Source organism: Triturus cristatus, chromosome 4_2 (assembly GCF_964204655.1).
Source record: "Triturus cristatus chromosome 4_2, aTriCri1.1, whole genome shotgun sequence".
NCBI lineage: Eukaryota > Metazoa > Chordata > Amphibia > Caudata > Salamandridae > Triturus > Triturus cristatus.
In genome coordinates this window covers 182,647,715-182,791,893 of record NC_140586.1, presented here as the reverse complement: position 1 = coordinate 182,791,893, position 144,179 = coordinate 182,647,715, and the positions used below count along the sequence as shown (strand labels likewise).

The window sequence follows — 144,179 nt, the reverse complement described above, 5'->3', positions numbered from 1 at the left end:
GAAGAATATGTTCACACACAAAGCTGATTTACTCTGCATCATTTAATTCCCAACTGTCTATATAGGGTTCCTACTTTTGGAAAGACACAATAGACACAAAGTCTATATGGGGAACAAGATATTGGCAGGTTCAGGGACAAGAGGCCTTATTCAGAGCATGCCTTATACCACATCAAATGATTTTTCTGAATAAAACAGTGTAACAGACTGCCTGTTTTGGTTTAGCTAAGGCAAAAGATTTGAACACACCTTGCATTCCCACAATTCCATGTTTTGAACATTGGCAACAATACACAAAACACAGTGAGGATAAGCTAGATGTCGTGCTCTGCAAAGGATCACACAATACTTCAGACCCGATCAGCAGGGTTGGTTGGTTTGGCCTCTAGACACAAATAAATGTCAGTCTAGATTCCTGGGTAATACTGGGGGGGTTTAAGATCAACAGGACTGACCTATGCTATGCACAATCAGAACACGCAGGGGTGGTGACATCATATAGTGTTGGAAAGTTATGCCTAGATTGGCTAAAGACCTAAACACTTTCCCAGGTGAAGCAACACTTGTCCCTTCTTTCTGATGACCTGAATCTCTGGGATTTTTTACTAGGTCCCAGGAACCCCCGTCAAAAGAGCTTCTTGTATGGTATATACAACGAGCTATGGAATACTTTCCAGGAGGAAGCTGCCGAGAGATTGCGCAAGATCGACAGGGTTAATTTGGAAAGGGCTTTGGCTGTGGTTGACAACGGAATGACCACATCATCATCCAGAATTTTTTCACTGGGCTACATTGCGTCTCCTGCAAGCAACATAATTCAGCAGGACATGTCTATTTTAAATCATGAAGTCGTAATTACAATGAATCGTAATACTGAGCTGGACGTTACAAACACTACGTTCTGGCCATGTGTCGTTACATCAACACTACCAGCCTGTTTTCTGAATATGATCTGTCAAAAAGGGAAATAACTATGGCACGCAGAGATACAAAATACACCATGCTGCACATTAAAAATTAGACCAATTAGCATTTACCGTGACTGAGACATCATACACAGACTGGATTATCCATGGTTTAATCACCCTACCGGTCACGGCCTTCCAATTCCATTATTGTCTCAAATACTAACAGGTAGACAGATATCAAGGGTTAGGAGAAGGTTATGTGCGCGAGTATTGGGAATTACCGTTCAGGTTTAGATGGAAGAAAGGGGATACAGAGGTTTTCCTTAGTGGTTCTGACTATGAGGATGCTTTGAGCGGATCCTTAGTTTGCAAGGACATTTCTCTTCATGGGGTATGCAATGCTTCTGCTGCAAACTTGTCTCGTTATCTGAAGGGTGTCCCAGCTGTAGTGATACGTCCGGATTTCAAACCTCTCTCGAATGGGAGCTACTTGATGCTGAATGATCAAGGTTGCTGTGGAATGGAACCAGGGAGCGCTTATATGGTAACAGTTATTTCCTTAGTCACTTGTTGTACACAAGTACTGCTTCCACCTGCCCACAACATTAGGGAGGCAACGCTGTAGCCTTCAATAAATGTTTGCAACATACGCTTTGATTCCCTTAGCAGACTGAAAGCCATGCTTTTTCACCAGGATGTGGCTTAAACTTCAGCCAGAGACGTTTGATCTCCAGGTTGCAAGGTCCTCGTCAGTGATACAGACACTACTTCACAGTGACTTCCTGCTGTATTTTGGTGAGCTAGTCCATCGTATCTTTAATGTTTCTGATACAAAGGGAATAGTGCACTTTTTAAAATGCATCAGCTCTGGACTGGTGAGTACCTTACAGACCATCTTTGGAGTTATTCCATCATTTATATACTCCGTGCTGGGAAGTGTTTTTGGAGGACTCCTGTTTGTCCTACTACTTTTGACTGGTATCCTTTTATTTATTTTTCTGCGCCACAATGGACGTCCTAGTTTGATTCAGAATGGACACAGCACAGCTTGTGCTACGATGTCGTGAGCACATGGTTCACACGTTGTGCACACTTAGACTTCAAGAACTGGACGAGCACTGGTTCTTGTCCTTCAGGCAGGTTTGGCTTAACTGCATACAACCTGTATTCTACTGCCTGCTTTGCGGCCATGAATGCGTATTTGACATATGCCTAGGATCACAATTGGTTGCGCCATTGGACATTGATGTACTGCGGGACCCGTTAACGGCCCATGGGTATTGTCCCCAGCGTCTTCCATTGCTGATGAATATATTTCTTGAGCCACCCTGGGATGCTTCGGCTCCTAGTGAATTGGACAATGGCTCTACGATACATATACAGGATGTAGACCCTTCCTCAGCGGCTGCTGTGGAAACTGGATGGAATCCCCTTTGCTCCATAAATCTGCTTTGAGGTGGGCTTCTGGGATAGTGGTCTGCAGTTATAAGCAACAGCAATGTTGCGTCTGCCACTCGGAACACATGAAATAATTGGCCTTTTCTGTGTGGGAACAATTTGGCTTGTTTAAAAAAAAAAAATCTCCAAAACTGTTTTGTTTCATTTTTCCAGGCACCTTGGCTTTTCGAGTGCTTAGGATTTCAAACGCGTATAATCACTTTAGGCTTCTTTACAGTCTAATGGCTAAGGTTTTTTTTGATATTTTAAAGGGAAGCTTGGTTTTAGACACTTTTAGAAGTAATGTTTTAACCTTTTATTCCATTTTTTGGAATGCAGGATTTTCAGATAGCTTTTAGATATCGACCCTTAGAATGAGGAGTGAGTGTTATATTCCTGAGTTAGGCCCATGTTGCGAAGCAGCTTATTACTTATATTGCCCTAGAAAATAACATTTCAGCTGTGAACTTTTGCAAACATTTGAATACACGACAATGTTGAATATGTTTAATTGAAACTACTTTGTTTACACATCCAGCTTTGGATAACATTATCATCATGACGCCTTGAACATGTACTAGGCCTCTCTATGCACGGTCTACAAAAGTCGTCCTATCTTCATCCACAAGGTGACAATGCTATCTATAGATCTATAACACAACTAATCTAACGCGCAAATCACGAGGCCGCCTTTTATTATAAATAATAGGCATCTCGATAGATTGGCAGACGTGGTCCTTCACTATATCCCATCAGGTAATGGGGTTGGATCGTCCCTTGGGAGGATACTTGGCTCTATACATACACACACTCTAGGTACACTTAGAGTACGGTTCGCATAGTAGGAGTACATTAGATCACCTCCTTGTTTATATGCTTGCATATATACAACTGTTTAGCACCACGGTAGAACTAGATCTCCTCATTATGTTGTTGCTGCATGTAATCACGTTTATCTGCTTTAGTCTACTAATCATTGCAGCACACATACTTCATGCAAGAATAACGTTGGTTCAATAAACTATAGAAAATGCCCCATTTTGCATTCTCTGTATATTCTCTGAGAATAAGTGAGCATGAGTGACAGTACAAAAGGTTCGGTTTCCACGATTCCAGAGGAATCAGAGTTATCATGTTCAGTGGTTGCCAGACACTGTTTGCTCCCTGGTAGGTTATGGTGGCACTGTGAGTTAGCTGGTCTATAGGTCACCAACAGAAGACCAGGTTTAAACTGCAATCCCGGATGAAACTGGTTTACTTGCAGGTGTCGTACCAGTGGGTCCATTGCTGTAATGAAAAATCGTGGCGACAGCGGGCATCCATGCCAAGTGCCTTGGTTAATGGGTAATGGAGAACGATCCGGTCAATGCACCGTTTACCCTGATGTGCCTGTTGTTAGTGTATATAGTAGATGTATAAGAGCCGCAAATCCCACCGGGGCCCCTGCGTCTGCAAAGTGGCCTGAAGAAAAGGCCTTTACACAGAATCAAAGGCCTTTTCGGCATCCAATAAAGCTGCCACGTCTGGGACAGCTAGGTCTTCTCAGTGAAGGACTGCAAAGAACGTTCGCAGGTTCAACGCGGTGGATCTATGTGCCATAAATCCAGCCTGCACTGGAGAGAATATCTGTTCCATTATTTTCACCAGGCGGGTGGCTAACATTTTGGCCAATATTTTGTAATCAAAGTTTAATAATGAAAGGGGTCGGTATAATTCACCTTGCAAGGGGTTCTTCCCAGGCTTCAGACGCAAAATCATAACCACTTCCCGAAGTGTGGGGGGAGAACTCCCGTTTTCAGTGCCTCTGCGTACACCTCCAACAAGAGGGGCACAAGCAATTGTTTGTACGCCTTATAGAATGTCCCTGAAAAACCCATACAGCCCGGGCGCTTTTGAGCAATCCATCCATAGCTAGTATAATTTCTTCCTTAGTAAAAGGTTCGCTCAGGACCTGCTGCTGCGCGTTTGAAAGCCAAACCCGAGCCACCTCGTCCAGGTAGGCAGAGGTGGCTTCCAGGTCATCAGTCGACTTAGTGGTGTATAATTCAGTGTAATGTGTCAGCAAGTTTCGCTGTATACCAAGTGGGTCTTCCACGTATGTGCCATCTACGCCCTGCAGCCCCGATATGTATGAGAGGCCTTGTGGTGGCCGCAACAGTCGAGCCTGTGTGCGCCCCGGCATCTCCCCCTCCCCATAGCTCATAGCCGTGGCATATTTTACCAAAAAATGAGCCTCAATGTCTACTGCCTCAAGGTACTCTGCCAGCAAGGCTGCTTATTTACTTAAATAGTCTGGGGGATTCCCCATTGGCTGTGCGCTAAGGTCAACAATTCACTCTCTAAGCAGGATACTCTGCGCCGCAAATCCTTCAATATTCCTGACTGCTTGGAAATGCAAACCCCACTGGTGTGCTTTGAAGGCCTCTCACAGGGTAGCCTTTGAGTCGACTGATCCTTCATAAAGGTTAAAATAATCAGCTATTGCCGTGTACAATTCCACCCAGAAGACAGCATCATGTAATGCCATGTTAGGGAACCGTCATTGTTGTTCGAACCCCCCCACGCTTGGTAGCCGCACACGCAAGACCACTGTCGAGTGGTCCGACAGCATACGGGGAAGGTGATCTATCCAAAGAAACCATGGAGTGTGTGTATTCGATATCAATCAGTAATTCGGGCGCGTCCATGTGTTATGCTACGATGAGTAGTGAGTGTAAGCAGGTGCCTGAGGGTGTCGTTGACACCAGGCATCCAACAGCACATATGTGGAGCAAAACGTCTGCAGCACCTTTAGCGAGAGCAACTTATTGATAGGGGACGCCGATGTCCTGTAAAGGTCTGAGTTCAGCAGGCTGTTGAGGTCGCCCCACCAGAATAATGTGGTCTGTATCGACTAAATCATTTTGTGACTGCAAATGTTGGTAGAATCCTGGGTCGTCGATGTTTGGGGAGTACACATTGATGAATAGCACCCTATGGCTCGCCAGTTGACCTGTAACTACTACATACCGCTCCTCCTGGTCGGTGATAGTAGATAGGTGTTGAAAGGGTAGAGTTTTGCGCATCAATACGGGAACTCCCCTTGAGTAGGAGCTACAGTTAGAGACGAATCAATGTGACCCCCAGGTAGAGACACTTAGGTGAGTTTGTGAGTGCCAGGTGTGTTTCCTGTAAGAATATTACATACACCATGTGTCACTGCTATACTGCAACACCTGTCTGCACTTATGCCCGTTATTGAGTCCCATTACATTCTAGGTTATAAATGTGATGTCTATGTGCGGCTGACTGTTAGCTTTGTGTGCCATATAGTACGGTTGTCATATATTGCTGCGTGTGGCCAATGGAATCATGATATGCGACATGCGAAAAATCTCCATTTACACAATGTCTATAATTCCCATCCCACTCCCCCACCCATACACAGCAGAACCATGCCTAGTAAATCCCTTACTGAGAAAAATTACCCAACTTTAAGACTTCTACAAGACCCAGAGGGCCAGAAACAGATTCACGTGTGGACATCACTTGGGGGTGGCAACGCCATGTCAACCCCCAGCATTTTGTATAGCATTGCGTTACAAGGGTTTCAAAGCTGCATCCCATTTGTTTCGCCCCCTCCCGACATTCGCCAGCATTAGAGAAAAACAAGTATTGAAAATGCAAAAGGTCTCGCCTTTGAATAAGTTAAAGCCATCTGCTTTGCTAATGGTATTGTATAGCAAAGCGAAACGTGAAACCTTCGGGTGAAGTTCGCGCTATAAAAACAAGGCAGCGTGACGAAGCTTCTGGTCAGAAGCTGAGTTGCCATGACAATGGAAAGCTTGGAATAAAGATGGCGTCGGACTGTCCACTGTCCGTACGTGCACGCTGTAAGGTTTGTCCATCCCTACGCGTGCATGCAAAGCCTTCCGAGAATCAATCGCAAAAGGCACTCGCATGGCGAGGGCAACGCATGCGCTGCTATCGCCAGGTGAGACCTAGAAAGAGCCAATGGCTGAAGTGGGCCAACCCACTGCCTATAGACCGCGGAGGCAGAATCGAGATGCGAATGGCACTAGAAATGATCAACGATTAAAGAGGGCAATCAAAAGCCCACCTGTATATGAACAGAAAAACGCAACAAATATTAAAGTGACAACATAGTTAAGTGTTTGTATGAGACCAGAGTCAGTAGTGTTAAAAAGAACTGAAATACTGTTATACTTTAGTCAACTGATTAAATTTGAGCTCCGATTGTGCACTGCTTATGACCTTAAATAACATCCTTGCTGACATCCCTAAATATATTTGAATATCACTGGTGATATTACCAATGAGATCTTTCAATAATTTAGAGAGTGCAATAAGCTTTCAAAAGGCAGGTGTAATACAATATACACTGATGGTTAAACATTCAGCTAGGCCATATACCAACCCTAGCTGTGCAGATCTTTGGCTGTGCACAGCAGCAGTTGGTCAAAACACCCCGCATGCAGGTAACACAAGCTGTGAATGGGCTTCAGCAAGGCCCTGCACCCACTGCATCATGTATAGCCGAGCACCATCCCACAGTGTGTATGCCCAACCTGTTTAAATCTGCAGAGGGGTTAGCCACTTGGCTTGACTTTCGAGCAGGAACTGTGCCCCCCACATATGCTTGCAGACATGTGCTGCATGAGTTACCAACAGGGTCTGCATTTGGCCACATTGTGATAACTTTAGTCTACAAACATCCAACTCACATTCTTCTCTTTAACATGTCAGTTGGTAAGGTAATATGTGATGTCATAAGCAGTACACGATGGGGGCGCAAATTACAGCTAGTTGACTAAACTACAACAGGCGCATTTTTGTGTTCTTAATGGTTACCTCACCTCTCATACCAACACTGAACTATGTCACTTTAACCTTTGTCTTTTTTGTAAGCGATTTTTTTTATTTGACGTAAAATAAGGCCTTAGTGACTAACCTAACTATAACGTCAATTTAACCTGCCTTCGGCTGTGACCATCCCCCCTACTCCTCCACCCCCCACCTTGTGTTACCCACCATGTAATCATCCAGCCAATGGTGCTGAGGTACCATGTACACTTCCTCAAGGTGGCATGCACAGTGGGTCCCAAGAGTACCTTAGACGAAGTAAGCACGGGGAGGTGGGGTAAGGTCCCACAAGAGAACCACAGTACCCACAGCTCTTTTTTTTTATTTTGACTCTGTGGGTCCCAATTGGTTGATGGGAGAAAAGGCTCTCAGCCAATGGGATTAAAGTCATAGCAGTCCTCAAATCGCTAACTTTACTAGATGAATCCTCTCATGAAAACAAATTCTCAACAATTACTAAACCTGCACCAAATAATAATAAAAAGCACGCTTTCTGAGTAAAGTTCCAACATTCTGTCAAATCTGGTATAATTCTGGTCAGCCATTTTTTTCTAGATCAAAGTTTTCTATGGGAAATAAAATGGGAAACGAAAAGATAACTTTTCTTCCAGAGTTTTGTGCAGATTTGAACATCGCCAAAGTTATTAGTTGCTATTCAGACCAAATTGTGACAGCTTGAAAAAATAAAACACCACAAAAAGAGTTATCGTTCTGTCTCAAACAAGACACACCACAAATTCATCAAGTATGGTTTGCGGGGGAAAGAATACCTTGTGCCGATCCTTTGTGCAATATTTGATATCATACAACAAAATTGATGACATCACAAGTGTCACACTCTATATGCCATAAATGAATTCTCATAATGCACATCATTGAGTTGGTGTGCACTGCTGTACTGTTTTTCCACCTTCATTTAAAGTTTCGGCAGGTCTGAAACCTCGACTAACAATGGTGCTACATCACTCGAAGGCACATGGGGATTTATCTGCACCCCAGAGCATTCTTTCTTACTGCGCAGCCTAACTTGAAATAGCTGCCCACGACACACTATCCAAATGTACTTACTTTCAGAAAGTACTCTGGAAGACTCAGATCAGACTCACGCCAAACTAAGCGTATTTGCTTCCAATACTCCATGGCACTGAGAAACTTAAGACACGTGCTTGTCTTTGCCCAAGTTCCTGCTTTAGCCATGCATGAGGAACTTTTGGGAGCACCTTAAAAGAATCCTATGCCAACCTCCTCCGGTACTACAAATGCCCCTCTTACTTCTACCTTGCTTTCCACTCAGATAAAGCCGGATTAAGATGCTGGACCATTGCAAGCATAAACTTTGTAACCGTGTCTTTAGCAACAACTGCAATACTCCTACCCCCCCCCCCCCCCCCCAAACAACAACAAAGCTATGCCATCCCACAATGTTCAAACGCTCTTGTCCCACACCTACCCCTTCCGTTCCATCATTAGCCTAGCGGTAACTATCTGCAAAATCTAGCTCTCCATACGTTTCTGAACCTCATCCTTTTCAGTTCTGTGAATATCGTCACCCTAACTCACCAATGGCATCTTGCACTATATTGCAAACCTCAGCAATCTTCTTCACAATGAAAACACTGCTGGGTTAGTTACCCCTAGCCACAGAGCGCAGTCTAGGTCCAGAAACCCTTTCATCTGTACCTTTGATTTCAAACACCATCCCCCTGGATATATGGACACATGCATTCCTGCCCCAGTCAGGAGGTCTCACAATCACCTGGAGGTGCACCGTGCCCCACAACATCCACTCCCACACTCCAAGAATCAACCGGAGTTCTGCTTTCAGCAGTGCAGAGGGGGCTCAATATTAAAGCATGTACGTTGTACCATACTGTTCAGTTGCATGACCCTCCCCACCCACCCCAGCACATTCAATGATTTAAATTGAAATACGAAGGGCTGGTACTCTGGCACACAAGCAACACATTACTGAAGCGCCCTGTTGTATTGCGCCATTTACAGAAGCAGCTTAACTGTAGCTCGGGCCTCTGTTCCAACGCATCGGAGGTCAAAACGGGATGCACGGATACACAAAAACAAAAGCGGCCACCCGTTTGTGCTCGTGTGAGGCCCATGCGGAGGAATGGTCAGCTGAACAAAACAAACAAGCATTGGCATAGCCAATAGGTCTCGCCTTTGGGACCTTATAAGTTTTTAGCCATGCAACAGTTGCATAACTAAATACTTATGAGGTCCCAAAAGCGAGACCTATTGGCTATGTAAAGCGGCCGTGCGGCCGCAAAAGTGAAAGTGATCGCGATCACGATCACACATCAAAGCGGCCGCGAAAGCGAAAGTAATTGCGGTAAAGCGCGGTGCGCGCGCCCGCGCACATGCACTGTAGCACTAGGCTGGCCTGGTAGCACTTTTTGGAGCCCTCTAAATAAGTCTCGCCAGACCAGCGCATGCGCTGGGTCAGGCGAGACCTAAAAAACGGACTGTACCCAGCCGGGAGACTCCTAAGTATTGCCAATCTTCTGGAAACTGCCAGCACCAGGATTCAAAATACTTAAAAATGAACCAGTCTTCTGTAAACTCGAATTAGTACGGTTTTGTGCTTCTGTCTCTTGATACTCGACTGCATGGCTCTCTACCCCGCCTCCTCCTCACTAACTTTTAACTCCTTTAAATCTCCTTACAATAGAGCCGCTCTTCCAGTTAGCTCTCCCAATCAGGCAATAATGCGTGCAGCAGGCCGGGAGAGGGGCATATCTGAGACCAAGACAACATTATTTAGTGCCATAGGTCATGGCCAGCATGGAATGCAGCCAATCCCCATATCCAGTCTAAAGGAGCCAAGTATCAGACCTGTGGCTATTGCAAGGTTTCCCGGTAAGGGCATGGGCCAGACTGCAGAAACTGTGCACAGACATTTGTGTCGATATCCGCACAAATTTATGTTTTCACTGTTCGAGGTTTAACTCCCTCGTGTAAGCAGCGGAGTAAAATTGCACTTCTCTAGGCTAGGTATAAATAAAAGGGGCCTTCGCACAACTCCTGCTGCAGAGTGAACCCATCATCCGATTACTTGCGCGCCCTGGCGTCGCCCCGCTGATGCGCACGGTGTATGTCTGCATGAACGGCAGCGTCCGGCACCATTCGAGAGGCCAGCCCAGAAGGCAAAGAACGGGTCCAACTCCGCAGCTGCTGCTGGATGACCCGAAGCATAACGCCGGCGTCTGTGCTGCGGTGCCCCGCTACCTGTGCAGCTGGGCAGGAGCCGCTTCACGCGGAGGGGGCACAAATCATACATTTCAAGGCCGCAGCACTAACACAACCCTACAACGGGATTTACCCCCTTACATTGGCACTTTTACAAATTACACGTTGCCGTTCCTTACTCATCTGTGGTGCTAAAAATATATATATATATTCCCGTTTGCGATTCGTAATCTAGGATATCATTTTTCTTGTGCAGCACAAGTCTAGTGCCTTGATGTATATACCGCATGTGACAAAAAACAATAAAATGCAGGCATAGAAATTAAATTGGTAATATCTTCTACCAAAACCTTGCACACGACGCTACAAGTGTCCATGTTGCACAACAGAAGCAAAAACACAAAGCCCGTCCTCTGCTACAACATTTAGAGAGCGTAATTTTGGTTTACAGATTGCGGTGCAAACATATCACGATGGTGGGGAGGTGAAGTCAAAAACTGTTACTCTGGAGAGGAGTTCCCACAGTCAGGCTGACCTATTCAACCCCACAGTCTTGGGTTCAAATCCTGACTTTCTAATTGGACAGTCCTGGCCGTTCTGGGGGATCTCTTACCTGCCATGACTGTGCGAGCCTAGATACGGCCCTAGCAGAGATAGAAATACTGAATCAGGACAGACATGTCATGATCATGGTACACTCAGTGACCCCCAGTGCCCCACCTCGGCCGCTTCATTAACAGCACTGCATTGCCAGGTCCCTTACCTCCAGAACCACCGGGGTCCCTGCCTTACCAGGCCGGTTACCTGCATGACCACCAAGAGCCCTGCCATGTCCATTACCTATAGCACACCCGGGTGCCCCGCCATGACAGGTCCATTACCTACTGGAGCTCGGGATGGTCGTTACCTACAACACCCCAGTGGGCGCTGCCCTGCCAGGTTCATAACCTGCAGGGCACACAGGGCCCCTGCCTCAACAGGCCCATTACCTGCAGGACTCCCGGGGCCCCTGCCTTAACAGTCCCATTACCTGCAGGACACCCGGGGTCCCTGCCTTAACAGGTCCATTACCTGCAGGACTCCCGGGGTCCCTGTCTAAACAGGCCCATCACCTGCAGGATACCCAGGGTCCCTGCCTTAACAGGCCCATTACCTGCAGGACTCCCGAGGTCCCTGTCTTAACAGGCCCATTACCTGCAGGACACCCAGGGTCCCTGCCTTAACAGGCCCATTACCTGCAGGACACCCGGGGTCCCTGCCTTAACAGGCCCATTACCTGCAGGACTCCCGGGCTCCCTGTCTTAACAGGCCCATTACCTGCAGGACACCCGGGGTCCCTGCCTTAACAGGTCCATTACCTGCAGGACTCCCGGGGTCCCTGTCTTACAGGCCCATCACCTGCAGGATACCCAGGGTCCCTGCCTTAACAGGCCCATTACCTGCAGGACTCCCGGGGTCCCGGTCTTAACAGGCCCATTACCTGCAGGACACCCAGGGTCCCTGCCTTAACAGGCCCATTACCTGCAGGACACCCAGGGTCCCTGCCTTAACAGGCCCATTACCTGCAGGACTCCCGGGCTCCCTGTCTTAACAGGCCCATTACCTGCAGGACACCCGGGGTCCCTGCCTTAACAGGTCCATTACCTGCAGGACTCCCGGGGTCCCTGTCTTAACAGGCCCATTACCTGCAGGATACTCGGGGTCACTACCTTAACAGGCCGTTTACATTACCTGTGACCCTGCGAGGTCCAAACCCTCCTTTTCAATGGGAAGCCAGTGTTTAACATAAACGCTGACGCTACCCAATGAAAATGAGGGGCGTGCCTCGAGTCACCTTCTCCAAACTTAGCTGATTACTATAAGTCTCGACGCGAGGAGCGCATGCACGCTCAAACGCCAGCCGAGACCTAAAAAGGAAACAAAGGGGCAGCAGTTTCATGGTGGATGAATAGTTATCGAGGCAGTGTCTCAAAATCATCTAGATGGAAAGAGAGCCGCGCTGGCGTTTGACTGGTCTTACAGCAGTGAGCTGTCTGCTCCATATTCAAGATCCGATATCCTGCCTTCCGATGTGTCAAGCCTGACATCATGTCAGTCTATACGCGCTCCTAGCCCATCCAGTCTTTTGTCCAGGGCATCAAATCTGTCAGTTCCACGACTGAAGCGCCAGGTCTCCCGCAGCCCCCATCACAACTGGTCCTCCGATGAGCGTCCCCAAGCAGCATCTACCTCTCTGCTTGACTCCGTTCCTGCTGCCATCCCCTCACACGTCCTCTCCACTGCTCCCGTTGTATTGGAGACGCCTCCCAGATAGGCCGCTGCTAGGTGATCCAGTTTTCCGCTCTGCAGCACAGCTTTTAGGCCGGCTGCCTGCCCTCACAAAGCAGGCAGCCCCAGATGTCTTTCGGGATAGTGCCTCTCCTCTACAGCCTCCGTCATCTTTTTCAGCTAGGCATGAACTGGCTCTCCAGTATGCCCTCTCCCCCCCAGGCCTCTATGTAGACTTAATTTGTTTTTCATGGGGTGCCAGACTTACAAGACCAATGATCCCAAATCAAAAGATGTTAGTGATGTGAAGGACCACCCCAAACCTCCTCCTCACTAACTTTTAACTCCTTTAAATCTCCTTACAATAGAGCTGCTCTTCCAGTTAGCGCTCCAAATCAGGCAATAATGCATGCAGCAGGCCGGGATAAGGGAGAGGGGCATATCTGAGACCAAGACAACATTATTTAGTGTCATAGGTCATGGCTAGCATGGATTACAGCCAATCCCCATATCCAGTCTTAAGGAGCCAAGTATCAGACCTGTGGCTATTGCAAGGTTTCCCGGTAAGGGCACGGGCCAGACTGCAGAAACTGTGCACAGACATTTGTGCCGATAGCCGCACAAATGTATGTTTTCACAGGTCAAGGTTTAACTCCCTCATGTAAGCAGCGGAGTAAAATTGCACTTCTCTAGGCTAGGTATAAATAAAACGGGCCGTCGCACAACTCCTGCTGTAGAGTGAAACCATCACCCGATTACTTGCGAGCCCTGCTGTCGCCCCGCTAATGCGCACGGTGTATGTCTGCATGAACGGCAGCGCCCGACACCATTCGAGAGGCCCAATCTTCAAAGAGGAAAGGCAAGGAGACTGGTGGACCAGCTTCTGATTAGCAACAAGCTCAGGACCCCTCGCCTCAGGGACTGGACTTGTCAACATAAGAGGGAACTGAGCACATGAGCACATGGAACTTGGACTTTAACAGGTTCAGCTCCTGGGCCCAGGAGGGCCCTCTAGGGGACAGCTGTGCTTTTGACAGCAGGCCTGTTCCACTCTTGAGAGCCTGCGACAACAAGCTGCTGCACAGGAAAAGGGGAGGTCAGCAGCTCCCACAGGACCTATTGAGAGGAGGGACTCCTGTATACGGAGCCCAGAGACCCCCCTGCCTGGTGCCACTAGGAGAGTGGTAGAGCCCCAGTTGTACAGAATGTTCCTACTCACATTGGGTCATGACATCCCCCTAGCTGGGCATCCGGGCCAGACCAAAACTTGGGAAAGGCTTGTCAGCCATTTGTACTGGCCCCAGATGCCCCAGAAAGTAAAGGAGTTTGTTAGCTCCTGTGTCACCCGTGAAGCCAGAGGTAAAACAGGAGAGTACACAAATGCCCCCTTAATTCCACTACCAGTGGTTGGGGCTCCCTTTGAAAAAGTTGGTGCGGACATAGTGGGTCCACTTGAGCCACCCATAGAATCAAGAAACAAATGTATACTGGTAGTAGTGGATCATGCTACCAGGTATTCAAAGGCAATTCTCCTTGGGACTACTACAGGCCCTGCAGTAGCCAAAGCCCTTATTGTTATCTTTACCATGGTCAGACAGAGGTGCCAATTTCATGTCTGCATACCTGAAACACATGTGGGATGAGTGTGGAGTGAACTACAAATTCATTACACCTTTCCCCCACAAACCAATGTTCTTGTTGAAAGATTTAACAAGACATTGAAAGGCACGATTCATGGGACTTCCTGAAAAATTCTGTATGGTTCTCCCCCTTTACACTTCTGTTTGGCCATCCTGTAAGGGGACCACTTACCCTTGTAAAAGAAGGTTGGAAGAGGCCTCTCCATGAACCCAAACAAGATGTGGACTATGCTCTAGGACTCCGGTCCAGGATGGCGGAGTACATGGAAAAGGCATCCAAAAATCTTGAGGCCAGCCAACAGCTCCAGACGTTGTGGTATGACCAAAAAGCTGCACTGGTAGAGTTCCGACCAAGGCAAAATGTATGGTGGTCTCCAGGACAAATGGAGTGACCCTTACCCTACCCTTGAGAAGAAAAGTGAGGTCACCTATTTGGTAAACCTGGGCACTAGCAGGCACCCCCAAGAGGGCGATCCATGTGAACCGCCTGAAACTTTTCTGTGACAGGGCCGATGTGTCCATGCTGTTGGTCACTGATGAGGATCAGGAGTGAACCTCTCCCTGACCTCCTTTCTTACAGTCCAAAAGATGGGTCAGTTGATGGAGTTATCTACTCAGAAACCCTCACTGTCCAACAGCAGGCTGACTGTAGGCATGGGTAAGTCACCCCTTTAGCAGGCCTTACAGCCCTAAAGGCAGGGTGCACCATACCACAGTTGAGGGCATAGCTATATGAGCAATATGCCCCCTACAGTGTCTGTGCCATTCACAGACATTGTAAGTGTACCGCATTGGCGTATTCAAAAGCACTCTATTATTAAAAGTCCTGTCTTTATTTCTAACCCCGGTTTAATATCACAAGGTTTCGCATGAGCATTGTAATTACCTAAACATGGGACGTTCCGCGTACAGATCGACATTACGATTCTTCTTCAGGTAAGAATTTTCAATTTAATGTATTTTTGTTATACCAACAGTATGGTATACTATAAACACATAGGAGTTACATACATCTTCATTTTTTCGCAGGTACATAAAACATTATCTTACACAGGTTTAACCGCTTGAGTAAACAACGGTTACTTAAAACAACAAAATCACGAGGTATGGAGCATTTAGTATTCATTGTTTTCTGATTATGTTCCGTTTATTTTTTCCAATCACATATTTATTTCATCATTCTGCAGGTCACGTCTTATACGTACAAGGACCTTCATCTATTATTGCCAAAATACGTTTTACTTCGAGTAAGTGGTTGTCTTTTTAATACATCGATCTAATCTTCTGCACGTCTGGTGTTCTTGTTCTTCGTACACAAGGTCACATTTCTGATATTAGGGCTTCAGTGTCATTGGTATAGCGAAGCAGTATACTCAAAGCACTTATCTGGGTTGGTGGTGGTATTATTTCTTTGGTGCACTAAATGAACATCTCAGTTCAAGTCACTGAAACCCACCTATTGGGACAGAGTTTAACGATGTAGTCATGCAGTACTTCTTTTCCCTGTATAATTAAAATACAATTTTGATAGCATTTTCATTATTTATGTTTACAGAGGCCCTAAAATCCCAAAATGCATTGGGCATCGACAAGACTGCTTATGAAGAAATGCTAACTTGGTTGAAATATTGAGAATTGTGATTTTTGGAAGAATTAGTGTAATCATTTATATTATAATATGATTTATTGTTATGTAAGAAATGATAACAAAATAAGTGGATTGCGATCCACAATAAAAATCACAATGTAACGGTCTTGAATACGGTTTTGATTAAATATGCACTGCAATATAAAATTGTTAATTTTGGCAAAATAATTTCAAGCTGTGCGGCAATGTTACAAGTGATTTTTCACACTAATCATTATGTTTCACATGGGGTAGGCAGCCTCATCCCCGACCAGCACGCTACAAATATCTTATCATTGATAAACTAGGAACATAAGGTTATTTTGAACCATTAAATAAAACTTTTTCAAACAAGGGTGTGCCCTACACATAATAATTAACACATCCCTGAGTGCTATGCCCTCCAGCACGGCCTGTGGCATAGGTATGTCACCCCTTGAGCAGGCCTTACAGCAACATGAACTCCACAGTTCCATGATGGCTTTACTGAAAACTGCATATAAAATGCACTCAGAGGGCATCTTAGAGATGCCCCCTGAAAAATGACCAACTTCTGGTGGGTTGGCTGACTGGTCCCCCCGCCAGCCAGCCACCACCAGCCAGGTTTCTGACCTCATGGGGTGAGTGCCTTTGTGCTCTTTCAGGTCCGTAAAAAAGCCTGCTCTGGGTGGAGGTGCTTCACACCTTCCCCAAGTAGGAACAGCAACATTTGTCTGTGAGCCTCAAAGGTGCTCACCTTGTGATATGCTGATTTGAGCAGCTCTAACTAGTGAAAATTCCACCCCACCTATCCAGGCCCCACTTTTGACGGCAGGACCAACGGGAAAATTAGTAGGCAGAGGAGTGTCTAGTACACATCTGGGGTGTGGCCAGGGGAGAGGTGAACTCCTCTGAAAAATTCTCCATCTTGAATTGGAGAATTAAACCAATAGGAACATGGCTGTGTTCTCTCCCTAAAGGGAGGGGGCACCTAGAAGGGTGTAATCACCCTCAAATTTAGAATTTAAGGGCTTCCTGAACCTTGCTCCTAAGATTATGACGACCTACAAACCGTATAGTCCTCCAGTGACCCTGCTCGAAGAAATCCGCGTGTCCTGCAGCCAGCACCTTTCCAGAGACCTGAGCTGACTTCAACAAAAACTCTTTTCTCCTGTGGACATGAATTTTCCAACAAAGAAACTCCAACTTCAAGGATTCCAGATTCAGGCAAATCCGCGCCCCTGCACACTCTGCAACCAATGCCCACAGCCTGAGAGACTCATCTATTCCGGTGATTCTGACCTCATCTGCATCGGTGGCTGACCTCTCCAGGACCCCCACTCGATGCCTGCAGCCTCTGTTCGAAGGGTACCCCCGACCGCGACTGGAACCAGCTGAGAAAACCAGACACCAATAGGTACCCCTGCATCCTACGCCTCAGACTCTGGGGAGCCCAGCTGACAGTGCCCAGGTGTCCCGCAGACATCCAACTTACCTGTCCAGCCTTTTGGTCCAAGCCTGCTGCATTTTTCTGAAAAAGACTACCTCCATTGGAAAGGCTTGGGTGCCTGACGCTGATTTGCACCCAGCACCCGCCGCCCCTGGTGGTGGAGCTTTGGTGCTGCTTTTTTGCCCCCTATGCTCACCTCAATCCCCGGGGCACTTGCCCTAAAGACCACGTGTACCTAACTGCATATGTACCTCTTTGAGGTACCACCGGCTCTACTAGATAACACTGGGCCCAGTGACCTCTGCACCTGGCTGCCCAAGTGCCACTGGTGGTGCAGTACCTACCTGGTCTTGATACTTGCCCTATGTTGTCCTAAACCCCCGAAGCCTGGGGAAGTAAGTCGAGTACTTACCTGCAAACTGTTTAACATAGACTTACAAAGCAATCCTATGGAGGAAAACTATCTATTGCGTTGAACTGTAACTTCATCCCTGCCACAGCAGACAAGTGTACTTCATTGACATTTACAGAAAGCATTCTTAAATCCGTAAAATATACAACTGCATTTACAAAACATTACTGTTATGTGTTATATATGGATATGGATTTTTATTGAGCCCAATTCCACCCGAAGGTCTCAAAGCGCTAGCCTACATCAGAGTACGGGAAGAGAGGAAAAAGAGGGTCCGACTGAGGAGGAGAGAGCCTCAGAACAGCCAGGTTTAACAGACTTGCGGAACTTTCTGTGGTCGGTCTCTGTGCAAAGATGAAGAGGGAGAGCATTCCACAGGGTAAGGGCGAGACACAAAAAAGATCTTCCGCCATTCCTGGCAATGCGGATTTTGGGAAGGATGAGAAGATGCTTATTGCCCGATCGGAGAGTTCTGGAAGGGTGATACCTTTTCAGTTTATTAACAAGGTAGTGAGGGCCATGGCCATTGGGGGTTTTGTGAACTAGACAGTTGACCCTGAATGTTATACATTTTCTGACAGGGAGCCATTGAAGAGCTCTCAAACTGGGAGCCGAGGAAGATCAAGGTGGTAAATTTAATACTAGTCTGGCCGCCGTGTTTTGAAGGGCCTGTAGTTTAGCTAGGTGCTCTTCATTGATGGAGGCCAGAAGAGCATTGCCATAATCCAGCTGGCTAATGATTAGTCCTTGCACCAGAGGCATACGATATGACAGTGGGACCCATTTAAAGATCTTACGAAGGCCACATGGTGTCAGTGGGGTCAGGACCGAACGTGATTAGTAACTGAGTATCGTCGGTGTACGATACTGTGTCAAAGCTGTGTGTTTTTAATCACACTAGCTAAGGGAGCCACGTACAAGTTGAAGAGAGTAGATTCAGAATGGAGCCCTGGGGGACACCCTTGTCTAAGGGTTGGCTGCTGGAGACAAATGAGCCCATCAGGACTTTGGAGGATCGATCTGTCAGGTAGCTCCTGAGCCAGTTTAAAGCGGAGCCCCCGACACCCATCTCCCGCAGACAATTAAAAAAGAGTGCTGTGGGATATGGGGTCGAAGGCTGCCGTCGGGTCCAAAAGGACCAGGATGGTGGACTGTCCGGCATCTAGATAAAGTCCATTGTTATCGACTATTTCCAGCAGAGCGGTTTCGGAGCAATGTGAAGCCCGAAATCCAGATTGTGCGGGATCCAGCAGATGATTACTCTCAATATAGGTGGTGAGCTGTTTGCTGACTAACGACTCTACGACCTTCCTGAAGAGAGGGAGAAGGGAGATTGGCCGTAGTGGTTAGGCTGGTTGGGGTCTAGAGTGGACTTCATTAGTATGGGTCTAACCACGGCCTCTTTCCATCTAGTAGGAATGGTTGAGTGTAATAAAGATAGTGTAGGAAGGTGGAATCTGACTGCATGGTTGCCCCCACTTTTTTCCGGGTGTTATGATGGTTTTTGACTAGTCTGATTGGGATCCTGCTATCCAGGACCCCAGCCTATCTGCTTACTCCCTTAAATGACATGGTGTGCATATTAGATGCACTAGTTATTGGATACTGTGGTACCTTATGAACCCCTAGTATATGGTACCTTAGGTACCAAGGGCATAGGTACTTCACAGGCATACCAGGGGCTGAAGCATGTATTATGCCACCCCTGGGAAGCAGACTAAATCTGACATCACAGGCCTGCTACTGCAGCCTGGGTGAGGTAGTGTTAGCACTCCTCGCTGATATATAGGTTCCCTATATCTCACCTTACACACACACATATAAACCTATCAGTCACCCCTAAGGCAGGCCCTATCAATCCTGAGGGCAGGGTGCTTGGTTTCCATGTGAGGGGGTGCCTCTGCCTGAGCAGGGCCCCTCTGCAGTTCTCAGAGTCTATTCTCTGTAGCTGTTTGTGGATGCGGTTAAGCCATATACTCTTAAGTGCATTATAACCTTGCGGTAAATGCTAACTCTGTGATGGCTGCATCAAAACATGTCGTTTTTGGTGTCAAACGCTTTGGAATCATACCCCAGTAACTGGTGTGGGAGTATGATCCCACCCTTCTAGAGGGGTAGACAAGTACCTACTGTGGAAACACGGTAGAATCCTGAAAGAGCCTTGGCATCACAAAATGGATGCCACCAGCACAGACACTGGTCTGCCCTCCTGCTGCTGACCGAAATTCGCAGTGGAGGAGACCCAACAATAGGCATCCTGTCACAGGGAGGTGTAACCACCTTCCAGACAGGATTTAGTGTATTGGGGCTGGGTGGGTGCACTCCTAGAGTGCTTTGAAGTCCTGCACTGGGGGAGCAGTAGGCTCCTTTGTGCATATGCCAGCTCAAACCGGTTCAGGGGCTACCTGCCCCTGCTCTGGCGCAAAACTGGACAAAGGGAAGTGGGTGTAGCCACCCACTCCCCTGACCCTCCCATAGGAGTGGTCATAGAGCTAGTCACTCCCTTCCTTTTAGTATAAAGTTAGGGAACACTTGCCATTGCAAACTAGATATCCCTGGACGACGCTCTGAAGAAGAATCCTGGACCTTCGATGTTCCACTACCTTTGGAAGACTGAAGAATCTCCCTTGGAGTCAAGGAGTGACTCCCCTGCTTGGCAGGCACCAAAACTTTGAATCAACGGTCGCAAACTTTCCCACTCCTGCCAGAGTCAGAAGTCCCTGCAGCCCCGGAAGTGGATTTCCGGACTTCTCCAAGGCCATCGTGAGTCCCCAGCGAAGCGGAGGCAAGTGGACCCCACGAGTAACGACGAACCGCAATACCTGGGTACCGTGCACTATTGTCGAGTGCAATCCCTTCACGACGTTCTACGAACTTGTGCATTGGACCACGTGTGGTCCAGGCCTCCAGAAGGATTGGCACCGAAGATCAGAGGCCTACCTCGTCCCGAGTGACCGTGGGCTCCTGTGAAGTGAATCCTCCCAAGGTGTCTTCGCGATCCCTTGCCCGTTGGCTAGTGGGTCCCCTGAAGACTTTTCTACAGAACCAAAGGGCTCCCCTTGTTGCTCCAGGCCTGCCTGCCTTGACTTACCCTTGCTGGGTGAGTCCTTCAGACCTTGCTGGTCTGCACCGCTGACTTTCTTCACTTTCCACAAGACTTGCTGTTGCCAAGGGTGGTTGGCTTCAATCCGGTTGCCGACACCTCCATAAGCTGCAGACTTCGTGGGACATGCCGAATCCAGCTCCTGGTCGTCATCGACGCCTCCTGGACCTTGTGGCTGAAGAGTCAAGACACCTGTGATCACCTGAAATCACCAGACGACTGCGGGCATCCATCTTCCTGGGCCCGAGTCACTGGCAAGTGACTTTGAACACTGTCTCCTCTGCTTTCAGGTCTTCATTCTTCTGAATCCATCTTTGGATTCTACCGGACACTTCTCCTGTCTTCACAAGCAGCAAGTCTTCTTTGACTCACATTGAAAACGACACCGCGACCCGACACCAAAAGACACCTATGCACCCGGCTTCCCTGGGTGAGGTAACTCGTGCACTACGGTGCTCTTGTGTGTGTTGGCTCTAGAACTACTTACCCTGTAAGTGACTTGCTTGTAGACTCTCCCGAAGTATCCTAAAACTTTAAAATTCCAACGCGACTTGCTCCATTGAAGTCTATTGGGATCCGCTAATCTCATAAAGAGATTAGTAGTGTGTGTTAGAAATAAATACATATATATTTTTTATATATACCTGTGTGGTGTCCTTTCATTTAGTAATTCAAGAGATTATAAGGTAAAACAAGCTGCTTTACATTCCTCTGAGACTGAGCCTGAAGACTGCTCTCCACAGCTACCCCTAGGATAGCTTTCTTTAAAAGGTTGTCTTAAACCTATCTACCATAAGAGTCGAATTGGACTGGTGCATAAGTGACCAGCATATGCCAGGTCAACTTCTCACTGATAGGTTGAAGAGCTTGGTTAGGCCAGGAAGAAGGGCGGGCCCAATTTTAGACAGAGTATGCGAGGATACGGGGTCAGTGGGGGATCCGGATTTGACCTTGCCAAGAGTGATTCTGACATCCTCATGGGTGAGTTCAGTGAATTCGTTGAAGGAGGTGCAAATCGGAGGGTTTTATTGTCAGGCCCCTGATGTTGTTTGTTGTCACCTGAGTGGTGGAAATGACTGTGGATGTTGTTGATTTTGTCCACACAAAAAATGGACAAAGTATCCACCCACTTTTGCGATATGGGTTGCGTAGGCTGGCAGGAACATGGGCTAGTAAATTCTTTCAATATTTTATACAGTTCTTTGTGGGAATTGGAAGCCTGTTTGATTCTGTCCCCGAGGTAGGATTTTTTTGGCCTTGGCTATATGATCGAGAAAGTGCCTGAGGGTGGATTTGTAAGTCTGTCTATCGGCAGTGCTTTTTGAGTGTCTCCACCTGCGTTCTGCCTTCCTGGTGGCTAGTTTATCAGATTTATGGTCGGCAGTGAACCAAGGTGATAATTTGTGGTGGCGATCAACTTTTTTTTTGGGGTGCTATTCTGTCTAAGGTCCGACTGTTTGCTGCCTCGAAAGACTCCGCTGCCGCGTTGGTATTGTCAGCTAAGCTATAGGGGGGGGAGGGGGGAGGAGGGGGGTAAAATTGTGAGAAAAAGTGGCCAAATTAACTTTGTCCCATGACCTACTCAGTGTAGGTTCTATGTGTGGATTTTTTGGGGTCAGGGTTACCTAAATATAAAATTTTCATATATGGTGGTCAGACCAAAGAACTGTAATTGGGGGCTCGACCTTGATATAGGACGAGTTGGTAAATAAAAGGTAGAGTGTGTGGGTCCCACTATCAGCTGGTTGGGACCCAGAGTACTTAAATTTGAGATGAGAGTATTGGTGTGGGTATCGGATAGGAGTTCGGCATGGTGATTAAAATCTTCTGATAAGAGAAAGTTGTCAGCGGCCAGGACACGGGGCGCGATGGTCTCTATCAAGTGACTTAAAAAGTGGGCTTTATTGCTCGGAGGGCGGTAGAGTAAGGCACCTCTCCAGGACCCCTTGGTAAGGCAGTTCAGTTTGAAAATGCAAAGTTCTCCCCAATCCGAGAGGAGGATATCGATTATACTGAGTTTAGAGTTAGCTCAGAAGGCTATTGCTAGAATACCTCCTCTCTTGATGCATCTGTCCAGTCTAGTCAGTTGGTAGTCAGGGGGGAGGGCGGTTGCAATGTCAGGGAGGGAGGACTCATGGAGCCACGTCTCTGTGACAAAGAAGATGTCAGGTTTCTCAGAGTCTAACAAGGCCCATATTTCAAGGGCATGTTTAGGGATGGAACGTGCATTGTAATAAATCCTACATTCTTGAAAAGTATTCCTTCTTTTGCAACACTGAAAAACTTAACTGCACTAAGTGATTCTTGGTTCTACAACAAAATAACAAAGTAACAACTTTTTATACAAACAACTGGTCCGGATTCAGTCTTTGATTGTATGCGATCATTACTCGTCTGAGAGTGTACAATAAATGCTTAACAGAGCCCTTTGATAAGCCTAACTGCTCAGCCCAGCTACCACTAAACTGAGAGTAAGGTACTATCTACTTTATCCTCCACTAGATCTCTGGGGATCCACTTGACTCTGTGCACACTATACCTTACTTTGGTAAGGTATCCAGAGCCTGCTTCCTACATTCACAAAAAGCACAATCTGCGGACCAAGATCGGTGACAGTCGCTGGAACAGCTCTGTCGTTCTTGAGGTGCCATGACTTTACCTAAACCAGAGACTCGTAAGCCTAACCCATAAACAACTTAACTCTATGATCCAATACCCAGCAAATCAGTTGCAAGAAGAGATCAAAGTGACAATCAGTTAACCTTGAAGGAAGCTGGACCTGGTACTGGCAGCACTAGATTCAGCAAGGACAATTCACAAGGGGATAGAAGCAGGCAGGCAGATGATATGCAGGTTGTGGTCGAGGGAGGAGGAGCAGAAGTATGCAAAAGGGAAAGGGGGAGAAAGACATGCCCCAATAAAAGCTGAGAAATCACAGTGGGGTGGAAGAGTGAAATCTGTTTTCATAAAGAGGAACTTCTTGAGTCCATGACAATAGCAAACCAGAATAATTCAAAGTGGTGAACTTAAAACTCTGCAGATGAGCAACCAATCGTTAAGACAAACTCATCAAATCAACATCTCGATGAAAGTGTATGATGGAAAGGACAAAGACTGGCCGTTCACGGGAACTGCATCAACCGTTTGCCAGATCCCATCTGCAAAAGGGGGAGCTTTTACCAAAGAAAACTTGCACATTTGCCAAGGTAGCAGCAAGAACGAGGGCTATACAAATTTATCTGCCAAACCCACACAAAGCACAAAATTAGAATAAGTGATGACAAGTGTCAAACATTTATTACATTGGGAAGAATTAGGCATACCATAGTAACGAGGCAGAGGAATGGATGAATTACTCCACAGCCATTTTATGGGGATGGTAACTAAAAACAGGGTTAGAAATATATTTACAAAAAGAGAGGGGGGGGGGGGGGGCAAACAATGTAAAAAACCTAAAAACTCCCTAACACTTCAAGACTCTCAAATTTGCATGAGATAATACGGTCACAGGAGAAGGCCTGTGGAGCGCAAGCACCCTTATGCATCAGTCCTATCAGACAGCACTAAACATTGGTGAAACTAATTGTGCTGAAAGGAATCAGAGATGGATGCCAGCGAATTCACGCAGCCAGTTTATGTAAAAACAGGGAGGATACCACACATGGCAAGGTCCACACCATTTCGTTATTCTGTGAGGAAGCCACGCCACTCTGGCCTGGAGGCTCTAGAGATGGCCAGCATGTTGCATAACAGCCCATTCCTGTAGAAGCCAATATGACAACTGGCGAGCCCACACAATCTCACAGCAGGTTCTCCATTTCTTTCATGAAAGCTTCATACATGTCGTCCTTCGTGGGCATGGGGGTTCCAGCCTTGGGAACAGCCTTGGGTGCAGGAGCTACAGGCTCTTCTGGCTTCTTCTGTGGAGTGATACCCTTGTTCTCTCGCCGAACCCGCAGAGCAGTGGGAACAAAGCGAGTGACTTCGGCCTTGGGATTGTTGATCTGGGGCTTGGCGCTGATGGTGGCAGTGGCCTGCTTTTCGATGGTGGCGCTGCTGCTCACAGCACTGGTCCCTGTGCTTCCACCATCTTCCTTACTGGGGCGCTGGATCAAGCTAGGTGGAGCACTCAGCACGCTTGAAGTAGCAACCCCAGGGGTGGGCAAGGCTGGGTTAGGGAAGAGCCCTGGAGGACCAGGACCAAGTGGGGGAGCCAATGGAGGCCGCATCATGCCTGGACGAGGTGGAGGAATACCTGCAAGTGGGTAATAGGTGAGGGAGAGAAAAAACAAGAGTCTAAAACACAATGCAGAAACCAATGCACACACTTCACAGTTATGGGCAGTCATCTGGGAGCGCCTGTTACTTAAGATTGCACGCTTCCGGGGTTAGGCCACACACAATAGAGCAATTCTTCAGGTTACATAGACCTAACCAGTTTAGGTGTTAACAGCAGAACTTTTCCTCAGGTTACACAGATCATTTACGTCTTTAACAGCTAAAGACAGAACGGATGCTATAAAGATCTCAGAGACTAGCTTAGCAGGGCTACCTAAAGGGTTACAGAAATCCTAACAGCTCAAGCAGCAAATTATACCTCAAGTTACAGAGATCATAGTTATCCAACAGCTTATAGACATCTTGCGGGTTCAGACAGAGAACTTTCAAACGTTTAATACACAATATTCTTGAATAGGTGGCACAGCTAGCTCTCAGCTTTCAGAGATCTGCCAGGTTCAAGTATTGGACAGGAATAGTTTTGCTTCAGGCTACATCGACCTCGGAAGCTTGGGCAACACAACTGTGCTTCAGAGATTTTACAGAAACCATGTGTCTTGTTACAGACAGCTTACAGTTTCAAAGAGCAAGAGTTTTCTTCCAGGATATATAGATCTTACAAGGTCCCCATGCTACACAGATTATGTAGGTTACAGCAGGGCCTTACTTTAGTTATACAGATTGTATAGACTCAGATAACCTGTATAATGAGTGTATACAGTAATTCAAAGTTCTAACAAATACAAGAAATACATTGTAAAGCACTATGTAAAAAGCAAAAACTATACCTGGAGGTGCAGGAGGTGGCAGTCGAGGTGGAGGTCCCCTTGGAGGAGGCCCTGGCGGTAGGCCTGGAGGTGGTCCAGGAGGTGGTCCAGGGGGCCGGCCCGGAGGTGGCCCTGGTGGCAACAGTCGTGGTGGAGGTCCGCGTAGTCCAGGTATTCCCGGAGGTCTAAGAAACGGAGGAGCACCTGAAGAGAAAAGATGCTAAATTAGGCAGAAAGGAGCCACTGAAAGGCAGGGGGCAGTGGCTGAGAGGTAGCAGTAAGGGAGTGCAAGTTTACTTTCTAGGATCAATAGACAAGCAGCTATGGGTCCCACAGGTAGTCTCTGGAGATAGGCATCCAGAGGCTACAAAGCACTACCCTGGGACTCGGAGACAGAAAACGAAGGGCCACAGACCAATGTTCGTAATTTCTTGGTTAGCAGCAGCCAATGCCCAAACATTTTGTGTGTTCTGGGATAAGAGATAGAGTGCTTAAGCAAAGGATAATTAATCATGGGTGGGATCGTGAGAGGTACTATGCCAGCGACAGAGATTAGAGGAGAGAGCGAGGAGGTGAGACACTACGTTAATGACCTGTCTCATGGGCTACGTCAACAGATGGAGATCTCTCCCCAGAGACGGACGTCGACACACAACCGCACGACAAAGGTACACATAGCACTACTCAAACACTGAGCTATTGCAGACCATCATCGTCATTGTTTTGTTACCTGGGGGAGGACCAGGGGGAAGGCCGCTCGGTGGTCCTGGGGGACGGAGAGGAGGTGCTGGTGGGATGCCCAATGGTGGGGGTGCATGCAATCGTGGCATCTGCATCTGTGCTGGGTGTGGATGCTGGGCTTGTGGAGTAGTGGCTACAGCTGGGGCAGGAGTTGCAGCTGGAGCCGTAGCTTGAGTCTGTGTAGTAGCTGGAGCCTGAGTAGCAGCAGCTGCTGGGGCAGACTGGGGACGCGTCTCCTCTATGTGACGTGGGGCCTCTTCGGACTCTGACTCGTCGCTGTCATCAGAATCATCATCGTCATCATCATCTGAATATTCATCCATGTCCTGGTCATCATCTTCTTCCTGGAGCTCCTGTCCTGCAGACAGGGTTAGAGAGGAAGGAACATGAGACGGGGATTTACAGGGCAAAGAGTGAGACACAAGAGGAATCCAAGGGACAAAGCGGTACGGGGTACCCAGGAGGCAAGTGAGGCACATGAAAGGGGGAACAAGGCGACCAAGGCAGATAATCGAGAGGGAACAAGAGGGCAAAGAGGAGTACATAAGGAGGAGGATCACAGACCAAAGAGGGAGAGGCAAGATGAGAATTCATGGAGCAACGAAGGATGCGTGAGATAGGGATCCAAGGGGGCAAAGAGAGATTCGAGAAAGGGGATTGGCAGGCAGAGAAACTGGACAAGGAATGAAAGGAGACAGGGAGATATGAAGCAGGGGATGCGCGAGGGCAAATTGTTGGGAAAGATGGGGGCGGGAAGGCAGAGAGAGCAGACACAGAAGGGAAAGGTGCAGGAGAAGTTAAAAAGGAACAAGGGCAACAGATGCCGAGACAAAGCAAAAGAGAAATAAGCGTGTGCAGACAAGCAGAGGAAGATTACAGATTAAGGGGATGGCAGAGGAAAGGCTCTGATAGGGACAGCGGGAATTGGTTAGAGGGCTATGGTGCAGAGGTGGGAGCTAGATGGCACAGCGAAGGGGGCGCAGGGCTGAGGAAAGTAGGGAACTAGAAGGAAGCTATCAAAGGGGACAGGGATTGATGAAAAAGAAAGACAATAAAGAATAAAGAGGAAAACAAAATGAGAAGAAGTGAGAGGTACAGGATAGAATAGCGGGACAGAGGTAAGAGCAAGTAGATAGCAAGAATGTGGAGACAAAAGATAAAAATGGGAGGTAAAGAAATGAGACGAAGGATGTAAGAGGAAGCAGGCAACACACAATGAGAAAAGGAAAAGAGGAAAAAGAAAGGATGGTAGAAAATGCTAGAGAGGTTGGAGAAGTGACAGTGGACCATTGTTGAAAAGATACAGAAGGGTTAAGAGCTGCAAAAGAGTGAGAGAGAAGAAAGTGCAGGGAAAAGATAGAAATGGGAAGAGACAAGTGGAAAGATGAAGAGTGGGAATGCAGGGAAGAGCGAGAGAGGTGAAGGGTGAGCAAAGATAGAAAAGGGAGGGAAATAGGGATGGGTGGAAGAAATGGAAAAACTGACAGATGAGACTGGTAAGAGGGAGAGAGGTGAAGAGGAGAAGGAGAGCGCCAGGGGCTAGATATATCGGAGTTGAAAACAAAATGTAAGAGTCAGGAGAGGTGGGAAGCTGTTCACAAATATGTTTCAGCAGTTTCCTTCTTACCTGCCATCCTCAGCATCATTGCCTGCAGTGGGGTTAGCTCTTTCGCTTTCTTTTTCTTCTTCTGAGACTTCTCTGCAGACTCATTGAAGCGAACACTAAGACCTGGTGTGAATGACAAAAAGCACAGAGTAAGACCTTGATCAAAACCAGTACTGAAGGAGGTATTGTAGGCCGCAACTGAAGGCACCAAGTAGCATGGCATAAATCATGTATATATCTATTCCAAATACACAAATACCCTCGGGCAACTGACCCCAGATGAGGTCTATTAGGAGAAAGGAGTTGAATGTGAATGGCATCCAGGGAACCTTCTTTCAAGGATAAGCAGGAGGGTACATTTGTATAGAAGACTGAGGTTCAGCTCAGATATCTCAGGGTACCATCCTTTTCCTACTGTGATTGTAAGCACATAATTGCCCTCTCTAAAAGCTGGCAAGATAGACTCTCTTGGCATCTTTCAGGGATTTCAGGAAATTACCGCAACCCCCCCCCCCCCGCCACCCCCACCTCCCAATATCGGGATGGCCTCTTCCACCTTTGTAAACAACAAGGAGTTTTTGCACCAAATTTATAATTCTGTGATCTTGTTACCAGCCTTGTAATGCTTTCTCAGAGCAGCCCCCCACGTTATTTGTTTAAATCAACTGGAGTCCATAGATAACAATACAACAGTTAACCACAACGGCTAATTAGCATTTGTCAGGACTGAGCCACATATCAACCATTATGGGATATCTGACAAATCAGAGGAAATAAGAGTAGTCACTATGCTCCTTGTAGGCGTGTTAGTTTATCAAGTCGTCACACAAACACAAAAATCGCCAACTTTCAGGAATGACAGAACTGCAACAAGCGTTAAAACTGCCGAAATGCTTTTTAATCTCACACAGCGAAAGTTATTATTGTTACTAACTCGAGTACCATGACAGAAGATACTTTTTTTTTTTTTTAAATATCAAACATTGACATGCGGCAGAACACTTACTTGAGATCGATTCACATGGCAAATACATTTGGGCATCACAGATAGCATGGATCCTTATCGAACATGTGAGTGGATTTCAGGAAGACAAAGATTCATCCTCCGAGGGGGCCACATGGGCTGCACATATATCTCACCAGAAGATATTCCACTTACACCACACAGCGGACCACTTCTTAGGACACCCCCGTGCCACATAGACCATTTTCTCCCTGAACATACACCAGTCTAAGTTGTTTTTCCAGGTGGCCAACATCGGTGTTGGGCCCACCCCCACATTTGCGCTATATCACGTTTCGCCACCATTACACCCAGGGTAGCCCAGAGTCTCTCCGCACCCGTCAGATCAGTGGGTTCCAAAAGACAGAAGATACATTTAATGTTGAAATACTTTTTAAATGAAACATTTTGCACACTAAAAAGCACCAGGAGTTGCTCATGCACTCCCTCATTGTCTTTTACTTACTACTTATTGACAATGTCTTTGCGCACCAGTAGTTGGCCACAGGCTGCTTTACAACCAGACCAAAAACATATCAGATTACTACACTTTTTTAAAGTACAGTAGTGTTATGTTACCTGGGGAAGAATGTTAGTTTCCATAGAAGAAGAATTAAAAAAAAAAAAAAATCCATAGTTAATTATTTTCTGGTGCCTCTAAAAAGATGAAACATGCTCAATCTTTTGTAGAATGCATGCGCCGTTCTGTGCAGTGCAATTGCGGTGTGGGTGTGGGTGTGACTGGAGAGCAGCGAGAGTGCAGTGGATATCAGGAGTACAGGCGTTACTGTAAAAATGCACCGCATGTCTTCATATTCTGTCTGAATAAGGCGCAGGAATATTCATTGAAATATACATCTTTGTTCTTTGCTTTTCTTATGACTGAACTAAACTTTCCCTTCCGATAACATGGCCTTTGTAATTTATGCTGTTTACTTGCAAACACAGTGTAGCCAATAAATGTGCGTCTTTTACGGATATACAATTCTGAATTAAAGTGCAAGGAATAGACGTTTTCAAGGTTACTAGGACTGGCTTGTCCTATCAAATTTGATTTCTAAAAGACAAGACTCCACTGGTGGTGAACCAAAGCCATCCTTAGAAATAAAGCTTCAAGTTTTCAAGCACGTTTCTATGGAACTACCAGTTAATAACTCAAAATTCTTTGATTGGGATTTTCCTGCACAGATTTCGAGGAAGCCGAGACATCACTGATTTGATATGAGAGGGAGAAAAACTCCCTGGATAGTAAAGTAGAAGAATGACTTGAGGAAAAAACTAAATGGAAACAGCTGTACACAAGAGTAATAGATGGTCATGGTAGGAAGGTCTGATGATGCAAACAAATATTAGGAAATGGGCAAATTAAACAAGAATTGGCAAAGCCAACAAGTCTGGCCTTTGGCAGTTAGTGCAATCTTTAAACAAGCATTTGCAATGCAATAGGTCTCGCTTTCACGCGAGTTTGAGCTATTGACATTGCAAATAACAATGCCTTTTATTTTTGTTTTAGTTTTAAAAACATAAATAGAAGGCATTGTCATTTACAATGCTGCCAATAGCTTAAACTCGTGTAAATGCAAGCAGTCTTACACACTCTGTAGTTTTGTTATTGTAAACATACATTACCAGAAGCTTCACACTAAAGGTTTCTTTTGAAATGGTGTTTACTTGCAATCCTAGCTCCCCTATTGATCAACAGACCAGCTATGCCCACATAGTGGAACATGTAATGCTTCAAAAGAGAAATCTTGCCCAGGTTTGAAAACCGAATCAGAGGTTATGAGACCGTGTCGGGAAAGTAGTCCTTATACTAATTAATAACAGAGTATTCCATATAGCCTAGCCATTCTTATGATAGAGACCAGGTTTAGAAAACAAAAGCAAAAATCAAGTATATGTAGTTATATTAGATGACGTATGCAATTGAAGAAGCACTACAAGGATATTTTATTCAATGTATAAAATGAAGCTAAATTATACTATGATTTCAGACATGCCATAAGAAATTAAAATTTAAAAGATTCCACAATATGCAGCTAGCCCTCCGAAGGGTGTCCTAACTTTACCAGTTTCAATATAAGATTTGTCTTCAACTATCAGAAGCAGACCCAAGACATCAAGCTGGTGAGTTGTCTGTTCAATGTATGAGTGGATACAGATGCTAACTAACAAAAGGGTAAAGTATTTATAGAAAGGGAAACCCTACTATGTCGCCTTAAATGCTGAAATACACAATCATAATATAAAATGAGACTTTTCACAATTAGAGGCAAGTACATGCCTCTGTTACCCCAAAAACTCAAAAACTATGCAACAAATATATATATTTTCAAATGCAAACATTGCAAATTAGTTCCATCACAACTAACAACACTCAAACGATGGTGCCAATTGTAATATTGCTTACTGGACAGATATTTTGAGGGGTAAATATATTGGATTCTTTTTTTTCCCTTTACTACCCATAACGTTATTCATTTTCAAAACATACTCCAATTGCCCTTAAATAACATAACGCATGATCTCAGACTTCCTAATTTGTGTGAAGATTATAGCAGATGTAACCAACAGTGAACCCTCTGTCCATCAATACTCAAGCTCTAGGTCTCATTCAGGACGGCGGAGCGGGTCATTGCCCCTCAACCATGTGAAATAGACTTTAAAGTTACAGCTGTAGAAATGTTAACAGCGAGTCAAGTATATAAACAACGCAGCAAGGTTAGAAATGTCCACGTGTTTTAAAAGTGTTTAAACACTAAAAATTTTACTAAATCAAGTTTTGCAAGAGAAGGCTTGGTTACCGGGTCATACTTTTTTTTCAAGATTAAACAGACTAGAGTCACAGTAGGTTGAAATGTGCCTCATTTTCAGTTCATTGTATCTTCCTAAAATGGCAAATAACGTAAAATATAATACAAAACCTCAAAACTAAATATTTTTACTGCTTTGAACATTTTTCTGAAACACAATTTTGAACATTCTTGGTACTGCAAACTATTTATACAAAAATGCAGAGTTTCATGGACACACAGTACATTTGAACTTCTGGTCTGACTATACATGTGGACATATATTGAGAAAAAAATGGAAAATGTGAAACCTCACTATAAAATACAGCTGTTTTATTTGGGATTAAAAAGAGAAAAGGTAGGTCACTGAATTTTAATATGTTAAAATAAATCTCAAGTCAGGTCATACAAACATTGGGGGGGGGCATTTCAGTAACAGATGTGCTTAAGGTAGCAGCCTAACGTTCACACGCCTATGACAGCCTAATATGGCAAATAAATCAACTTTTTGGTGACAAAGAAAAAAAAGGTTTGAAAAAAACAGAAAGCGTTGGACCACGTTGATAAATGGTACTAAACCACTCTCTACCCGCTAGTCATCAAGTATAGGATGTAAAATGCAGGCTTTTATTCTTAAAAAGTAAATAAATAGTACGCCAAAGCCTTACTCAGTGCGAACCAACCTAACGCAAAAACGTTCGGTCCAGTTTCAAAAACAAATTAATTTGAGCACAATGAAATGTTTATTCAACAGCTTGGTGTTTACAGGTAGAACTGGCCTCAGTGGTGGTGAATTTGGCCAGGCAACCGAGTATCTCAAAATGCTTCTTTCGAAAACCACGTTCACTGCGTGAAACAATTAGTGTCAGCGTGAACCCTTCAAAATGTAGCTGACAATCCATATGGCATGAACCTTAGTCGGCTAGGTACTAATGCCAAACCGGTTGGAATATTCCTGTGGAAATTAAGGATACGACCAAATGATTTTGAATGGGTTAATATTTCGAGAGCAGCTAAAGCCTGCATGGCAGTTTTAGTTAAAGCTAATAAGGCGCAGAGTTGATATTGCTGCAGAGTTGATAGTGCTGTCCGAATGCAACATGTATTGTGCCAATTGACTTTTCCTATACATAATGCGATTTGTAGTAAATGTGTACATGGATTAAGAGTAAATCACAAAAAATAAACTGCAGTTTGCACATTAATTCGCGGTATGCAGACGGAAGTGAAATACTGCATGGTGGCCAGCAGTCAAACATTTGCAGGAATACGTCTGCTTGGTACGTTATCATTAGCAAGTAAACACCTCGCCTCCGAAGGTTCCCTTAAAAAGGTACTGTGATGCAGCCCAGTCACATGTGTACCCGCTGAAGTGAACATCTGCTGTCTGCATAAATACTTCTTGACATTACTTCCGCTTCTACAGCCCCCTATCTCAGCGTAGAATTCAACTAGTCATGCACAGAGGACCTCCTCGCACGGGCCAGTCTTGGTGCCATGCTCTGACAAAGTTGAGCATAAAGACACATGTGCACAAGAAAAGGTGTGCTTGGTTGAAAAAATAAAGGAAAAACAGGTCCACGTGTACTCTAGTCAAAATGCGGAGTTGGGAGGATAGTATGTTTCTTAGTAAACGTAAACAAAAGCAAGACGCGCGGCCGCAAGACGCGTTCTGTGGTGGGGGAGGGGTGCCGCGAGGAAAGCCAGATGGCAGAGTGAAGCCAAAAAGGAGTGAGGAGCAGAGTGGGGGCCAAGACATGCGCGAAAGTTAATTGAGGTGCGCGCGCGACGGCAAATGGCAAAAGCAGGATGGCGAGTGGAAGACATGCGCGAAAGTTAATTGAGGTGCGCGCGTGACGGCAAAAGCAGGCTGGCGAGTGGTGGGCGATGTGCGCGCACCATGACGAGAGAGGAAAGCCAGATGGCACCTCTGCTCGTCATTGTGCGCGTAACCGCACGCTCTATGCCAGCCAAAAGCGGGTGGTTGGACTTTTAAAAGCACACACACTAAATTTCTCGCAGAGCAACGCATGCGCTGGCCCAGGCGAGAACTAAAAAATGTTTGTGATTGGAGGGACGCGGCTAGCCAAGATGGCCACCTGGACATGCCCTTAGGGAGCTCCTGCTAAATAATCCTGCTTTAATCCGGATGCCCTTGTAACAATCTGGGCCACCGCCGCATGTCAATGCACCACTGAACTTACTTGCTTGACCCAGGGCCCAAATTGGGACATTTCCTGATCGCTGGCTGTGCAATGGGTGTGGGATGCCGCCTGTGTGAAGTGATGTCGTTTGACGGGCCGAAGAACTCCTGCCACCCACTGCTGTGTGGCGCAAACAGATTGCGTTGGGGTGATTGTGGCCCCATGAGGAAGACGTCGCACCCACAGCAGGAGACTCTTGGTACAGGCGGTGTGGCCTGTCTCGGCGCTGCCTGAGCAGCAGCAGCCTGGGTGAGGCTAACTGAGGCTGTGTGACCTGAGGACTGGTGAGGGCATACTTCACAGGGAGTGGCTGCGGTGATATCGGCAGCCTGCTCGGGGGGCTTCCAGGCGCCGACTAGGCTCACCGGCTGCCGAATGCCTAGCGGCTCTTCAACTGCGGCCTCCACCTTACACTGTACATCTGTGCCCCATTCCGATCGGTTGACCTGAGCCTCGGGCCACTCTGTGGGAAAGAGGTGATCGGAGTGGGACGGTCGGCCCGTGTTGGAGGCAATGATAGTTTAATAAAGGCGGCCAAGAGCAGCTTGCACTCACCTTGAATGGGATGGTGTGGTTAGTAAAGAGACTGCGCTTGGGAGACAAGAAAAGACGCACCAGACTTACAGTATGGTAGGTCAGCAGCCGAGGTCAGCGGGTGCATTCGCAGCAACGTGGAAGACCCAGTTCGGGTAGGTGCCCATTGCAGCAGGGTCAAGACTGATTTGCATATAGCGGAGTCCAAACTGAGTTGGCATGGTGTAATTATAGACTGGGATGCGGGCCAGCGTAATTAGCCATGGCCAAGTTGAATTTAAGCATTCCATTCATCACTTTTTGTATACTTTAGTATACTGCTCTAAGAGGGACGGTATGGTCAGATGTAGGTCCCGTGCACACTGTGACACTGGAACCAAGCTATATCCAGCTGATGAGCTCATAACAATGGCGAAAATGGTCCTGGGTTGCTTCTGTTCCGGTTCAGGAAGGACCTGGATTGGCAATTCGGGCTGGACTGTTCTCATTGGAGCAGCGTCAAGAATGATTTGCATATTACTGGGTCCAAACTTGGGTGGCATGGTGTGCAAAATAATGATGGGCTGGGATGTGGCTGGAGTAATTACCACTGGCTGAGAATAATTCAGCATTCCATCATTCACTTTTTGTATACTTCAGTATAATAAGGTGAAGCATACAAAAAAGTGATGAATGGAATACATGAATTAATTTCAGCTACTCGAAATTACTCTGGCCACATCCCAGTCAATCGATATTGTGCACAACTTGCTGCCTCAGTTTGGACCCAGCCATATGGAAAACAGCCTCGATCTGCTCCAACAGGAACAGTCCATCCGTAACTGCCATGCCCGGTCCTCCCTGGATTGGAACGCAAGCAAAACAAGACCATACCTGGCTGTTCGGGCTGGACTGTTCGGATAGGAGCAGGTTCAAGACTGATTTGCATGTGGCTGGGTCAAAACTGAGGAGGCATGGTGTGCAAAATATCGATGAACTGAGATAGACCAGAGTAATTACCAGCAGCTGAGATTAATTCTAGCATTCCATCCATCACATCTTTGCATACTTAAGTGGAACAGGTACGCTCAGACATGGTCCCTGTGCACACTGTGCCACTAGAACCAAGCTATACCCAACTGATGAGCCCAAATAAGGGCGAAACCCGTCTTGGACTGCTTGTGTTCTGGTTCAGGGAAGACCTGGCCTAGCAGTTCCCACTGAACTGTTCAGCCATGACCGTGCTCCAATCAGATTTTCATATTGATGGGTTAAAACTGAGGTACCATAGTGTCCAAAATAGCGATGGATGCGGCCTCAAATATGAGTGATAGTTTAACTGACCAATGGATGGAGCCTACTGACCGAAAGCCCCTCGTTGTACGTATTACGTATTAAAACTTAAACTATAGTCTGGCAAGACAACAGCAGTTTCTAAAGCACGCAGGGGTGAGTGGACCTGTGGCAGGGAAGTCCATTATGGACTGAACACAGAGTGAGAAGGCCATTCCTTCCCAAAGGGTCTGTACTGCGGGATGACCATTAAAAATGTAGGATGTGGGGCTCTAGCCCCAGAAGATTCTGACAGCTCCATTTTTACTTCGCAGACCAGAAACAATGGCCCAATCTGAGGAGTCATAGAAAACGTGTGCAACTCAAGGGCAACTCAACCATAAGACAATATTGGTGCTCTGTGCTGATTGAGAAGCTTACTAACTGATAGCTCACCAGTCTCCTCGAAGTAGCTTCCTAAAGTGCAACCCAGCACAGCACATAATTGAGAAGGTCTAGCCATAGTGAAGAAGGCAGAGCTACAAATCTCCATATACTTGAAGTGACCTCCAGCCAAACCAATGTCAGGGCAACACATTTTCATATGTGCATACACTGTGATAGCTGCAGTGCCTGCAATATGGCTACATGCCCCCACTTTCAATTGACCAAACTTCATGTAGAGAATAGCCACATTGCGAACCCCCGGTCTACTAGTTACACGTGTGTGCGACCACGGGGCCAAAAAAGAAGTGGGAAGTGGGCATAACCCTGCTCCAGAAAAACAGTGTCCACCTCACAGTAGGTCACCTTAGAGGTGGGTCTAGCCTGGAGGTGACCCGCCTAGCTAACACCTGCCCAGGTGCCATGGGGGCTCGGGGCGGGGGGTGAATTCCTCTCCTTTGAGGGGAGCCAGATTTACATTCCAAAGGCGCAGCTTCTTTGAGGGTAGCCGGCCCAAAGATACTAATCGGCAGGTCATCTAGTGGGGGGTGGGGCGTCACAGTCTTTCTCCAGCCAGGCTTTTGTTCTTGGCCTCCTGAGAGCAAAGCCTCTCACTCTAGGAGGTCAGAACAGCGTCTCGGGTGGCAGACTGGCAGACACCAGTCAGCAAGAACACCAGAAGCTGGTAGATTTTCAGGGAGTGCCTCTAAGGTGCCCTCTGCGTGCATGTATTAGTAAATCTGACACTGGCATCAGTGTGGATTTACCAATACAAGATGTTTGATAATAAACATCCCTATTGTCAGTGAAGCCATCATGTAGCTGGGGAACTCATTTTTATCAGTGTTGAGCACTTGTTGTAAAATGGCTTCTCTGGTCACTTGTACTGGCAGTAATGGAACTGCCCAGCACAGCGGTATAACTGCTCATGCAGATATGCCCTCACATATAATACTAGGCACACTGCCTTAGGACAGTCAGGTGTGCTGTTGGGGTGACTTACAAGTATCAAATGCAGTGGTAGAGGACATGAAAAACAGGGATGTGTGACATGTCGCGTTTTGTCTTTTGTCTGCACCAAGACACAAAGCCTGCAATGTCAGTCTTGCATGTGCTTGGTGAGGGGTCCCTTAGGGTGGCACAATTTGTGCCACTGCCCTTAGGGACCCTCTTTAGTACCTCAGGCCCTAGGTACCAGTGTACCATTTACTAGGGACTTAGAGGTGCTAAAGATTTTGCCAGTTGGGAGAGCAATAGTATAGTTTTGGGAAAGAGCTCTGGCACTGGGTACCTCATTAGCAGAAACTGACAAGCACCTACAGGCAAAATCACATCATTTATCAGGCAAAAATGGAGGGTAAACATTTCAAAAAGAGGCACTTTTCCTAATGTGCTCTTGGTTTCAGACGGTGGGACTGGGGTGTGTAGGTATATTTGTTTAAATACTTCTGTGTGCATTTATGTATGTGTGTCTGGTGTTGTGTCCCTCCTTGTAAGACCTCTTTCTGGAAGTCATTACTAGTGCCAGGGAACACCAAACGTATCTGGGGCCACACACACAGTATGTATGTGTGTGTGTGTGTGTGTATATGTATATATATACACACACATACATACATATATATACATACATTACCTACTGGCGGTCGCCAGTAGGTAGTTATAGTTAGGACCCCTTTTCCATAGGAAATCCGCAACATTCTATTTTGAATAACTTTGGCGCCGGTCGACGAATCCTCGCGAATTTCTCAAAATAGGTGGGGCGCTACGCTCCGATCCTACCCTGAAAGTCTCGGGGGATTCGTCAAGCGGGGGCTGAGATAAAAGGGGGGTCCCAAAACGCGTTTTTCCCATGCATTTATCCATAGGACCTTTAGACAGGGCTACAGCCCGAACGGCTGAACAGAATTACTAGAAATTTGGCAGAGAGGTAGTCCTCAGGTCAAGGAAGTGCCTTTTGTAGGTTTGGTGTAAATCTGTTCAGTAGATTCTGAGAAAATAGCCTTTAAATCAATATATATATCTGAGCCAGCTTACGGTACGCTTACCGTAAGCTTACCGTACGCGTACGGTGGCGTGCGCGAGCGCGATTCTGATTGGCTCTTAGATCTTAGTAAACATTCGAATCGGCCGAAACCAGGAAGCGGCGGCCGCCATTTTGTGTGTTTCACTCAGAAAAAAAAGAGTGAAAACAAGAAAAGGGGGCAAGGAGGAGAGTTACAGACCCCCTTACATTTGTGAGGGGGTCAAAGAAGGACAGAAAAGTACAAAGAAAACATTTATTGATTTTTAAAAAAATCACGGGGTACGCGTACGGTAAGCTCACGGTAAGCGTACGGAAGAAAAAAAAATTTAAAAAAGAAATGAAATGCAGATTTAAGAGTTTAGATATTAGGGGGCTCTAAAAAGAGCCGTTGTGTTTATGAAGTGATTTTTTAAGTGGTACCTACAAGTAAGTACCGATGCAGAGTCTAAGGTTCAAGAGGAAGACTCTGTTCCCTTCATCATTGAAGTGCACACCATCTCCTCTATAAATGTCTTGCATGTCATAACGCAAGTTGTTGTGGTAAATGGCACCCATACCATAGTCACGGAGGAAAGCAGAAACAGATTTGTTGACGTGCTTCCTTGCTTTGTCAATTTGCGGACAGAAATGATTGGACCAGTTCCATTTTTGCCTTTGGCATATGTTGGAAAACACAAAGGCAGTTTTAGGGAAAAGAGAAAACAGTTGTGCAAAGGTGTCCTTCATAAGCATTTCCAGACCTACCCCAGTCAAAGTGCCTAGGTCATTGCCACCACAGTGCACTATTATGAGGTCAGGGTGTTGGATTTGCATGAAGGATTTCACCAATGGCATCAATTGGTGCCACTTTAACCCTCTCTGACCAATCCATTTAATGTCTACATTTGGCAAAGCAAGGTCTCTCACCATACCTGTTTTCTCTGCAAACTTTTCACTCCAGAAGACATAGCTGTGTCCTACAATCCACACTGTTAACATCTTCAAAGGAGAACTGGATGCACTCAGGAGGTGTCTTTCAGTAGAATGGCAATATGAAAAGAAAGACAGTTTGGAAATGGAGGCATACATATTTTTTTCAAAACAAAAAGAACTGATTGGCTGTTTCATACCATTCTAGAATAAAAACTAGGCTGTATGTGTAAATTAATAGAAGCATGTTTTGTATTGGTACAAAAAAATGTGTTACCAAAGAACAGTACTATGGATTTGCTGTTAGGTTTGAAAAGTCAAGCACTCTTGCTCTGTGGAATTGAAACATTGTGTGGCGAACTTCTGACCTAACTCCACACAGCAGTGTTCCATGAGCTGTTGCTATGGTAGCAGGCAGAAGTCAAGTTGGGGGAAGGGTACTAGGCAAAAGTCAAGTTGGGGGCAGGGTACTTTTGGAAAAGGGTTGGTTTTCAACCAATAGAAATGTGTGATTACATTTGAAAAAAAGGGGGAAGCACTGAGATTTGAAATTAACATGTATATGTGTGGAAAAAGAGAGGGAAAGTTTGCCATTATCTGGTTCTGCTGAGAGGAGAGAGGTGTAGAGAACAGAGATCCTGGCTCTGATAATCTGCTGTTTGAGTGCCACATTTCTTTCACAACTAACTAATTTTAAAGGTGAGTTATGAGTTTGAGAGGGGATGTATATGGTAAATTAAGAAATGAATAATAGAATTGGAATTCCTTTTGTAGAAGTTGTGTTTATTATTTTCTGTTTTGGGAGAAATTTAAATGTGAGGAACATGTAAAATAATATGGACTATTTTTTCATTATAAATTAAGGTGTACTGGTAAAAATAAGGAATACTTTAAGGGTTTGAGGTTGCAGTCAGTAATGCAAATACATTCAGCATCACTAAGGCTGGTTGCCCTTGCTGGAGTGTAGGCAGTCACCGAGGATACACATGGTGGTGGTCTGAAAAAGCAGATTGGACATGGGCTTTTTAAAAAAAATCTAAAAAGTGGATTCATAATGTGTCAGTCTGTAAAAGTGATTTTCACTTGCCAAAAAAAAAGAGCAGTAAGTGTGCATTTAAATTGGCAAAGAAATTTCGTTTTGGGACTAATGTGAAAACATGACTCTGTGTGCAAATAGGAATTACAGGCAGAGATTTATTGCGTTTTGCTCTGGTGATTTCACAGTTGCATTAGTAGGAAAAAGGGGGAGCGATTTTTTGGGGGAAGAAGCAGACTCTTAGCACACACCCAGCTCCTTTCTATGTATAATCATGCACAGTATTTAGAAGCGAGTGGGGTTTTGAGGTTTCAGTCTGTAATGCAAATACATTCAGCATCACTAAGGCTGGTTGCCCTTGCTGGAGTGAAGGCAGTCACCGAGGATACACATGGTGGTGGTCTGAAAAAGCAGTCTGGACATGGGCTTTTTTAAAAAAATCTGAAAAGTGGTTTCATAATGTGTCAGTCTGTAAAAGTGATTTTCACTTGCCAAAAAAAAAGAGCAGTAAGTGTGCATTCAAATTGGCAAAGAAATTTCGTTTTGGGACTAATGTGAAAACATGACTCTGTGTGCAAATAGGAATTACAGGCAGAGATTTATTGCGTTTTGCTCTGGTGATTTCACAGTTGCATTAGTAGGAAAAAGGGGGAGTGATTTTTTGGGGGAAGAAGCAGACTCTTAGCACACACCCAGCTGCTTACCATGTGGAATCATGCACAGTATTTAGAAGCGAGTGGGGTTTTGAGGTTTCAGTCTGTAATGCAAATACATTCAGCATCACTAAGGCTGGTTGCCCTTGCTGGAGTGTAGGCAGTCACCGAGGATACACATGGTGGTGGTCTGAAAAAGCAGTCTGGACATGGGCTTTTTAAAAAAACTGAAAAGTGGTTTCATAATGTGTCGGTCTGTAAAAGTGATTTTCACTTGCCAAAAAAAAAAGAGCAGTAAGTGTGCATTCAAATTGGCAAAGAAATTTCGTTTTGTGACTAATGTGAAAACATGACTCTGTGTGCAAATAGGATTTACAGGCAGAGATTTATTGCGTTTTGCTCTGGTGATTTCACAGTTGCATTAGTAGGAAAAAGGGGGAGCGATTTTTTGGGGGAAGAAGCAGACTCTTAGCACACACCCAGCTCCTTTCCATGTATAATCATGCACAGTATTTACAAGCGAGTGGGGTTTTCAGGTTTCAGTCTGTAATGCAAATACATTCAGCATCACTAAGGCTGGTTGCCCTTGCTGGAGTGTAGGCAGTCACCGAGGATACACATGGTGGTGGTCTGAAAAAGCAGTCTGGACATGGGCTTTTTTAAAAAAATCTGAAAAGTGGTTTCATACTGTGTCAGTCTGTAAAAGTGATTTTAACTTGCCAAAAAAAAAGCAGTAAGTGTGCATTCAAATTGGCAAAGAAATTACGTTTTGTGACTATTGTGAAAAGAAATGTAGTAATATATTTAAATAAAATAAAGGAATTTTTTTTTAGTTTTTTTCAGGTATTGCTGAAGAGCAGTGGACAAACTTTAAGATGGCAACAAAATCCAGAGTTCAAAAAACGCACAAAAAAAACCTATATTTGAAGACAACTAGAGGACCAAAGTTAGTAGAAGATGCTCATGTTGGGAAAAAGAAAAAATCTTCTGGTAAGCAGAAAAAACAATTTCTAAAAAATATATTCAAAAGAATGAAAAATGTACAAAATGTCTGTACTCGAAAGGATGTTTTGAAAAAAAAAGGAGGAAAAAATTGACAATTTAGTTAATGCAAATATACCTTCAGCAACTGAAAAGATTTATATAAATAGAAAAACAGCGTTTAAAGAGATACGTAGAAAAATGTTTCAGAGAAGAGTTATGTCCAATTTGATGAAGGATGTGAAGAAATATAAGAAAAAGACAAAGTTTTATAAAAGAAAAAAAGAAATAGAAGCCATTGCAGCAAAGGCATTAGAATTAAAAAGGAAACTATTCATTTTAATTTTGAATAGGATGCGTACATTAGACAAAATGGTTAATGTACTGAAATCACATAGCAAAAGGAAAAGAGTAGTGAACAGAACAAACTTTTGTAAAGTGTTTTTAGGAAAGTGGATGCATAGTTCAAGTAGTGAACCTTTTTTTAATGAAGAGAGCTATTTTCAAAGTAATAGTTTGCTGCATGCAGTTGACACCAGAGGTCGTTCTTACGAAGTAAAAAATGGTTGCATAATGGAGAAGGAGATAATGGTTCCAAGAGATGAGGTACAAGTGATGGCAGATGAGGCTATGGGGAGACGTCCTAAAGCCCCAGTATACACTAGGATTTGTAGTAGTATTTGCACTGTGCGTCAGGAATCTATTGACAAATTTCGAGAGTTTCTAAGAGAATATAGTAAAAAAAGTATAAAACAGAAGATTAAGGTGCTTCAAAGTCTGGATCCATGCAGAGTGAGAGAGAATACTGGTTTGCAGGGTCATTCTCTGGCTTGTCTATCTAGAAAAGTGTGCAATAGTGTTTTCCATCATTTTAGGATGCTGGCTGTTCATCATACTGAAATGAGAAAGTTTGTGAGACGGTTGTATTTTGCCAAAAGTCCATCAATAAAGTTAAATGAATTGAATAGGGCTCTGTTCCGAGGAACGGTATCAGATGTAGAGAAGGTTGTTGATGAAATTCAGTTTTGTTACTTTGGTCCTGAACTAAACAGTGCAGAGAAGGACACAGTAAATGAGGAAGAAGTGGAAGAGAATGTAGAACACTCTGTAAGTAACACATTTAATGATCACATAACAAAATTTGCAATAGTCTCTAATGAAAGACCAAATTTTACTTGTATTTGTTGCCGCAGAACTCATTATAGAAAACAAACTAGGAATGTTGATCTCTACAGAAAGAGTGAAAATGAAGATAATTATAAGTGGAAGGATTTTGCCACATATATATTTCTAGAAAATTGTTTTGATTTGGGTGAAGATCAGCGTATTTGTAAATACTGTTACAACAAGTTAGAGGAAAATAGAATGCCGACCAGAGCTGTACATAATAATTTAGAATTGGATGCTATTCCTGCTGAACTTTCTGAATTAAATACATATGAGTCTATACTCATTCAATGTGTTCATCCGTTCCAGACCATAGTACGTATGGAGCCCAAAACTGGTAAATTACCTCCTTCTGATTTACTGAGAGGTTTAAAAGGAAGAGTGGTGTATTTGCCCTTGGATTTGAAAAAAAATATGGAAACTATTGATGCGGATACTTTGGAAACTGAACCATTAGTTATTCTGGTTAATGGTGTACCTACAAAGAATAAGAAGATTTGGCAGGAGCTGGTAGATGTGCGGAAAGTACAAAGAGCAAATTTGTATTTGAAAAGGAATAACAAATGGTATGAATCAATTTATATAGAAGAAGAAGAAGAAGAAGAAGATTTACAAGAAGACACAGAAACACCAACTGGACAAATTGAAAAAGTGGACAAGTCAAAGGAAGAAGAAATTTATGAACATTTTAGCATACATCCTCTTCATTCAAAAGAAGTTATGGGAGATAATATTGATCTCTTTCAGATGAAGAAAGCAAAAGGAACTCCCGTGAGTGTATGGGAGGAGAGCTTGGAAGCTCGATGTTTTCCCCAGCTGTTTCCTAAAGGAAAAGGAGGACGATACGATGAACGTCCAGAACAGATTCCAGCTTCTGAGTATCGGACTACAAGACTATATGCTGAAGATCCCAGATTTCGACAAAGTATTCCTTATTTGTTCCATCTTTTATTTGAAAGCGACTTGTCTGCACTGTCTTATGCAGTAAATCACATTTTAAAAAGTGGAGTACATTTACAAAATGTGTCTGCTAAGGATTTTATTGAGAAAGTGCAGCACCGAGATGATCATTTGGAAACACAACTGATCAATCTGATGGCTTGTCAGCGTGGGACAAATGAATATTGGTACCGACGCCATGGTGAATTAAAATGCATGTTACGGAATTTAGGAACACCAACATGGTTCGTTACCCTAAGCTGTGCGGAGTACGCTTGGGATGATTTACTGGATTTTCTACGAGAGGCAAATTCAAACATTAAAAACATCGAATACAAGACAGCAGGAGAACTGTGCTCATTGGATCCGGTTAATGTTTGCAGATATTTCAATCATAGATTTGAGGCTATGATGTCCTTCATCTGCAATAAAAAAAATCCACCTCTTGGAGAAGTAGTAGATTTCTTTTGGAGAAAAGAGTACCAGGCAAGAGGTGCTCCTCATATTCATATGCTGTTGTGGATCAAGGATGCCCCAAAGTTTGGAACAGATACTGATGAAGCAGTGTTATCTTTCATTGAAGAATATGCAACATGTGCTATACCAAAAAGCACAGAAGAGAACAAGTTAAAGGAGCAAGTTTTACGTTTCCAAAGTCATCGGTGTGGAAAATACTGTCGACGGAAATACAAGAGCAAAGATAAATACTACACTAAATGTCGATTTGGATTTCCTAGACCTGTTCTTTCAAATGGAAGAGTCAACAGTTTTATGTCAGCTGTGAGACATACTATCACAAGAAAATCACCTAAGAATACCTACAACCTAAAAAGAAAAGAAGAATCAAAAAATATAAATGACTACAACCCAGTCATTTTATCCATGTGGAACGCTAACATGGATATACAGTATGTAGCTGACAATTCCATTGCTGTTGCTCGATATGTAACGTCTTACATTACGAAATCAGAAAAAACAGAATTGAAGGAAATGTGGGAAGAGATTTCTCACGAGAAGACTGTCAGTAAGAAGCTGTACAGTTTCAGTTTGAAGATGTTATCGCATCGATAAATTGGATCCTACGAATGTTCAGATAGGTTATCTTCTGCAAGTCTCTACTCGAAATCAAGAAGAATAATTTGGGCAAGTTTAGGCCTTGCAGCAATGAGAAATCGGGTACTGAAATCTGTTGGAGAAATTGAATATTTGGCCGAGAATGACCCAGAAAGTACAGATATTTTGAAATCAAACATGTTGGACACATATTATCCCAAGAGAAGTCAACATCTGGAGAACATGTGTCTCTATGAAGTGCTGCAGAACTACATTTATTCACGGAAAGCCGCAGAAGACATCAACAATGGAAAATATAAAGTCGTTGGTGAGGAAGGATGTTTGGTGAAGCAAACAAAAGGAAGTTTGATAAATCACAGGAAGCTGAGTTGCGACACTACTGACAAGAAGGAATTTTACTACTTGGCTCTTTTACAGTTGTTTAAACCATGGCGTACAGAGGATGAACTACTGGGAGAATTTCAAAGCTATGAAGATTCTTTTAATGCTTGCAAAGACAGCATACAATGCAGTATATTCTCAAGTTATCTGCAAATGTTAAATGAAGAAATTGAACAGGAAACTACAATTGCAGCAGAAATAGCTAGAGACAGTTCTCAGGACAGCCAAAGTTCAGGAACACTCAGTCAAGATCCCCTAGGACAACCAATCGTTGAAAATGAAGAATCAATAGCCATGAATGAAGTGGAAACGGCTATGAATCAAGCTCAAGAAGAATTTATAGACTTAGAAAATTTGGAAAGACAACTGAATCAAGAGCAGCAACAAATTTATGAAGAGATCAGAAACAAAATTGATCACGGATTTATACATGAAAAAAAAGAGGGCTCATGCACATCATTTCATCCAATCAGGATGTATGTAAGCGGACAAGCTGGAACTGGAAAAAGTTTCCTTATAAAAGTCATCAGAAGCTACCTACAGCAAAAAACAGATTCTACTTTGTCTTGTGTGGTTACTGCTCCAACTGGGTTAGCAGCATATAACATAAAAGGAATCACTTTACATCGTTTGCTAATGTTACCAGTGGAGCATGAGAACAAAATACAATACAACAAGCTAACTGGAGAAGCATCCTTGGAAGTTTCAAGAGTATTGAAGAAGATGCAAGTTCTCATTATTGATGAGGTGAGCATGGTATCAAACTTAATGCTTGCCTTTGTGCATTTAAGAATGCAGCAAATTTTGAAGACAGACTATGACATGTTATTTGGTGGAAAACACGTCATAGTTTTTGGAGATCTTTTGCAACTTACTCCAGTTAAAGGACAACCAGTGTTTAATACTGTCACACATGAAGACACGAAGAAGTCATTGGGAAGCATCGGAAATACAAATATTTGGTCCTTCTTTGAGTACAAGGAACTTACTACTAATATGAGGCAAGCAAGCGATGAAGAATATGGAAGTATTCTGAAAGATATCAGAATTGGACTACTCACAGAAGTTGGCAAAAAAGCATTACAGAGTCGGCTGCTACATAATTTATTTCCAAAGGAAGAAATAGTTGCAGAGAAAATATACAAGAACATTGCAGAAAACAAAAGTGTCATCTGCTTAATGCCAACTCTACGTGAATGCTCAATATTTAATGAGGAGCTTTTGAAATTGGAAAAGGAAGAGATCAGGAAATTGGAAGCAGTGGACAAAATTGAGGATGGAAGAATTACTGTCACAGTAACAGGCAAACTGAAAAATAAATTGGATTCACTAGAGAAGAACATCTCCAAAACAGCTGGATTAGAAAAAAATCTATATGTTTGCATGAACTGTAGAGTATTTTTAAGAAGAAATTTGGATGTTGAAAAAGGTTTAGTTAATGGAGCTATGGGAAGAGTTGTGGGTTTTATTAATTATCAGAAAAAAGATGGAATTGAATGTTTAAAAATAAAATTTGATCAGATAGAAGAAGTTAAAGATATTTGTCGTTGTACAGTTCGTTTCATGCTTGTGAAAGACTTATATGTACGTAGGAAGCAGTTTCCGTTTTCTCTAGCATATGCTGTAACTATTCACAAGTCTCAAGGATTGACTGTAGATTGTGCATTTGTGAACATTGGTTCAACTGTGTTCAAAGAAGGTATGGCATATGTTGCTTTGTCACGAGTGAAAACATTATCAGGTTTATTCATGATAGACTTTGATGATTCAAAAGTTAGTGCTGATACAAACTGTGTAAAGGAGTATAATAGATTAAGAAGAAGCTATGCTCCTCATTTAGGTCAGTATCCTGTATTGGAGAAACGTGTAGTTTCTCGTAAAAGAAAAAATGAGAATATCTGTAATGAAGATCTAGAGAAGAGGAAAAAAAAGAGGAGTGATGTAATTGCAAGCAAAAAGAAAAAGGAAAATGAAGAACAGGTTGTAGGATGTCATTTTGAAAATAGCTCTGGTGTCAACTGCTACGCAAATGTAGTGCTGAATGTTGCATTTTATCTGGAAAGTTTGCAAGAGCAGATAATAGTAAATCAGGGAAAAAGATTCTGTTCTGAGCTGAGTCTCCTTTTTCAAAAGCTGAGTAAAGATAAAACTCAAATAGAAAGTGCTACTGAAATTAGAAAACTTTTAGATATATGTTCAGGACGAACACAGTTTTCTCAAAATGAACAGCAAGATGCACACGAATTTTTGATGTATTTTCTTCAAGTACTGGAAGAAGAAGAAGTTGCAATTGATATTTTATTTGGTCTCTCTTATAAATGGGAACATAGTTGTGAAAACTGTTATAATATATGTGGCTCTAATGTTGATAATGAAAGGTTTATTTATTTGACATTGCCAGAGAGTAAAACAGTCACTTTTGCAAAATTAGTTAAAGATGCTAATCATAGCATGAAATGCGGTGAGTGTAAATCTGACATGTTTTCAACATTAATTTTAAAGGAATACGCACAGTATGTAATTTTAATGATGCAACGATGTAGAGCTGATGGTTCAAAATTGGATACTTTAATAAAGAAGTTTACAGGACAGCAATTATCAACTTCAGGAAAAACTTTTGTAACTGTTGCAATAATTTTCCATGATGGACCTACTGTTACTTCTGGACATTACACAGTTTATCTTAAATGTGAAAAAGGCTGGACACTGTGTAATGATTCCCAATTGATTTTCAAACAACGTTTGCCTTTTGATTTAGCAAATTCCTATCTAATCTTCCTGAAACCTAAATTTTAGAGAGACTTGGCAAGATCTGGACAAAATAATTTTACCATTTTACTGGATTACCATTGGAATTTTCTAAAAAAAAGATTTTTTAAATTATCATTTGGCCTAATGGAAAGATAACCAATTGTAATGTGGACTTTTTTAATTTTTAATGAAACTTTCAAAAACCAATAATTTAGAGAAAATCGGTAACATCTGCACAATTTAAATTTTGGAATGTTATTGGAGTGCCATTGGAAATTTTTTCAAAAAAGATTTTAAAAATTACTATTTGGCCATGCGGAAAAGTAACCAATTCTATTGTGGACTTAATAAATTATTAAAAAAAATTTCGGGAACCAAAATGTTACAGAGAATCGGTGAGATCTGGACAAATTAAACTTTAGAATTTTATTGGATTACCATTGGAAATTTAATCCCCAAAAAATTTTAAAAATACTATTTGGCCTAAAGGAAATGGAATCAGATGTATTGTGGAGTTATTTGAGATATAATATTGTGATTATACTTCTGAAACAAAAATATCAGACGGTATTTTAAAGAAATAAGTATTGTTTTTTGATGATATTTTTTTAGAATATTATGCATTTCTGTAATGTTAAGTTTAAGTGAGAAGAGATTCTGGGCTTTTTTAATACAATCTTTGAGATTGTTATTTTTTTTTTGCCCGCTGTTAAATGATGAATGCAATTGCTTTCACAATTTAAAGTGAAATGCAATATATTCTGAAAACAGCAAAAATAAGGCAAAAATATTTTTGGGTAAATATGTAAATACGTGTACTGTATTTTAAAATGTTTAAAAAATATGAATACTTTTTTCTCAGATTGATATAGAAAATTTTCGAAAACTAGAACCATTTTTAAAGCAATTTTTTTTAAAAAAAACAAATGAATAAATATTTTTTTGAGTGGGTATGGTAAGTCAATAATAATAATTGTAGTGTTTCAAAGTCCTTGTAATGTGATTATAGATTTTTAGTGTTTTTAAAAAAAAAAAAAAATAAATTACGCGCACCGTACGCGTACGGTAAAAAAAAAAAAAAAAGTTTTTAAAAACATCTATAAAAAAAAGATGAAAGATAAGGTTGGCTCTTAAAAGAGCCGTTGTGTTCATGCAGGGAGAGAGGAAAGAAAGAATGGGAAAATTAGTCTCTGTGACAAGTGTGCTGATCTATTTTGAGGTTCACTAGGGAAACACTGGTCTCCCTATGACAAATTAGATCATGACAAGAGGCACATCGAATATCAACCCTCAGAAATCGAGGGTTAATTTCCAGAGGGCCAGCAAAAGGAGATGCTCCCCCCACAGATGAAGGGCTCACCTGACCTGCAGAAGAAGGAGTCAGCCCTGCAGATGATGGTCCAGGCTGAGCTGCTGTGGATGTGCTTGGTTGACTTTCTGAAGGGTTACCTCCAAAAAGTCGAGCATGTGTCCTTTTGTGTACATCCTTGAGGTGCCTCATCATGGTATGATTCCCAAAGGAATACTTCCTGTCAGGATTACCTCTTGAAAGTACACGCTGACACAGCTTGCAAGTCACTAAGGGTGCATTTACCTTTAGCTGGCCTTCAGGAAAAGTAAAATAATCCCATACATAAGAGGTCTTTTGTTTCCTCGCTCTCTGCCTCAAGGTAGTGCTGCTAGTGCTAGCCTCACTCTCAGAAGAGCTCTGCTGTTCTGCCATCGTATCACAAAGACAACCCAGCTCCTTCTCCTAAGGGATCACAAGCAGAAATGAGGGGAATGGGTGTGGTGTAGGAGAGTTCTAGAACTGAAAGTAGTTTCAACCAATCAAAAGTTGTGTTTCATGATCACATGACCTACCGTACGCTTACGGTACGCTTACGGCAAAAGTGCGCATGCGCGTCAAGAAGACACGCGCTTGCGCGCATGCGCATAACAGTCACTACCCGACACTTCCGCGTAACGTGTGCGTGTAGCGTACACGCGTCCCACGCGGAGTACGCGCGGCTACGCAAATTGCGTAACTATACGCAAACAGCGTAGATAAATTACGGGCGTTGCGTAAACCGTACGCTTACCGTAAGCTTACGGTACGCGTACTAAAAAAAAAGGAAAAAATGTACTGAAAAAAATTATAACATGTTTATTTTATGAAATATATTTAAAAAAACATATTAAAGAATTTTAAAAATTTAACCATAGTCTTTATAAAAGGTTAGAACATTAAATTAAAAATATGTTTAAAAAAATAGAAGAAAAAAAAAAAAATAGCATTTAAAAAACCTTGCAAATTCACTGAAAAAACCATGGGTTTCACACACGTTATAGTTAGGAATTAGCATTTAAAAAACCTTAGAAATTCAATGAAAAAACCAAAGGTTTCACACACGTTATAGTTAGCTGGACATTTTACTCGTAAAAAACCATTGAAATTCCCCCGTTATAGTTAGTTAAGCTAACTATAACTCGCGCGCCCGCAATGCACTGCTGATGACGTCACATATTACATCACTCATGACATGGTCAGTGACATCACTCATGACATCACTGATGACATCTCAAATGGCATCACTGATGACATCACTGATGACATCATCCTTGTGATAGAGTGGCAGACCTCCTCTCACCCTAATATAACCTTTGATACACACATTTATAGAGACTAAACTTTTCAAAACAATGGACATACCAATACCAGTTACAACAACCTCTTCAGTAATTCTAAGATCCACATACACATCCACTCATTCACCAACAGTCCTATACAGTCACTCATACATGTACTCACTCATCATATGTACTCATACACCTATACATCCTGTTACACAATGCCACTCATCCGTAGAGTTACTCACACACATAGTCACTCATGCTAATAAAGAATCAAACATCCGTTTACTTGCATATAGTTATACACACACCACCACACTTACTTCTACAAAAACTTACACATACTTAGTCTTTTAAACAATCACTTATAGAAACACATACTTATTCATACAGGAACTCTTTCAATCTCTCACTCTCACATATACTCACTTATATACACCAATAGTCACATATACTAGTTAAAAACATATGTAGTTACTCATAAAGACACTGTAGAGACAGTCATTCACTCACTAACACACCCATACACACACTCATCCACCCATGCAGTCCTGCACACATACTATCTTCAACACATACAAACAGTGAGTCACTCATTCATGCACCTATGCACTACGTAATACCCCCCACCGAACCATGCAGACACTCAGACTGATAATCAAAAAACCAACTAATAACCTATATAGACACTCATGTAGGTACTCACCAACCCTTATAGCCACTTATACACAAAGTGAAAGACTGATACAGATATATACATATTTAAACATTACTCACTAAGCCATGTGTTCACTATGATACACCTAATCAGTCAGTTATACAATCAATTTTTAAAAAACAAATCATCCATTTAGACACTTATATACCCATTTATTCTTCCATCGACCTTGAGATATACATATATAAAACATATTTAATTTTCAGAAAAACACACATTCACGGGATGATGTCATCAGTGATGTCATTTGAGATGTCATGAGTGATGTCATGAGTGATGTCACTGACCATGTCATGAGTGATGTAATATGTGACGTCATCAGCAGTGCATTGCGGGCGCGCGAGTTATAGTTAGCTTAACTAACTATAACGGGGGAATTTCAATGGTTTTTTACGAGTAAAATGTCCAGCTAACTATAACGTGTGTGAAACCTTTGGTTTTTTCATTGAATTTCTAAGGTTTTTTAAATGCTAATTCCTAACTATAACGTGTGTGAAACCTATGGTTTTTTCATTGAATTAGCAAGGTTTTTTAAATGCTAATTCCTAACTATAACGTGTGTGAAACCCATGGTTTTTTCAGTGAATATATATATACATACACACACACACATATATTCACTGAAAAACTAGAGGTTACAGGGACATTGTTAGGCTCAGATTTCACTCATACAAAAAACAGTGAAATTTAGCAGTTATAGTTACCTGAGCTAACTATAGCTTACGCCCCTGCAATGCACTGCCTATGACCTGACATATTACATCTCTCAAATGGAAGAAATTAAAATGTAAGAAAACTTTTTTATTGAAACATTAAGTATAAATGCATTTCTCCACTTTCTATTTAGCCTAAATACCTCTTAATGTTTTATGAAGCATGCTTATTCACTTAAACTCCTACCATTTAAACAAATGTATTTTTCTGATATAAATACAGGATCATGTCTACAGGTCGCAAGATGCTTGGCGTTTGTAAATGTGACACTTGAAAATTAAAGAATATGCAAATTATGAGTTTTATGGAATAAACAAACAAAGTTAACTCTTCAGTTTAATTTTCTAGGTACAGTGCCATATTTATAAGTGAAAAATACAGCTGGAGAAATTTAAAGTGCAGAAAATTATACCACGTTCTGAATATTTTTGAAGAACATTTTTCGGCACTTTAAATTTCTCCCATTTGTGGTATAGATGTAACAGTGCCACATATTGCGAAAGGAAGTACATACGACACGGTCTCTCAGTCACTCGTACACATGTATCCCATTCAGGGGCACACGTGTTCATTCGTTCACAAAGACCATGCTCTTACTAAAACATGGCAGCCCTGTTAAAGTGTCCCTAATCAAAGTATTTTGTTCAAACCATAGCATCTGACTGTATGGACATTAGGCTTAAAGCCGATTAAGCGCTCTGTGGGGGAGTTTGGTAACAATGCGTCAGTTGCTAAGCCTTGAGTAGCTCATGATTTTTACTGATCAGAGGTAGCTCTGACAAAAGAAAAGGCTGGAGAACCCAGGTCTATATGCTGTACTTGTACTAGTGAAATCACAAGCTGATGTTTAGAAAATTATGCATGAAATATGATTAAGACAAACATTTCGTTTTTAATCCCTCGCAAAAGTGCAGGATTTCCTTAGTGAGAGTTGACCCAAAATGAAAAGTTCATCTTTGATAGAAAACCATATATTTTGAGAACCTATAACGCTGATATTTAAAACCAAAATGATTCAAAATCCCAAAAACATTTAAAGTGGTCTTCAAAGCATAATTTATACTGGGTTGGGGAGATCTATAGCCTTTAATATTTACTTTGTGCCAATGGGTCTTGCTGCTGTGGCCAGTCTGGCAGAACTCACAGAGAGGCTCAAGTCTTGAGGGTCTTGGGCATGCAGGAACACCATCGGTCTACTTGAACTCGGGTTGGGGGGCTCGTGTGCAGTGAGGCTTTGTCCAGCGAAGTGGAGTATCTCGCTTCCTAAAGAAAGAGGCTGCAGGTGGTGACTGGGGGACCAGTCTGGCCAAACCCAGGGGTGGGCTCAGCTTTAGAGGGTCTCAGGACCAAGTTGGCACCATCGCCTCCTTTGTACTTGGGCTGTGGGGCACGTGTGCAGGGGTGCTTTGAGGTGTCGGGTCGCGGTCGGTCAGAGGCTCACTCCAAGTCTTGATGACCTGGTGAAGAGGTGCTGGCCTGGTGGATCCGGACATCCCTCGATGGTGGGTCTCGCTTTGTGCTGTTGGAGTCGAGACGGGGCCAACAACAAGTCTTGGTTGCTGCAAATACCAGTACCCAGGGTACTGGTGCTGGGCAGCTCCTGGAGGTCTTGGCGTCCCAAAACTTGGCAAGGAGAAGGATCTGACCACCTGGAGCAAGAAGACCTTTCTCTTGTGCTGCTCCTTCGGTAAGCCCAATGGCTGGCAACAAGGTGGACTGGCAGATGCATTACGGTGCCTGCAGATGCAGGGGAGCAGATACTCTAATCCAAGGGAGATCTTTCCAGTTGTTGAGGTGCTGGGCAGTTCGTTAAGGATTTTAGGAATGTGCCCAGCGTTTGGAAAAGTCGGTCCAGTGATAGTCGAAGTGCAAGCAGTCTGGCAAGGTTTTGCACCAATCTTTGGTGCAGGTCTTAGGTTCTCGCTCTCTTCGGTCCTCTTCTTTCTTCCTCGGTTCCCAGTAGTTGGATCTGATTTCCTGGTGTCAGTGGGCCACCTAAATACTTAATTTAGGGGAGTGAGGGGTAGTAATCAACGGTCTACTTATCCCTGGGGTCACTGCAACCCCTAGATGACCATTTCTTTTGGGGAGCAGGCATCATCCTGGCCCAGAGTTCCAAATTCCACCACACACACACACAAGATTGTGGGATTCCTATTTTTGTGTTCACTTCAGGGTGTCGACCCTAGAGGCGAGTCCAGCCTGGCAGTGGAAAACTGCTTCTGCATTGCTAATTTCCTACCTGTCCTGGTGCCAAATGAACCTCAGGGCTGGGGGTGCCATCCTCCAGTTCTGGGGAAAGCCAGGCTTGCATATTAAAGGTGACGTGCTTTTTGAACCTCCCTGCCTTGACATGATAATTTACTATCCATCCTGTTTGGAGGAGGTATACACCTGCTGCCAGAGCAGGCATTGTTTCTGATGTCGGGGAGCGAGGCTCTCACCTCCAAGGGGGGTCAGAAACTAATCTGGGGTGGCAGGCTGGACAGGACCAGTCAGCAAACTAGAGGACCTCTAAGGTACTCTCTGGGTGCATGTATTAAAAAATCCATCATTGGAATCGGTGTACGTCTATTATTAATATGAGGTGTTTGATGCCAAACACCATAGGTTTCAATAAAGCCATTATGTAGCTGGAAAACTAATTTTGACCAGTACCCAGTACATACCTGAAGATGGTTTCCCTGCTCACTTGTATATCCAGCAATGGAGTTAGACATTACAGGGGCATTGATGCTCACACAGACATGTCCTCACATGTGTAATATTGTACCCTCACTTAGGGCTCCAAGGCCTGCTTAAGGGGGTGACTTACATAAAGTCCTTTCGGCGTCTTTGGCATGGCATCTTTTTAAACATGGTTTGCACCATGTCACACAGTCTGAAATGGCAGTCTGTGTGGAATTTGTGTGTGGGTCACGTTTGGTGGCATAAGATATGCTGCAGCATTTAGAAACCCTATTTAGTATGTACGCCCAAGGTATCAGGGGTACCAGACTCCTTTGCCAACTGTGAAACAATCAGACATCAATTTGTCTTAAGGAAGGAGTACCAGCACTAGAGTCTGGTTAGCAGGCCTTAGTGCAGTGTCAGAGTAGAAAATTAACATCCAGCAGTTAAAAGGGAGGTAGAAAGGAGGGGGACAACTGCAACAAAAGCCCAGTTTCCTCAATGCTCCCAGCAGGCGGAAGCTTCAAAAATTCTCCCAGTACTGATGGTGGCAGGGAAACAGATCAAAATATTGCTCCCGCCCAGAGCAAGCAGCATTAGTGTCTGCTCCTTCTGGGCAGGAGCAATGTCGACTCCCCCTGCATGCGGTGAACCGGCTTCATGGCGCCCCCCATGGCACCAATGACTCTATGGTGTGTGCCCTGGTTGAGCACCAGGGAACCTGCCTTTAAGTACTGAGGGCCCGGGGGTGGGTCACACCCCTCCTTAATGATTGGCTTGGCCTTAGGTGATGGTGTCCCGGGGCCGAAATTAGCCTGGGGGAGGTATGCCGCGTGCCTTGCCCCCCCCCCCCCCTTTAATTACAGTGCTGTGCCCAGGGGGATGGGGTCCCAGAGGTAAAAAAACGGCTCAGGATGGGGAGGGGATGTGTTAGGTGCGCCCCCAACAAAAAGAATGTGCCGGGAGATGGGTACCCGGGGCTGAAATCAGCGATGGGAGGGGGCTGTGTGCTGCCTTTGGGGGTTTGGCCACAATGCCTGGCCAACCCTTTGTCCACCCCCTCACCATGGGCGTCTAATTACCCCGTAAAATTATTATTTTTTTTTTATTTTTTTAAAAACCTTTATTTGTGCATAGTAAAAGAACAAATACGGGCCTACAACCAGCAGGCCGGCCACAATACGGTTGAGCACAGAGACAAACAGTACATCCCCTGTGCGTCAAGGTCAAGATTAGCAATGATTCAGGATTCATACACTGGAGGGATCCTTGACACCAGGGGAAGGAGAAGTGAAGGTTAATTTTAAGGTTTTCAAAAAAAAAATTTTTATCGAGAAAGAAATCAGTAAAGGATAGAAACAAGGAGATTCGAGTCCGCGAGTCGGCTTCATACACTGGAGAGCAGCAGCATCATTAAAACAGCCATAGGAAATCTCAGACAGTAAGGCGATGCAGTTAGATAACAGGATCATCACAGTAGTAAATACGCACCCCCTAAAAGCCGCCCCCACTCAATCCACCCCACACCCGGACCCCGAATCGAAACAAGTATAGCGCAGAGACATGAAAGAAAGAGGCCCATAGAACTAAAAAGAAAACAGTAAATTACCCCCCCACCCTACACCAATGCGGAGGCTATGGCCTGCCCCCCCCCCCAGCATAGTGCCTGTCGCCCAATGAACCCGAAATATAGACGAGAGAGAAAGTAGGAATAGTGTAAAGAAACTAAGAAAAGAAAGAAGAAAGGAGGCGGGGAGGAGCCCACGTATCCTCGGAGCGCCCGACACCACCGGCCAACCAAGCCGCCACACACTGAAACCCCACTACACCCAAAGGCGGTCGTGTGAAGATAGCATGTAACAACAAGGAAATGAAGGCAGACAGATCGCGACGAGTGCGCACAACATATGCAAACAGTTACAGTCCCAGTCCAGCCCGTCCGTGAAACTATGATGATAGAAAGTAATCTAGCCCTGGCCCGATCGCGGGCTTACGATTAGACCCGCCCCCTCGTGAATGCCCCGCATCTCGAACAGACAAAGACAATATGGCCGCTTGGAAGAAGATGGGGAAGTAGAGTCACAAAATGGCCGCCGATCATCTATTGAGGTCCCCTTGCACACCATATAAAATCCAGACCTGGCTTGTAAAGTACATGAGTTCCACATAAAAGGAGCCGTAGGCCACCGTGAACGGTTCCCCGAGGTCGTCAGGTGTAGTTCAGCTGGAAGGTCCTGCGGGCACGGTGAGGCAGGCAACAACAAAGCAGGCAGCAATGGCCGGGGAAACAAAGTATCCGCCATTGAGCAGGAGAGCGATTGATCCTGAGCGCCGGGAAAGCCAAACGCAGACACCAGTGGAGCACCGCTACACCCAGTCGTTACTTCCCCGCAGGAGGACCACAGCACTGGCAGACTCACGTCTTGTCGATCACAAACGGGGCGCTCACGACCCACAGCAGACAGTGTAGAGTCGAACCGCTCACTCAGCGTTTGCAAGCCGACACACAATTGCAGACGAAAGTCCCGCAGGGCAGCCAGAACGAGCCGTATGTCAGCGGAAGCTGCGCCCCCACAGCGGCAGCAATCCGGGACGGCACTGGGGAGCTGGAGTCTGGTAGAGGGAGGGCGAAGCGGGCAGCGGGCGAGACCGGAGCATCACCCCCCAGCAGCGAGCAGGCAATCAGCGCCATGTTTTACCGCTGAACGGTACCGTGGCCAGGGGGGGGATCGTGACAAGGAGGCAATTCCCAACAGGTCTGCGCCGCAACAGGTGAAAGCCAACAGTCGCTTCCCCTCCCTCGGGCTCTCTTGCAGCCGACTAGACCATAGAAGAAGGGGGTCCGCAGCTTCCACAGCGTGGTCCACAGAGCGGGGTAGGAGACCCGTCACGCCGGGGCTTACCCTCTAGCTCCAGCCCGTCAGGTGCAGGGTGCGGGAGGTGTCCGGGCGCCTCTCCCCCGGCTCCCCGGGCGACCGTCCGTGGCGCGAGGCGGGATCGGGACCTCGGGGCTCAGATTTGCACCAGCGGGTCCGGTGACTGCGACGCTTCCAGGGGGCCGGCCGAGGCCACAGTAGAGCAGGGGTCCAGTGCGGGGAACAAAGGCACCAAGAACTCCGGCATCCGGGCGGGCTAAGACTTCGGGAAAGCGGCGGCGCAGTCAGCGCGTCGTCGCACGCGTTGCACCTCGAAAATCGGCAAGGATAGGAATCAGGATGATAGTCCGAGGCCAAGGGCCGACGGAGCCGGGCGCTCAAGCGACTGCTCCGGTCGCCATCTTGGCTCCTCCCCCCCCCCCGTAAAATTATTGATGAGAAAACTGTGCCTGGCGAGGGCACGAGTTATAGTTACTTGAGATAACTAATTATAACTGCTGAGTTTCTTTTTTTTGTTTTGTTTTTTAAGTATTTCTTTATTGGTATTCCCCCCAAAAATACACTCAGACAAGTGCAACTAGTCAACATTTGCAAAAGGTAAATACATGTGCACATATTCATATTGTTTGCATGTCTTGCCAGCTAATGCCCATCTGTCACCTGCCCGCATTGCTTCGAGTTCAGTTTCTATGGTTTTGTAGGTGTGAAATCTGAACCTAACTAGAATATCCCTGGAACCTTTGTTTTTTTCAGTGAATTGCTAAGTTTAAAAAAAATCAATTTCCCAACTATAATGTAGATGGATCAATCGGCAGGTAAGTATAGTTTTATTTACGTTTCTAACTCTGCCTCTATCCATCTTGAAGATGTGTAAATCTTCAGCACAAGTAAATGGAGATTAGAATAATAAATCTATGTTCTATATATGGAACGTAGTATTGTACTAGTCAAAATTCTGGTTATGATATTTTAGCTACACTCAATATTGTGACATACATCTTGGAGGTAACGTTTAGTTGTCTTTCAAGGTATGTTTTCTATTGTTATCGTTTGTGATGGGTTCATTACTGCAAACAATGATGGAAGTAATTAGTAGCTCAGGACAATTGTCATTGATCAGAAGTAGCTCTTATTATCTAAAAAGTTGGAGATCCCCTGCTCTAGAGTGGTTACTGGTAAGATTTTAAGATTGAGTCCTATATTTGGTAGTCATGATGGGGGAACGGTGGTCAGAAGCACTCGAAAATAAGGAAAATGCTTCAGAAGAGCGCTCAAGGGCCCTCTTTTTCGCAACGCTCAATTAGGTCTTTGGAGACCAGGAGAGCTCCACCTTACGTTCATGGGACATTCTCACAAAGGGTTTCCTGCTTGAGGCCCTCAAGATTATTTTGGTTAAAGCGGATTTGAAACAGGATCTATAGGAGATCCAAAAGGAAGTTTCAAAATCAGAGACAGGGTAAAGACAATGAACTAGAATATAGATGAGCAGGTGGACAAGCTATTGAATGACTGTGAGCGACTCCAAGTGTATAAGCTGAAGCTGATCGAACAGAATATATTCTTTTAGGGAAGATCTTCAGAAAGATTAATCTAGGAGGAACAATGTGCATACCTGAGGAGTTCCTAGGGGTTGAAGGAAGCAACATAATGTGCAATTTGATATTGCAGATATTGGATGGGGAGTAAATCAATATCAATTGAGCTCACAGAGTTAAGCTGATGGCATTTGAGAGGAATTTCCATGTGCAAAAATAAATAGTGGAGCTTACAGCAGTGTCTGGGGCACACATCCACAATCACTTAATGATGATCTACAGAGCTTTATGTCGTTGAGGGTTACTGAGGAGTACAGAAATGGTAGAAAGAAGGTTTACCATTTTGACAACCGCTCTCTATTTTGGTTAATAAACTATGAAGAATAAAGAAAGGAAAATGAATTCACCATTATGTTATGATTATGGATGCAGATACAAGGAATGATGGGGCTAAAGTGTTTTGCACACGTTTATGAAGTGCTGGCACTGTGTCCTGTATGTTTCTGTACACCCCTGCCTGTTTTTTACTTAGTGACTTCAACCATAGATTAAACCATTGGAAGACACTCATTTACATGATTTGAGGCATCAGATCTTGCCTCTGGTGTTGAAGGGGCATCCAAAGTATCACCATCTTTATGAGAATGGCTAGTGCCCTCTTTTGTAGGAGGCTGGCTTAGTATATGGTGCTCACTTATGTGAGTGTGCTCTTATACAGACAACCTTTATGGTGATTTTAGTGGTCTTAGACAACCTTAGAAAGCTCTCTAAGTGGTAGCTGAGGAGAGCAGCCTTTAGGCTTAGTCCAGAAGGAGTGTAAAGCAGCTTGGTTTACCAGTACTAATCATATAGTGTAGTTTAAGTGAAAAAGAACCACACTGTGTAGTTATATAAATATGCATTTATTATAAACACTCACTAACACATTGTAATATCTCCTAGCCGGAGACATAATCACAATAAGCATAATACTTTAGTAATAGAACATGTAAGTAGCACAAATACACAGTGGTCTCCTGGGAGAGACCAAACCATATACTAAGAAAGTGAAATGCGAACCATGACCTAAGTCGAGACTGGACCCAGAAGACGTAGAAGAGCCAGGGAACCAAGGAATCACCCAAGGTAAGTATCTAGGAACTCCACGGAGGCCATGTGCAGAGTGGGAACACGAACGCATGCTCAATACAAGTCAGTGAGTAAGTCAGAGTTGCAGTTTTTAAGAAAAAAGACCTTTCCCAGGGGGCCCTGAAGAAACCCCGTGGAAGATGGAAGGTTGGAGAGTCACCCCACCCGTGGATACCCCGGGAACCAGGATAACTACACCAGGGAAGCCGGGTGCATAGGTGCAAAGTGACGTTGGAAACCGCCATAGACCACAAGGGAGGACTTAAGTGAAGATGCCGCTGGTGAAGAAGGTGAAAGAGTCCTGTGGAATTCAAAGGTGGATTTGAGACGAGAGGTACCTGCAAGCAGAGGGGACAGAGTCTATGCCACTCAGGAGTGACCAGGAGGCACGGGAGATGAATGCCCACCGACATGCAGTCCAGGTGATGCTGCAGAAGACCAGGAACCGTTCACGGGCTGTCCCACGTCGGACGTCAAGACCCAGGGGGTTCGGTGTCCGTCGGGAGCACCACCAAGCCTTGGCAAAGGCAACAAACGTAGTTTGTGGAAAAGGTGCAGTGTCCGGACCAGCTAGGTCCAAGTGACTCACCACGAGCAGGTAAGTCAGAACAGACTCGGAGCAAGCAGGGGTATCCACTGGAGCCAAAGGCCCCCAAGATTAACAACAGGCCGAAGGCACAGGAGTCGCAAGAGGATCGTGAGCAGCTCACCAAATGATGAAGGCCAACGGTGCAGAGGATGCGGTGCGGCGAAGATCTTGGTTGCAAGAGATGCTTGAGGCTGGAGCTTCTTGGAGCCCGAAGGAGAGTCAACAAGCCTTGGCAACGGCAAGCTAACAGGGGTAGATGGTGCACAGGGGTACTGCTCCAGCGGTTCCGACAAGGGATACTAGCTTCTAACTTGCTGTGAAGACAGTGCAGGCTTTGAGGGAGTTGCAGAACCACCACCTGTGTTGCTGAATCTTTTGGAGTCCGTAGGAGGTCAGGAAGAAGCAGACCGGTCAGCTTTGTTGAGCTGCCTGCAGATGCAGGGAAGTGATTCCTTCACTTCAAGGGAGATTCCTTTGGGTGTCTTGGATGTCCACAGGCCTGCAGAAGAACCTGTATAGCGCATAGACAACGCAGAAGACTGGCAGGATGACGAGACCAGGAGCAGCAGGAGTCTTCCCAGTTGCAGTGTCGGTTCCCAAAGCGAAGTCCAAAGTGCCCAGATGGTTGAAGATGAAGTGGTTTCAGATCTAAATATTGTCCCATGACGAATCTAAGGAATCACCCACAGGCAAACCCTTAAGTACCCTAAGGAAAGGGTTGGGACAATTCAGGGGCAGGGCCGGCTCTAGGGTGGTGCGATCGGTGCGAGCACACCGGGCATTGACTTGGGGTGGGGGCGTCATTTTTGAAAATGTGTATCATCATTTTAAAAGCACCTGCTGCCTTGTTCCTGGCCTCCAGCAACATTCAGACATCAATTAAAATGTCAAGAGAAGTCCCGTGATTAATCGTCTTCCTGTAAGGAGACTGGAGGTTTGTCTAGTGGAAATTTGGACTCATCCTAAGGTAGAGCAGAGGGTTAAAATGCCTGCTGCTAAGAAAGTGCAACATGCAGATAACGAAGTGCACCCCATGTCAATAGGTCAGTGGGCTACTGCTTCTGTCAGAGAGCTCCTTTTGTTACTGGTCGTTTAGAAGTCAAAATCCTAATATAGAACCTTGAGCTATTAACTGTCACCCTAGAGCTGCATGCAAACTGCAAGGTATTTGTTAGAGCTATATGTTTTTTTGCCCAGTCTTTCATTATCCTAATCTTGTGAAAAGGGTTCATTTGGGTAGAAAACAATTCTTATTATGAAGGAGAACCCGTAACAATGATGTTGCGTTTTAAATTCTGAATATGTGCCTTTCCTAAATAAGAACTTTAACTATATTGCCTACCAGTATTGATGACATGCCACTCCTACACTACACCTTGTGGTACTATCTGATGTAACATTTCCTATACACTGATTTACACACATATGATTGTCTCTGTGTAATGTCTGTGTGGTATACAGTGCTCCCACACCTTACACTGGTATGAGTGGTGCTAGAAAACTAAATCAATCTGCGAGACAGTGGTTATGGAGACTTGAGAGGCACTGTTAAAGGGTGCTGGTGAGGGAATCCGTGGCGGAGGTGGTCATTGGGTCAGGGCAACAGACACTGTCGCACAGGGCGCCACCAGCGCTAAAGCCGGCCCTGTTCAGGAGTCCCTCCCACAGGAGGGGCTGGACAGTGGGGAGGATACTATCATGTCCTTTATCCAGTTTCACACCAGAGCGGGAGCCAACGGCTTCCTCAACTGGTTCCAACTGGAGTATGCCAGGTGGGCACCAAATGTGCCCTTCAAAGCAGTCTAGTGGCACTGGAAAGCGACCCCACCCTGTCCCTATACACTAAGTCCTGTCTGGTAGGTGGTCACACCTCCCTGGGACAAGAAACCTATTGTCCTGCCTTTCCTTGCTCGAGCTTGGCTCAGCAGCAGGAGGGCAGAATCGTGACTCTGGTCAGCAGCAGTCAGTTTGCTTTCTGGGTCTGGAAAACTGGTACCGGGAGCACGGAGGGCTTCCCGGAGGGGCCACAGTACATGGAATTATACCTCTAACACCGTTTACAGTGTTGGGGTATGATTCCAACATGTTTGATACAAAACATGACAGGGTTTGTCACAGCCAGTTTAGAGTTAGCCATCGTGTAAAGACGCATGGCCACTCAATGTATCGTAATGGCCGATGTAATTATAACCCAGGAGAATGGACTCCGTGGATTGTTGGGGTGTCCTGTTCAAGCAGGTGCACCCTTACACATATAACCAAGCACCCTGCCTTCAGGATTGATAGGCCTTCCTTAGGGGTGACTTATATAGGTTTTAAGTGCAGTGACCTCAGATATAAGCAAACTTATATTTGTCGTAAGTGGTGCTAGCACCAGCTTACACACTCTGCAATGACAGGCCTGTAGTCAAAATTTGAGTGGTCTCAGTGCTTCTTCCCTAAATTGGACATAGTGAGTACTTGGGAACTCTGGTGTACCTATGCCCTGGGTACCTTAGTACCATATACTAGGGACTTGTAAGGGTACACCAGTAGCCAATCTGGGGTGTACCCAAGTACTCACTATGTCCAATTTAGGGAAGAAGCACTGAGACTGGGGTCCTGATTAGCAGGATCCAGTCAGAAAAACATAATGACACCATTAAAAATTGGGGGTGACCATGAAGGCAGAACCTACTTGGTGGCAGCATAATCTCCTGTTAGGGGCATCAGCATTTTTTACCTGTACCACTGTGAGTAGACTGCCTACTAGATCCCCCATCTAATGTCTGCTCAGTACCCCACAACTGTGATTCCCTGCCTTTATCATGTCTTAGGTTTATGATATCATAAATGTAATCTGTAAATAAACTGGAGCATGTTGCAGCACATCGGACTCTGTATACAGGCTGCACAAGACAGTGGTAAACACCGCCCCGGGCTGGCTTAGTTCTGTAGGGCATGCCATCTCGTGTGCACATAACAGCTGTGCGACGTTCGGAAACAAATAATTCTGGTCTCTTGTGGGGGGAGCCAGCCCTTTCCTTGACACAGCAGAGAAGTCCCTGCCAGACGGACACCCATTGCTCCCAATTTTCTGTTCATAAGCAATACCTCTCTGTGAAGTGATCCGTCAGATAAGAGCCACTCCGCTTATACCCAAGCCAGCCTAAACCAGTCCCAGGAAGGACACAGGCACTGCCCACAAATACAAAGCTGATATGTTATGACGCACCATCTGAAATAGTAAGGTTTCTCAAACCAGCACAGACTGGCAAGGGCCAGTGGGATACTAGGGATTAGCAGGAAGCCAAGAACGGATCCTTGTTTAAGAGCCTGTGAATCACTTCAAAAAGGCAAACCCCACCCCATACCTTCCTCTTTAAAACAAGCATTGGCAAAGACAACAGGTCTCAGCAATTCGAAAGCTATGGGCATTGGCAATGCATTTGTGTACTGCCCTGAGGCTGGTTTTATTGATATCCCAGTAGTAGTATTCATTCACGGGCAGTGCCCCCATCCTTCCTCCAATCCATGGTCAGTAAAATGGCCATGCAAACTTTTAATGCAGTTCTGTGCTCAACAGCAGTTTCAGAGATGACGGCCCTGGTAGCCTTACTGTGAGTAATACGTATAGATGGCTTCAGATTATTGAGCTACTCAGTCTGTTCTCAGGTCATTTAGCTGTCTGCTCCAGCTGTTCAGTCAGTGCACAAACTAGCATCCAGGGGCATAGCTATCGCTGGTGCAAAAGGTGCAGTGGCACCAGGGCCCGGTGTTGCGGGGCCCAGTGCACCCCAAATAGGGCTGTATTTGCCACATAACTCTGTTAGCGGGGCCTGTGGTCCTTGCTTGCATTAGGCCCCATGCTCCTATTGCTATGCTACTTCTTGTCTGTATCCTGGAGTGCGACTGGGTAAAAGGTCTGGCAGTACTAGGAGTGTGCACCTGCACAGGGGTCTACTGTGTAAGTAAGGGGGGCATGAGTCAGACATGCTTTTATGCCGCTGTTCACAAAGTTAAGACTTGTGGGTCATTTTTCTGTCCTTTTCTTTCTTGGTGATGCTGGTTGATTTTGGTCATTAGTAAGAAAGGTGTTGCACAGTACTTTGTGTTTGCGGGCAGCAAGGGGAAATGGCAGCATTGAGAGGGATTTAGAAGGGAGTCTGGTGAGAGTAATACTGTAAAATTATTCACCGGAAGTGCAGCAATTCATGCCTCAGCCCCTCACCCTGAAGGAGTGGTTGAGACAAAAACGGCACAGGTTTTAAACACCAGCCCATGAGGTGGTTATCGACATCGTAGAGTACATCTAGAAACTGCACAGTATGCCTCAAGCATGCAGGGAATGGGCAGACTAGGCGGATCTGGGAGGTTTCTTTAGCATGTTCACGAATACCTGTCAATATACGCGAGTTCTCAAAAGTGTAATGATGAGTCACTGTTGGAAAGTGGATCATGAGTAGTGGTAAATACATATCTTCCACTGGAAACAAGACCACTAACAGTCTAAGGCTCAGAATAGGTCTCAGAAAATTATTCCAATTCTGAACGTTTGATAGCTTGACTGCGAGCAGGCAGACTTAACTTCAGAAACAGGTATGTAAAGCATTTAAAAAACACCAATTCAATAAATAATTAAGACAACATAAAATAAAAATACAACACCAATTCGAAAAATAGGAAATATTTTGATCTTTAGAATGAAAAAAAAAAAAAACTAAAAACAATCCAGTGTAGGGAACCAGAGAGATGATTTTTTTTTCAAGATTTAGCACTATATAGCACAAAGAAACCTGTAGTACCTATTGGGAGTTCAGATCTCACTAGACCAGGACAAAGTCAAAGTTTCAGGTTGACTGCAATGGAGCCCTGCGTGGCTTTCCCTCACAGTAGGCCTCAGTCAAAATGTTTACCTTCTGACTTAGAAACTTTTCTGGAGCTTTTTCTCCCGTGGTCCCTCGAAGCTCTCGGCTAGTCTGGATTCGGCGAGGGTTTGCCGGCTTGCCTTGCGACAAGCTCCTGGTCCAACGTGTGGAAGTCAGACCTCCGGAGCTTTCCAGCGAGACGAACCAAGGATGCAGGCCGGCTCGTGGTTGAAGGACGGTGGCTTGGCTCTCGCTGTTGGTCCAGGTCACCGCTTCTACCGATTTAGAAACTTTTACAGAGCTTTTTCTACGGGGTCCCTTGATGCTCTTCACCAGGCCAGATTTGGTGAGAGTTCGCTGGCTTGGGTTTAAACAAGCTCCCTGTCAAACTCTGGAAGTCGGAGCTTTTCGACGGGACAACCTGGACGGCAGGCTGGGTCACAGATGAGGGTCGCTGGCTTGGCTGGCCAGGTCGAGTTGGTCTATTATGGAGCTTTTTTTCAAAATTTCTCCAAAGTTCTCTGAACTTCTGGAACTTCTTCCCAAAGTTCTTTTGAGGGTCAAAAAGTGTCCAAAACTTGCTACAAGGGTCTGGAATCTCCAAGATGGTCCTTGAAAGTTTAGGACCTAAATACCCACAATCCACTTGGACACAACCCCTACAAATCCACTGGAGTCATTGCAGGCTGGGGATTCTTGATGGTGATGGTCCAGGTAAGCTCTGTTAACCTGTAGCTTGCAGGGAGTCCACTCTTTAGTCCTTTTGAAGTAGGTTTGGTCCAAATGGCTGTAGTTCCAGATTGTGCAGCAGGCGCCGTCAGTCAGAGTCTAGGGCCTGGTTAGTGCAACTCAAACTTCCAGCATAGACCCTTCTTCTTTTGTGGTTTCAAGCAGCAGATCCGAGAGGCACTGCCCCTCACAGATACTTATTCAGTGTTCTCTGAGGTCAAATAAGAAGCACCCCTGTCCAATGAGGTGCAGGGCAACATCCCAGAGCATGACCATTTCATTCAAACTGTGGCACAATGGTCTCTCAGAGAGCACCATTTCTCCAAAATTCAATATTGCTGAAGTCTCAGCAGAGAGGCAAGAGCAGGCTAAACCAACCTCCAGGATGGCTCATCTTCATAGTCTCCCTCCCCCTGGCATCTCCACTTTCCTTCCTTAAGCCTGCCATCTGACTGGAATAGGCTGAATTTTGGCTTACAGATAAAGTCTTATAACTTTTTGTCTGTACATTTTAGGATAAATTCAACAGCATATTGTTGGATTTATCAATACCATTCTACAGAGTCCTTGAATGATAGTTTTCTGTAAAGCCTAGCGTTAGTTATTAAATAATAACTGGTTGCCATGTTAACCTTTGTGGCTGAGGATCTGCAATGGTGAAAATGAACTGGGCAATTTCTCCAACACCAGGGCTTATAAAACAAGCATTGCCATAGTCAATAGGTCTCGCTTTTGTGACCTTATAAGTATTTAGTTATGCAGCACAATCTCCTTGGTGCAACACATTTCCCACATTACTTCTGCTTTCTAAATTCAAAAGTCAAGCTGGTTCCTTGCATTGTACTGTAAATCATACTGCTTTTGATCCTGCACTGTACACAAACACGCGCCTTCTGTCCCAATGCTTGCTGGTGAAACATATATCTTCACGTAATGTGCAGCATCAGAGGGAGAGCAGGACTTTATGCGGTTTTTAATTTGGAAAAATGCAAGAAACTATTTCAAACATCATACCAATTCCAACAAATGGCAGGTTTCCTGTTAACTAACGAGTTTGCTTTTGAGAATACATAAACATTTGAATTTTTTAAATGACGGCACCATCATTTCCCTTCTAGTGCAAGAAGTCTCTTCTGACACACAGTAGTCACATTATATTACAAATGAGCAGCTTACAGTGTACCCTTACAGAAAGAGCAACCTCAAATCTGCTTTGTCAATGGCACACCACACAGTTGTTTTTTTTTTTAAAGAGAATAAAAGATTTAAAAAATGTCAAAATCAGAATGATGCAGTCCAGCTAAGCATCGAAAGGGCTGGCACTGAACACACATCAAATGTTGCTTTAAAAAGAGAGCTGTCAGCTGGGAATGACATCTGCAAGGACATACTGTCAGTGCAGCAGCTATTCCTGAAAGAAGTCCCTTAATGAAGCAACATCTTCTGCTATAACATTACCAAGGCTGTGAGCATGGCCGTTTGTTGAAAAGACTCCATTAGTAGAAGAAAGCTGTACCCTCAAAGAAGTGTGTTATGAAAAGAGGTTGAAAGATGAAGATTGTTTTATAAATGGCTTACACAAAAGGCACAAACCTCAAAATATTGTGTAGTAAATACTTTAAAAAAAGAACAATATTTTCATTGCATCTTTAAGAAAGTCGAGGCATGAACGTCTTCACTTTCAGAATATATAAAATAGGCTGGAATCCAACAGCATGTTATGAACGCAGGATGGCAAAAGACATGAACACGCAAGGGACAATTTGCGAATAGCACTTAGTCTTTATGACAGACAGTGGCGTCCAAACAGCCCTTTGTTAAAAAATATAAACCAGCAATTAAAATGTCATTGTGTCAAAAAAAGTAAATTCATCATTGAAAACTCTTTGGGTCAGTTGTAAGCTACACATCATGTCACATCTGGAGTCTAGCAAAGCAACTAAATAATGACCCATCATCAATAGAAACACAGGTGGAGAAATCCAATCACCCACAAAGCGCCATGGCCGTGAGGGTCAGCCAGTCCAAGCAATGGTAAGCCATCAAACACAGATGAGTGCAGCTGGCTCGAAGTCCTCTCTACCCCTCTACTACTTTTTGAAGAACTGATGCCATAAGGTCCATCATAAAATAGTTCCGTTTTTTTGCCAGACCCCAAAAAAAACCTACTCTTGTGACTTCAAGTCGAAAGCTAGTATTTTATTGTGAGGTGTTTTTAAGGCATGCCGCAGTTTGTGAGATAATGTCAATTACAGCATATTTCTGCATATTTGTTTTTTTTAATACTTACTTTTAGAAAATCTGGGAACCCTCAAACAGTTTTTGCAAATTAGATTAGAATATGTACGTAATAATTTCAAGAAAATAAAGACTGAGCGAAAATAAATGTCCATTAGATGGCGCTCCAACCACATTTTTGGTTCGTTCATGGTTCTGTAGTTATATTGCTACATGGTTTAAAAGAGCACCAGTGGAAATATAAAAGCTGAACTGCTTTGTTATACAGATTTTACAGGATTTAGGACTACATTTATAAAAATGAGACTCCTTATAATGAATAGTTTACAAGCTTTTGGCTAATAACTGCAAGTACGGTAGGCACCCTTTGCCATCCAAACGACCCCGTTGCTGCAGGATGGAGGAAACGGGCAGATCCCTGGTCTTACTGAATTACTCCTAACAAAACAAGCGTGCGCGAAAAGCATTGGTCGCCGAAAGTGAAATTACCCGTGACGGAGAAAAGACAGATTGCGACTGCGCACGTGCATGCAAGCTTTAGGCCACCAAAAGCCTCTGGTAGCACTTTGAAATCCCCTTACTAAAAGTCGAGCAAGCAGCAGCGCATGCGCTGCTCTAGGCTCGACCTAAACATCTTTTATAAGGACCCTGCTTATATATACAGGACCCCCCCCAAAACCCTGTAACACCTAGGGAAGACATTAGGGGTGCTGAATATGTAAAAGAAATAATGTCGGTCCTCACTCCACAGTGGTCCTAGCACAAAAGCCGATTTTGGGAAGCAATTTACTCCAAAGAGGTAAGGGAAATGTGCAATTTCACTATCCCCCGAGCATATAAAACCTTTTTTATAAAGGATCCTCCTTACAGATAACTGACGACCCCCCCCCCCCCCCACTGGGACACCTAGGGGAGACTCTGGGTGTACCCAATATGCCACAATATTGTAGTTTAGCAATGTTTAAATACCCTAAAAACCCAAGTCGAGTTTGGGTACAAACTGCATTTTAAAAGCAGTCCTGCAACACAGGGCTGGTTTTAAACTGACCTCGGGCATCAGCAGTGCACACATGCAAGTGAAGAAAGGGCTGCTGGCCTCTAAACTGCCATGTCCTAGTATATACAAGGGACTTAAAGGTAGTTTTAATCCCCCTGTCCTATTATGTAATAGGGCCTTATAGGGGAGGACATGTCAATCATAGGTGTACCCTAACCCATAGCGTAGCCTAGTGTATGTAGGTGTTTTCACTGTAGTCTAAGTGTGTTTTCAGCTCAGCACTGGTTAAGCGGAGCCCAGGGACAGACAGTCAGTTACCATCAGTACCAGTCAGCAAAAAAGTTGGGGGGTGCCTAAGGCACTGGAAGGCTTTGCAACAGTCGCCCACCTGAACTATTTTCATCTCCCAACTACTTGCCTGCAAAAACATCTTGAAATCTACCTTGTTTACTTGCTTTATACTTTTTCTGACGCAGCGATGCTCTGAGTCGGAAACGCAGAAAAAAATCTGATAGTTCCTTGATAATAAGGATGCTTATGTTTTGCCTTGACTCTGATTTAGCGTCCTAATGCAGTGGAGTGTGGCACCTGAATAAATCACCAGGTTTGTGATTGTGCACGCACCTGACCACCAGAACCAGGTCCACCCATCCTCCTTGTGTAGCATGCACGCTGTGTCTGATATGTATGTTTAGCAAGATAATGAAGAAAAAATGTATTTTAAGGGGCTTGAGAGTGTCTGTAATCCCACTGCACTGTCAATAGACCAGACCAGCCAGAGGCTGTGGTGTGGAAGATGTTGGTACACAAAGACCCTGTTCAGCGCTGCAATAAAAAGTACTCTTTGCTATTTGGTAGAACTGTATCTGCGGAAGGCTCATGTGCTGGTGAGTATGTGGTTCATGTGGGGAGTCCACTGTCTGCCGCAGACAGCCCTCTCTGGAGCCAATCAGCTCAGGCTGTAAATATTGAACATTCCTGCACGTCAACCAGAACAGAGACGTGTCCTGACTCCAGGACATGCCCTTTAAAGCTGCAGCCATACCCTAACCGCTAGCAAACTGTGAAACAAGACACTTTGACACAGGGGCGTAGGAGACACTAAAATTCTGGGGGGGGACAGGGACAACCTTGTGCACTTTCCAGTGACCCTATACAAATCACCGCCCATTAAACAAATACAATCGCATACTTTCAAAGTGAAATATTGAGAAAAGCAGGCATGTAGTCACAGTTTGCATGTATGCTTTATTGCTATTTACATTCATATAGTAATGAGACCAAATGTTTAAAAAAAACATATATGAATCTTGCATCTTAATGCACAAAGCAAACAGAGGCCGCTGACTTAGGGTGGGGGCGTCGTGTTTGCAAGTGCATTAGGGTTTGAAAAGTACCTGCTGCTGCATTCCTCGTCTCCAGCAATTTTCAGGCAACAATAAAAATGTGAAGATAACTTTGGTGATTAATGTTCTTTTTTTGAGAGAGATCGAAGGCTTGTCTAGTGAAAGTTTTAATTCAATAGGTCAGTGAGTTACTGCTTTTGTCTGAGATATTCTTTTGGTATTTGAAGTTTATAAGTTAAAATCCTAACATTGAATAATGAGCTATTAACCGTCATCAAAGAGCTGCATAAAAACTTCAATGTATAGATTAGAACGTTATGATTTTTCCCCAGTCTTTCCCTATCCTAATGTTGGAAAATGGGTTCATTAGGATAGAAATCAATTCTGATTATTGAAGAGAACCCCCCAACCTTGGTGTTATGTTTTACATTCTGAGTTTGTGTTTCTCTAGTGTTGCAAAGCCGCCCTGGGCACTCCCCAACTTTTTGCTGACTGGTACTGGTGGTACCTGACTGACTGACCCTGGCCTCTGCCTAAACAGCGAGTGCTATTCTGACAGAGGCACTTAAAAATACAGTGAAAACACCTACATACACTAGGGTGCACTATGGGTTAGGGTACCCCTATGATTGGCATGACCTCTCCTATAAGGCCCTAGTACACAATAGGGCAGGGGGATTAAAACTACTTTTAAGTCCCTAGAATATAATAAGGCATGGCAGTTTAGAGGCCAGCAGCCCTTTCTGCGCTTGCATGTGTGCACTGCTAAAGCCTGAGGTCAGTTTAAAAGTAGCCCTGTGTTATAGGGCTGCTTTTAAAATGCAAATTGTGCCCAAACTCGACTTTTGGGTTTGGGGAACTTACAAATTTATCAACTACAATGTTGGGGCAAAATTAAGTGGAATTTTTTTTTCCACTTAACTATGGCTGTATCATATTTGCCACATAATACATCATCTGCTGCATAATCTAACGATTTCCTCCAAAATAATTTTGTAGCTCAAACGGATCCCAAATTACTAAAAGAAATGTGACTTGTGTTGCTGTGAAGTTTAGGGCCCTTTGCAAAGGTTAGTAAAGAAAACAATTCCTAAGAAAACAATTGGTCCCAGACACTCCTAATGACACTCAAATTAATACCTGTAGGAGAGTGTAGGATGCAATCAATTCATACAACCAAAAATGTATAATGTAAAGGCACATTCAACAGGGAAATCTCATAGATAAGAGGCCAACCAAAGTCAATTAAATTGCAAACATCAATTTATTTCCCGCTGAATCATATTCATAAAATGCAAACTTAGGGGCTGACTACGATGGCAGGCGGACTTCAGTACCACCGCCATCGAATCGGGGAATGGGACCGCTGGCCTTCCAGGTGGAGGCCCCACGATAGGCATTACAATGCGACTGCCACTACGGTGTTCGCAGTGCCTATCTTTTACATTGCAGCCGGTGCTGCTGGCTGCATCATCCCCCGCAAAGTAAAAAAAAAAAAAGAACATGTAAAATATATCGGTGCCTGCCACATGGTGCAGTGATATGTTGTGGGGCATCATAGATGCCCCCCCGGACCCATGTCTGAGGGCCAGGGGTAAAGGGGCCTGCTAGGGCCCCCAATGTCCCTTTCGCCAGCATTTCCATGGCAGGTGAACCGCCATTGATAAGCTGGCGGGTAAGGGACATTGTAATCCCTGCTGCGGTGCATGGTAGGCACCACCAGCATTGTAGGAACCACGAGCCCCTCCACCACACCGGCGGGCCCAAGAAGCCCGTCGGGTGCGTGGTGGTTGGTCTTTCCGACAGCCAGGTAACCACCCGCCATTGTAATATGGCGGGCTGTGATGCAGTCACCAATGGCGGTGGGACCGCCACCGACGGGGTGACGTGGCGGTCCCACTGCCATTATAATCACCCCCTAAGTTTGGTGTGCATGCAAATCCTACATTGCCAACCCCTGGCAAGTTGCACTGCTAGTGCTGGAAAAAGGCCAATGGAGGTACCAATGGGTGAGGTGGACTGGCCTCAAGGGTCTTGTGACCTCAGTGACAGATTCACTGTCCATCTAGGATGTGCTTCTTCATATGCCTGCCCGTAAGACTGGAAGTGAACTGCAGTATGGATTGTGGTGGACAGGTCCACCTGCGGTGCTACGACAACTGGGCTTCTAAGGTCTATCAGGCCTTCTAAGGTGTAGCATCAGAATAAGCTCTGTCAGGAGTGTGGTATGGTGAACTGGTCATGAAGGTCTGAACATGGTTCTCCAGTTCCAAATTCAGCAGCTCTGGCCAGAGTGCCACATTCTCTCCCACACTGAACACCATACTGCCCCACTGAGAGAAACTCGCACTGCCTTCAGCACAACTCAATTGTGCTGCGACTAAATTCAAATTATGCACTAGACAACAGTAAAATGCTGCCTGAAAAAAAATGAATAACACCCTGGAAAAAGCAAACACTCATAGGGAATGCAAGAATAAGCAAAGCATGTGAACTGTAATCAGAAAAAAACATGGTTACCTTAACGGTTTTAAACTCATTATTCAGAAATCAGTAACTGATTTTGCCTGAAAAGTTCAAGACATGGCTACAGGACCAGGAAGGGACCCCTTTCAATGTCCATTGCTTATATCCTTTCAAAATGTATGCAGTTTGGTTTAAAAAAGACCACATCCCCAAACACAGAGCCGCATTTTATAAGCTAAAATAATTAAAAAGTTGAAAACGATCATATTAAACGTTTCCACTCTACCCATCAACCAGGTATTGCAGTCCCTTTAGGAATGGCGCAGTTACCCACCCTGGGAAAACAATGTTGTTCAAAGAAAGAAGATAAAAAGAAAGTAGCGCTTTCACTGGCAAACTCTGTAAAGTGGCGCTAATGTGTGTGGGTGTAAATAACAGTCTGGCCTGTCTGCTGTCCACTCTGTATTGCTTTATTTAGGTATTTAACTATTTTTTCTCTCCATTCCGAGGTTTTACTTTTCCATAGAAAACGGTCAGAAAATGAGCACATTTACAGCCAAAGTGTTCAGCCTTTTTTGGATCAATTTCACAGGGGAACAAATAAAGAAAAGGAGAGGCAAGAGAGAGTACCTTAAGAGCTGCCTCTTGAAATCAGCACGTAAGCAGGAGCGAGACAGAGACAGAAAGAGATGGAGGAATAATGAGAGGAGGGCAGCCGCCAGAGACAGATCAGGAGTAGTGGACAGGGTCCTTGCCATGGAGGAAAAGAGACAGCGTTTATTTTTTCTCCGTTCCCTGCCCTTCCCAGAACGGCTGAGCCTTCCTGCAGCAGAACAAAGGGCAGAGGGCGGGTGGCCTCTGACTCCAGGCAGGTCAAGTGCTGGGCCATTAGGTAGCGCTTTCGCGTGCTAATGGCCCTGCGATAACAGAAGGGAGAGGGGAAATACCTTTGTCCCCTCGTCCCCCCCACCCTTGTCCCCCGTGTCCCCCCCCCACTTCAAAATCTGGGGGGGGGATATATCCCCCGCGTCCCCCACACTTCCTACGCCCATGCTTTGACAGGTAGCGCGCATGGCTCCTCTTCGGAGAAGAGGTACCGTGACCCAAACACTCGGGACCGTGCTCATTAGGAGTTTATTGCATGAATTTCCCTGATGTTACTGAAGGGGAGGGGGTGCCGCCACTACAGTGAAGAACACTCACAAAGGATCCTGCCCAGAAGTTAGCTGCTGAGGCACAGCGTCCCGAAGAAGAGCACCACCATGCAGCAGGCCAGGATGATCTGCAGCAAGTCGAGCGATAGCAGCAGCTTTGCTGAAGGCAGCCCTGCGGAGGTGCGATGTTGGCATGATGAGAGGGGGCATTGCTGGAGGCTGCAGTTACCCGGCACAGGAGGAGGAAGTGGTGGCTTCAGCCACTGTGTGCGCAGCCATGGGGTAAACAGGAGCCAGGCAGCAGCACAGGATATTTTTTTACATAAATGGCACTCTTTGCTAATGAAAACATCAGCGCTCCTAACGTCTGGCAGAAGCAGACACCGTTTAAAAAAATTAAAAAGTAGTCCCTAAACAATGGATGAGAATAGCTGCTGAATCTGCTTAAAAGTAATAGGGCAGTGCTCTCGGGGAGGGCTAAACGGAAGAGGCATGACATATGCATGCCCTTGACAAACAGGGTGAACGAAAAATGGATCGATGATAGTGCAGGCAAACGGGAAGCCTATGGGCGGGTTGTAAGGCCACAATGTAGATACAGCAGGTCTCTTCAAAACAGCGCGCGTGCCTTATAGAACCGAAAACTATTAAAAAAAAGCCACTGATTCGAACTCTATTGAGCAAAAAGCACATCAGAAAATTCAATAAACATAACAAGAAATAAAGGGGTACCACTGGCAAAAAGGGCTTAGGTGGAGGTTCAGACATTAAAGGACTAGAAGAAGCAGTAGCCACAAAGGAAAGATTTCAGTGTGCTTATCTGTTTAGCACCACGTGCCGCAAAAACAACTTCCTGGTTTTTCTAATCATAACACTTCTACAACTTCTAGCATTTACATAGCTTCATCACTAACTTTTTTGCCTTATAACTACACAATTTGAAAATACTCCATTTACCAGCCTTACTAATATCAAAGATAGAGTTTGCCTTGCTAGGATTTAAAATTGGGACCGACCTCATATCTCAGAGGTGAGCATTTGACTCACTGAGCCATTGTGATGGCATATTATGATATTTCACATAAAGTGAAAACTAGTATATTGGAAGAGAGTTTTAGAGTCATGCTACTGACCGATATAAAATATGGAAAAGTGTAGCTAACTGATAAAAAAAAACTAATGAAAATATTCCTTTCTAATTAAAAGAGCATGACAGTTTTCCTAGTATTCAGTGACTTCAGCTGTGTCACGTTAAACACACAGAATTCTTACATCTGCAACAGAGTATAAGTTTGGGAACATTTCTACTTAAGTAATTCAGGTGTTTAAACACAATTAATTAACTTTTTGTCATGAGTACTAAGTTAATATATTATTAATGAAAAGGGGACTTCAGGTGAGGATAGAGGTTCACCGTCTCAACTGTGAGGCACCCAGTACTGGAACAACAAAGGTGGTGCAGGCAGGGCCTAGGGTGCACTAACAGGGCTATTGGTGTGCTGAAGTAGGATGTATGATCTTGCTGGCACCTGCAATACTTTCGCTAGTACACCTACCCTCCCATTGCCCATATTGTCTAGACCTCATCCATCCATTACCTTTCTTTTCGGTGGACCGTTCTCCTGCATCCTTACGGCGTGGGAAGTCATCAGCGTCGCTGTCCGAGTGCTCACTGTCACTGCCTCCACTACCAGTGTCCTCATCTTTCTCCATCTCGTCCGGGTAGCCTTCATCCTCACTGGTGCTGGAGCCTTCTCCGTCGTGGGCTCGAGCTTCAAGGAGAAAATAGCAACATATTACAAACTAGCTTATGTGTAAATCAACAGCACAAATATATGCAGAACTGCAACTTCTCCATATGTGCATGTCCCTTGATTTCTGCTATACACACTGCTGAGTTAGATAGTCATGCATGTGAGGAAACAGTAAGTTACATACATAATGGAAAAGACATTCCTACTACTGCCACAGCACACATTATTGATTATGCAAAAGTTGCTGCTGCAATACAGAGAAAGTCAATCATGAGGTCTATAATCTAGGTCATTCATATTTAAAACATACATATCAGTGTACCTTTTTGTCTTAGCAGTTATTCCCGGCAGTTTGGGGGATATCATTCAAACTTCTCAAATGTCAGAACTAGACTGTCCCCTGCCGGGACCAAATCTAGGTCTATCAGAATCATAACAAGTTCACCTCTTGCTTCGAAACAGGCCTTCAAGTTTAAAAGAGTACAAAAAAAGGGCTGACTCGGAGACAGGCATTCAGTGTGTGTGAAGTTTAGAAAATGGCCAGGCCCTGTTCAGAAACAGATCTTTGCAGTGACAGGGTTAAAGCAAGGGAAATGCCTTCAGTCTGAAAGAGTTACAACAAATTAGGCTCCCAAACAGAAACAGGACTTTGGATGGTGTTAGGGACAGAATAAGACTGCTAGATTTAGGACGAGGTCAGTTTCTGATCAGAACAAGAACATCTCTTGGGTGGAGTCAGACTTCATTCTGTACTTGAATACAAGAGTCACTGCATTAAGCCATCCGAATATTGGAAGCACCACTGCTATAATCTGTTTACATGTTCATGGGAAACGGAAGACCCAGGCTGCCCTCAGCCCTGTACCCAGCGGCCTGCTTTTGAGAAGAGCAGTGAAACCAGGAACCTGCCCATCTCACCTCCATCAGGATGGTTTCTCCTCTCCTCCTCACGCTTCCTTTTACTGTTCTCCAACACAAAACCCACCTTGCGCCCATACATCTTCAGCACCTGGGGTGGAGGTGGACCAGGAGGTGGGCCAGGTGGTTTCTTCCCAGGAGGCAGCCGGGGGACACCTTGACCTGGGGGAATGGGAGTGACGGTAACAGGTCGGGGTGGAGCTCTGGGAGAAAACAAAAAAGACAGTTTGTGTTAAAATCTATAACTCTTACAAGCTTTTACAGCATTTCAAACAAACCTGTAGCTCTTACAAGCTTTTACAGCATTTCAAACAAACCTGTAGCGAAACCAACAACAATAAGCTCAATGTGTCTTTCTGCAATTGACTCTCTGTGTTGGCACTGGTGAGCAGCTACAAACCTCTCACTGAACTAGTATGGTGGTGATTGAGCTCAAAGGTCAATAATGACAGAACAGTACAATAAATTAATGTCAAGTCCAGCCCTGAGCTTGTCCTTACGAAAAAGAAAGGTACTTTAATACAAACTAGAACGAAATATAACACACAATCACAACAAAATACATTTTAGTAATCTTAGGCGCCATCAGGCTGTGGTGCGCGGAGCACTAATCTGTTAATCCCTCCCAGTCATTCCCTTTGGTGTAGGTGATTCAATCCTCATTTTGGGGTTAAGAGGTATTAGCATGATTAAAGTTCAGATTAAGTGATCACGGCTAAAGAGCTTGCGCTCAGTCTCAGATTTAGTGTCACCACACACAGTGAATCAGCCCTAGTGCCAGGGTGTGGAATTTAATAAAATATGTGCTTGTCCATGGGGCATGTTGCTTTCGAAATCTACTTGTCCTGTAACTAAATCCACTTGTTCCATTGGTGCCATGTAGTGCGGCAACAAATTATGGCAGCAATCTCATTATATAAGAGCTCTGATATAGCCTCTCTGATTATGCCAGGGCTCATAGCATAGTAGTGTTTGAATACTTGCAATCACCTTATGTTGCCACATTTCCGCAGATCTACAAACTATGGCTGCAGGTAGAGGTAAGCAATAGTTCCAGGGTTAGAATGCCCTTTCGAGTCTGTGCAAACCTACTAACTTGAATGTTTTAAGGGTTTTCAACAATTCTTCTCTAATCTTTTCCCATACTGAGAAATGTTGGAAATTTACTCCCGACAATGGCAGATGTAAACCTTCTTCCGAGTTGGAAAAAAAGTGGCTGGAGGAAAAGTGAACTTGCAAACACTCGGATTTTCGCATGAGCAAATCCACACATGCTTATTTGTTCATGCTAAAATGCAGTTCACAAATATTTTCTAGTAGTACTATTTCTTTTCCTACTTCAGTAAATTCTCGGGAATTCACGAAAGCCGTATACATGCACTTGTGCAAGGTCATATACCATGGGTGCACTTTTGAGGCTTTATTTAATAATTGGGCCCCTAATTTGGTCTAGTGTTAACCATGACCTTTTGTGTTAATTAAAATTCTGTCTCTCAGTGTGTTGGTTGGCTTCACTGTGAGTGACAGCATTCTGCTCTTTCACAAAGAGCATATATCGGCACACACAGTAGTTTTGTTCAGTGCCACTAACTACTATGGCAGTGTGTGCTTTGAGACCAAAAACTAATTTTTGCTTTTGACAATGTTTGTTATAATGGTGAGGGCCCGGCAGCTCCCACACCAATAAGGTTTTACAAAAACCATGTCAAATCAATTCACACATTGGCAAAACTAAAAAGCTAACCACCAATTTCAGACCTACTGGCTTTGCCAATGCTTGTTTGTTTTTGTTTCCCATAATCATATTGAAACTGGTTGATTTTCCATTAGGAATATTTTTAGGAAATACTAGCATGCATCAACATGTTACTAAATGATGCTGCAAAGAAATGGTACCTGAAATTTTACTGTAGTTGCTCTAAATGTTTTTTCCCTGCTTTCATTTTTTTATGACATTTTATTAGTAGTGAGACCACCAAGAAGTTCACTTAGCAGCCCTGGCTCATCGTGGTCCAGTTTGGATGATGGATGTCGCACCATCATTTGAGAGGTAATACATCAAAAAGGGATATTTCATATCTTAAAGGAGCTTACTTCGATGACACCAACTATTGGGAACCTCAATCCTTTCCCATGAACTCTGTGATAATATAAATGGCTTCTTCATAGACAAAATTAAAGAAAGAGCAATTCTTTCAGCACGACTGAGACCAAGATGGATAGAAGCTTGTCAATCTTGTCCTCGTTCCAAGAGATACACAAAGAGTGACTCCAAGAACTCATGATGAAGGATAAATCTGGTTCATCAATAGACCCCTGCCCCCCCACCCCCTTAGCAATTTACATTTTTGGGCTACTGCCATTAATAATAACCCCCTGAGAAGCCACCTTAAAGAGTCCTTAGTACAAGGTACAGTGCTTGATGCATTTAAGAACGTAGCAGTGATTCCCTGATCAAAAAAATGTACAGAGAAGATCCCTCAGAGTTTAAAAAAATATATAATAATTTACAGGCCTAGATCTTTGCTCCTCTATCGAGCTAAAATCTGAGAAGCCTACGTAGCATAAGAAATCTGTAAACATTAACAGGCGTTAGACTTCCTTCACTCCCTTCAAGCTGGATTGCCCTCTATGCATAGTACGATATGAAATCTGTAATTCCATCTGTAGCTGATGAACTGAAATGGAATTATGACCAGGGATTAGTATCTTTCTTGGTGCTACTGGATTTTGTCCGCTGCTTTTGGTATGATCGACTAGAAGAACTTGGTCGACTGTGTGGAGGAGCATGGCCTTCAAGGGTTCTGTCCGAATTGGATTAAATCCAGTTTAGCAGAAATTACCCACGCATATTTTTCAACAAAAGCAATGGAGTGAGGGGTGCCTCAGGGCTCCTCACTATCGCCCAAACTTTTCAATTTAAATACTAAAGGTACTGCTCCAAGGACTTGCATCAATAGGTGGCAGACTCCATAATTATTTAAACAATTCCCAATTATTACTTAATTAAACCGACAAAACAGAGATTGTCATTTTAAATAAGATGAATCTCTAGAATCCACTATATTGGCCCACAGAAATGTGACTGATGTCTGAGCCAAAAGCTTCAGTCAAATGAGTCGTAGTTCTCACGGACAGTAATCTAACCACAAAACCTCAGGTCGGATCAGTGGTATGTACATGCACGTTTATGATGAAGATGCTTAGGAAATTTGATCCCCTACTTCTGTTCGAGGCAATGGCGGTGGTCATCTCCAGACTGGATCATGCCAATTCCATTTGTCTGGTGCTACCCAAAATTAATCTCCACAGACTACAAGCTATCCAAAATGAACATGTACTCATGCTACTCTATTGCTAGAGCAACGTCCTTGGCTTCCAGCCAAACATATTAACATTTACATTTATTGACTTCTGACTTGATATGTAACAGTTTGCGGGGCTCTAACCCTTACTCTTACGTTATGAAGGTGGAAAAGTGCATTCCTCTACAAAACATAAGATTTGCACATTCCAACCTTCTTGCTATCCCAAACTTTCGGAAGTGTAGTTCAAATGGTTGCAGTTTTGTGGTAAAAGAACCATTTGTAAGGAATTAAAATAAAATCAGTCCACATCCCATTCCTGGACTGCTTCTTATATGTCAAAGCTGTTAAAAGGGACAAATACAGTCCAACAGCAAGCCACAGATTTCTTGCAATGATCAATATGTCCTAAAAAGACTATTTTGTGGATGGGCGATTGCGCTTTCCGACTCCAAAAACGGCAGAATCTTGGCATCCAACTGGCATTCCCTATTTCCACCTGATGCCCAAGGTAGACTACAGTGGATAACCCACCAGGCACTTGGTTGCCTTGATGGTCAAGTTCATCTCCTGTATCCTGATCAACACCTGTTCTAGGTGTTTCAGGTGACCCTCACACTAAACACCACAAAGTGATCTGAGCAGGACAACCAAAACTTTACTAGACGTCATAGAACATGGTTCACCAGGTGCTCTAAAGAGGCAAGAATATCTTATACCCAAAAGGTAGTATTACTCTTAACAAGAAAAAATTCTCTATTGTGGAAATGCAGTCTTCTCCTTGGCACTAGGTGATGAGGCAATTAGCCAGTTGAAAATGGTAAAAAGGTAATCAGTTATTTTGCAGTACCAAGCTCTGGGATGAGGAGTGCATCTGTCTTAGTGACTTAATTGAAGGCCTTGCAATCTATACAAAAGTGCAAGTCTGTGGAACCTTGCTTGGCAATCATCATCAATGTATTTCCATAATAACTTTGGGATTGCTCAAACATGCCGACAGTCAACAGCTTTCCCACTTCTGCCTTAATCAGATAAATGATGTGCTGCTCTTCACTAGCAGACTATCTTCTATGTCATGAACAGAGAGAGTGCAAACCTTGCAGCCAGCAAAAAAAGATGGATCACCACCCCAGTTACATTCTTTCTGCTGCCCAGGCATTAAGACAGGGCAAGCACTACCCCTCCAACTGATCTATCCTTCAAGTCACTGTGCAGCAAATTAGGACGAGGCTCACCGTCTTTCTCAACTTCCTCTGCCATAGCCATATTCACAGTGCAACCTCTCCAAAGGAAAGCCTTAACTCAGCTCACAAGGAACACCCACCTGGGTTCCTTATGGCACCTGTGTAGACCACGTAGTACACAACAAAGGGCTTCTGCATGATCTTTTATATCCAAAGATCTGGGTCAAAGAGGCTTCAAAATTAACAACTCCTGACCCTACTGGTACCCAAGTCAGCATTATTTTCTGGTTCTACCACTCCTTCAGGGAGCTCTTGCCTTGCTTGAAGGTATTGCTTTGACGGACACGTATCCCCCCATCATTCTGAGGTGACCAAATTCCTTCCCACCCACCCATCTCTGATCAGGGAGAGTAGGCCAAAATCTCGGTGCCCAAACTGAAGATCAAAGGCGAAAAAAACACTCCCTACAGTGGAAGTTCCCTGTAAGCGATTAAAAGACATGACAAGAAAGACCCCACTTCCCCGGAGGTTCTCAAACAGAGTTCCCATCATGATCTTAAGGGTTCTATTGATCCTTTCCATCAACCCATTTGTTTGCGGGTGATAGGTCATGGAGAAGTGGCCCAACTTATACCCACATCTCTCATGTATAAAGAGATTAAGATGGTTCTCAAGGCTAAAGAAATCACAGTCTTTGGAAATCCACCCTAGAAAAGATCCCCATGAGAGGTCATCCAACCATATTTCCAGTCGTTTTCCGCTGGGGTACTGCCACTGAATACCTGGTGACATGGTCCAACACAACCAATGTATACATATTGCCAGATGCTGAGGGTGCATGAGGGAACAGGATCAACAATGTCAATACCCAACTACTAAAATTTAGCAACTATAGCTGGCAGAGGAATTAATTGTACATTGGCTGTACCTACTGACTGATCACCTAGTTGGCAAGTGGGACAAGTTCTACAGAGACTACAGGAAATTCCTGTGCACTAATTAAACCAGTAGCCTCTTACAAGCACGTGATTCAGGATTCAAGGACCCACTGTATAGCAGTCAATTTCTTTCTGCTAAAATGAGGTCTTTCAAACACTCCCAGGCACATGTTCTTGGGCCTCCCTCCAAAGTCCCACAAGTTTAGGCCACTAAACTTAGGCCTTGCAAAATGTCTCCTAGACAGGTCATCCAGCAGCTAACAGCCTAGTGTTGAAGATCTGGTAGTGAGCCGGGCTCCAACACCTGGTCTGCTTTGGGTTTCCCATTTTCATCACATCCAGATGACAGGCTATGGACGCCACAGTCCGTGCCATCTCAGTCTGCCTTGATCCATTTACTACAGGTCCTGGTCTAGGCAGTTCTGGAATGGTCCCAGTCTCCTCCAGAGTCTAACTGTACCCTAGTCAATAGAGCTGATGCAGTTCAAGCAATGGAGGCTAATGTTCTGGATACGAAACCGCTGGTAAATAAAACTACTGCTCAAGAGACATCCAGCATTTTGCTTTTCACCCACCCCAAAATCAACCCGGGCCGACTTGCCATTTATTTCTACATCAGCTTAGGCAATCAGATACTCCACGTCTTGCTCACTTGGCCATCAACGCTATAACATTGGCACCAGGGAAAATCTCCTTGAATTTGAGATACATTTTCTATCAATCATAGGACTTTAGGCTCTGCTATCACTCAGGACAGGGTCCTTCCTCCCATTGATGCCAGCTTCTAACACAAACCCCCTGTCTGTTAATGCGCTTTAGAGAGTTTGGGTCAATTGTTCAAATATCCATTCCCACTAGGTTGAGAAAACCAGGGCCCTAATGGGTCCCTCTTCACCAACAAACAAAACACTCACTGTCATGGGTGCAGCTGGTACAGTGCCTTACTCATGACAGTCTTTCTTGTAATACCCCTCCATGCGGCACTTATGACTAGCAATTACCCTGGGCTCAGAAGAACCTTCCTTTTGTAGCTTCTCCTTGTGTTGTTCCTGATTAGGAACCAGATTCTCATTTGGGATATGTCTCCCTTGGAACATTGGGAAATCGCCCTGGCCCTCATCCTCTGGGTGGGAAATAGTCTGTTGAGAGTTCATATCTTCCCTTTTGTTAGAGCCATGCTGATCCAGTCCTTAGCTAACCCTGTTATCTAACCATTTACCAGCTAACACTGCAGCCTTCTCTGGATACCTTTCTGTCAGATCTGACGAGTATTGCCTAAGTGGAACAGAGAACTGCTTCATGAGTAAATCTTTCGCCATGAACTGGTTAAGGGTTTGAAAATCGTTTGCCTCCATTGCTCTTACCCACTCATTCCAATAACCTAACACCACAAATACATGCTTCAAGTGGAATATGATCAGCTCTCTTGCGGCCTTTAACATCTGAAGGTACTGAGCTGGATTCATCATAAACCATCTGATTAAAGCTAGTTTAATTTGTTCATAGTTCATTTTCTCAGCCAGCCGTAGGTTTTACCTAGTGACTGTTGTACATGCCATGGCTAAATGACTCATTAAAGTGGCTGCCTTTGACACATCGTTCAAAGCCTGTGCTCTACAAGTAATCTCAAAGCTCACAGCGCATTTCAAAATCTCTAATCCCTCCATGTATATGTACTACTCTAACCCACTCTACATCACTGCACTTTACACCAGTGCAGTCAACACCACTTTAATCAAAACCAATGCACTCAACACCACTTCACACTAAGCCACTCTACTCTACAACACTCTATGACACTACACTCTATGACGCAATACCCTATTAAACTATACTTCACAACACTCTACTCGATTCTATGCCAATCTACGGCACAACTCCACTCTACGATGCTCTACGCAACTCCAGCTATGCCACTTTACTTTACTCTATTCTACAACACACTGCCCAATTCTATAGCACTCTATGTCAATCCACTGTATGCCACTCGACCCTACAACACTACTCCACTCTATGCCACTCCACGACTATCTACTCCACTCTACAACACTCTATGCAACACCCACCAAGCCACTCTACTCTGTTATACACTGCTCCACAACACTCTAGGCCACTACATTCTACGACACTCTACTCTATTCTGACTCTCTACACCACTAACTTTAAGCCCTTCCACTCTACGCATTCTACTCCTTCCATGACATGCCAAGAACCTCTACGCCACTCAGCTCTACACCACTCCAGGACGATCTACCCCACTCCACGCCACTCTGTAACACTCCACCCTACTCTACTCCACTAACATTTAGAAATGCCGAACAGCAGTCATCTTGTTGTACAACAAGGCTAAAACATATTAGCAAAGCCAATAGCAAGACTACTGGCTTTGCCAATGCCTGTTTGAAAATACATAGGGTGAGCCGGAGGAAGCACCGTGCTAAAGGTTAAAGAGAGCCTGACAACACAGAGCTCGAGCTCTCTCTCTCCCTCCCTCCCTCCCTGTGTTCCTAACACTATACCCACCCCTGAGGCTCTCCCCTCCAAAGGTCTCTTTAACTGGTCCCTAATGTAACTGAAAAACAACTACATGCCATGTCTTAGTTCCTCAGAGTCATTCAAAAATAGAACCCTTAACTTTGTATCTGCCATAGTAATGTGCATGTTCTAATTTCTACATCCTGGGCGTATTGCTCAGGATGCAGGAATTTGCTGAATCGCTGTTAAAAGTTAGAACTAAACAATGCAATTTTTTTTTTTTAACTGATCTACATAAAGGCTAAAAATTACCATACAAGTGCTTGTAGTGTGTACAAAAAGTTAAAACAATTATGACTAAAGCAACCACACATTAAAAGGACAGATATCTTACTAAGGTCAAAGTCGACATTCTCTGTCAGCCCAATATGCTGGCTGCGAACCAGGTCCTTTGTTCTTACAAAGAATACACCCAGAAGTCTCACCATACTTCCTATAAATTAAAAGTTATCACCAGAAAAGCAATAGACAATATCCATTTTGACACCAAGGCTGAAAAATCTGAACCAAAGTTTTAGAGGTTATACCCCCTTGACAGGACATGGCGAATAAACAACACATGTGATAGGGACTCTTCGCTGGCCCCACACAGATGGAAACATACGCCGTAAACTGACAATATCCAGCCCAAGGTGACCTGAAGTCAGCTATTGGTACAAGAAGCGAGGAAAACCTCAAGTACTTGTGTCTTATTATTTGTTTTCCTGCTTCAGTCAGGAACCACCGGGATGGATTGGAAGAGGGGAGGGGGGGGGGGGTGCATTGTTGTGTCCAAAGTAGAATATTAACTCCTGACAAATCTGTATCTTGAAATTTTAGCCAAGTAAGATTATTTAGCTATTTTCTCTTTGATTGTTTTAAAACTAAATTTGCACAATGGATAGTTTCATTTGCCTACTGATTCCAGCCACTCTACGATAGAAAACAAATTCTTCCTCCAAATGGTCTTGCTATGGGGGGCATGCATTGAGGATGACTTAATGGGGATTTTAATGAGCCCTCTCTGGCTGGCATAGCCAAAAACAGAAAGTGATATAAAGAGTAAACACCATGCTAACAGCACCAAATCTTAATCGGAGTTGAGTCACTAGGTTTAAACACATGTTCCGAGCCAAATCAAACCAGTGAGACAGTCTATCTATGAAGCACAATGACCCATAGGTCACGTAACCACTGTGAGTTGAATAACTGCGAATTGTTGTACAAACTAGTCATGCATGTTCCCCTATATGCCACCAATGAACAGTAGTTCCCTCCGAGGTCAGCAATATGCAGCCCCAATTTCCAGGAACTTTACTTCCTACCCAAGGAAAGAATAATCCAGACAAAGGGCAGGTAACAAAATCAGAACACCATATCTGCTGAAATAACACATGCATAGATTTAGAATAAAATAACATCATACTCTTATCTACTGAATTTGTATCTGCATGGCTGAAGGAGGTACATTTTTTTTCTTCCCTTCTTTACTGTTAAGAAAAGGACATTTGCTGTAGGTAAAGGAGATTCTACCCATGCCAGCGTATTTCCTATGCATTCCTACACAGTAGCGCCACTTCAAGTTTCATAGCCACATGCATTACAAGGAGTGTATAAAACAGCTTTTTTTTTTAACCTCACCTGATGAAAATCATATCTTCCTAAATTGTACCAACTTCGAAAGAGAAGACACACTTTTGCAATAACTTACGTGCATGGCTAACACAGGCCATCTTAATATTGGAATTTATTCAAAAAGAGCACAGCTTGTGCATAGAAGAAATGTACATCAAATCATCAAATATTCACACGCTTCCAGGATAAACTCAACGAGTGTGCACTATGGCACAACCTCACCTACCTCAGACTAGATGGATTCTCAATACCACAGCCTCATCTGCCTCCTATCCAGGGACACAACTGATCTCCCTGTACTACTGCTTGTGACCACACAGATACCATGGGAAGGCTGCTATGTGCAAACTTTAGAGACTCTTACCCATACGCTGATGTCTTCTTTAGGATGGAGGGTGGCTGCGCTCCCGGCAAAGGAATGTCTTGGATTAGGATGTTGGAAGGAGCGTGCGGCATGTCAGGCAGCGGTATGGTCTCCACTTCCACATGCTGGGCATTCTGGGAGAAGAAAAAAGGCAACCAAAACATCAGAAGACACTTGCAGTAGCAAAAGCAAAATTAACCCACAAAGTGGAGTTGTGGAAAGCCAACAAGGAGAGAAAAGGCAAATTCACATGGATGGACAGGGGTGGGGCTAGGAATGTGGGTGGTTGTAGACGTTAAAAGACTGAATTGGCAAGACATTGAGAAAGGGAGAGAGTAAAGAGCCCTGCTTCCGGCATCCGACACCCACCTTGACTGCATCAAAGTACTGGCTGAGTGTTGACCTCTTTTGCTCATACTCCAGCTCCAGCTTGCGCAGCTCCTTGTATATGTCAGGGTTCTCCTTCTCATAGAGGCGCAGGATGCGCTCAAATGTTTCCCGCAGCTTCTTTCGCTTGTCCTTTAATACTTTTTCATTCAGCTGTGGCTGCTGTACAGGGTTAAATTCTGCAACGAGTAAACCGGGGTGGGGTAACAAACTGTTCGACCGATCATAGGATAATTGTTGGGTCATCCTGTAGCATGCTGGTGTATCAGATTTCATTTTTACTAGCTTGATATGTCATAACTTGTGTGGAGGTTTGGGGAAGAGCAGGACTGATGTGAACCTCATATATGATCGACTTGGGTATATCCTTGGGGCTGACGTAACCACAGGATGATGTTATTTGGCTCAATTCCTATTGATTATTGACATGCTGTAGCAGATGTGACAGTTAGCACTCATGATGTTTTTTGATACTTTGTTTCAAAATGGTAAATAAAGTTAAAAAAAAAAAAATCTGCAACAAGTAAGAAGATGAAAGATTCTAATAAGTAAACCCTTGAGAAGCAGCTTACAGAGAAGCGCAAACTGAGAGGAGGGATAAAATTCCACCCACCCTTTCCAAATTTCTGGTATTATTAACAAAAGGCACCGAGATACCTGTTCGCATCCCCAACATATTTCAGGGGTTTTCCCCTTTGCTCACCCATCTCATCTAGCTTCTCCATGTCCCGAATGATTTGCTTGGGGTCCTTCATCTTGAGCACTGCTGCTCGTACCATCATGCGCTGCTTCTTGTTCTGTGGGAATAAGAAAGCTATAAGAGAGGAACTAAGGACAGCAGACTTTGTCAGACCCCTTGAAAGACATGTATACAGCCTTGCACAAACCAATGAGGGCATAACCAACTATTTTGTTACTGACCGCCAATGAAACCCAGATGCTGCTGGCAACCACCCCCAAGTAAGAAAATGGAGACCTAGTGAGTTAAAACAAATAAATCACCTTCTTGAGCTCCCGCTTCCTTGCCTCCTTTCCTGGAACAGAGACAAAGAACAAGGTTTAGGTGTAAGTACAGGACAAAGCGTTGAAGAGTAAAGGGGTTAGAAAAACAAAAGGGAGATATTTTTGGGGGTTTTCCAATCACTTGGTCTGTTAGACACAGGGTGACGTGTGGAATGTTTAAGAGAAACATGGTTGAAGAGAGTAGGCATCTGGGGTTTACTTACAGGCCTGATCTGTGGAGTTCCATACAAGGCTGGAGGGCTACAACAAGAGGCGCCCAACAGGCAGCACCATAGTTTACTTCCTGCTACTGTTTTATTGGCTCAGGATAAGGAATGAAGGATTAGAAAAAAAGAAAACCCGGAGAGGCTGAAAGCAAGGTCTTACTTAAGAGCCTGTAAGTGTTTTTTGGAAAAAAGGGTTAAGTGTCACAGAGAAGGAGGGCTGAGGCACAGGATTAGTTAGAGTCCTGGTCTTAGGGATTCAGGAGCACGTGTGGAGAGGTACAGTGAAGGAGGGCTGCAGGTGATTTACTTAAGACTTTACCTACAGAGCACAAGGAGAGGTGGGATGGGCTTGAGGGGATATTGGTCACAGAAGATAGAAGGTTTGTGGCTACTCACGGGCTTGGTCCGTGGGATTCATGAACTTCCCACTCTTGGTGGAGGAGGTTGACCGTCGTCCCATATTTAGGGGTTGCTTTGATCACCGTCACTAGGGGGAGAAAACAAACCTATAAAGAAAAACAAAACAATGTCAGTTAGAACGGAAAAGAGATATTGACTTGGGCAGCTTTTCCAGATGTATTGGGATGTATATCATTCCCTTCACACCAAGAGTCCTTAAAGAAAGGGGGTGAAATTACTTTGTAATGGAAAGGTTTCCTTCACTGTCCTTTACACTCATTCTTTCTCAATGTCGGGGGAATCCTAGAGAGGAACCCAATCATGAGTAGGTTAGAGCTTCGAGTAGAAAGGGCAGTCCCATTCAAAGGCTAGAGGGAGAAAAGCCATGATAAGCCAACATCTGGAGCTGCCCTTCAGCTTCAGGAAACCTCACCTCCTGAGACCATGAGGTGACTTAAAAGTCCATAATTCCAGTCTCGCTCATTCCATTTCATCATCAATGCTCCTACAGGCTTTTCTTTAAGCCCACATATCATTTATACACATTCCATAAAAAATTAAAGGTTTGCTTATTTTCCACAGGGATGTGGACTTTCTATCACCAAACGCATGCAACATATTGTTGGGGCCAAGGACAAGGCTTCATGTTTACTTTGTCAACTAGACAGGTAGCCTGAACCCCTGTGAACTCTTTGGCTGCCAGTTTACTGTGCCACTATGTAGATCTGTTAAAGAGCATTGTCTGCTGGTAAGGCAAGATGTATACAGTTACAAGTTGTTCAAACAAGTATATAAGATTTGTTAATGCAAAAAAGCTTTTACTATTGGGGCAAGTGCTCCAAGGAAATGCTAAGCGCTCAGCTTTGCTTTACTGACAATGGTCCCAGTGTAGAAACACGTGCATGTTTACTCAGTTTAACACTGAGGCCCCTTGTTCTGCTCCCAGAATGCTCCATGATCATGATTATGTACAAATACATGGAAAGGCATGAAAGCACAATTAATGTTTGCTTTCTAAATAAAATGTACAAACATATTGCAATGGGGAGGGGGGGTGTTTGTGCCACGGGGTGCAGCGGAGGTGCGTGCCAAGAGAGAGGGTGGGCGGCTGCATCCAGGTGTGGTGGCCCCAAAGGCTTTTCCATTGGGCTCATGGAGTGCCCAGTTCGGCGGGCACAAGAGTGGAGTAACAGCCAGTGGCCCAAAGACTGGGGAGGCACAGAGATGGTTAGGACAAAAGCCATCAAACCACCACAGTCTGAGGATCCTGGACTGTATGGAGGCAGAAATACAGGCCCTACACTGCAATGATTTTGGCGGTCATAAGAGAGACAAAAAGCACTAGCAATGCCAATAGGTCTCAAGCTATTAGCCTTGTCAATGTGAATGTCTTTTAGCCATTTTGTCTGGCAGAACATCAGCGTGGCTGAAAGCCCAGAATCTCAGGATGTTGAGCTAACACGGAGTCTCTTCGCTCCCATGTTGAGTTTATTGTCCTGCCCGAACTAACACAAAACAGCGGTATGACGTGACCTGCGCTGGCCGCATCATAGCGCTTTTTTCAGTGACTTTCTGCCATTAAGAACAGCAGATGTGCTGCTAGACAATATGGCTAAAAAACATTCACATTGACAAGGCCAACAGCTCGAGAACTGCTGAGATCTATTGGCTTTGCCAATGCTTGTTCAGTGTTAATGCGGTCTTACTGAACAAATGTGAAAGTAATAGTGCGAAGCAGTTGAGGAGCTTTGAAATGAAGTGAGGATGTGGCATAACAGCTGGTGCTGCAGACAGGGGAACTAGTTTCAAATCTCTGGGATGGCCGAACAATTTGTAATTCTGGGCAAATCACTTACGATTCCCACTGCCTACGACAATGAATGTGCCATTGTGTAATGTAACTGGCGAGCACTTAAAGCACTCCAATTCCATTGGCTGCTTTAGCACTATGAAAAGATGGAGGACAGAGCAAACACTCCAATACCATAAGATCATGCAAAATAAAAAGTAGTAGTGGGGAGGGAGGTAGTGGGGGGGATGGGTAAAACTGCGAAGCAGGAAGGGATGGGAAGATAGGCAAGCAACGACGGGGAAAAAAATATTAACCGAAGCAGGATCAGCAACAGTGTCATTGTGCAACATAACTGTTGTTTGGGTTTAAATATCTTTTTAAGAAATGCATGTGTTATGTACATGCATTTTATCAGTATGTGAACATGTGTACGTGTACAAGGGAGATGGTATGAAAATACAAGTACTCCTAGAGAGTGCTTGAAAACAAACAAAAAATTGCTCTGGGAGCAGTGTAAGGAGAAGTGAATGGTTCATGCGCTTTGGGAGAGCCAAACACAAGAAAATAAGAGCAACACTGAAGTTTACCAATGGTAGGAAAGAGGCGGCCTGTAATCCCACAGATCGAATACAACACGTCTCTTCATGACAGCGCATGCACCATCTAGCCGAGACCTAAAAAAAGCTATGGAACATAAGATTGATACGACAACCCACAACGTGGGATTCCTGTGAGCCGATCACCCCAAATTGATAGATAGAGCGGTGGACACTGAATCTAGGCTACTCCAAATGAGACCAACGGTAGCCGAGGGGGATACCTGCATTACAACGCTAGAAAAAGACAGTGGCCTACAAGCTGGACGATGTAGAAGGGTGCTCCTGCCACAATAAATGAGTTTGGTGGGGACCTGGAGAGAGCAGAAGGTCCCATTATGGAGCAGTTTCTGAAGAAATGGCTGTCCTCAGCGGCACATCTATCTCGACTACACCACTGTCATACAGAAACGAGAATCCTTCCTCAAGGTAAAAAAACATCAGGGATGATTGAATCCTAAATACGCATTCTTCTTGCCAGAGACAGTCCCACATTTTTATAACATCAGCGCAAGCAAGGGCCGAGCTCGAAGCTGGTGGATAGCCGAATCCAGACAAAAGGGCAGAGGCATAAGACAGGGGCTTGAGAGAACCCTGCTAGACATGCAGATTGCACAAATGCCCCATGTCAGCCCCCAAGAAGAAGCAGGCCGAATTGGAGGGAGACAAAGTTGTGGCAATCTTACATCAAAGTCAGACCCTGGTGGTGGTTAGCAGGTGGGAGACTCTGGGAGTGGAGTTGGAGGGCACAGAGGAAGGCACATCTTCGCCTCCAGTTGTGGCGCCGATGACAGCTGACGAGATAATCTAATCAGGGCACAATGGACCTGGGCTTGCCTGTGTACCGGTGGGACCAGGTGTTTGGGGGGGGGGGGGCGGCGGCCTGGAAGGCCTGCACGCGGGTCTGCAGGTTACCAAAACCTGGCCTGACGCACAGGGCTGCTTCAGCTAGAACAGCCTAAGCTTAGCTGTGGCCTATTGGAACTCTCCCCCCCCCCCCACAAGCCAACAGAGTGAGGGGCTGGTGAAGCTTGGCAATTAGATAACAAAAACACCCCTGAAGCTTAGCTTCCAGTGTTGCTGCCAGTAGGGGTGGTCAATTTGACACTACATGGGGACCTTGACCGGTTGACCTGTTTTGTGATCCCAAAAATGGTGGCCTGGGAGAGTGCTTGGGTGTGACTGGATTGGCTGACCTGTAGAGGACACACAATCCTCATACAAGATAGTGCTACTAGGCCTCTTAACTGCATGTGGTCGATGGCCAGGTTGGACTATCTGCTGGTATCGCACCCAGGCCTCGAAAAATCTAAAACGTTACAAGACCTGCAAGTCTAGTGACTTAAATAATCTACTCTACCTAATTATAATGCTCTTGACCCATAAAGTGGTTTCGAATGATGTGATCCTGGGCGAATATTTGAATTCACTGAGCTGCCACTCTTCAGTATCACAAATGAGAGCACCTCTAAATAAGCAAGTTCATCATGTCTGCTGTACAAAAAACTTTTTGGCTTAATTTCAAAGAATAAAATGTTGCTCCATTTATAATACATATAATACAAAATCTAGCCGAATAAAGTATACACATGACCCCTGACTTGCCCCTTAGTTCATTAACAGCATTGGGTTTTTTCAAATCATGTTTAAAAGCTATCACTTTTAATAAATGCATAACTAAACCATGAGATGGTAGCACACCGTCTTTTGCAATCAACAGATTTTACATTGAAATGACCGCAAAATGTTTCCACTGACATGTGGTTTTACTGATAAAATTATATAGTGAAGAAACAATAATGCTTGGAAATCGTGCTTCTGTAAATATTTGTCATTTGCACATCACCAAATAAAGTGTTCTGATTTGTTTCGCTCCTATTTAAATCTTTGTTTCGTAATTCCGGATATACTTTGAAATATTTGCACTAGACATTTACCGGCTATTTAAATGTAATGTTAGAAACAAAATTGACATCTTACGGCATTTGTTTCACAGTGATTGTCAGACAACTCACTTGACAATAACCTCTATCTGAAGTAAGGGAAAGAAAAATAAACTCAATTTTCCAAGCAGCAATTAGTAAAAAAAACCTAACAAGCTTACATTTGACCTCTTTCATTGAACAGACAGTAAATGTGTCAAAATAAAATCAAGATTTAAAAGCATCTTTAGTGCTCATTCCCTTCCTGTTCCTTTCTAGATCATGTTCACACATCAGAATGGACCTTTAGGTGCTAAAAAGTAGCTCGACCTGATAAAATCTGACTCGCCGTTGCAAGTGGGTGAAGAGATGTTTCGAGGGCTAGCACCATATATCTTTTGAAATTTTCTAGCTTTACAGTCCTGGTAACTTGAATCTTCATTTAGATAATATTTTGGGGGTTCAAGTCAAACTTATTGATAGCACGGTTTCCTGGAATATGAGACCATTAGTCCATCAGTCTACTCATAGGGAAGTCCATTTTTTGGACTCAATCTTTTCTAATGCCCAGGTGATGGTCTCGGATTCGAAAATGATTAATTGGTCTGATCATTCCATCATCATCTTTTCCTGGAAGATTGATTAACCCCTAATTTGTTCCTTATAGGAATTGGGCTAAAATCTCGAGTTCTGATGTAGGGATTATTTTCTATGAAACCAGGCAGAGATTATGTGATGACAGAGATTGATACTAATTCTGTCAACTCTTGGCTTCTGCTAATGGCGAACTCAGTAGCACATATTAAAGTTCAGAAAGCAGATAATCATACAAGTAGATTCCCTTCTGCCCCATGGTTTAATTATGAACTTAGGGCTTTATGCAAGCGTTGTAAGAAATTAGAAAGTCTGGAGGAAGGAATATCTCCATTCAGACAAAGTCCATTACAAAAAAGCTTTGAATGATTATCACGGCGTCATTAAGCTCAAGACGTCTTTTGTTCTCATTCAAATTGCACGGCCAGGCTATAAAGGCTATCATGCTACTTTTTCACAGCTGCTGGAGGCCTCTTAAAATAGATGTATGCAATTATTGGATTTTTTCGATAATAAAATCCAGGGCATTGCTGAAACTCTTAACTGTATGCCTCCTATGATATTTGTGGCAGCAGTGGTTGCACTGGTCTTCCGAAGACTGTGTCCTATTCCTTATTAGAATATGGCCCCTTTCTTCTAAAGGAGACTGAAAAGGCTTTGGCTGGATTCAAATCAGGCTCACTGACCATCCTTGTCCACCTTGCATCCTGCAGTTGTGTCCTCAATCCCACTCTAAATACATCACTAAACTGCTCCATTCAATCGGCAATGGTACCAAGCTGTTGGAAAAAAATTAAGTTAATACCACTCCTGAAAAGACCAATCTATTCTTTCTCATTTTAGGCCTAGTTCCCTTCTGCCTGCCTTACTGAATATTCTTGAGAAGCTCATTAATCATCAACAGTCTAGCTATTTGGAGATCGGCAGGTTGCTTCACCCGCCACCAGTTTAGTACGGAGAGCACCTTGGTTGAGGTCACAGATACTATCAGGTTGGGGTAGACCAGGGGAAGCAAGCTGCATTGATTCTTCTTGATCTATCGGCAGCTTTTGATATGGTGCCTCGTTCTATTCTCTGCAAAAACAACAGTTGATGGACAGAAACCGGTCCCAGGATGCTTGTTTCAGGTCCAGGGAAGACATGGCTTGGCAGTTCGGACTGGATTGTTCCCATGAGGCACAGGGTCAGACTGATTTGCATATGGCCATGTCTGAACTGGGGTGGTGGAGTGAGCTAAATAATTTATGATGGATTAAACCCAGATCAGTTGACTGGAGGCGAGCGTTTGATTTGCTCAAACGCTCCGTCCATCATCCCCTTTGGCATCGCTTCATTCTATTCTCTAGCACCATTTGTAAAATATCTGGGTAGGTGGATCAGCGCTGGCTTGGTTTTGTTCCTTTTGATGGGATGTAACCAATCGGTTTAGATGGTTCCGTTTGCCTCCAATACCAAGCCTCTGACAATGGGTGCCCCTCAAGGTTCTTCACTTTAAAATGTATATGACACCCCCTGCTTTATTGGTGGAGTCATTTGGTGTACAGTTTGTATCCTATGCTGATGATACACATCTTCTTCCCTTGGATAGGAACGTGCTCAATGTTTTAGCAGGTTTAATTCCGGTTTGACAGCTGGTTTACAGTGGATGCGGCTCAGTAACCTTCAGTGCAACGCCAATAAAGCAGAGATTTGGCTCGCCTCCTCCATTATGGGATGGTGAATGCTGGCCCAGCCCTGACCCAGCCCCTCCAGCCATGGCTTCCATAGTATGAAATCTTGGAGTGAAATTTGACAATCTTGCGGGTTTTCAACCTCTGGTGGCATGTGTGGTGGGCTCTTGTATTAAACAGCTGAAATCATTATAAAATATATATTCATTTTTACCTATTGCCATTTGAGACTCTGAAATTAGTTCCGCATGCTCTCAATCAGCTCACGGCTAGATTATGCAAATGCTCTCAATTGGGGCCTCCTGGTTTCCCGGCTGAAGAGACTTCAGTTGGTCCAGAATGCCACCGCTCAGCTTCTTCTGAACCCTAGAGAGGCTAATATACAAGGAATTGCTTTGGCCCCCAATTAAGGAAAGGATACAGCTTAAAGGTCTTCTTGTGGCTCACAGAGCCTTCAATCAGTCAGGTCCAGACTATCTTACCGACAGGCAGACCCAATACCATCTGACAAGAACCTGCCGGTCATCTGATGCCCTTCTGGTTGTGGTGCTTCGTTGTTTTTAGAAATGGGGAGGCACATCCTTTTCAGATACTGGGGCCACTGCTTGGAATGCCCTTCCTTTTCATATACGTGCTCTGAAAGATGAGCTCTGCTATAAGATTAACTTGAAACGTGGCCTACGGAGGGGGGGGGGGGGCGGCGATTGCCCACCTCACCAGGAAAAGGTGATAGAGGGAGAACAAACACAGGGAACTAGAGCACAAGTTGGTACAAGTTGATGCACAATATGTGGTACACCCACCGGGGTACAGGGTGCATGGTCTGAAGGTCTTAAGGGAGAAGTACAGGGTCCTGGCCCACCAGGAAGCGAGTATGCACTATAGGAACACAGTAGTTTGTACGAACTAGGCAACAAGGCAGGGAAACTGCTGGACTGAGTGGCCAGAAAAGAGGCGTGTCAGAGAGGGATATACAGGGTGCTGGATCCAAGAGGGTCAGTGGCTGAAACCCTAGGAGAAACTGTGCAGGTCTTCATAGACTATCTGGGTGGTGTTTATGGTTCAAATCTGGGGGACAACCAGACGGGCATGACAAGTTTCACTGGGGAGGTCCCCGTTCCCAGGCTGGGAGCAGAGGCGAGTATTTCGCTTATGGCTGAGATTGCGGAAGATGATGTTTCGGAAGCTATAACCCAACTTAAGGGTCGTAAGGCTGCATGCCTGAAGGGGTTACCACCAGATTTTTTCAAGGGATTGAAGTCTTGAATAGTGAACCCCCTACGTGCTATGGTTGGGGAGGCAATCAAGGAAGGTCTCTTGCCCTGGTACCTTAGACAGGTGGGCATCATCCTCATCCATAAAGGGGAGGGCAGGGAGAGAGTTGCAGGAGGACTGCACCTCATATAGGCCCATTGCCCTACTAAACATAGAAACTGAAATCTTTGCTAAGATATTGGTGATTAGACTTATGAGAGTGATAGACATGACTGAAGCCCTCAAACAATCAGACTTTATGCCATAGATAGCGACTAGACTTAACATGCGTTGGCCGTTTGTCTGGCCTGAACAGACAAGATCGAGGAACTAGCGATATTTTTATTGGTGAATGCCAAAAGGCGTTCATCTTGGTGGAGTGGCCACATTTTATCATCAATCCTGGAGAAGATGGGCTTCGGTCTGTTGTTCTTAAGATGGGTTGGGCTTCTGTATGGGAGCCTTTAGCCAAGGTTAGGGTTAATGAGGCAAAAACAAGGGAATTCAGGCTCGGTAGGGATTACCAGACAGGGAGGACCACTAGCACCACTTTAGTACACAATTGCAATAGACCCACTGACCGAGAATACAGGGGTTTTAAAAGAGGGTACGAGGCAAGTTCTCCTCTAATATGGAAAGCTCCCTAATGCTCACTCCACAGCTGGTGATATTGGGCATTTGGGCAGGCAGATGCTGTGAGGTACACACTCCTCTTTTGCAATGCGTCACTGATGGTGGCTAGGAGAGACATTGTGTGATATTGAGGAGGGTTAAATATACCAAAAATGTCCAAATGGGCCTTAAAACTGCATTGGTGCGGAAGTGGTTTATCAAGTTAGAGGGTGTACACACAAGTTCGAAAAGATATGGGGTCCTTGGAAGTGGGCAGGGGGTGACCTGGACCAAGAAGAAGAGCAAGGGGCATGGGGGGTGGGAGGTGGAGACAAGGAGGTAATAAATGTGAAGAATACACCTTACTAGAGGGGACAACAGGCTGGTGGTTATAGGCGATAGTCAGGTATCACCAGAGCAAACTTCTGAATAAAGATGTGGTGGAATTACGTATACAGGACTTACCAGATGCAGAAATTAGTCAGGTGACTTATCGCAACTGCTTTATTGTTGTATGTTGTTGTGAAATTCAAAAAACAGATTTAAAAAAAGATGCAATATGGAAAAAACCTATATTGCTAAATTTAACATTAAATAACGCAAGGCATGCCAATCTTTCTTAAAACAAAAACAACAAAAAAAGATAAATAATGGAGAAAAACATTATGGTCAACATGAAAGTAAATTAGAGACCAAATTATTAACGAAACTCACAAACATGCCTCCAGCACATATATCTCCTTGCATTGATGAAGATGTTTGATTTTCAGACATTCACAAGAATTTATAGAAATAAGCATGGAAACGTACTCCTAGCAAACATTTGGTATTTTCATTTTCACATGAGAAAATATGCACTTGTATGTTTGCTCATATGAAAATCTGCAAAGCATTTGCAAATTCACTTCTCCTACAGTATTTTTTTTCCCCACATTAGAAAGAGTTTCACTCAAGTCTTTGTCAGGAGTAAATTCCAAATGTTTTCCAATGCGCATGAGACAGGAGAAATGTTGATGGATACCCTTAAACATGTATGTTTGTGCAGACTCACTGGATATTCCAATCCTGGAAATACTATACCTTGCCTACTTCCAGTGCCTTAAATTGGATTTATTGCAAAGTGGAAAAATCATAGCCTTGCTAGAATCCAAAACCTTAAAGAATATGACACCTTGCACTATCTGGGAGACTACTATAAGACCTCTGATATGAGAACACTGCCATAATGTGTTACCTCACTGCATGAAACTTTAACGAACAAGTAGAAATGTTTTACATGACAGGTAGGGTTTTGAAGCATCACATCCTTGCACAAGAAGAAATCTTATAAAGCTCCACAATCCGAATAATAACATTTTTGAAGTCACGCAAGAGAAGTCAGAAAGCTGACACCCCTCCCCCCAAGAGAACAGAGAGAGACCCCTACAGTGAGAAAGCATGCTTAACTTCATATGCTATGTCTGCACAACTTAACCACCCTTCAAAGCAAGCTGATAAAATGTGCCAAATCCATCAACGTTAGTGCGAAAGTGTACGTAGCACACAGTAAGAAACATTTGCTGCACGTTACTGCCATCTGGAATTTGCAAGGAGTGGAGTTTTGTATTCTTTCAGTGTCAAATTTAAGTGGTGCCTTTTTGTCACTTATGGTTGAGAAAGTACTTTTTGTAGCAAATGTGTCACAGTTGTTGGCAGATTACAGTTAATTATTAGTCTCCTTTGCAGAAAAAACATTATTTTACACAAAATAGAACTGTCTGGATCACTGGTACTTGGAGGATGCAATTCGGTTTATGTATGTCTTTTTAAGTTTGATGTTTACTGGCCCATGCATGATGGACTCCAGTGACCTATACTTGTTCCAATGAGCTTTGGTTGAGCCTCCTTCGGGTGTTAGCTTAATTGGCTCATAAACCTTCATCCATTGCTAACCTACCAAGTGACAAGGTGACACCATGTATTACACGATGATAAAGAGCTAGTATCATATGGTAAGCTGGAAACCCCAACACAGAGTACGTTGGAAGCTTCACACCATTAAAGTTTGTAAAGGGTTTTGTATCCTACTAGGGAATCAAACTCAAAAGACTCGCTTTAGTATTTAAAAGAGGAGTGTAGGAGAGGCTTCTTAGCCATGGCGAGCTCTAGGAGAGGACCTCTTAAATTTACTACCCTTTATATTGCCCCTCTGGGGCTCCTTAAACATTGATCAGCTGAAAGTCCCACCCCCTCTCCAAGCCACAACCCTCCTTGATACAGTGAATGTTTTCTGGTTTGGCAAGTCTGCCATTAGTTGGAAACACTGTCAAACACATCTTAAATGAGCCCAAAGGAGTATTTACCTTCAGCCAGCTACTTTCTACTGGGTGTCTGAGTATATCTTTTCGCCATTATTAGAACTAGAATGCATTCAGGACTATTTTACATCTGATAACACATTTAATTATGTATCTCATCCATGAAGTGTATAAACAGATTATTTTTTTAATAGTTTTGCCCTATATTGAACATGTTTATTGTCATTGTCAGAGCTTGAGTGCGAGAGTTAAACTTACTGCTTTGTCAATGCTTGCTCTTTTTCTGTCTTGGAAGCTTAATCAGGATGTTGAGCCTACTGTAACCTGAAGGGTCAAAAATGTAGAATGGAATTGTAAGAGACAATAAATTAGTGTTGTGTTTACAACAATCACCAAGAACCTGTGTGGCAATAAAATATAATCGACTAGATCCCGATTCTTCAGTTACAACCTGATACCAGGTATGAAGGTACAGACACGACAAGAAGAGCTGCCTGCAAACCAAGAATGATCTCAGGTTATATATTTTAATTTAAGTGATCCATTATGCTGCTTACACTCTAACATAGGACTTCCTTTTAATAGTGGTTTTCTAGTGTTGTGGAACACACCTCTTAATTTACTTACTCAGGGCCATTTTACCTTTTTGTCATATTTTTAAAATACATTTAAGTGTGCACCATCGATAATGTTTTTGGCTAGTATTTTCCTTCACTGTTAAGATTGTGAGTGGGTGGTGCAATGGATAAATGGGACCTATCAGAGCACCGCTGTGGCTCTTTGGGTCTGTTGTACCCGGTACCAAAAAGGCAGTTTTGGATGAAATGTTGTTATCATCAAAGCTGGGTGAGACCAATGTACCTTTGTTTATGAACATTATAGGAAGTAAAACGGAAGAAGACCACATTGGCTTTTGCTGCCCTTCAGTCACTCACTTATAACATTTATAGAATACAAGAGACAGAGGACAGGGTGTAGCATGCCTGTGCTGCTCTACCCCATTTTTAAGTCTGGCTTGACAGCACAGTTGTCCCTAGACGTAATGGGATCAACCTAAAAAGGCCTTTAATCGCAAATACAGAGAGGGGTTTTTGGCTCTGAACGCATTTTGGTAGCCAGGAGTACATGTTTTGATTGGGCAGACGTTGTGTGGTTCTGCAGAAAAAACTGTTTTCGCTGCACACAGATCCTATTATTTTGTTAATCCAGCTGCCCGAGTCAGCAGCACTATGGCTGCCTCAGATTGAACTTTTCAGGGCACACACATTATATTCTAATGCGGTTACAAGTATTTTAGATAACTAGATCATTTACAGTGTTTGTATTTCTCTGGCAGCAGAACAGACAGAAGGATGACAGTCACTGGGATTGTTTTGCAGTCCCAGCATACTCCCCTTCCATCATTAGGACTTCAGAGTGCTATTTTGCATTTGGCAGCAGTATAGGCTGCCCAGGGCCCTTCCTAATCTACATGTATTTTTAAGTCTGGCTTGACAGTGCAAGTCTGGTTACCTATGTGATCAACAAAAAATCACTTTCAGAGTACTACTGAGATAGGGGCCTAAGGCTCCATCTGCATGTTGATTCCCGCAGCAATGTGGGTGCGAAAGGTGTTCCAAAATTTGGCAGTGGCCACCGAGATGGAGCGACTGCCCCATCTGCCCACCCGAAATCTGGGAATGATTGCCTTTTTGTGAAAGGAAGATTTGAGAGGCTTGATAGGAGTGTACCAGCGAAAGAGTAGGTTGACTGGGTTATTTCTGATGCCGGGCTAAGAACGTCAAGCAGAGAGCTTTAAAAGTGATCCTTTTTTTATGGTGAGTCAGTGGCGGGAACAAATCCCGTCCCTGACTAACATGCATCTGGGGATGTTAAGGACCAAACAGGCCGCAGCACTCTGGTCGATATGAAATTTATAAAGGCAAGAGTTCTAAATGCCGACACGCAAGGTGACCAGGGCAATGATGACAGAATGGCAAAGCTCTAGGGTAATGTAGGGGAAAATCTTCCTCAAGATCCTGATAATGAGGAAGCAGGAGCCGGTGTCAAAATTCAGGGTGCTATCAAAGATTACACCCAGGTTTTTACCTGACTTGACCGGAGTTGGGAAAGGGTCCGCAATCCTTCGGCCACCAGGTGGTGGACCAGATGGATTCCTGAGCACCAAAGACTAGAACATCTGTTTTATCTGCGTTCATTTTTAGGGCATTGACCTTCTTCCACCTGCTAAAAATAGTCATGAATTGGTTGAACTTTACTGCCACCAATGTAGGATCATTAAGAATGGACTTAAAGATCTGCCTGTCATGGGCACCACTTCTGCCAGAGCAGTGACAAAACTAAAGTGCTAAAGGACTTCACAAGAGAGGTTAAAGGCTTCCACCCTGAAATCGCTGCAGTTGACAATTTACATTCTGACGGTTAAGAAAGAGCGGAGAAGCTTCAGGGCAGTACCATGTACACCGACTTGCAGGAGAAGTTGGACCACCCATGCCGGTGTGACAGTGTCAAATGCTGCCGATAGGTCGGGCATCATCAGAATGGCCCCCCCCCTCCCACTCTGATCCACCTGGTGCTAGATACTGTTGCAGCCACAGTAAGAGCAGATTCTGTACTGTGGCCACTCCTGAACCTGTTTTGCGACGGGTCAAGGACATCATGAGTCTCATTGAATTTGACTAATTCATGGTTCAAGAATCTTAGCAGGAGCTGGAAACAGGGAGATGTAGTGTAGTCCTAAAAGTACCCCGTCATGCAGGACATACGACGTTTATGTACAACATATACTGTGGGTCTGGTGGTAGACTAACTCCGTACACCCCCGCTGCATATGTTAGCCAAAGGTTTGCATTGGCTAGCTTGCAGTGCCACTAGGCTCTCCTACTATCAGAGAGATTTGTTTTGGCAACCTCAGAACACAATAACCTCAGACTCATGGAAACAATATAATTACTTTTCACCCAGACACTCATGCAAGCTTGATTTTTGCTCTCAGAGAGACACAAATAAGAAACAGTTGGACGTTTTCACAATAAGAGTTTATTGTACCGTTGTTCTTCTCATTTAAATTATATATGTGCTGCTATAACTGTAATACAGTAGCAGAGAAATAGAATCAGCAGTACAGTGAATAAAATGAAATAGTATTGTTCTACCATTGTGTAATAGTCATGAATAGATACATGAATATAGAATGCATTTAAAAAATAAAGCGCGTACTCCTAAGATGCCTGACTAGATGTAGCTAAGTGTACCTAGTATGTGAATAGGTTCTATAGAGCCTAAGAATCCTAAGAGCCTAAGAATCCTAAGAACCTAAGAATCCTAAGAGCCTAAGAATCATAAGAGCCTAAGAATCATAAGAGCCTAAGAATCATAAGAGCCTAAGAATCCTAAAAGCCTAAGAATCCTAAGAGCCAAGAATCAAGAATCAAGAATCCCACTAGGCTTTTAGTCGAATCCCATTACCTGAATAGTGAAAGTGTGGAACTTCGTCCTGAACTTGAGCTGGATACCCCACAAGGGATCGTCAGACCACTGTCAGCTGGAGGGATGGCATGCCGGAGCTGCAGCATCTCTGGTTAGTGTGTCGGCCTCGAAGTCTCGGGTTACTCCCGCATTCTGAATGCAAGAGGCACTGTATTTATACAGTCTATGTATGTGTGTTACCCATTGTTCAGTATGAGGACGTTGGGGATTAAATCTTGTGCGTCGATGGGAGAGGTGAAGTGTACCTACTGGAGAGTGTACTCATCAATTATTCATATGCGCTAAGGATGACGTCTTACCAATATCGATTGGGAAGAACCCACCCTCTGCATGGAACTAGGCGAAAGGTTTAGTCCATAAAAGGCTACAGTCCTTATAAGGCGTTAAGTCCATACAAGGCATTCTGTCCTTATTTGGAGTTATGTCCCTATAAGGCTCGTTGATATGAAATAACGGGCACTGATGTAGGGAAAGTGTACGATGTTCCCTGGACCTATAGTAGGGTACCAATATGAACTTTAACACCCACTCCACCTTATACTTAACAATAGTAATAAACGTTACTTGAAACACACATGCATAACAGTGTCTGCATATAATTTGTCAAGCATTCATGTAAAATGTTTCTAAAAACGTTAAACTGTCACTTAAAAACAGTTTAAAAATGATGAAAAAATGTTCTCTGGTAACGTTTGCAAAATGATGTAGAAGTCCGCAAATCACAGTTCTAAACGAGTTAGATCACACAAGTTGAATTACTGTAAGCGTTTATAGGAGGCCATGCTTCGGAAAGTGCCAATTTGCAAGAGTTATTTTGAAAATAGAGTGGGAAGGAAAAAGTTCCATAGTTGTTTCCAGCACACTGTGAGCCAGATTCAGATAAGAAGTCCTGGCTGGGAGATACAACATTATCGCTGCCTGCTACAGCAGGGGACAAACATTGAAGTACCTTGCATAGCACGGCAAGTGTGCATAGATGTAACTCCTCCTGTCCTGTAGCTGGTGTGTACGCTTCTGTTACCAGATTCGAAACCTCGGTGTCAATGCTGGAGCTGAAATTTTATTCAGTCGTGAAAGGCACCTGCGGCTCCTTAAGGAAGGCATGCCTCAAGATGGGAATACGCTGGGGACAAAGTCGAGCATGGGACCACAAGGACTCCAGCCTGGAGTCTAAGTCCGCTGGCGTCTCCGTTAGAGGGGTCAGACAGATGTCCAACTCGCATTCGCCTTTGCAAAACAGGCATAGGAAGACTGGTACGATGCAGTCCTCAAAGACTGGTCTGAAGGATAAGAACCAAGAAGCACTTCGTTCCCTTAGGCGAGGTGCACCGAGATGCTGCATCATGCGTTCACAGTAATGACTTTCCAGGAGAGCTTTCGCAATCTTGCTGGCGGATGGTCCATCCATTGCGCAGCAGGTAGACGATAATCAGGATTTCAGCTACAGTGAGCAGGATCAGAGGTAGACCCCCGGAAATGCTTCCAAACACGGAGTATATGAAGTTAGGGATAACTCCGAGGATAGTTTGGAATGTGCTAAGGAATCCGGACCCTATGGTCTTAAATAGGTGAATTATGCCACTCGTATCAGAGATGTTAAAGATACGATCAACCATTTGTACGAAATGTAGGGGGGGCAATTAGTTTGAATTAATGCCTGTATCTCGTTCGAGGTCCTTGCAACCTGAAGTTCAAAGGTTTCTCGAGCGGAGGTCAGCGGCACGGTTTGCTGTAAAAGCATGGCTTTCATTCTGCTCAAAGTATCAAACTGTATCAACGAAACATTCAGTAAAGGCCATACAAGCGCCTCCCTGGCTGTATTTGTCGGAGGGAACAATACAGCAAGTAACCCTGGTGTTCACTGTGATCAGATATGCAATGCCTGGAAGCATGCCACAACAACCTTGATCGTTCAGCATCAAGTAACTCCCATTTGAAAGTAACTCTAACACTAGCGTTATCACGGCAGCTGGTGTTCCTTTCACGTGGCAAGACAGATTTGAAACTGAACCAATACAGGCTCCATGCAAAACAATGTCTTGGCATATGAGAGAACCACTTAAAGCGTTCTTGCAGTTGGTACCACTAACATACTTCTCGATCCCCACTCCGGCATCGGAACTTATATGGTAACTCCCAGGATTTCTTAATGTATTCTTTACCCAGCTTTTCATATGTACCTGCCTGTCTCTGTTCGAGGCAATAGTGAAACTGGAATGTAGTGACCGGGATAGTGATTTGGCCATGGATAAGCGACTCAGTTGATGGTATTTCAGCAACTGTAAATGGAAGCCTATCCAGTTTTTCAATTTGCAGCATTGTATATTTAGCTCCCCTTTGTGCCATTTCTATCTGTGTATCAGTTAGTTTAAATTCTGAAAACAGAGACGTACGGTTAATAAAACACCAAGGCACGAGGCCTGCATGCAAGGATTGTAGCGTCCAGCTCAATAACATAATAGAACGTAAAAGATTGGCCGTGTTGTAATATGGCTAAATCCTGTTCCAGTATGTCAATAGCAGACAATACAATGTTGCCCAATGAATATACTCTGGAGGTCAAAGTTTTTAACCCATTATCCACCACAGCAAAAGCTTTTTCTAAGTTAATTCGGTCTATTTCCCGTATTCTCACTGCGGCTTCTTGTTGGGAAATCTTCCAGATTTCATTATAGGCAGCATAAATGCCTGCATATATGAAACGTTTTGACGTTGTTTACTAGGTCCTAGCAAAAAGTCCCTAAGATCCATGTCTTGTGTGAGTAAAGTTAAGTGTTGCTTCACATCTGCAAGTGTTGAGGTTTCTAGCCATTGTAGGCACAACTTCCCAACACTATAAGATGTCACTATGCCTGGATGTTCTCTTTGTACATAACATGGGTCTGGCCTATGCATCTTGAGTCCCTCGGTGTTGTCCAGGAACCTATTATGGCATGTGTTTGTGTCTAAGGGCCAAACCACCCACTCCTTCCAGTTGGGATCTATTGTACTTCAGTATGTTATAAAGTGTTGCCCCTTTCCCTTCAGAAGAATTTTGCCCACCATTCTTTGGTGTTGGAAACTTTGGAGTGTTCAGTTCCTTCATCTTGGCTATTCCTAGACATGATGTTTGTGCACAGTGTCTTTTAAAAAGATGATCTGCTGTGGAATGAGGCAAGTTCAAAATAGTGCCTCTGTACCCTGGACTTGCCAGCCCCTTGAACCGCAAATTAATTTTGAGTCAATTTCGTCCTTCCATAAGTCGAAACCCTGTTCAGACAATTGGGACAAAAAGGAAGCAGAGTAAATCTGTTTGATGTTCATTAGCATAATTTTCAGAGGTGATTCTGGTGCAACCTTATAGTAAAATGAGGCTGGATCTGTGATGTTAAACCCTGAAAAGTATGCATATTTTTGTGCAAATGTTTGTGAGCTACTCTTCGGTGGTGTTGGGCAATGTTCCCACTGTTGGTACTCAAATACATTCCTAGGTGAAATGGACTTGTGTAGGAAGTGATGACCATAATGTTGATAGCAGTACCATTTATCATAATCTGATGAACCACCTAACATTTCATTGTTAGAAAATGCAGTAGTTTTTTCTAAGCCAGATAGCATGTTAACTGTTTCAGTGACCCAATCATCAGAATATGTACTGGCGGTAATGAAATCACATAATGAGATTTTAAATACATGATTAATTTTTTAAAGTTCGGTCTGTCCGAATATGTTGAAATCAACCTTGTTCCAAACTATACTATCCGGTATAGGAACAGCTGTGATGTACACTGTTGACAAGTCTCTTTGTTCACGATGTGACTGTGTGTGGCTTCAGGATGACGTTGACCATTTCGGCTGTGGAATCTCGTTGAAGATAATGTCCACTGATAAGCACACTAAAAGTCAATACTAAGCCTAGCCATAAAAGAAAAAACATCATTCCAGAAATTACCCAGAGCTCAATCCAAGGTGATATCAGGTATGTTTTTTGAAGAAAGAGAAAAAGTTTCTTTACTTGTAGTTTGAATGGTGTTTCGGCTGGTGTCGTTTCCGGCTCGCTTGGATCCAGTGAAAACGTATCAAAGTTCATGAAATAGCCAGAAGCTGTTCGATCAATTGTAGGAATTGAATCGGGATTAGTTAAAATATTATTTTCCTCTTGATGAGGTAAATTGATGTAGATGTCTGTATTTGGTCGAATTGCAACTTGTGAATTATTTTGAGGTTGACTATTTGCTTCAAGTGGAAAAAGTTCCATAGCATTGTTGCTTAGTCCTCCTTACAGGTGGCTCTTCAAACGTGATGAGTCTTTCTGTTTGAACTTCTTGGATTGTAGCTAGAGGAGGACGTCTGCTACATTGGAGTCCACTAGGCCTACTGTTCAGTATTGGCCACATAGTGTGGTTTGATTAAGTTCAATCGAGACCAATCTTTTCTCCTTTTTTCTGGCAAGAAGAGGGAGCAGCACAGTTCTTGTTCCGTGCACTGCAAGGACTGGTACAAGTTTTCTGTAGGAAGGTCCAAATTCCTTTTTGTCCACAATTTTCTCTCTGACCAGATCCCAGACTTTTGGGATCCAGACAAGTCGTGCCGTGACTTCCTTGACTGGTTCAGTGGCGGTCTGCTTTAGAAGGACATTGCTATGTTTTGTCCTGGAATCTTTGAGGTCCTGTAAAACAGCCAAACGATCATGGATGTCAAATGGTTTTTCATCCGCAACTGCGCCTTCACAATCAAGATCAGGTACCCACATTTGTGTCCCAAAGAGGACCTCATATGGAGTGACTCCCCCTAGTGAGCTTCTTGGCTGATTATTTAATGCCCGCTGAACCCCATACTGATGTGTGACCCAACTACCGCCCTTGCCTAATACCCTTGCTGTTAAAGATTGCTTTAAGTCCCAGTTTTTTCTCTCCACAACAGAATTTCCCTCAGGATGATACGGAGAGGAGAACCGCAATGCGAGGCCCATTCATTCCATGGCCTCCTAGTAAGCTCGAGAGCTAAATGCAGGGCCGCGGTCAGAGTGTAACGTGCTAACTGCGTATGTACCGATAAAGTCTCGCAAATCTTTTATAACAGTTCGAGAATCAGCAGAATGCAGAGGCCAAACCCATAGGAATCTCGAGCAGGAATCTACTGCAACCATGATGTACTTGTAGGCCCCAACCGTTTGTGAGGGGCCGCAGTGGTCCAAGTACACACATGCGAGTGGTTTGTCTGACTTTAGTAACGGAGTCTGTGCTGGGCGTGAAATGGTGGAACCTTTTTATCTGCTGGCAGAGGTCGCATTTCAAGACATAATCTTTAGTGTGCTTTGATAACCCTGACCACCAATAGCGCTGTTTCAATAAAGAAATAGTCGCCGTGACGCCTGTGTGCGGAGAGCTTAAACCCTTGTGTGCAGCTAGTATTAACCCTTGCCTAGTATCCATATTTGGTATTACTCTGTCCCCCACTCCAGGAATTTGAACACATGGAATGTTTTGTGCATCTAAATTTGTAGGAGTATTTGAGTGGAAATTGTTTAGCTACTGCTGTGCTGTCTTTGCGTGATGCAATGACAGCTACCATTATTTCTCCATCTATTCTCGTTTGTGAACGAGTCAGTGCAGACATGGAAGCTGAGCAAACAGCCCCCTTTGCGGCTTCATCAGCCAATTAATTCCCTTCAACGTGAACGCCATCACGTTGATGACTCAGTGTACGGATCATGTGAGTCCGTGGTAGTTCGGTTTTCAACTCCGCTACCTGTTCCCATAGTAGTTTATGCTCAATTGTGCCACCTTTTGCTCCTTTTTTTAAACCCGTTCTGTGCCCAATGTTGTAAGTACTTTTTGTACGGCTGTACACAGTAAAAAGAATCACACACAGTAAGAGTGGGGAATTTGTGATCTGTATTTTTTAGTGCAAGTATTAGTGCTTTTAATTCGGTCAATTGAGCCGTGCAGTCTCCTAGAGATTGCGTCTTTGTGCAACTAGGATGGAATTTATCATCATGCATGCGACCTTTAACAATTGCACACGCTGAAAAAATTGCTGCTTACTCCCTATGGCAGGTTGCGCAGATCCGTCAGTATAGATAATCTATTCATATTGATCAAGAGGCAAGATTTCATGTGGCAGAGGATATTCTTGTTCATAGTTCAGGAATGCCTGGGTGTTTAAACTGGGATCAAATCTGTATTCAACGTCTGTTGCAGTTTGAGAATTTGTCCATTGTATTCATCTCGGATGCAACGCTTTCGGGACACTGGCCTTTGTGACAGCTTCAAAAGCTAGTACTGGAGTTACGACAATAATGCGTTTTCCCTGAGCCAGTGTTCTTTCTCTAGCCACGGCAGTCTGAACGGCTGTCAGTATTTTTTCTGTTGAAGTGAAAGGCATTTCTGCATTTGTGTAGAGGTGTGATTTGTATGCAATTGTACAGTCTTCCCCTCATGAAAGGTTAAATGTGTGTACCCGCAATGATTCTGATCACTAAGTGGCGTACATTTACGTGTGTTTGTAAGTGTTTGAAAGCCATCATGTCTTCCTGGAGTAAGCGAAGAATATTGGTGTGTTCTTGTGTCCAGTACCTGGCTGAAAAGTCAGGTTTTATTAATTCATAGAAAGGTTAGCCTTTGTGCATAATGCAAAATGTATGTCCTGACGAAATTTAGGAATCCCAGGATTGATTGTAGAGTTTTTAATGATTTTGGAGGTTGGAGCAGCGCACACTTTTCTAAAAAGTTAGCTGCCAGACTTTTGCCTTCACTTGACAGCTCATATCCCAAAAATAGGACACTGAGGTGGGCTATTTTTGATTTTTTAAAGTTGAACTTATAGCCCTCTGCGGCAAATGCCATAATTATGGTGCTCACCCTGGTCAAGTGCCTCAGTAAGTCATTGTCAGTTAGGTAAATATCACCCACATAGGACAACGCACCTCCATCAAAATTTTGAAGCAACTCTGTTACTCTTGCTGAAAATACACCTGGGCTATTTTTTTACCATTGTGCTAAACGACATAATTGTCGCTGGGACCCAAACGCACTGAAGGCGGTCAGATACCTTCTTTTAGGCGCTATAGATTGGCAGAAGAATCCATTTGAGATATCAAGTGTGGTTTTGTATTTTTTGCTCACAATGTTATTTATTAATGCGGGACTGTGTGCATTTTGGACAGCAAAGTCTTTGTGCATGAGTTTAAATGTCTTATCTAAAACTAGACTATATATGTTGTCAGGTTTAGAGACGGGAAACAAAGGATTGTTAATTGGTGAGGTACATTTTTCAGTGACCCCCCTGGTACTCAAATTGATCTAGGATCTCCCTGACCTGTTTTTTAGCTTCTTGCTACATCAGGTATTGCCTCTGAGCATTAGGTGAAACTTTTAACGGGATCACGTGGTAGGTTGAGTTCTCATCCCACCCTCCATGATTTTTATACAGTGCTGGAGCTTGGGCTACTGCCCACTCCTGCGCATAAGCATATTTTAAGTGAACGGGAACGTAGTTGGAAAATGCTGGAAAAATTACACTTTCTCCCCTGGGGCACTCCATAACGAATGCAGGCAGCAAATCTTGTTCTGCTAATAGTATGTCAGAACCAAATGATAAGTTCTTCCAAAAAATACTTGTTACTTTCCTGGGCTTGTCCCCCTCCAGTCGGAGTGTTACTTCATATAACTTATGTGGGACGCTCACCCTGGTGTCTGCTGTTTCCACCGTGATGTAATCCTTCAACTCCCCTGTCACCAGAAATTCCTGCAGGTGAGCTATTGTTACTTCTGCCGCACTGTCTAGCATCGTCAGTGCCCATTCCCCGATCAGAACTTGTGTCCTCAGAATTCTGGGCATGTCTAATTTTCAGACCAGCAACTTTCTTTTTCTTAAATTGAGGTTTTGGTTTTTGTTTCTCTTCTTTTTCAGAAGTAAAGTCTTGAGCGTGCTGCTTGTCTCTGGACTGTGTGCGCTCTTCTCTGTGTTCTGACTGTCCTTCTCTTTCGGAGCCTTTCTTCGAACCCTGAAAGGAATGAGAGGAATGTGTATCAGTATCGTGATACCTGTCAGGTATCTTAATATTATCCCTATTCCTAAGGTTGTACCTCTTTTCAGAGGGCTCCCTTTGGGGAGACCTACCTCAGGATTGAGATCTCGTCTTGAAAATTTTCTTTTTTTCTTATCCAAATTCTTCTTTGAAGAATTTGGTGTTTTTTTAAAAGTGTCCTTTTCAGGACTGCCCTGTAGTTGAGGTTTTAAAGCTTTTCCCCCGAAGCTATCTCTGCCTAATTCTGCATATGCAGTTTCTATTATTTTGGGTAGTTCATTCTCCTGTTCTAATGGAGTGAACTCCCTTAGGCGTTGGCGGATTGCCACTGATGCTGCTTCCCCTTTAATGTTAGCTAGTATAATTGCTGATACCAGGTCGTAGTTGTTTAATAACTTCATCCCTAAGTTTAGGGCAGGTTCTGCTCCATAGTCATTTTGTAATTGTCTTAATACATAAAGCACTACTGCTAGTGAAGGAATACCATGTGTCCTGGTATATATGGCATCAAAGACTGTACCCAAAGAGGTGCAGTCCTCTAAGTGTAGTGTTAGCCCCATGGGCAAACAGATTGTTAGCATTTTGTGTTTTTCAACTGGTGTTGTATTTGGAAATACTGCTTCTAACTGGGTTATTTTCCGAGTGACCCAGAAAGGAATTTGTTCACGTTTTGTGGGCACTTTGCCCATTACCACATGTAATGTTTGTGGGGTAATTTTAGTCCCCGAGCTCTGTGGAGGAGCTGCTGTAGTTGTAATTACTGTGGATTGGACCACGAGTGTCCTCAAGACAAAGATTGTCATGTTTCTGTAGACTTTTATCAACTCTTTGAGTTGAACAAGTAGTTCATCCTGTGGCATTGTGTCAATGTCTGGACGTGGTGCATAGGTCGCTAATATCTGCCATGTTGCTCCTGGAATACCTAAAGGATCAAGCTTTGCTCGTGTTCTTATGTGGGGTAGGGCGCCATTAAACCAGAAAATATGTTCCTGGAAAGTGAGCGGAATCTCAGTCTCCTCAAACGGAGTGTAGACAGCTGGAATTTCATCATGTAAGTAATAATGAAAAGTTTTTGTTACAGCATTTGCTGCTGGGAATAACACCCATGAGTAGAATACCTCCGTTTTGAAATCTTCGTGTGCCTCTATCACGAATATTGCTACACCTCCTCTGGGTGATAACCCATGTTTCACAAGTTTAACTGTCAGAGTTTGTCTGACTTTGGTAGCAATATGTATTGCATCTGTATCTTCCTCTGAGTTTGGAAGTGGTTGCTCTAGTGGGTTTAAGTTTCTCTCCTTGTCTGCCATCGTGTTTAAGACAAGGAATTATTGTCCAAGGAAATTTTTATGAGAAAGTTTTACACAAAGGTTTTATGCACAATTTTTGGGAAATGTTCATTTCAGGCTTGATTAACCAACAGCCAATACATAGGGTATCTTGCCTACTCAGTTGCGGCAGAGTTTTTTCGCCACTCACTCCAGACGTCTCTGAGTTTTGTAAGTAGGGTCTCTGAGAAAGAAAAAAAAAGACCAAGCACGACTGGGCTACTCAGATTTTACTGTTGAGTAAGTGCTCCTCTATTAGACCACATTGGGCTCCATGTAGTGTAGTCCCAAAAGTACCCTGTCATGCAGGACCTACGACGTTTACGGATAATATATACTGTGGGTCTGGTGGTAGATTAACTCTGTACACCCCCGCCGCATATGTTAGCTTCTGGTTTGCATTAGCTAGCTCGCAGTGCCACTAGACTCTCCTACTATCAGAGAGATTCGTTTTGGCAACCTCAGATTTGTGGAAACAATATATTACTTTTCACCCAGTCACTCATGCAGGCTTGTTATTGCTCTCAGAGAGATACACAGAAGAAACAGTTGGTCGTTTTCACAATAAGAGTTTATTGTACCGTTGTTCTTCTCATTTAAATTATATATGTGCTGCTATAACTGTAGTACAGTAGCAGAGAAATAGAACCAGAAGTAAAGTGAATAAAAAGAAATAGTATTGTTCTAACATTGTGTAATAGTCATGAATAGATACATGAATATAGAATGCATTTAAAAAATAAAGTGCGTACTCCTAAGATGCCTGACTAGATGTAGCTAAGTGTAGCTAGTATGTGAATAGGTTCTATAGAGCCTAAGCCTAAGAATCCTAAGAGCCTAAGAATCCTAAGAGCCTAAGAATCCTAAGAAGCCTAAGAGCCTAAGAATCCCACTAGGCTTTTAGTCGAATCCCATTACCTGAATAGTGAAAGTGTGGAACTTCATCCTGGACTTGAGCTGGACACCCCGCAAGGGATCGTCAGACCACTGTCAGCTGGAGTGATGGCATGCCGGAGCTGCAGCATCTCTGGTCAGTGTGTCGGCCTCGAAGTCTCGGGTTCCTCCCGCATTCTGAATGCAAGAGGCACTGTATTTATACAGTCTACGTATGTGTGTTACCCATTGTTCAGTATGAGGACGTTGGGGATTAAATCTTGTGCGTCGATGGGAGAGGTGAAGTGTACCTACTGGAGAGTGTACTCATCAATTATTCATATGCACTAAGGATGACGTCTTAGCAATATCGATTGGGAAGAACCCACCCTCTGCATGGAACTAGGTGAAAGGTTTAGTCCATAAAAGGCTACAGTCCTTATAAGGCGTTATGTCCATACAAGGCATTCTGTCCTTATTTGGAGATATGTCCCTATAAGGCTCGTTCATATGAAATAACGGGCGCTGATGTAGGGAAAGTGTACGGTGTTCCCTGGACCTATAGTAGGGTACCGATATGAAATATAACAGAGATAGGGCAGAAATGTTTCAAATCATCTGGGTCTGTGTTTGCTTTTATAAGAAGAGGAGTCACATTTGCTTTTTTTCATGAGCTGGGATAGATATGTGATATCAGCATGAGATTGTACACGTTCTGCAAAAAGTTGGTGATCGAGTCAGGGGCAAGGTAAAGAGTCTTTGGAGGACACCGGTCCGACGGAGATCCAGATTTTAAGCTAAGCAGTATGTCCTTGGTTTGCTGCAGGGAAATAGGCGGGAATTCTACGAGCTGCGGGCGGAAAACAACTCGTAGTGGTTTCAGAGAGAGGCTCATTTTCTACCGACACATTAAAGACTGAGTAAGTATCCAGGATTTCATCATGGAAGTAGAGTGCAACTCTGTCGCAGAAGTCTTGAGATAACTTCAGGGAGCCCTGGGAAGAGGGAGTGGCTAGATCTTTCACTACATTAAAAAGTAGTTTAGGGCGGCTGGGATTTGGAATCCCTATAGCCCAGAGTTCTTCAAACTGTGGGGCGCCCCCCCCCCCAGGGGGCGCGACACCATTTCTGGGGGGCGCGCACTCCACCCAAAAACCTCAGCTTAGTTTCACACTGTTCCAATCGATGGGGCACGACGTGCCCCTATTTCGGTAATTTGAAAGAAAACCACAAGCAGTTCGCCTTCGGTTTCACAGCCCAGGAGACTCCGTGCCTCCCACTGCAGCTGAAACATTTCAGCTCTTGGAATTAATCATTTCGGATGGTTAGTTCTTCGCACACTTAAAGTTTAAGGACTGATCTTTATACTAGAATGAGGAATTTTTTCAGGGAATTCTGGAGCACTGTGAGCTCGCTTACTTCGTGGCTGTAGGGAGCAGTGGATGCGAATTTTGATGCTTGTACCAGATATCCATGGTGAATGGAAGGTGTTTTTTGGGTGATTGGAGGAAGCAGTGAGATGATATGCAGTAGATCAGATCCAGCTCTAAAGTCTTTTCCAAAATGGAAGGCAAGGTGTGGGTGGTTTTCAATGATCTTGAACAGAAGGGGAATCGGTAATAGAACTCCGTAGAAAGGAGAGCTGGAACTGAATCATTCTAGAAGCAGTAGGTTGTAAATTACTTTTGTTTTTGGAAAGAAACGGCATTATGTAACATGTGAGTCTGTGATTTAGAAGAAGACAGAGATTCAAGGGTCATTGGCACATAAGTAGTTGTAGAAATCAAACTCAGGTAATTTCACAGAGCAAGAATGTTTATAGGGGACATGATGAGTGAGGCAAGGACACCAGACTATTGCACACAATAATGTTCCTTAAAATAACCTTATACTTACTCTGAGGCACATAGGGGGTTCCCGGCCCATCAACAACCGAGTAAATGGGCAAGTTTAAAAAAGAGCCCAAAGTTATGGGTGTATTTACAGTTTCTATAAGTTGCCTATATAAATAAGATACAACTTTTGTATTTTGTCATTTGCTGTGGTTCCTGCCACTCTTCTTTTGTAGTAATACCATTCTAAGTTTTCTAGAATAGTACTACCTCACATTAGGGACTGCCCCCTCAACATTTTCACTATTACTGGCACTCGTAACTTCCAACCAGCATCTGGACATGAAGAACCACTCCCATTTTACTTAGCTCAATGTGGTAAGACCAAGAAATGGGGTCCGACTCGGGAGCTATGTCGACGTAAACACTTTAACTTGCTTCATAACCTCCACATGAAAATCCCACATTAATATCACCCCAGAAAATCCTCATTCATATATCGTTCCTCCACTTAGGCTAGTGGAGACTGTTTTACTCAATATAGTCTTCTGCAAGATGGGCACAGTCATACTGTCATACCTACAGACAATCCACTGTTATGGGTAAATGATAGGCCTGGGTGAAATTTTAATTACGCCAGAGTAACTTCAGTAATTACGCATTACTCTTGTGATGCAAAAGTACTAAAATTAGGTGTTTACACCAGCTTGGGTAATTAAGAGTAATTTGGGGCAATCTTTTCTACTCTCTTCCTAGACCTACTCCCTCGAGGCTCACGCATCAAAAGTGGATGTTGCAGGTAAGCGCGATGGGGCGATGGAGTGGTGCGGGGGAACAGAATAGTTATCATTTATTTATTTATTTAATTTGACCTATTCTATCTGTCGACACCCCCGCCCTGCCACCCCCCAAACGCACTTACCTGCTCCGATCGCCGTTGCATTTACATGCACTGTAATGCTGTCAGTTCACTGTGCAGTTGGAGCCAGGTCCATTTGATCACCACAAAGTCTGTCAGCCAACATTGCTCTGAAGTAAAATAGGCAACATCATTCAGTTTTTATTAGTTCTATTTTTTTAAACATAAACCATTTAAAAAAATTCAGCTTGGATGGCTCAACCTAAAAAAGTTTGAAGACCTCTGCTACAGCCCGACACCCAGTACATATTGTTTGTTATCAAGGGCAACAAGTTTTTATGTGCATTTTGCCCTTGGGACAAGTAGGCTAAACCCCCTACAGCACAAACCCTTTGGCTGCCAGTTTACAGTACCTCATTATGGATCAGGGAAGGGCATTGCCTGCAGTTAAGGTAATATTTGTGTCCATGTGTTAATGCTGTTCAAACTTGTATTTATGGTTCATTAATGCAAAGCCTTTATTATTAGAGTGAGCGCTCTAAGTAAATGTTGTAAGCTCAGATGGCACTACTGACAATGGTTCCAGTATAAAAATGTGTACACACGTTTTCAAAGTTTAGTAAAATGAGGCTATGTAGAACGTTTCCAGAATGCTTTCTGATTAGATGCAAATATTTGCAGAGGCTTGAAAGCAAGATTTTTTTTATTCTCATTCACTTCAGACCTCCGTGACCAAGCCAGCCGCCTGTACCTTACCTGTTGTTAATAGCAGGTTTAGGATTTTGCCTCTAACACAACAAAGACCTGGGTATCAGAAGGTATTTTGAGCCATACAGGTTGGTTCCAACCTTGTGGGTCTTTGGTAACGCCCCGAGTCAGAAGATCTTTTATGGGGTAGTTGCCAACTAGTTGGCTACCTTCACTTTCTTAAAAACCAGAAAAAAGATGAATGGTTTTACTCTCAGCAGTCTCTCCGATGATCGTAAAGGTGTCTAAACTTAAATGTGATACACCTAGGGTTTCTCAATACAGTAAACTCATGAGTAAACCGTGAAAAGAACACATAAATGTGAAAAAATGTGAAAGAGACGTGATGGCACCTCACGTGCGCAACCCCAATTGAGCTTGCTGGCTGGTACTCGTCAGCATTGCCCACTCTTCTCATCATCGGCAGCCATCACGCTCAAAAATAATAATAAAGAGGAAGTGTCCAGAAAGAAAAACAAATTGTGTGACTAAATAGTGAGCGTTAAAAAATGAAATAGGTCCACCCACTACAGGTTCAAACTTTATTCCTCCTTAGGAGTGCACCTACTTCAATGTTTAAAAAGGTTGCTAAAAATGCATACCCTCCTTAGATGCCAACATGTTTCATCGCCTGGATTCTTTAAGGCGATTTCGTCAGGGCAACAACAGTTGCTTGGCACACGATAAGGACACTTCTTAAAATCACGTACGGAGACCTCGTGGAGCCTTGGCCTCGCGTACCAGCTCTATGAATGAGGTATCCAATAGGCTCTCTATGTGAGTCCTCGGGGTTCTGTGTGGCATTCCCCCGTAATGCCAACCACCTAAAGCCTCACGGAGCTCCTTCTCTCCGCCGGACGAAATCGCCTTAAAGAATCCAGGCGATGAAACATGTTGGCATCTAAGGAGGGTATGCATTTTTAGCAACCTTTTTAAACATTGAAGTAGGTGCACTCCTAAGGAGGAATAAAGTTTGAACCTGTAGTGGGTGGACCTATTTCATTTTTTAACGCTCACTATTTAGTCACACAATTTGTTTTTCTTTCTGGACACTTCCTCTTTATTATTATTTTTGAGCGTGATGGCTGCCGATGATGAGAAGAGTGGGCAATGCTGACGAGTACCAGCCAGCAAGCTCAATTGGGGTTGCGCACGTGAGGTGCCATCACGTCTCTTTCACATTTTTTCACATTTATGTGTTCTTTTCACGGTTTACTCATGAGTTTACTGTATTGAGAAACCCTAGGTGTATCACATTTAAGTTTAGACACCTTTACGATCATCGGAGAGACTGCTGAGAGTAAAACCATTCATCTTTTTTCTGGTTTTTAAGAAAGTGAAGGTAGCCAACTAGTTGGCAACTACCCCATAAAAGATCTTCTGACTCGGGGCGTTACCAAAGACCCACAAGGTTGGAACCAACCTGTATGGCTCAAAATACCTTCTGATACCCAGGTCTTTGTTGTGTTAGATTATTTGAGTGGAGGGCGACCTGAGGCTATTTTCCCTCTAGAGCTCCTTATTGTATACATGTTAGGATTTTGCCTCCCTGCTGGTACACCTGCGTACTGGGAAGGCACAGTACCGAAACGGGTACGGTCACTCTCCAATGTGGTCCAGTATATACTTGTGCATTCTTACGTTGGCAATAAGGGAGCGAAAGGGGCCCAATGCAGTCTAGAGAGATCCAGCGAGGTATAATCATAGGACCAATTTCAATTATAAATACAACAGTTCCACAATCAGGGTTCTCGACAATTCTCACGTACCTCAGCATTTGACCATCTTAATAATAAGTCCCAGTGTGCTTTTTTCCTCCTAGTCTGGGTCCCTCTCAGATCTAGCTTGGACGTCGAAATGACCGAGGCCAGCCACTCTGCATGCAAAGAGGCAGGCATTCCACCCATTTTGTTACATATTTCCCTCCTAGCTAATATATGGCATAAAAGAGGAAAGCCCTTGCTGGGCCTGTGACTTCGCTGGAAACCCTAAAGATTATCAAGGAGAGACTCAGTTGAACTTGAAAACCTAGGATGGCCGAGATGGTTTCACCGACTTTTACCCAAAAGTCAGAAATGGCCGGACATTCCTGGAACATGTGTATATCAGATGCTTTCTCCAGGTCACGTCATCTTTGACAGCCTTTGGGGGGTTAAGTAGGCCCTATGGATTTTAAACAGAAGGTTTCTTCTTAGCCATGCTGGCTTAACTGTGGAGAACAGAATGCTGAATGATGTTTGCCAAAGATGTTCCCAAGGTTCGTCTGACAGACGAGCACCCCACAGTTCCTCTGCTAATTTAAAGTCCCCATCTATTGCCTTTTCAATGCTCCAATACCACGTAGAGACCTCCTTCTCCCCCCTCCGCCCCCGGTCTTTCCACAAGTTGTTCCTCTAAAGTATTTCCTATACCTATGGGTGATTTCAGGTTTTGGACCCAGCTTTGAAGTTGAATATATTTAAATTTAGAAATGCCCCCTTCCAAGATGGTGTGGAGCGTTGGCCATGGTAAAAGTATGCGCTCTTGAGCTAAATCACCCCATACCTTAAGCCCGGCCTCTCTAAGTGGCTGTGCTAATTTATCTTTTAGGTAGTCTGGTGCACCGGGGGACTCCCACAGGGGGGGCAATACCAGAAAAAATAACTAAAGCCCATCAGCCATCTAATATTTGCCCATGTTCTGGCCACTGAATGTAGCACCTTTAGCCTTATCTTTTTTTTAAACTTTGGCTCTCCATGTTTAAACAGAAATCCCTCCTGGGCCAAGCTGGCACCCTTTAGCATCACTGAGAACATTGCCTCTACCCCAGCACAATCTGGTGTTTTTAAGAGCATCCTAGAATGGGAAAACTGGAAGGCCCAAGCATAATACTGCAGGTCCGGGAGCGTAAGTCCTCCCTTCTACGTTTCAACTTCCTCCAGACAATTCTGGTTCTTCTATAGGCCCATATGAATGCATTAATAGCCTGCTGGAGTTTATCTATAGCCAGTTTGGCAAAATGTAGTGGAACAACATTGAAGAAACATTTGATTTTAGGGAGCACTATCATTTTTAACAGATTTACTCTCCCAAAGATTGACAAAGGAAGGTGGGCCCAACTCTTCATTAGCCTGTGGCACTTCTTTGTTACATTAGCCAGGTTAGTCTCCGAGATTTTGTCGATATCCTGTACTATTTTTATCCATAGATGCCTCATCTCCCTTTTGGTCTGGTATTGGCACTCCCCCAAGTTCCATGACATAACCTTGGTCTGCTCAGCATTTACCTTATACCCTGATATCCTGCCGAAATCTTCGGCATGCTTTAATACCGCTGGCAGGGCAGTAGAAAGGTCCGAAGAAAAGACCAGTACTTCGTCGGCATACAGAGCCATTTTCTATTCCATCCCTCGTGTTTAAATGGTAAAACGTTCACCTCCTCCCTCAAACTCTGAGCAAATGGCTCAATATACAAGTTAAAGAGGAGGGGGGATAGGGGACAACCCTGTTTAGTACCCCTAGTGATTTTGTAGGGGCTTGATAGATCAGCTGGATGGCTCTGCGGAATTTTACACAAAGATGATATTTCTCCAGAAAAGCCGACAGATACCCTGTCAAAGGCCTTAGTGGCGTCTAAGGTCATACCTGCAAGGGGAAGCGAGCACGTTGTGGCTAGATCAATCACGCCTATAAGATCGTATGCAAGTACGTATAAATTTCTGCTCTTTTGGTCGAGGTGCAGCATATCCCCTGCTACTGTTCCCAGCCTATCAGCTAGAACCGTAGCAAAGATTTTATAATCTGCATTTAGCAGTGATATGGGTCTATACGACTCACAACTTGCTGGGTTCTTCCCGGTTTTATTATCAGAGTGATCGTTGCCTCGCCCCAAGAACCTGGCAGCTTTCCTCCGTCACTTAAAATCTCACTGAAAAGCTGGGTCATGACTTGAAAGCAAGATTGAGGATTCTTTGCTTTCAAAATAAAATGTTCACAAAAAAATGCAAATAGGAAAATAAAAAAATTCACTAAACTATTGAAAAATTTGAGGTACCATTTCTTTGCAGCATCATTTAGTAAAATGTGTTGATGTATGCCAGTATGTCCCAAAAATATTCCCAATGGAAAATCAGTGTAACCACTTTCAATATGAATATGAGAAACATAAAAATAATTAAGCACTGGCAATGCCAGTAAGCCTGAAATTGGTAGTCAGCCTTTTTGTTTTGTCAATGTGTGTCTTGTTTTGGCATGAATTTTGTAAAACCTTATTGGTGTGGGAGCTGCCGGGCCCCTCACCATTATAATAAACATTGGTAAAGCAAAAATTGTTTTTGATCTCAAAAAGCACACGTTGCCACAGTAGTTGCTGGCACTGAACAAAACTATTTGGTGTGCCAATATGTGGGGAGGGTGGGGGGAGAATGAATTTTAATAAACACAAAAGGTCATGGTTAACGCCAGACATAATTAGGGGCCCAATTAGAAAAAGAAAGTCTAAAAAGTGCACCAATGGTATATGTCATTGTATTAAGCGCAGATTTACGAGTTTCATGAATACACAAGAATTTACAGAAGTAGGCCAAGAAATAGTTCTCCTAGAAAATATTCGATTTGTCAACTGCATTTAAGCATGAGCAAATACGCATGAGTAGATTTGCGCATGTGAAAATCTGTTGAGTTTTTACAAGTGAACTTTCACTCCAACTATGTTTTTCCCAGCCCTGGAAGACGTTTTAAGTCCGCCATTCTCAGGAGTAAATTTTCAACTTCTCAGTATTGGAAAAGATTAAAGAAGAGTCGGTAAAAACCCTTAAAACATGCAAGTTAGTAGGAATGCATAGACCAAAATGGGCATTCCAACCCTGGCAGTACCTTCAGCCCCAGTATTTAGATCTGCACAAACATGGCAAAATAAGGGAAATGCTAGTATTCAGACCCTACTATGGTACGAGCCCTGGCATAATCAAAGAGACTATATCAGAACTCTTATATAATGAGATTGCTGCCATAATTTGTCGTTGCATTACATGGCACAAAGGAGATATGTGGATTTTGTTATAGGACAAGTAGATTTATAAAGCAACTTGCCCCATGGACATGTAGATATTTTATTAAATTCCACACCCATGAGAAGTTGTTAGTTGCCCTGATTTTTTCAGTGAAAAAGATTTATCTGACTTAGTGGCTAACTTGTAAAGCAGGAGGAGAGCTTTATGCTAATCTTTTTCAGGGGGCTAGGGTCAGCTCTCCATCACCGCTCTTGTCTGTGGCATTCCTGTCTTAGGCTCCTAATCTCTTAAGAAAACCAGGGCACACAGGGTTTACATCTAGTGACCCTTTTGACCTTCACGCGGGCTATTGTGACCAGGGCAGCACTGAACCAGGCATGGAAACCATCTGAGGAGTAGCTTTAGGTTTGGTGTCAAAGGAAATGTCGCACAAGATGTCATAGAAAGGCAGTGGGTCTAGCTTATTTACTGTGCAAAACATATGCTAAAGTCAATAGACCTCGAACTGTGGATTGTTATCGCATTATGTTATAGGACGTAGAAATGATATTTGGTTAAATGTAATCTCACAAATTAACATAGTAGGCAACAATTTTAGTGTTTGTTCCACACACTCACAAAGCCTGGAAGTTGAATTTTACTGTAATGATTCTTTTTAGGCCCTATTGAGAGAGGCTGTATATTGTTTTGCCTGCTGCAGTTTTGTTCATATTTGTAATTTTATTAAGGTATGCATGATGGTTGCCAACTTATGTGAATTTCAGTAATTTTGCTTTGAATATAGTGACCAGCCAGGACCTATGTCACAGCCTGCCAAGCCATCAAGCCATTTAGTTACAGAACAAGTCTGCAGATGATACAACAGTAACAAGCCCAGTGACATGTAATGTAACCGAGGTGTAAATAAGATGGCACTGGGGCGCTTAAAGTTAATCGTATTCATTTAGCAGTTTCCTTACAACTGGTATAAATGCCTCCTCGTTTCATCTCGGTTCTTCTTTTTTTGCTGATTTTATTTAAATGCTACTGAACAGTAATTGTACAGAATTAAGGCAACCAATCAACACAATAATAAATAATAATATACATACTGTCAAATAGAACCAAAGACAACAGTGATTATGACTAAAATACAAAATGAATTTTATTATACATAGAAAAATTAGACATTATAGCATTCATACAGAAACTTGGATATCTCCAAGTAATTTAGAATTCATATACAGTTGTATTATTTGTATACATTTTTCACAGCTTACTTTGTTCCGAAACCCGAATTATTGCTGATACCTTGACACAAGATTCAGGTTCTCAAAATATATTTAAGGTATCATTTTTGCACCATATATCTATATAAAAGAGTTACTAATAAGCACATTTCACATGGGTGTATTCATTTTATGAAATCTATGGTGGTTGTCTATTTTCTCCATTCATTGTATCATTTCTTCATATCAAAACATTGTCACTGCCACTACTGATTAATCTTTTTTTAATCAAACCATATGACTCATGTACTTTCATTACCCCCCCCCCCCCCACCCCCCCGGTGGTTCTCCCCTTCAGTTCAATGCACACATTTTTTGGTTGTGGATCTTCATTCATCAATGCTGTCATTTTTGAACCCTTCCATAATTATAAGACATTTTCCCTTTTTTAATTTTCACAGAACCTTCACTGTCTTTCCCCTGTGGCCATCTTTTCCTGACGAAGGCACTTTGGTATGCCGAAACGCGCGTAGAATATTCCAGTCAACCTAATTTGTGCCACACTGTTTTTAATTGAAACTTTTTCTACAATAGCATCTGTTATTTGTGTATAATTGTTAATAAATATAATGTTTTTGTACAATTGAAAGTACGATTTTAATTGTACATGATGGACACGCAAGTTCCTGTATGAATGCTATAATGTCTAATTTTTCTATGTATAATAAAATTCATTTCGTATTTTAGTCATAATCACTGTTGTCTTTGGTTCTATTTGACAGTATGTATATTATTATTTATTATTGTGTTGCCTTAATTTTGTACAATTATTGTGATTTTCCCTATGTTAAGGAACCAGATCCTCATAGTAGGGGGCCTCTTTCTTTGCATTCAATGCTACTGAACAGTAACAGGCTAAAGAAGTAGGCACTTTCTGCCTGTATAAACTAAACGCTGCATCATAATTTTGCACTCTCCTTAAGCTTATCTCAAATGTTGTGGTCATTTTTGTACTTTATTCTTTCCATGTGCAACACAAATTATTGTAAAAGTGATTAGCTTGGTCTCCCAGCTTGCAGCACAAATTATTGCAAATCACTTTATTTGGCCATATTACAGCATGACCATAACAAAATCACAGCACCAGCGGCTGTCAGTAACAAGCATTTGCAAAGCAATAGGTCTCGCATTTATGAGAGTTTGAGCTATTGGCATGCAAACAGATACATAAAAAGGCATTGTCATTTACAATGCCAATAAATTAAACTCTGACAAATGTAAGGCCTATTGCATTGCAAATGCGTTCGTACTATCAATTGGTTTTTGATGCGTTAGGAGAGCAGGCAGGACAAAGCTATTTGAGAAAATAGTGCTTGGAGGCTGTAATTAAAGCCTCCCAAGTAACAAAAGACGAAACAGGGGATATAGCCATGGGAGGTTACAAAATGAGACAAGGCGGTTCAAAGGAGGGACTAATAAGGATATTGACCAATGAACAGCCACAGTTTACAGAGGAAAAGACACAAGCCAATGAAAAATATGAGCAGAGAGTAGACGGAGCTTCAAGTTTCTACCTGAATACAGCAGGCCTCGCAGAGCAGTGCAAGCTCGACCTAAAAAGCTCAGCAGGAGTATTTCATAAGATAATGGCCCTTACTGCAGACCAAGAACTAAAGTAAAAACACAGGACCCCCATAACCACAGTTACTGCCACTTATTCTAGGTCATGGTAGCCCACTCAGATTACTGCCTATTTTTCCATCTTGGCAGAGTATCTTGAAGCTAAGAGTCCAACAGAAAACATGGAAAGTTTGAGAATTTTTACTTCAAATCCAGAACGAACTGTTAAAACGCAGACGCAGCATACATAGTCCAATTAAAATATCATCAAATCCATGGCACAAAAGGCAACCAGGGAACACTAGTGGTTGAGATCCATACTGTAAATAACAGCCTTCCTTGTAGGACATTATCCTTGGGGACTGAAAGGAAGAAATTCTCCCACAGCTCTCTTCATGGGGATATACACATCAATAACAGAAAATCATATGGTGGTGCTGCAGGAGGAGGAGGAGAAGAAAGGAAAGGAGGAAGAGAAGGGAAGAAGAGGGAAGGAAGGAAAAGTAGTAGCAGGTCATTTCAGAAGCTACACCTAAATTTGACAAGAAAACTGAAACTTCAATCGCTAAAGTTTTCAAGCTTGTAACTGTGGAATCTAACCCTTCAAAAAAAAGGTGCATGCATCTAGTTTATCAGTGTCCAGTTCCACACAGATACTGCATTAAACACTTCCTGATGTAGTCCCTTTATTTTCGGTTTCTTGCAGCTCTACTGGCTCCCAACCAGTCCCACAAAAACCCCAGATACTACTCTCCCAAAAGTCAAGTTAGTGTGTTGACTCCTGCATCATGAAGGAACTTCCCACAATTGTAACAGGCATATACTATCATGGCCTGTCCAGACAGCGAGCTCTCTCGCCATTACTCCAATACTGTATGATCTATCCACTATTTCAAATTGAGGTGATCCCATGTATGTAGAATCTTAAACAGCATCTTGTCCTTGTTGGAGAAACTGATCACTGGGAATGACCGTCTTTCCTCAATAGTAACTGAGCAAAAACTCAGATAATACAACACCACCTAAGGATCCAATGAGTCTGCATAAGGCAACACAAACTGCTAATTCTAACTACATATGGACTCCCAGCAAGCTTCAACAATGCCCCTATAATAGGACAGAAATAGTGCCACCAACCTCAATTTCATCACACACTTTCTCAGAACTTTCTCACCAAAGCACCAGCAACAACAATGAATTGGCTGATCATAATCTGAAGCCCCAACATTAACTACATAGCCAGATGCAATGAACACCTTGCGTCATCATAATATCAATAAACAAAACTAAAAAGGTAAAGTTTGACAAAGCAAGGAATATGCAACTAACTTCAATGGACTTAATATACTCATTAAGGAAAATGTTATAGGAACAAGCACGCAATGATCATCTCAAGTCGGAGATCTACAGCAAGACATCCACTCTTTAAGAAGGCAATGTATCACCCGTAATGATGACTGCTCCCTGGCACCCTATATTTACTAAATAAGAGGTAGCAAATACCAACCCATCTTTTAAACCAAAAAAGGGGAGGTCAAAAAAGCACGCGAGAATTAGGGCCAAAAACAAAAAGGGGCCACGTAAGCACAAATTGCTGCCCATAACTAATAACGATAACAGTAGTTCAGATCTGGTCCAGGAACATGCAAAAGTCTCAATCTGCTGCAATTATTGCAATAGAACGTGTGTCTGCATCATCTACTTTCAATCCAGATGCCGCTCCCTATGTTCATTCATTGACCTCAAACAAACAGTGCAAAGTCCACACTGAACAAAGTGCTGTCCTATCCCCGGACCTGGGAATAGAACACAAAAACACTGAGGATTATATTGCCGTAATGTCAAGGAAGATTATTGAAATTATAAGAACCCTCTATCTGGATTTTATAGATCTATTGCAAAGTCCTGCTATGAAACTTCTTATCAGAGCTCACCTGCTTGATGTCCTTCATACATTACCATGTCTTCAGTACATCAACGCGAAAAACACCGACTTAATTACATTTGGACTTTTTAAGTGTTAGAACCCCAAAATCAGCAATCTGACTTTAACAATGCCGATTTACTTAAAATACCGCAGTTCTTTCTTTGCCACTGGAGAAGGCAGCACCAAAACATGCACCCCACGATCAAATTTACATTTGCAAACAATACCATGCATATCAGTATTTGCAGGCCACATGAAATTATAAAAATGGTACCAGACCTGCCGGTATTGTGACTTGAATAATTTAATCGACCTAAGTGTAATGTACTTGAATCATAAGCTCACCTTTTTATTTATCACATATGAGAGCACCTTCAAATGTCAGTTCAGCATGTCTGCTGTATACAAACTCTTGTTTGATTTAACAGACTAAACTTTTTATTCACTTATAATAAGAACATAGACCATATATAGGGTATGTTACCCGACTAGCCTCTTAGTTTACTAATAGCATTGTCACTAGGGCCAGGCAGGCATATTTCTCCATTCATGCTAAAAAAAAAACTACTTTTAATAAATATATTACTAAAAGCATAAGCATAGGAAATGTGCTGTCATTTACATACAGCACATTCCCCATTGAAATTGCCACAAACTTTACCACAGACATGCAGTTTTACTGATAAAACTATATAGTGTACAAATGTAAATGTGTGAAAATCTGGTTTCAGCAAATATTTATCATTTGCACATCACCAAGTAAAGTGTCCTGATTTGTTTTGATCCAATTAAAATCTTTGTTTCCATCACAATTTAGAATTACAAAACAAATGTGCTTTCCAATCACAGATATATTTTGAAATTGTACTGTTAATTTACAATCTTTATAATACTGAGTGGCCATGAAAAAAACTGACATCCTGCAGCCTTTGATTTAACACTCCCAGTACCCCAGGTTGGTTGTGAGACAGATGAGTTTGTAAAGTGAACGAACTTTATAGTCAGAGAAAGAAAAGTAAAAGTCAATCTCCGGGATAAAACAAGCAGAAATTTGTAAGAAGACATACGCCTAATTTTCTTCTTCAGTCTTTCAATGCATAGCAAATGTGACAAGTTTTAAAGGCATCTTTACTGATCACTCACTTATTGAAAGAACAGAACAATTGTTCCTTGGCAGCTCAAGCATTTTTTCCAGGATAGGCCAGTAGGCCCCAAAAAAATAGTTCCCCCTGATTAAATCTGGCTTGTCATAGCAAATGGACAAGTAGATTTTTGTAGGCCTTCATGTGGTAATTTGTGGGAACAACTCTAGGTTATCAAGAGAAAGACTCATAACAGGAGATGCTCCCACAATAGACTCACATGGGACCAATTTCCTGATTGAAGGCAGAAAATAATATCCTTATTTTTTAAAAGGATTCTCACCCACACCGGCGTTAAGCATGCTTCATCTCCGAGTCCTCGCCCGGGACATCTAACATTACCGGGAAGGTTCAACCTGCTCTTTGGAAGGAGCACTTTGGGATGAATACTGTGTCCTATTTTTGGATTTGGAGGAAGGTTAGAATAGCCTAAAGGTTGAAGTACCGAGCATGAAACCCATACTATGCCTTGAATACATCAGGAGCTCTCGCTCCCAGTTTGCACTACGATGAACCTCTTTCCTAATAGCTACACTGCAGGGTCGTACCATTTAATTTCCATAGCATGCCCTAGGATTGGCTGCCTTGCACACAGCTAAGCGTGTGGTACAGCCTACATCCCTTCGATACTAACACTTTAGAATCAGTCTCTATGCACGAACACACAGCCGGGTCAACCTGCACAGCCCCAAGAAGGTTGCGTTATACAGACGGATGAGGAAACGTGCTCCACTGCCACATAAGAACTCCGGGGTCATTCACTATGTACAAATACATATACTGCTGTGGCAGCCTGTCTCACTTCCACGGCAATGTAACAGGGGATTGGCCATCAAACACACAAGATTGGTGTGGTGTTCTTACAACGCCCCCAAGAACTCTATCTATTACTTAACATTGGTAAACGCCACTGAAGCATAAATACTGCTTACAAGCTTTCAAACCGGCCCCTAATCCCTTGGCTCATTCCCCACGGTCAGAACGATGGAAATGAGTCCAAAGAAGGCTGGTATATCTGAACACTAGACAGACAGATCTAGTGTTCAGATATACCAGCCTTCTTTGGAATAAGTTCCATCGTGTGATTGTAAGGGAAAGATGTGTGTGGGGAGAGTGGGAGTGTAGACATCAGGAGTAGAATCACAACTACTCCATAATAACCTAATCAAGCCTACAAGTCACAGACCTATCACCATCTGCCCAAAAACATGACCCCGCACCCTCCTAGTCCCAATAAGCAGCAACGTAAGCCAATACACCTGCCCTATTCCTTCAGGCATGCCTCCCCCTTCAGCTTCCAACCCTTCTCTTTCAGCCTGCAGAGATACTAATTCAAACCTTCAGCTCTACCCGTCCCTATAATGCCCCCTGTTTGTTTTTACCTCTAAATCCCCCCTTGCAACGAGATCGCCGTCATTTTCTGCTCCGAGCACTCCTACCGTGTAATTCAGCACAGCAGCGCGGCCACCGTAGAAGCCGGATTCCGGAAGCACGTACTCACTAGACTGCGACCATATTGAAGAGGAAGGACCCACTGTAGTGAAAGGGCAGCAACAGACAGATAGACGGCGGCCATCTTAGAACGGGAAGAATCAGATTTAGGAGCTAAACTGAGACGGCCTTCTTGGAAAGGGAAACTTCAGCTTGAAGAAACACGGCAGGGAACGTTCACCATGAAGGACTGTGTCTGAGACGGTACTCCTCAATACAACGTCTATGGTTTAGTGGTATGACTGGCCATAGAAGCTTGATGTTTCCTTTCTTAGCAAAAAATATTGTACCATTTAAGTTTAGTTATTCTAGAACAGTTAAGAGTTGAAAGATGAAAGCAATAATATTTTTCAAGCTTTTCAATGAAGTATTTTTAGTCTTTGTAAAGACACATAGGCGGTATTATGCTTCTCTTTCCTACTGTTGAAATGTTGGACCATTTAAGTTTAGTTATTCTAGAACAGTCAAGAGTTGATAGATGAAAGCAATAATATTTTTCTAGCTGTTCAATGAAGTATTTTTATTCCTTATAAAGACACATAGGCGGTAATTATGCTTCTCTTTTTTACTGTTGAAACTATCACCAGTCAATAAACAATCAATAACAAAAAACACACATTTCGTGAATATAGGAAACAAAAAAAGTCAAGTACACTAATCACAGTCCCTTACAATGCCAAAATCGAATCGCCACCACATTGACTGCCTCTGTCTTTGCAGCAACCCAACTTCCAGACTTACACTGACAAGCTGAATACTCAACCTATAACCGGCCCTGCAAGCTTCCCAGGTCCATACGGCTAGATGCCCATGTTCAGGATTTTTCTTGGAATTCTTGTACAGTCTTGTTTATTGCATTATATAACCAGCATTTGCAAAGCAATCGGTCTGGCATTTGTGGAAGTTAGAGCTATTGGCGTTGTAAATGACAATGTTTTTTACTTTTGTTTGCGGTGCAGTGATTATTTTAAGCACCCATGTGGAAGCTAGTGTGGGCAGAAGTGGGCTGTGTAAAAATGATTGATGTTAAAAGCTTGGCCCAATTAGCCCAGGAGGCATTTTGGAATACTGCTTTTTAAGCTGAAGAGGTTTGCAGAAAGCCCATTATTATGGTGCGTACTATGCAAGTGATCCCGCAGAAAGCCCCAGGGATGAACAAATTCACAAAACAGATATTTCAATAGGGCCCATACACTTTTACTCAAATATTCATACACAATCCCTGGGTAGTCTGCGGGAAGTCAAGTTTTATAGTTCACCTACGTTCTGATTAGTTAGTTTCCTGTGAAATGTAAAATATTCCATATAACTTCAATGCCTAACTAATCTTCACAAATTCACACTCTTTCCTCCGGTCGATGGACCATTAGTTGAGTTAGGTGATGGTGATAATAACAACTATCTATCTAAATCCACAGATCTTAGTGAAGTAACCACAGAGTCTGGGTATGATTCATAGGTTTTATCTAAAATTTTAGTCATTAATCAAACTCTCATTTAATACAGATTCACAGTGCAAACTCCATTACTCTTTAACTTGAGAGAAAAATCTCATTTAGCAATTACATTCACTTACGCAGACTTCATTCAACAATTTAAAATGCAAAGAGTGGATAGGTGAAGAGACAAAAGGCACAAAATAGGATACATTTGCAACAAAATATGCAAATTGTAAGACAAAATGACATTTACCTAGTGAAATACTAGAAAACCACCCCTCTGGCCAAAGGACTGGTAGAGGTATCCTGATTTAGGATCAGGAGACAAACAACTATAGGACAGGGCAGATACTTACTAGACTTCTCTATAAACCTGAAGCACCAGGGCACATTCCTCTCTTACACTCTCTCCCTCCTCGATATTCTTCCGGAATCTTCGAATCTAATCAGGCTGTCTTTGGATCTGAATCTTCCCAGTCTGCTCTATTTTCTCTTCTTCTAGCAGCTCTCTCCTTTCTCTCACCATCGATGTATGTGGACTGCGCTGCTTAATTAATTTAAGCCATTCTAGTTATAGTCTTTATTTTTCATGTCCCACCTTCAAAAGTTGCAAATATGGATGAAATGCGGGATATGATTGTACGGGGCCAGGGGAGTTTTCGTCACACCATGCTGACATATTCATCTTTATTAAGGTTCCTTTTGTTTGCTAGCCCTTCCCCTTTAGCTCATTCACTACTTTTATTCCCATACATATATTGTTACAAATTCTATTAACATTATATACAGGCTGCTTTGTCGAGGGATTCTCTTTTCCGTTTCTCACGTCTGCTGTCTTTGCTCCTTGGCAGTCATTCAGCTCTTGCGGTCATCGGGTCATCTCACGTGTTCACTGAGCATGCTCGAGTTGCCATCTTTTCTTATTGCTACTGGTTTAGATAGGCCCAAATGTACTCTATTAATAAAGAAAACATAAACAGATGTAAATTTCTCAAATAATATAGTTCTCACTGTTCACCACCCACTTCTACTTTATCCCATGTTATTTTTATTTTTTTGGGCAAAAGCGTTACCAATAGCAGCTTTCTTTTAAGTTCAAGCAAGCATATGTCGGGCATGTGGCTCATCGAGACCACATATTAGTGATTCTTGCGCATGCGTGATAGTTTTCCCTCTTAAAACGGGTTAGTCACGTTATTTCTACGTCATTCCGGGTTGCACATGCGCAAAGCGTTTTTCCGATTTAGAGCGGATTTTAGTCGCATTGCATTTTATTCCACATTAGTTAAGCCTGTGTAAAGCTTTTCTCCCCATGTGTTGGTGTCTGGTAGGTATTAGTCTCATCTTATCTACAGTTTTAGCTATTAGTAAACGTTAAGGAAGGATTTCTCCGAGCAAATTTCGTTTTCTTGAATCCTTGCTCCATCACAAGCATATTGTATAGTACTTTTAATCCTGACTACGCAAGGCATAAAAGACATATATCAAGACCTTCAGGGCAGGTAATGCAACAGCTCATGAAATAAACACGTGAATCATCATAAATATGCAGGTCACAGCGCATCTGTGCTCCTTTAATAGGTTATACAGTAAGTAATGCCAGAATATAGGGAATATATCTGCGCACCTACAACATGTATTCTAGTAATTCACAGTGAAGTTTTCCCATTAACCTAGTGGAGGTCTCCGTCGAGGTTCCACCCCATAACAACGTGTAGTGCACGCAGATATGTGCCAATGTGGAGACACACACACTGCCTAAGCCTACAGATTGCAATTCGGGAAGGCTGGAACCAGGGCTTTTAGTGGGCTGTGTCTCACCAGGTCTGAGCACCGGCAGTTTTTTTAAGGGGGCCTCAAAACAGGTCTCTATTGGGCTCTGTTCTGTGCCCTGGTACAAGTGGTCCGTTTTTTTTCCGGACTGCAGTGACAGCACGCACCTCGATGTGCGCGTGGGGAGCGTTGCAGAGCAAGGGACATCCTTCAGAGAGTCATTTTCTCTCTGGATTTCCCTTCTCTTTTTTAAACAAAGGAGCACCAACATTGTTGTTATGTCACCAGAGCTTTATGTGGAAGATTTTTCAATATTATAAACAAGCCATAGTTGCTGCTTATTTATCTTATGCAACTAGTAACCAATGACAAAGCCAACAGTCCTGACTTGTAGGTATGATGTGACTTGTTCTATTATATATCTGGATGCAATGACAGGAACAGCAAAATACAAGTTGGGCGGCACACTGTGCTAAACACAGATATTTAGCATATGTGTTTTTAAGCCACGCCCTTAATTACATTGACCACGCCCATTTGAGAGACCCCCAGTTTTTTAATCCCACTTAAAGCCCTGGCTGGAACCACTTGGGTTTGATTCCTGTCCGTAAGGTATGCAGTAGGTTGAGCTGTGGTGTCGGACGAAGCGTGTTTTTACTGAACGTTAGCAAGTGTACGATCCCCCAGAACTGAGCGCATGATCAACACAGGCAGCGACGGTGGGAGGTGGTGGCGTGGGGGGTGACACCGGGGAGATTAATTGGAGATATTCGGGCCCCAAAGATGAGAATGATGGAAGCTCTACCTGGCTGTCCCTGTAGTGTAATTAAAAAAGTGGTGTTAGGGTGAAGCATGAATCGGATAAAATGTATGTTTAAAATCATCTGAAATTCAAGACTGTTCTCCTATTCACACATATGCAAAACGTAAATGTATTTTATAAACATTGTCAGGGATAGCAGACTAAAATACAATAAACATTATAGTAAATTGGTGTCATTTTCAAAGAATGCTGGCCAGCGTCAAAAACTTTCGTCTAGCTATGCTTTATCAGTTCTGAAAGCTTCACAGGTCCATCCGTTTGGCTGAAGCAGTGATATAACACAAAAAAATCGTGACTCCAAATTATCTTTCTTTTTGTTGCAGTTTTATATAGCACAAACTCAACCAGAAGGTATTGGAGGGCTTTACATGAGCACCAGTTACGTTACACAAGGACACATTCATTTTCTGGTTGGCACAGGGGAGATTAAGTGATTTGCCCAGAATCACAGGATGTTGAGCCGACATCAAGACTCAAACTTTGTTCCCCAGTTCCATAGTCGGCAGCTTTGGACGTTATGATTACAAACCCTAATTCCTAGCAGAATATCACTCTGATTGAACTTCAAACATTTAAAATAGTAGCCACATTGACCAGTTATTTTTCCAGTGATGCTGTCAAAGCAAGGGGAGATGTGTTGGGAGGGGAAGGGAGATGTAAATTAGATCACACGCTGGCTCGCTCACTCTCAGTCTCTCTCTTGCTCGCCCCTCCCTGACATGAGGTTGGGGGGATTGCTGGAGGAGGTTGGAAAGAGAAGTGAGGAAGCGAATGGGATAAGTGAAGATGTCGCTGGGTGATGTGGGAGTGAGTAGTTGGAGTGTGGGAGTGAATGGAGGAATGGAAGACATGAGGTTGGGGGGGATTGTTTAGGGTTGTTGATGTTATGTTGTATATTTGGTGTCAACCCTGTCCTAATAAATGGCCTTTTATGCTAGCTATTCAGCGTGGAGTGGTTATTGCGCGAAGACCCTTGACATAAACAAGGGATGAGAGCATTAGGTCTTTTTATCAGTAATTCATAAAATGCAAGAGCCATTTTAAAACAAACGCAAAAAGTGTACAGGCGTATGATATATGCAAGTACTTGTATGTCTATTTTTAACAGTGCACTATATTTGCACCGGAAAAGCTCCATATCGGGATATGATTCATGAGTTTTTTCCTGAATTTTTCATAATGCATATGATTCCAATTAGTTTCTGAAATGAAGCCTCTTGCTGGGGCTTGCCAAGTTCAGTGGCAGACGAGCAGCAAACGGTGCTGTCTAAAGTAAAAACAGTAAAAGCAAACACAAGCAGCAGGTGGTGGTGTGGGGGGCACCGGGGAGATTAACGGAACGGCGAGCAGCGACGTGCAAGAGATGAGCAGGAAATCATGGGAGTAACTGACTTTGAAGCTTTCGAAAACAGGGCACTCTGGAACGAAACAATAGGGCGCCAACACAAAGGCAAATACATTGAAGCTAAAGGATAGTGGTAATAGGCCATTACCCCCTCAGCGGTCCTCCTTGTCCTAGTCCTTACAAAGTGAGGCAGTCCTGCCTTCAACCAGCCAATCAAAATGCCAGAAACCAAAAATCAAAGGTCATATAATCCCCTCCCACCCACCGCCATGCCTGTTTTTTTTCTTGCTCCGACGGCGGTTGGAACGCCGGGGCTCCGTGTATACTGTTTACTGTTTCTGGTTTTCTGCGGGATGTGTTGCGGTGCGGTGAGTTTTTAGAAACAAAACCTACTTTGTTGAAGGTCTTTCATTGTGCTGTTTACTTTGATCTTTCGTTTTTTGTTTCTGCACGGCTGTTCCGGTGCTCCGGTCGGCCGCACTCCTGCTCCTGGCTCAGGACGTTCCCCGTGCATGTGCTAGGCTGAGGCGGGGAGCTTTCCTGATGTCCTGGCCCAGGGTCGTTCTGGCGCGGGGGGTTTCAAGCAGTGTCCGGCCCCCGCAGCCACGTTGTGTGTGGGTGGAGACTGTAGGAATGCCCTTTTGCTGATTTTCCAAGTCTCTCGTCACGAGACTTGGTTGATTGGGGGCAGTTTATCATGGGAGTTGCTGGACACTTCCTTTTTGTGTGTTTGGAGTTTTCCAGTGTGGTTTACTCCTTTTTCCGCTGGCCCTGAGTGCTGGGGTTTCCTCTGCGGTGCCTGCATTAGGGGTGTCTACGCGGCGTTATGTCCAGGACCTGAAAGAGGTTGACATTTTGCAGGTTTCTGGGGCTGATTTGCATGTCCAGTCTGCGCTGCTGGTGCCTGCGGATGATGTGGAGGACTTGGACAATTCCCCTAAGGGAAGTACGTCCAGGGCAAGCTTCTTTCGGACATGCTAGTCCATATTGGGAGGTACTTAGTTTTGGCCCTAACTCATTTTCGGATGAGAGGTTTTACTCCCTGTATTGTTCCTCAGAGGTGGATGACCTTCCCTTCCATGCTGTCCTGAGGGATATGCTGTCTAACGAATGGCTTGAGGTTCATATACAGGGGATTCCTTGCCTTCTGGGGAAGCGGTATCGCCTGGCGGACTTTGACACCTTGTTTCCTCGGGTTCCCAAAGTCAGTTCTCTTTTGTCATCTAAGGCTTCTCATTTTGGGGTGCGTGCTGGCACTTCTGCAGCCTATGCCTCACAGGTCCTTCTGTGGGATTTGAGGAGTTGTTTGATTGTTTGCACGTTCAGGGGGTCCCTACTCCTGTATTGGCTCAGATGGAAGTCTTGGCACTATTCCTCTCAGATGTGACTTTTGGTTCCTTGTGGGCCTTCTCCTCGGCTGCCGGGGTGGCGGTGGCTGGTAGGAGGTCTCTCTGGACCAGGCTTGTTGCCTTGGCGCTGCTCAGACTCCTTGGTCTGTTGTCTGCCTTATTGTGGGTCCCGGGCTTTTTTGGCTTTCTCCGGAGGCGGTTTATGCGGGGGTACTTGTCTTTTTCCATGTTCTGGAGTTTCGGGTACTCTGTCTTCTTCTCAACCCTTTTTTGGTCAGGCTTGTGGTCGTGGGGCTGCGTTCTATTGGTTCCCTGCCTCTACTGCGCTTGCGGCTGCCCCTGGTTGTTGGTCACTTAGTGTTATGCCCTGGTGGAGTCACGATGGCCTATTGGTTATGGTTGCGGTCTCTTCCTCGAGTTGTTGTGTGTACCAGTCCTGGTGTTACACTGGTTGTCGGTTCCTGTCTGCAATATTGGCACTGTTGATAATTTGGGGGCTGGGCTCCTTTGTTCCTGGTTTGTTGATCCGTTCTGATTTCCGACTGGTGGGGCCTATTGGTCATCGTTCTTGGTTACCAGATTCCATTCTGGGGCCGTTCCCCTTTTGGACTATATTCGGGTTACCCTGTTGTCCATAGGCCCCGTGTTGAGATCTGCCATGTTCTCTGGCGTTGACCTGTTTTTCTCACAGGGCACTGCTGTGCTGGTTCCGGTGGCGGTGCAGGTCCTGGGGTTCTGTTCCTTTCTGATCCTGGTTCCGGCACCCGTTGGTTCCTTCCGCTCGATTCTGGTTTCCCGGGCTTTGTACTTGTTGGTGCGGCTGGGTCATTTTGGTTGACCTTTACAGTCTGTCATTCCCCTCATCCTGGTGGGCGATTTTTTGCTTCCCTGAGTTTGGAAGTCGCCTGTTTTCCCATTCCCGTCGATCCAGCAGGTCATCGGTTCCTGCGGTTTGCAGTGGACATGTTCCGTTACCGGTTTCTGGTGTTGCCTTTTCGGCCTCTCTACTGTTTCCCGGTTGTTTCCACAGTGTTGGCTCCTGCTGTGGGGGTTTTGCTGTGTCTGGGTTTCCCTGGGTTTCCCTGTGTTGCTTTTGTCTAGTTTCTGCTTCCACCCTCCTTGGGGCTCTTCAGGCGGTGGTGGCGTCGATGGCCTTGTTCCAGATTATGGGGTTCATGTTGAATCTAGCCTTTCTTGTCTGGTTCCTGTTCAGGGACTTTGGTTTATCGAAGGCCTGTTTGTCGCTTTGCGGGGGCTGTTTTTCTCCTTCCGGCTCGGTTCTCTACCCTGTTGACTCTTCTGTGGGTCCTGCTGGGTCGTCCTTCTACCCCGACTCGGGGTTAATTGCAGGTCTGGGGGTGGTGGCTGCCACCACAGTTGTGGTTCCTTGGGCTAGCCTGCGCCTCTGGTCCTTGGTGGTTCTTCTGTTGGCTCATTGGGTCCCTTCCCATGTGGGTTGCGTGGCTCTGGTTCCTCTCTCCCCTGTTCTGGTTCCTTCTTTGGCCTGCTGGGTTTGCTCTCCCGACCTGGTGTAGGGGGTGAGTTTTCTGCTTCCTTCTCTCCTCTTGTTGGCTTAGGACGCCTGTCCTTGTGTTTGGGGGACCATATTGGGGTCCTTTGTGGCCGACAAGTTTGTTGGTTTGTACCGGCTTTCAGGTGGCTTGTTGTTACTTGCGCCTTCATGGGGGGGCCTGCTGTCTGGGCGAACTCTCGTCTGTTGGCATTGAGGGCTGTTTGTGTTCAAGGGAGTCTGAGTTTTCCTACGGGCAGCTTGGGCTGCTTCCTTCCGTTCTCTGTTTTGTGCCGTCTGTCTGTTCCCCTATTTCGGGGCCTTTTGTCTTCGGTTCGAGGCCCTCTGGTTCGGTCTTTTTTGCTTCCCCTCCCGGCTCTCTTCTCCCCCTGTTTTGTTCAGTGGTTGTCTGTCCTCAGGCTTGGGGGTTGCTCTCTCATTTCCTTGGCCTTCGGGCTCTCTGCATGCCTTCCCTCCTATTTCTCTCCTCCTGAGGGTACTTCAGCGGATTCGGGGGTGAAGGTGTCTGTGTTGTTGGTAGCTCTTTCTTGGCCTCGCTGCCTTCGATTTCCGCTCCTGCTGCTGCAGGGGCGGGGGGTGCGGGTTTGGCTGGCTTCTCTTGACTCCGGCTCTGCTTCTGTGTCTGCACCTGTCTTTGCCCTGTGTTTGTCGCTTGCATCTGATGACCTGGCTCTTGGGCAGCTGTCGTTGGCGTCTTTGGGCTGTTTTTCTGTGGTGGCCTGAGACATTCGGTTGTTGCGTCGGCCTTCGACACTTGTAAACTATGGTGCGCGTTGGTGCTCTTTTGTCTCCTGGTGCTCTTTTCTTGGTCTGGATCCGTGTTTGGAGATCCTGCTTCTGTTCTTGTCTTTCAAAGGGATGGGTTTTTGATGGACCTTTCCCTTTCCACCTTGTCTGCTCGTTGGGCTGCGGTTCAGGCTTGTCAGGGTCCCGGGGCCTCTTTGGAGATAGTTGCTCCTTTGGTGAGTCGGATTCTGCGTAGTTTTCGGCTTCTGCGTCCGGTCTCTCCTGTGGTTGTGCCTTCTTGGGTTTGCAGGGTCTGCTGTTGCCCCCTTTTGTGCCTTTGTTGTTTGTTGTTTGTTGTGGTTGTCCGCAACGGTGCCTTTTTTGTTGACCTTCACCTCCGCGCTTCGGTTGGGTGAGTTGGGGTCTTTGCTTCTCTCATTCCCTTCCTTGTAGTTTCTGCTGGATGGGGTTGTTTTGCGGCTGGGCCCGGCTTTTCTCCCTGGGTTTCCTCGGTGTTCCATTTGCAGCTGAAGGTGGTTCCTTCCTATTTTGCCTGGGAATGGGGATTCCTTTGTTCCTTCCTCCTTGGATGTTCGCACCTTTTGGTTTTTCATCCTCCGTGACTTGGGGTTTCGTGTTTCTCCTGCCCAGCTTGTCTCCTTTGGGGGTGTGGCTCGGGGTTGGTTGTTTTCTCCTCCCGCTGTCACTCGCTCTGTGCGTTTGGCGGTCTGCCTTTCTTGTGGGTCTGCCTCCTCCGTCCCTGGTGCCGGGACATTCGACCCGTTTTGTGTCCGCTTCCTGGGCTGCGGTGGCGGGGGTCTTTATCCTGGAGTTTTTGTAGTGCAGCCTCTTAGCGGTCCCATCACACGTTTGTTTGGCGTTGTCGCTTTGATGTTTTGCATGCATCTGTTGACAGCTTTGCTGTTGGCGTTCTGAACGCTGCTGTTCGTCGATCATTTGTTTGATTACAGTTTAGTATTTTCTGCATGGATCCCCGGTGTCCTGCATTTTGTCTTCCTGGTTCTCCGCTTGTGAGCTCCTCACTTTGTAAGGAATGGGACAAGGAGGACCCATGAGGGGGTAATGTCTTGTTACTTACTGATAATCTTTATTACCCTGATTAGGGTCCTCCTCGTCCCAGTCCTCTTCCCTCCCTCCCTCCCTCCCGCTGGGTTTGTGTTTGGGACTTATTGATAACAGGCATGGCGGTGGGTGGGAGGGGTTTATGTGACCTTTGACCTTTGGTTTCTGCCGTTTTGATTGGCTGGTTGGAGGCAGGACTGCCTCACTTTGTAAGGGCTGGGACGAGGAGGACCCTAATCGGGGTAATGAAGATCACTGGTAAGTAACAAGACAATACTCAGGTGGAGGAGCAAGACACAAGACGATAGGACCATAAGCCATTGAAAAGTAAGCTCATGGGAATGAAGCATACTAGAACAAATTGGCTGAGAGGGACAGAATTAAAGCCCACATACTGAAAACAGTATGTCTTCCAGACAGCGCATATGCTGCCTAGGCTCGACCTAAACAGGACTGTAAGACTCACTACTTTAGCAAGCAAGCTGCTTTCTCAGTTGCAGAAGTTGTAAAATGGTGGTATGATTAGTGGTTTTATCCTTACTCTGCAGGCCAATGCATAGGCTGCCAGCATCCTCTACAATAAACGTGAGGACCTGCTACTTGGGCTACAAGGCCAAGCCCACAAATCAACAGTAGCAATTTTTTTTTAACCATTCCCCTGCCATACAGTCTTTTTTTTTTTTTTTCTTTTTGCATCTTTTATATAGCGCGAACTCGACCCGAAGGTATTGGAGCGTTGTACATGACCACCGTATTTACATTATATAATCAGGCACGGGGAGATTAAGTGATTTGCTCAGAATCACAGGATGTGGACGCGACCTCGAGGCTCGAACCCTGGTTTCCTGCACCAAAGTCGGCAGCGCAGGCGACGGACCACATCCCCTCCCCTCTTCATCACATCTCTTCAAGCTGTAAGTGCATAGGTTAAGAAAAATTATATGCCACATAGATTTGGTATCCGGACTGTAGTATATCACATCCCTTCTACAAAGAAGTATCATCTAAAGAAGCTTTTCTTTGTGTAATTAGTGAGTAAAACCTTTTTGGGTGTTGGCACTTTTCTCTTGAAAGACACATGTTATCTCCCTTGAAAGCTATCTGCACTAAGACGATTAGCTCCATAGTGCAAATATACTCTCTCATATCGGGAGACTTCCTCTTTCTGTACTCCAGCTCCCAAAATGCTTGCCTCTGGAAAAAGAGAGGCTGCTGCTAATTTTGCCGCTCTGTTGAAAAGTGTCAGGAGGAGACAGGGCAGGGCCACCCCTCTTGGGTCTGTGAACTGTCTTCTTTTACCATCAGTGGTAAGATAACTTTTTAACACCTTGGTGTATCGTCTGTTAGTTAGCCCCTACCTGCACCTCTCCTGACCAGCTGTCGTTGAGAGTCCAATGAGTTGGACCCCGCAGGAGGGGCCCCCGCATGCCAGTTGGATTGGTCTTTAATCTACATATACTACCTTCCTCTATGCATCGATATACCTTCCATATACTTATGGATCTATATATTTATTACTTTTCTTCTAACTCAGCATATCCAATGCACTACCCATTTTTCACCCTATACCTCTCTCAATATATTCTCTACCTCAACTCTCTGACTCATCTCAAACCTCTTTCTCCTACTTTTTCCAATGCACTACCCTGTTTCTCACCCTATACCTGTATCAATATATCCTCTACCTCCACTCTCTCATTCATTCCAAACCCCACACCACTACTATTACCCCCAAAATAACCCTTTCTAGACTCTTCCCTACTCTACCCCTCCTTGCATCATCTTTTACTATTCCGATCCCCTAAAACAAGCTCTTCTAAACCCTTCCCTCTGATTCTTCCCCCACCACCTCCCTTTTACTCATCCCAAGCCTCCTCTTACTGCTATGAGCTCTGAAACAAAAACAGAAATAATTAAATATATATATATATATATATATTCACTGAAAAAACCATAGGTTTCACACATGTTATAGTTAGCGGAAATTTTACTGATAAAAAACCAATGAAATTCCCCCGTTATAGTTAGTGCAGGCAACTATAACTCACGCGACCGCAATCCTCTGCTGATGCTAATACTGTATTTAGACACTTATTTGCCCATGTCTTCTTCCATACATTTTTAGCTATACATATATTACAAATATTTTTTTTTCATAAAGACACATATGTCATCAGCAGAAGATTGCGGTCGCGTGAGTTATAGTTGCCTGCACTAACTATAACGGGGGAATTTCATTGGTTTTTTATCAGTAAAATTTCCGCTAACTATAACATGTGTGAAACCTATGGTTTTTTCAGTGAATTTGCAAGGTTTTTTAAATGCTAATTCCTAACTATAACGTGTGTGAAACCTATGGTTTTTTCAGTGAATTTGTACGGTTTTTTAAATGCTAAGTTACTTTACGCCATTCGTGGCGTGCGCGCCCACTTAACGCAGTTCGTTCCGTGCGCGCACGGTGCGCTTCGCGCACCGTGCGCGCACAGTGAGCACGCTGTGCGCTTCGCGCACCGCGTGCCCACTTTACGCAGTTAGTGCCGTGCACGCACGGTGGGCACGAGGTGCGATGACAAAGCAAGAAAGCACGTCAACAAATCTGTACTTACTTGTAGGTACCACTAAAAAATCATTTCATAAACACAACGGCTCTTTTTAGAGCCCCCTAATATCTAAACACTTAAATCTGATTTTCATTTTTTTTCTTTTTTTTTCTACCGTACGCTTACCGTAAGCTTACCGTACGCGTACCCCGTGATTTTTTTAAAAATCAATAAATGTTTTCTTTGTACTTTACAGTCCTTCTTTGACCCCCTCACAAATGTAAGGGGGTCTGTAACTCTCCTCATTGCCCCCTTTCCTTGTTTTCACTCTTTTTTTTCAGAGTGAAATACACAAAATGGCGGCCGCCGCTTCCTGGTTTCGGCCGATTCAAATGTTTACTAAGATCTAAGAGCCAATCAGAATCGCACTCGCGCACGCCACCGTACGCTTACCGTAAGCGTACGGTAAGCGTACCGTAAGCGGGCTCAGATATATATATTGATTTAAAGGCTATTTTCTCAGAATCTACTGAACAGATTTACACCAAACCTACAAAAGGCACTTCCTTGACCTAGGGACTACCTCTCTGCCAAATTTTGAGTAATTCTGTTCAGCCGTTCGGGCTGTAGCTCGTTCTAAAGGTCCTATGGAAAAATGCATGGGAAAAACGCGTTTTGGGACCCCCCTTTTATCTCAGCCCCCGCTTGACGGATCCCCCCGAGACTTTCAGGGTAGGAGCGGAGCATAGCGCCCCACCTATTTTGAGAAATTCGCGAGGATTCGTCGACCGGCGCCAAAGTTATTCAAAATAGAATGTTGAGGTTTTCCTATGGAAACGTGGTCCTAACTATAACTACCTACTGGCGACCGCCAGTAGGTAATATATATATATATATATATATATATATATATATATATTCACTGAAAAAACCATAGGTTTCACACACGTTATAGTTAGGAATTAGCATTTAAAAAACCTTGCAAATTCACTGAAAAAACCATAGGTTTCACACATGTTATAGTTAGCGGAAATTTTACTGATAAAAAACCAATGAAATTCCCCCGTTATAGTTAGTGCAGGAAACTATAACTCACGCGACCGCAATCCTCTGCTGATGCTAATACTGTATTTAGACACTTATTTGCCCATGTCTTCTTCCATAAATTTTTAGCTATACATATATTACAAATATTTTTTTTTCATAAAGACACATATGTCATCAGCAGAAGATTGCCGTCGCGTGAGTTATAGTTTCCTGCACTAACTATAACGGGGGAATTTCATTGGTTTTTTATCAGTAAAATTTCCGCTAACTATAACATGTGTGAAACCTATGGTTTTTTCAGTGAATTTGCAAGGTTTTTTAAATGCTAATTCCTAACTATAACGTGTGTGAAACCTATGGTTTTTTCAGTGAATTTGTACGTTTTTTTTAAATGCTAAGTTACTTTACGCCATTCGTGGCGTGCGCGCCCACTTAACGCAGTTCGTTCCGTGCGCGCACGGTGCGCTTTGCGCACCGTGCGCGCACAGTGAGCACGCGGTGCGCTTCGCGCACCGCGCGTCCACTTTACGCAGTTAGTGCCGTGCACGCACGGTGGGCACGCGGTGCGCTACGCGCACCGCGTGCCCACATTACGCT

The 144,179-nt window shown here is 43.9% G+C and overlaps 1 protein-coding gene across 6 annotated transcripts; it reads right to left on the bottom strand.

Moving 5' to 3' along the window:
- Positions 1-24,163: 24,163 nt before the first annotated feature.
- On the bottom strand, positions 24,164-130,005 carry WBP11 (WW domain binding protein 11). Of its 6 annotated transcripts, none has more exons than XM_085601025.1 (14): positions 129,875-130,005; positions 116,865-116,971; positions 100,668-100,733; positions 89,670-89,779; positions 89,047-89,078; positions 88,748-88,841; positions 88,027-88,223; positions 87,658-87,791; positions 77,718-77,920; positions 76,644-76,817; positions 28,302-28,403; positions 26,664-27,032; positions 25,955-26,137; positions 24,164-25,143 (listed from the first exon to the last, which is right to left on the bottom strand). In XM_085601025.1, the coding sequence occupies exons 4-14, from the start codon at positions 89,731-89,733 to the stop codon at positions 24,689-24,691; spliced, it is 2,007 nt and encodes a 668-aa protein (XP_085457151.1). In that variant the 5' UTR covers positions 89,734-89,779; positions 100,668-100,733; positions 116,865-116,971; positions 129,875-130,005; the 3' UTR covers positions 24,164-24,688. The 6 variants fall into 6 exon arrangements, with proteins under 6 accessions (XP_085457151.1, XP_085457150.1, XP_085457149.1 ...); XM_085601024.1 differs by having other exon boundaries at positions 129,818-129,959; XM_085601023.1 differs by lacking the exon at positions 100,668-100,733.
- Positions 130,006-144,179: the final 14,174 nt, after the last annotated feature.

What these genes read in the sequence shown, in the direction of transcription:
- WBP11 (XM_085601025.1), bottom strand. Translation starts at nt 89,733, where the DNA reads ATGGGACGACGGTCAACCTCCTCCACCAAGAGTGGGAAGTTCATGAAT. An exon ending in GAATCCCACGGACCAAGCCC is followed by an intron (nt 89,079 to 89,669) that starts GTGAGTAGCCAC and finishes TCTCTGTTCCAG; the next exon opens with GAAAGGAGGCAAGGAAGCGG. An exon ending in GGAGAAGCTAGATGAGATGG is followed by an intron (nt 88,224 to 88,747) that starts GTGAGCAAAGGG and finishes TACTCGTTGCAG; the next exon opens with AATTTAACCCTGTACAGCAG.